At 49.8% G+C, this 139,222-nt stretch overlaps 2 protein-coding genes across 14 annotated transcripts in view; one reads left to right on the forward strand and one right to left on the reverse strand.

Moving 5' to 3' along the window:
• The first annotated feature begins 1,800 nt into the window (after nt 1-1,800).
• LOC143783175 (alanine aminotransferase 2-like) lies at nt 1,801-90,136 on the forward strand. Of its 2 annotated transcripts, XM_077271566.1 has the most exons (13): nt 1,801-1,903; nt 2,727-2,812; nt 5,370-5,500; nt 20,090-20,179; nt 20,544-20,652; nt 20,744-20,877; nt 36,550-36,793; nt 46,655-46,734; nt 67,447-67,583; nt 88,582-88,753; nt 88,974-89,129; nt 89,327-89,439; nt 89,746-90,136. In XM_077271566.1, the coding sequence occupies exons 3-13, from the start codon at nt 5,378-5,380 to the stop codon at nt 89,834-89,836; spliced, it is 1,449 nt and encodes a 482-aa protein (XP_077127681.1). In that variant the 5' UTR covers nt 1,801-1,903; nt 2,727-2,812; nt 5,370-5,377; the 3' UTR covers nt 89,837-90,136. The 2 variants fall into 2 exon arrangements, with proteins under 2 accessions (XP_077127681.1, XP_077127682.1); XM_077271567.1 differs by lacking the exons at nt 1,801-1,903; nt 2,727-2,812; nt 5,370-5,500 and having other exon boundaries at nt 20,101-20,179; nt 20,525-20,652; nt 89,746-90,134.
• Nucleotides 90,137-112,598: 22,462 nt separating this feature from the next.
• Nucleotides 112,599-139,222, reverse strand: part of LOC143783161 (alanine aminotransferase 2) — a 153,063-nt gene continuing 126,439 nt past the window's right edge. For 10 of the 12 annotated variants that reach the window (XM_077271510.1, XM_077271515.1, XM_077271512.1 and 7 more), the window contains 10 exons: nt 117,631-117,720; nt 117,435-117,543; nt 117,121-117,254; nt 115,714-115,957; nt 115,156-115,235; nt 114,902-115,038; nt 114,648-114,822; nt 114,415-114,570; nt 114,088-114,200; nt 112,599-114,009 (listed from right to left, as the gene is read on the reverse strand). In XM_077271510.1, the coding sequence (XP_077127625.1) occupies nt 113,916-114,009; nt 114,088-114,200; nt 114,415-114,570; nt 114,648-114,822; nt 114,902-115,038; nt 115,156-115,235; nt 115,714-115,957; nt 117,121-117,254; nt 117,435-117,543; nt 117,631-117,720 (1,332 nt within the window). In that variant the 3' untranslated portion in view covers nt 112,599-113,915. Of the gene's footprint in view, nt 114,010-114,087; nt 114,201-114,414; nt 114,571-114,647; nt 114,823-114,901; nt 115,039-115,155; nt 115,236-115,713; nt 115,958-117,120; nt 117,255-117,434; nt 117,544-117,630; nt 117,721-121,024; nt 121,114-135,573; nt 135,708-139,222 lie in introns of all 12 variants that reach the window. The other 2 variants (XM_077271519.1, XM_077271518.1) reach the window with 2 other exon arrangements.

Genomic DNA, 139,222 nt, shown 5'->3' on the forward strand with positions numbered 1-139,222 from the left:
TCCCATATGGAAGGGTCTTTACTACTCCCACCACATATTTGATTTCTCCAAACGGGGTGGAAATCATAGTCTCCGCTGTCGGATACTCCCAGAGTTCCCCATGGATACACACCACCCCCACTTTCCATTCATTTAAGTTGTCCCTGGCAACAAGGGACCCATGGACCAGAGTTACTAAGCTCCCCGAGTCCAAGAGAGCGTCCATCTAGTACCCATTGACGAGTACCTAGCACAGTTGAGGTTCAGTACCGGCAGTGCCTGTAGTTGCGGTGCAGACTGGCTGGGCATACAGACACTCGGCGAGTATACCTGCAGTCCATGGGTTCAGCTGTCAGGGGGCAGTTGTCAGCCACATGTCCAGGCCCTTGGCACCGCCAACACTTGATAGCTGCAGCACGAATAGACTTTGGGGCCAATTTAGGGATACTGGGTCTTGGTCCTGATTGGCCCCCATGGAGGGTCATGGACTCCTGGACTCATGGCTCCTGGGCTGGTGGTGCCTGACGTGACAGCCGAAGTGGAGCAGTGTCCCGTATAAAGTCTTGGGTGGTTGTATATTGCTCAATCGGTCTAACCCTCTGGTCCAGAGTGCCTGGGTCCCCTTGCCCCACCCAATGCTGTATGGCTGCTGGCAGGGCCCTCACCAGCCGGTCGACCACCACCCTCTCTACCATCTGGAATGGGGTTAAGGTCTTAGGCTGGAACCAATTTTTTTACCAGCTGCAGCAAGTCATATGTCTGAGCAGGATGAGACTCCGCAAAGAACCACTGGTACATCCACTGAGCCCGCACATATGTTTTAACCCCCAGTTGGGCAAGGATCTCACCTCTCAGCTTCTCATAGTCCAGTGCATCATCCTGACTGAGGTCCACGTTGGCCTTCTGGGCATCTCCCATCAGGATGGGGGCCACCACTTCAGCCCACTGTGACATCGGCAAGCTCTCCCGCTCTGCTATGCACCCGAAGACGGTGAGGAAGGCCTCCATATTGTCCTCAGGACTCCTCTTCCTCAGCTCTGTGCAGACTTTGTACACGGCCTCTGCACAGGTTGGGGTCACTGTTGAGGGTGCACCTCGCATAGCCGCAACCTGCTGCAGGATCAGCTCATTAGCCTTTTGCTGCTGATGATGATACTGCTCCTGCTGCCGTTGCTGCTGCTGTAACTGCAGTTGCCCCTGCTGCCGCCGAAATTGCAACTGCTGCTACTGCTGTTGCTAAGTGAGGACCAGCTGCTTTAAAAGCTCCTCCATCTTGTCGGCAGGCTTGGGCTGCAGTGTCGCAGGCCTAATAACTGACATGCAGCAGGCTTTGGGTATGCCTCAGTTCACACTGCCCGCATTCTGTTTGTATGTAACCCCTTTTCATGTACAGCACCATGGAATCAATGGTGCTATAGAAATAATAATAATTCTCCAACCATATGTAGCGCAATGGGGTTGGTGCAGTGTGACAGACAGGCTGTAATAAGATTATGCTAACGTTCTATGGAGACCGATGACGTGGGTCAGATTGACGACAAACACGGTAGATCACAGTTCAAAAAGAAAAAAAAATATATATATATATCTATATATATATTGTAGGAAGATGAACTTCAGATGACTGCGGCTGTACAGATAAGCAAGCAATAAACAGTCTCAAGAATATGCAGATGTTAGTAGTACAGACCGAGGGTGCGAGCACAAGTCCAGCAATGCAGAATCCAGAGGTCAGAGCCTGGGCCGGCTCCTAGTGGGGGGGCAGACCGTAGCGGAGGTGGGTGCAAGCAGGTGTAGAGTAACAGAGTCTTTCCGGTGGTACGTAAATCCAGAAGCAAGCGGGGTATCCCGAGGAATAGAAGAAACAAGCTGGTTGCAAGTCCTTGAGCTTCGCAGCAAGTGAGGTACAAGATACACAAGCAAGGTATAGTGTGCAGAGTTCTTTTATATATGCAGCAGACAGGAAACAAGATGGCCCCCATGAGGTCAGCCACTCCATTTTGGGTAAGGGCCGAATCCGACAGAACTAAGGGCAAGAACAGACAATTACAGGTACGCAGTCCCAGTCCTTACACAGGCAGTGACCCAGGAAAGTTAAAAAACAAAGTCTCTTTTAATGGTCAGCGTACTCACAAACAGAAAGCAAAATAGTATCCTCCGGATCGCAGCCGGGAAACAAGATAATCCTCAAGCGGGACCAGTTGTCGTGGGCGACTGCACCACCGTGTACGCTGAGGGGTGCCAGGCCTGTTGGATCTGTGTTGCTTCACACAGCTCTGGAGAGCTTTCTGCTCTGTATGCTTGCAAACCAAACTGACCCACCCAACCCCCTGCTGCAGGGTTTTTACAAAGAACTTATGGCCGTCGGCCACATGGAAGACCTGTCTGGGAAGGAAGCAGACTGCCCCACTGCCATCCTGTAGTCCGGTTCAAAAATAAAAGCCCATGGCAGGTTTTCCTAAATCTGCCTTGGACAAATAGCTTGCCCAAAGCCAACACTCACTTTTATTTAGCATTGCAATCACAGCTATGCCTGGGCCTGCAATGCACTGCCGTGGCCTCAATATGCTTGTGTGCTCATCCTGGGGGACACATAGCGACCCTCGTAAATAACACCGGTCACTGCCTCACAGGTGACATCTGAGGTCACATGACAAATACCCTAAAATCTCGTATAGTTTAAGATTGAGCGACCTTTGACCTGTGCAGTTAATAAGTGACCCCTCCCCTGATTACACTATAACCAGATCACGGGGTCCCAGACGTCTCCGGGAAAGATTCCTCCAGGATCTGACAAATCACTTTGCGGCCAGAAGCAGACCCCGAAAGCCAGGTAATGTGGGGGGATGCAGGGGAAAGAAGGGGCAGCAGGCGGGAGGGATGATGAGGTGGTAGATGTATGTGACGTAGGGATGATGAGGTGGTAGATGTATGTGACGTAGGGATGATGGGGGTGGTAGATGTATGTGATGTAGGGATGATGGGGGTGGTAGATGTATGTGACGTGTGTATGATAATATTGGGATATCGGGTGTGTGATAATATTGGGGTGTCTGGTATTTGACAGTATTAGGGCATCAGGTGTGTGATAACATTGGGGTGTCAGATGTGTGATAATATTGGGGCGTCAGGTGTGTGATAACATTGGGGTGTCAGGTGTGTGATAGCATTAGGGTGTCAGGTATGTGATAACATTGGGGTGTTTGGTATGTGTCAGTATTAGGGGGTTGGGTGTGTGATAATATTGGGGTGTCGGGTGTGTGATAACTTTGGGGTGTTTGGTATGTGATAATATTGGGGCGTCAGGTGTGTGATAACATTGGGGTGTAAGGTGTGTGAACATATTGGGGTGTCAGGTGTGTGATAACATTGGGGCATTGGGTGTGTGATAACATTGGGGTGTCAGGTGTGTGATAACCTTGGGGCATTGGATGTGTGATAACATTGGGGCGTTGGGTGTGTGATAACACTGGGGTGTCAGGTGTGTGATAACATTGGGGCGTTGGGTGTGTGATAACATTGGGGCGTTGGGTGTGTGATAACACTGGGGTGTCAGGTGTGTGATAACCTTGGGGCATTGGATGTGTGATAACATTGGGGCGTTGGGTGTGTGATAACATTGGGGTGTCAGGTGTGTGAAAATATTGGGGTGTCAGGTGTGTTATAACATTGGGGCGTTGGGTGTGTGATAACATTGGGGCGTTGGGTGTGTGATAACATTGGGGTGTCAGGTGTGTGATAACATTGGGGCGTTGTCACGAATCACAGGGAGGATACCCTTATCATCCCCACCACTCAAACCAATATGTCATGAACCGGGGTTGTTTGGTTGCCACAATTCTTTCTGAAGGGGATTTATCTATATCCCACTTCCCAGATCCGGTTTGGAGCTTGCAGCTCTCTGGCACCCTCCTTACCGTCAGGTCAGATTAGGTACTGCACATAGGATAATTAGTTTCCAGAAAGGCTGCCTTACTTTGTTTTGGCTAATGGGCACACTGCAGCAAGGGCGATATAACAACTCTCACACAGGCGGGAACGATAATTATCAACACCGTCTGTTGCTACCAGGTTTCCCAAAAGCACAGAACAAATCCGCTGCCACCAGCTCCAATTTCATAATTAATAACGGGTCTGGAGCCAACACCAATTAGTAGCGTAATTCATTTCAGAGGACGTGACAGTACTTTATAGAGCAAGGAGAAACGAAGCTAATAATTTTATCTATTTTACTCCAAAAAGGTAGGCAGTGTTTACTAAAGTATGAAAAGATATTATAAAAGTAGTCAAGTATCGCATGTACAAACAATTACAAATAAAAAGGGATTAAAGTTGAAAATAACACAGTTCTCTCATATAATTTCAGATCATGGCAAACCATGTGGCTGGGGGAGGGGCAAACATCAGAGTGCATGGGAGCAGCTTGCTAAGCTGCTGTTAGCTCTTTTCCTGGGCAAAGACTGACTCATAACTGAGCAGGTTAAGATATGCCCTCTGGTCGTGACATCACTGAGTGGGCGGAGCTATGGAATGCACTCCTACTTTCTCAGAGGGACTCAGAGTTATGGAACATTCATATCGACCGTAGCTCCAGGATGCAACCTCGTATAGCGACAACGGAATTACCATTGACCTTGTTTTGTGACTAGCATTCTATTATGACCAAACATGACCTGGCTATGCACCGCGAGTAAGCAGTAATTAGTTTCTCGGATACCAAGGGTACAGGAAATTGGAAAACGCACTGGGTGATGGCCCGGCCGATGCAGAGGCCAAAAATGTATTTGTCCTGTTTCCAGACCTAAGCTGCGCGATTATATTGATCCAGGGAACTAGTCTGATTGCCGTATGTGGGGTCGGGAAGGAATTTTTTTCCCCATGGTGGAGCTTACTCTTACCACATGGGTTTTTTTTGCCTTCCCCTGGATCAACATGTTAGGGCATGTTAGGTTAGGCTATGGGTTGGACTAGATGGACTTAAAGTCTTCCTTCAACCTTAATAACTATGTTACTATGTTACTATGTTACTATGTTACTATATTCCAGTTTAAGAGAACAAAGGCAAGGCCCATGCGGTTTGAAAGTTTCTGTACCAGTTATAGCTGGTATCAGGCGGGAGGGGGGGATGAGGGGTTTAGAATTACATGCAGGCAAGTGTGAAGGAGAGCTTTCTAGGCAGTGTGAAGAGGGGGTGTCTGTGGGGAAAAACCACAGCTGCTGCGTGTGTCTCACTAGCAGAGAGATGCACCAGCTCAGTGTAGATTCATGACAGGCGTCAGGTGTGTGATAACATTGGGGTGTTTGGTATGTGATAATATTGGGGAGTCAGATGTTTGTGATGCGTGTGGTGTACGAATCTTGTTTCTTTCTCACCATTGTGGATCTTGCAGGACACAACATGATGCCCAAGAAGAAGTTGTTGACTTTGGAGTCAATTAATCAGAGCATTCGAGCTGCAAAGGTCCCGATCCTGGGATCCCTCGCGGTCCGTGCTTCCGAGATCCAGAGGGAAATTGTACAGGTAAAACAAACACATGATTACAATATAAGAAAATATCCCCACCACTCCACAACACAACATACTGGATCTCCTCCACAAAGAAACATACTGGATCTCCTCCACAACACAACATACTGGATCTCCTCCACAACACTACATACTGGATCTCCTCCACAACACAACACAGCATACTGGATCTCCTCCACAACACAACATACTGGATCTCCTCCACAAAACAACATACTGGATCTCCTCCACAATACAACATACTGGATCACCACAATACAACATACTGGATCTCCTCTACAATACAACATGCTAGATCATTTACACAACGCAACATGCTGGATCTCCTCCACAACACAACATACTAGATCATCTACACAACATAACATACTGGATCTCCTCCACAATACAATATACTGGATCACCTCCACAATACAATGTACTGGATCTCCTTTACAACACAACATACCGTCTCAGGAGTATGACATGGTGGCTCTTGGCTCTCAGTAACACCCCATGCAGAGCTCCCATTGAATGCTCCACCATCTGCCCTGTCTCAGGCTGCCTTGTCTCAAGAGTATGACATCGTGGTTCTTGGCTCTCAGTAGCGCTCCATGCAGAGCTCCCATCGGTCGCTCTACAGGCCTCTCTGTCCCAGGAGTTTGACACAACTCTTCGCTCTCAGTAACACTCTATGCAGAGGTCCCATTGGACACTCCACTGGACACCCCATCTCAGGAGTATAACATGGTAACTCTTGGCTCTCAGTAACAGTCCATGCAGTGCTCCTATTGAATGCGCCAATGGATGCCCCATCTCAGGAGTATGGCATGGTAGCTCTTTTCTCTCAGTAACGCTCCTTGCAGAGTTCCCATTGGACGCTCCACCAGCCTCCCCTTCTCAGGAGTATGACATGGTAACTCTTGGCTCTCAGTAACGCTCTATGCAGAGCTCCCATTGGACGCTCCACCGGCCGCCTTGTCTCAGGAGTATGACATGGTGGCTCTTGGTTCAGTAACGCTCCATGCAAAGCTCCCATCTGTCGCTCCACCGCATGCCCCGTCTCAGTAGAATGACATGGTAACTCTTGGCTCTCAGTAACTCCCCATGCAGAGCTCCCATTGAACGCTCCGCCAGCCGCCCCATCTCTGGTGTTTGGCATGGTGGCTCTTGGCTTTTAGTAATGCCCCATGCAGAGGTTCCATTGGACACTCCACTGGCCGCCCCTTCTCAGGAGTATGACATGGTGGCTCTTGGCTCTCAGTAACACTCCATGCAGAGCTCCCATTGGATGCTCCACTAGTCGCCCCGTCTCAGAGGTATGACATGGTAACTCTTGGTTCTCAGTAACGCCCCATGCAGAGCTCCAATTGAATGCTCCACCGGCCGCCATGTCTCAGGTGTTTGGCATGGTATCGCTTGGCTCTTAGTAACGCTCCTTGCAGAGCTCCCATTGGACACTCTACCGGCCGCCTTGTCTCAGGAGTATGATATGGTAGCTCTTGGCTCTCAGTAACGCTCCTTTCAGTGCTCCCATTGGACGCTCCTCCTTCCCCCCTGACTCATGAATATGACATGGTAGCTCTTGGCTCTTAGTAATGCTCCTTGCAGAGCTCCCATTGGAAGCTCCACTGACCCCCCCCCCCCCCCCCCCGTCTCAGAAGTTTGACATGGTGGCTCCTGGCTCTCAGTAACACTCCATGCAGAGTTCCCATTGGACGCTCCACCGGCCGCCCCGTCTCAGGAGTATGACATGGTAGCGCTTGGCTCTCAGGAATGCCCCATGCAGAGTTCCCATTGAACGCTCCACCGGCCGCCCATTCTCAGGAGTATGACATGGTAGCGTTTGGCGCTCCATAATGCCCCATGCAGAGCTCCTATTGAATGCTCCACCGGTCGCCCGTTCTCAGGAGTATGACATGGTAGCGTTTGGCGCTCCATAATGCCCCATGCAGAGCTCCCATTGAATGCTCCACCGGCCGCCCGTTCTCAGGAGTATGATATGGTAGCGTTTGGCGCTCCATAATGCCCCATGCAGAGCTCCTATTGAATGCTCCACCGGTCGCCCGTTCTCAGGAGTATGACATGGTAGCATTTGGCGCTCCATAATGCCCCATGCAGAGCTCCTATTGAATGCTCCACCGGCCGCCCATTCTCAGGAGTATGACATGGTAGAGTTTGGCGCTCCATAATGCCCCATGCAGAGCTCCCATTGAATGCTCCACCGGCCGCCCGTTCTCAGGAGTATGACATGGTAGAGTTTGGCGCTCCATAATGCCCCATGCAGAGCTCCCATTGAATGCTCCACCGGCCGCCCGTTCTCAGGAGTATGACATGGTAGCATTTGGCGCTCCATAATGCCCCATGCAGAGCTCCTATTGAATGCTCCACCGGCCGCCCATTCTCAGGAGTATGACATGGTAGAGTTTGGCGCTCCATAATGCCCCATGCAGAGCTCCTATTGAATGCTCCACCGGCCGCCCGTTCTCAGGAGTATGACATGGTAGCATTTGACGCTCAGTAATCTCCCATATAGAGCTCCCATTGAATGCTCCACCGGCCGCCCTGTCTCTGAAGTATGACATGGTGGCTCTTGGCTCTCAGGCCTTTCTCGGTGCACTCCCCATAACACACAGATTTCTTACATTTCACATGAGATCAGAAAATATTAGACCAAATATAAAACCTTGAAAAATCATAAAATATAGAACTAAGGAAAATCTTAACCTTCAATATAAATTTCATCCTCTTTTAAATGGTATAACCTCCACCACGGGGTTATTCTGTGTCCTCACCGGGGCTTCTGTCTCATGGGTGAAAATATAACAAAATATAGAACTGAGAAAAATAGTAATCTTCGATATAAATAAAATATTAGATCCCCGCATAATAAATGATGCAGGATCTCCCACACCACAAATATGAGATACTAGATCTTCTCTACAAAAAAAGGTACTAGATCTCCTCCATAATTTATAATACTAAATTTCCTCCACGATATAACATACTAGATCTCCTCCCACATAAGCTATTAAATCTCCCTCTTATTATAAGATACCGGATCTCCTCTCCAATATAATATTGTAAATCTCCCCTACAATATGATTTACTGGATCTTAATAAAACATAAGATACTGAATCTCCTGCAACAGAACTGTAACACCCCAGGTTCCTGGTTGCTACAGTGGCATTGCTTTCCTTATGGGGAGAGTGATGTCATGCTTGGAATCGAGGAAGGATCCCTTTTATCAGGTATTCACAAACATGCAACATGTTCTTACTCCAGGCCTGAAGGGGGAGCTCTGTTCCAGCTTGTGGGTGGCTCCCCTATATATATTCTGGCTGGAGGGAAAGTAGACAGTCTGCCAGAGACAGGGACTGAAGTCAGTTAGTCTGTCAGAGGGACAGAAGAGAGAGGAAAGGAGGGGCCCTGCAGCCATGTGAGGTGCTGCAGCTCCTGGAAAGGCGAGAGAGAAAAGGATGGAACAAGCTGTAGAGAGCGTGAAGGAGGAAAAGGAGCAAAGGAGAGTGAGGAGCTGGGGGTTAGCTGCGACTGGGCTACCTCCACGCTGAGAGCAGATACCGGTAGCCCAAAGACCGAGGTTGTGGGGGTAACTCTATGCCTCATGACAAAAACCGCGGGACAGCAGATTGCAAATTACCTGTCCAGCATAAACACCTGAAGACACAGTAACGCATAGAGCCTGGATCATGATAGAGATCCTGTAAAAAGGCTCTAGTTACCTGTCATGCGGGTTAGTGTCCTACCTAAAGAGGGACAGAGAGAACCTTGTGTGAGGCCTAAGGCAGCAAGGGACTACAACACCACAGCGCTAGAAGGAAGGCTTACAACCACACCTGATTAGGGGGATTGAAGAATCGCTTCCAAGCCGACCGGACCATACCAGCACCTGTGATCTGGTACCCTGGACTGTGGCTGCCTGAACTCTACAGTAAAAAGGTAAAGAGACTGCAACTCTGTGTCCTTCGTTTCCTGCTACACCATCTACCATCTGTCCCTACCACATCGAGAGCCCTGGGGACCCAACTTCACATGTGGGAAGCCATACCATCTCAGCTTCAGTACCATTGAGTCGCCCGTCAGGGCAGTGGGGTACTCGGTAGCGGGTCCAGTACTTAAAGGGGAATGTCACAGTGGTGGACCCGGTCCATGGCCCTGGGCGCCCATGTTAAAAGGAATGTCTTTAAAGGGGTTTTGAATAAAGTTTGCGTTCGTAACGCCACCTGTGGTATTCGGTCAGTAGGGACCGAGGCTCCTTAAAGGGGTCCTCTGGGGTGATGTTATGGTAGCTAGGATGGTATAACTTCCCACAGGTGAAGTAGGTCCCCAGGGCTCCCGGTGTATCGATGAGGATGGTGAGTGGTGCAGTAAAGAACTGAGGACACAGGTTTACAGTCTCTTTACCTGGTTTATTGAAGGCTTCAGGCAACTGCAGTCCAGGGCACCAGATCACAGGTACGGGCAGGGTCCGGCCGGCTTGGGAACAAGTTCAGAGTCCCCTTTACCAGGTGAAGATAAAACCTTCCTACCACCGCTTTGGTGTAGTCCCTTGCTGCCTGTGGCTTCTGACAAGATCCTCACAGTACTCTCTGTCCTCCATAAAGGTGGGACACTAACCCGTATGACAGGTGGCTCGAGCTTTTTTACAGAGTCTCTATCACAACCCGGGCTATTTGTGCCACTGTGCCTCCTGGGTGTTGGGGCGGACAGGTTACATGTAGTATAACTGTCCTGCCGGTTGGTTTCTGCTGTGCCTCCTAGAGTCCGACACAACCTTGGTCTTCCGGCTACCGGGAATCTGTGTTCTGCAGGGAGGTAGCCCAGTCACAGCTATCCTCCCCAGTTGTCACTCTCCTGTGCTTCACTCTTCTGCACGCTCTCTACAATCTGTTCTTTCCTTCTGTATTCTCTTTCTCCAGGAGCTGCAGCAACTCTGGCTGCACGGCCCTTTCAGTCCTTCCGACACTCACTGTCTGACTGCACTCTTCTCTGTCCTCCTGACAGACTCCTCTCTCCTCCACTGTCTGCTCCAGCCTACCCACTAACTTCCCCTCCAGCCAGAATATATGTCAAGGGCAGTGCCCCTGAAAACCGGGTTCAGAGCTCCCCCTTCTGGCCTGGAGTGTGAACATGTTGCATGTTTGTGTTTACCTGATAGAAGAGATCTTCCTTGCTTCCAAGCGTGACATCACTCTCCCCGTGAGGAAAGCAATGCCACTGTAACAACCAGGACCCTGGGGTGTTACACCATCACCCCCAGAGGACCCCTTTAAGCAGCGTCGGTCACCCCTGACCGAATACCACAGGTGGCATCACGAACATTTATTATTTCACAAACCCCTTTAAAGACCTTTCCCTTTTACATGGGCGCCCAGGGCCACGGACCGGGTCGCCACCGCCGTGACATATCCCTTTAAGTACCGGACCTGATACCGAGTACCCCATGGCCCTTGCGGGCATTCCAAAACATACGAGATCATCTCTCATAATAAAAGAGACTGGATCTCTCCCTCCTCAAAAAAAAGTAAGATAGTGTAACCCCTCTATACTGCAAGGGGTCCAATTGTTGGATCTCCAACAATATGAGATATCATATTGTTTACAATAGAAGACACTTGATCTCCTTCACAATATAAGATACTGGATCTCCGCTACAATAAACATGCTGAATCTCATCCACCATAAAGATACTAAATAATCTCCACAATATAAGATTCTGGATCACTGCATACAATATAACACAGTGGATCTCCTCCTACAATGTAATCTAAATCTCATCCACAATATAAGATACTGGATCTCCCCTACAATAAAACATGCTGAATCTCATCCAGCATAAAGATACTAAATATCCCCCACAATATAAGATATTGGATCACTTCACACACTATAACGTACTGGATCTCCTCCCACAATGTAATCTAAAAAGAGACTGGATCTCCTACCATAAAGATAATACTGGATCACCTTTCATAATACAGTAATGGATCTCCCCCTCCTCCCTTCTTCACCACCAAAAAACAGATGGAAGATAGTGGACTGCCTTCATTATATAAGTTACTGGATCTCCTTAATACAAGATCATGGATCTCCTTTACAAAATAACATACCAGATCTCCACCAACAATATAAAAAAATGGATCTACTTCATAATGAAAAGTACTTGATCTCCTCAATAATATCACTTATTAGATCACCTCACACAATATAAGATACTGGATTTCCTTCATAATACAATGTACTGCATGCTCTCTACCATATAAGATACTGGATCTCCTCCATCATTGCAAGAGACTGGATTTCTCACCAAAATGCTAGGTAATGGATCTCCTAATGTAAGTTACTGGATCTCCTCAACAATATAAGATAAATCTCCACAAACAATACAAAGGATCAGGAGATATTCATTACATGTGGAGGAATGACGATTCCAGTATCTAAATAGGAAAGTTAGAGCCATCAGACTGTGGAATCCCGACCACAAGAGGCAGTGATGGTCGACCCTATATCAGCATTCATAGGAGGCCTGGAGGCGTCTCACAACACACGGCAGTTTGGGTAATAAATGATCTAACCAGAACTGGTGGAGAAAGGGAGAACTCAATGGACCCCCTTCACTTTTCAGCCCCAGTAACTATGAAATAAAGATACTGGATCTCCACCACAATATGACATAATATAGAAAGGGGGGGAATGTAAAGGGAGGTCGGCTCACCCGACCTGGCAGGACTTGGATCACAATAAGGGATCACCGCACAGAGACGCCCAGGTCAGGGCTGCAACCCAATATACAAAAAGAGAATGAAAAAGTAGATAGCACTTCACATTCATTAGTTCCTTTTAAAAAAAACAAAAGCGTTTTGGCAAAGGTGCCGTGAACAAGGCTTGTGGCCGAAATGTGTTGGTTTTTGAGTTACATGTACTTTGCCGATATCATCTAATTTTATTTAAAAGGATCTAACACATTTCCCAACTGAACATAACATAATGGATCTCTGCACAATATAAGATCCTGGATCACATACCAGAATATTAGACACCGGATCTCTAACATCACTTAACGACACAGGATGAAAGGTTAAAACAAACATAGGCAAAAAAAGGAAGGAGTGAAAGTAACCCAATGGATCCTGTCCTGTTGGATTGATGGCTCCACAACACACCATGGTGAAACAAACAAATAGTAATTGTCATGGAAGAAAATGAAAACCCGTAAGACATGTCCCCCTCACATGGAGCAAATGGAGAATTGGGAAAATGACCTGTAACTGGGGAAGAGCTGACACTTCGACTTCCCTTGAAATAGGACTACACATGGAACATCTGGGATTAATTATAGCATGGGAAAGAGAAGCTAATTAAAACAACCTTTGAGCAGAGATCTCCTTCCGTGGACAGGTGATTAAATCAGGAAGGTGGATGAAAAATGGGGAAAGATTCCGGCACAACCATCCAGGGATAAAATGGATTCTTTATTCAAATGTACTTAAAACATTAAAAGGTGAGGCCTCGTACCTGACGTGTTTCAGGTGTATACGCACCCTTAGTCATAGGCTAAATCAGGATATCTGCTGGGGAAAACAGACGACGCTGAGATCTGTTTACGCAGAATAGGAGAAGTATGATCCAGGAAAGAAAACTGAACAATTGCAGCTAGACAGCCCGTCTTTTCTGTCCAGATAGGAATATTGGAGTTTGATCGATCCAATAATTATGTGAGATATATTTTCAGCGTCGTAGCAAAGTGACGGATGTGGCGCATTCACTCATATCACCTTGGCGTCACTAGAACACCTCTAACTTTATAACGGTCCAATAGATGATGCAAAATACTGCAGGTTTGATCACCATGAATAGGAGAAATCATGATAAAAAATATGACGACATATATCTCCCACCTGTGACCTCTGAGGCAAAGATAGCCTGTAAGTGGGGGATCTCATAGAATTCTAACAGACCTAGCCCATCCCACAACCAGCCCCCACATGAGCTCATCAAGAGCAGGTGAGTGGGTGCATCTTTGAGCTAATAAAAAGCAGAATTTGTGTCTGGGTCATTTTTTCAGTTCTTGGAAGACAGTTTGCTGTTGGTTCTTTCCATTTATTTTCCTCATTGGAGTGCTTTCCTCCCATAATCTCTGAGCCATTCCTGTGACATTAGGTTTAGTAATTTTCTTTTGTTATCCCTTTTTTATGTAATTGTATGTATTGTGTGGCTTGTTCCCATTTTGTATCATCCTTGTATATGTTTATAAACACTGCCTACTTTTCAGATTAAATATATAAAATGTAATATCTCTGGTCATCATGTTCTGTAAACCGCACCCTGAAACCATACACTACCTGTAAACGGTGTACAATCTTCCTGTATTAACAATTGGTGGTGGCAGCAAGTTGTTCCTTTTGTTATTGCAGAGCTGGCAGTGACCGCACAGGGGGTATATACAGTACAGACCATAAGTTTGGACACACCTTCTCATTTAAAGATTTTTCTGTATTTTCATGACTATGAAAATTGTACATTCACACTGAAGGCATCAAAATTATGAATTAACACATGTGGAATTATATGCTTAACAAAAGAGTGTGAAACAACTGAAATTATGTCTTATAGTCTAGGTTCTTCAAAGTAGCCAGCTTTTACTTTGATGACTTCTTTCCCCATGGAGCACCCCATGGGGCCGTGAAGTACTCGTAACCGGGTCCTTCGGTTCACAGGGGGATGTCACGGTGGCTGACCCAGTCCGTGGCCCTGGGACGTCCGTGTAAAAGGGAAAGGTCTTTAAAGGGGAAATGTTCGTGACGCCACCTGTGGTATTCGGTCAGGGTGACCGGCGCTGCTTAGGGGTCCGCTGGGGTGATGTTATGGCAGCTAGATGGTATACCTTCCCACAGATTAAGTATATCCCCAGGGCTTCCCAGTGTGTAGATGGTGAATGGTGAGAGGCGCAGTGAAGAACGAGGACACAAGGTTGCAGTCTCTTTACCTTTACTGAAGGCTTCAGCATCCACAGTCCAGAGCACCGGATCACAGGGCAGGCAGAGTCCGGTCGGTTTGGAGGCAAATCCAGAGTCCCCTTGTCCAGGTAGAAATCAGTAGCCTTCCTCTAGCACTGTGGTGTTGTAGTACGTTACTGCTAAGCTTCTCATAAGGTCCTCACAGATGTTGTAGATGTTATGTCTCTCTCTGTCCCCCAGATGGAGAGGACAAACCCGTATGACCAATGGCTTGAGGCGTTTTACAGGGACTCTATCATGCCCCAGCCTCTAAGTGGTGCCAACTTGCCTCCTTGGTATAGGGCGGGCAGGTAACGTGAAATTAGCTGTCCTGCCGGTCTCTGGAGCAAGGCATAAAGGACTGTTGCTCCCTCGGTGCTCCGGCTACCGGGATTCTGCGCCTCAGAAGGAGGCAGCCTGTGTAGGGCAGATCTCCTCTGATATCCACTCCTTTGCTACGACTTCTTCACCCTCTCTACAATACAGTTCTCCTTCAATGTCTCTTTCTAGAAGCTGCTGCACTCAGGGGAGGCACAGCTCCGTGTCCTTCTGTCTCGGCCTCTGACAGGATCCCACCCCTGTCAGTGACCAACTTAGGCTACGTTCACATTTGCGTTGTGCGCCGCTGCGTCGGCGACGCAACGCACAACGCAAACAAAAACGCAACAAAACGCACGCTAAAACGTTGCGTTTTGCGACGCATGCGTCCTTTTTCGCCGAAAGTTTGACGCAAAAAAAATGCAACTTGTTGCGTTCTCTGCGCCCAACGCTTGCGGCCATGCGTCGCAAAACGCAGCACAACGCACGTCCATGCGCCCCCATGTTAAATATAGGGGCGCATGACGCATGCGGCGAGGCTGCGGCGCCCAACGCTGCGGCGCCGAACGCTAATGTGAACGTAGACTAACTGAGCGAAGCTCAGCCAGCAACTGACTAACTTCCTATCTAGGCAACCAGTTTTACCTAAGTGTGAAGAGTGCCCTAATAAATAGGAGCAGAGCTCCCCCTGGTGGCCTGGAGTGCGAAATGTGTTGCATGTTTGTGATACCTGGATTCAGTTGTCCTTCTTTGCCTCCAAACGTAACATCACTCCCCCTAGAGGAGAATGATATTACTGCAACGACCCGGACACTGGGGCGCTGCACTCACTCTTGGCATTCTCTTGATGAGCTTCAAGAGGTAGTCACCGGGAATGGTCTTCCAACAATCTTGAAGGAGTTCTCAGAGATGCTTAGCACTTGTTGGCCCTTTTGCCTTCACTCTGCGGTCCAGCTCACCCCAAACCATCTCGATTGGGTTCAGGTCTGGTGACTGTGGAGGCCAGGTCATCTGGCGTAGCACCCCATCACTCTCCTTCTTGGTCAAATAGCCCTTACACAGCCTGGAGGTGTGTTTGGGTCATTGTCCTGTTGAAAAACAAATGATTGTCCAACTAAACGCAAACCGGCTGAAATAGCATGCCGCTGCAAGATGCTGTGGTAGCCATGCTGGTTCAGTATGCCTTCAATTTTGAATAAATCCCCAACAGTGTCACCAGCAAAGCACCCCCACACCATCACACTCCTCCTCCATACTTCACGGTGGGAACCAGGCATGTAGAGTCCATCCATTCACCTTTTCTGTGTCACACAAAGACACGGTGGTTGGAACCAAAGATCTCAAATTTGGACTCATCAGACCAAAGCACAGATTTCCACTGGTCTAATGTCCATTCCTTGTGTTCTTTAGCCCAAACAAGTCTCTTCTGCTTGTTGCCTGTCCTTAGCAGTGGTTTCCTAGCATCTATTTTACCATGAAGGCCTGCTGCACAAAGTCTCCTCTTAACAGTTGTTGTAGAGATGTATCTGCTGCTAGAACTCTGTGTGGCATTGACCTGGTCTCTAATCTGAGCTGCTGTTAACCTGCGATTTCTGAGGCTGGTGACTCGGATAAACTTATCCTCAGAAGCAGAGGTGACTCTTGGTCTTCCTATCCTGGGGCGGTCCTCATGTGAGCCAGTTTCTTTGTAGTGCTTGATGGTTTTTGCAACTGCACTTGGGGACACTTTCAAAGTTTCCCAATTTTTCGGACTGACTGACCTTCATTTCTTAAAGTAATGATGGCCACTCGTTTTTCTTACCTTACCTGCTTTTTTCTTGCCATAATACAGATTCTAACAGTCTATTTAGTAGGACTATCAGCTGTGTATCCACCAGACTTCTGCTCAACACAACTGATGGTTCCAACCTCATTTATAAGGCAATAAATCCCACTTATTAAACCTGACAGGGCACACCTGTGAAGTGAAAACCATTCCCGGTGACTACCTCTTGAAGCTCACCAAGAGAATGCCAAGAGTGTGCAAAGCAGTCATCAAAGCAAAAGGTGGCTACTTTGAAGAACCTAGAATATAAGACATATTTTCAGTTGTTTCACACTTTTTTGTTAAGTATATAATTCCACATGTGTTAATTCATAGTTTTGATGCCTTCAGTGTGAATGTACAATTTTCATAGTCATGAAAATACAGAAAAATCTTTAAATGAGAAGGTTTGTCTGTATTGCCAAGTTTTTAACACTAAGGTTTGGATATGGCTTTAAAGAAGGCTACTACTTGCGATATAACGCAATTTTATTTCAAAGTACAAAATTAAAGGAATGGTATGATTGAATAGAATGATCGCATAGACCTTTGTATATTTTAAGATACAAAGTACATATAAGGATTAAATTCATATAATGATTAAGTACATATAAGGATTAAATACATATAATGATTAAGTACATATACTCACATCATCTGTCACCAAGGAGCTTTTAAACATCCGTCTGGAAAATCAGAGAAGCAACACCAAGACAGAGAGCCCCAGGAAAATTCACAACACTGCACGGGCATCCCCAATTATGCAGGTATCACAACACTGTACACGTGTAAGTACAGGTACCCCAGTTTATGCTTCTGTCTTAGTCATGTTTCTCTGGCCTTATATAGTGATTTGCACTATGTTTCATTTGGTTTCACCCTGCCCTTCAAGTGGCCAGCTTTCAAGATAAGATGAGACCAAGATATCAATCATACATCAGACAATGGGCCATAAACCCATAAATACATAAAAGCCCACAAGGGTTAGATAAAACTACCACAGACGGAGGTTAAATAAACCTTAATGTTTTACAATAATAAACAGAAACTTAAAACTGTTTGTGAACTGGAAGGTCTTCAGACAATAAACAGCTCTCAGGATTGTGTCACAATGAGCATTGTCTGTCTGTGAATGTATGACAAGAAATGCTGCTCTGTAATAGTCTGAATGTGTTCTCTATATTTCAAAATGGACTCAAAATAGCCATTTTTATATTCACATTACAGTGTCCAAACTTATGGTCTGCACTGTATATATATTCCATGTGTTGGAATCAGAGGTGTATATACCATATGCTCACTGTGAGCCCCCAATATCCGGCCTAGTAGTGGGAGCAGTCGCGGCCTCGTCCATCTTTCGTCAGTTAGTTGTGTAATTGTCCTGACGATTGAAGGCAGCGGAGTTGTGCTATCTTGATGACAGTGGTGGTTTTTGTGCAGCCCCTCAGCTGTGTATCCTTGACAGTAATAAAATGCTGGACCTGACAGTGGCCCGCACCACTGCTGTCCCGGTTTTCTCCCGGTGCTCCCAGCACGTTTCCTCCTCTGGGATCCATCAGGAGATGCAGCACGGTGTCCTCTCACGTGGAGGCCATCACTCAGCATCCTGCTCTCTTACTACCAAACTCATCAGCTCCGGCTCCAGCATATATCACATCATTGCAAACCGGTGAGTAAACTGTGGACATCACAGTCTCATGTCTTTTCTTCGGACATTTTCCCAACGCATATTTTCCCGTCCACGTGAAACGCTGATCTCCTGTCATATCCGGTTTAGGGGGTGGATGTGCAGTACCTGACCGCGGCCACCATTCTGTAGCTGGAGCTGTGCAGTGCAGCTCCATAACTGAGCAGTTCTGTCTGCCGTCGGCATCAGGAGCAGCTGATCGGCAGGGGCAGCGGGAGCATCTGATTGATGGGGGGCACCGGGAGCAGCTGATCAATGGGGGGCCTCGAGAGTGAGTAGGGCAGGCCATCAATGTAAAAGTCCCAGACAACCCCTTTAAAGGTAAAAAAATCCAGTTTGTTCCCCGTTGTTGGATCGCTTGACCCCAGTTGGCTCCTCGGGTAGTTTGACCACACTATTAGTGCCCATAACCTTCAGAGATGTATCCTTTCCACTATGTCTGGCCAGAAGGGAGCCCCGCGTATGTCCATTGTCCCCCATGCGGTCTCCCGCTGCTTTATACATGGCCCCTCGGTTCGATTGTTTATCTTATTCTCCTTCTTGCTTCCTCATCTTGCTTCCTTCCGCTGTCTCTAACATCATGTCCTCCCTCTATCTGAAACTGAACCTGTCAAAAACTGAACTCCTCGTGTTCTCTCCCTCTACAAACCTACCTTTGCCCGACATTGCCATCTCTGTGTGCGGTTCCACCATTACTCCAAAGCAACATGCCCACTGCCTTGGAGTCATCCTTGATTCCGAGCTTTCATTCACCCCCCACATCCGATCACTGGCTCGCTCTTCTTATCTGCATCTCAAAAACATTTCCAGAATTCGCCCTTTTCTTACTTTCGACTCTGCAAAAACTCTTACTGTCTCACTTATTCATTCTCGTCTGGACTATTGTAACTCTCTACTAATTGGCCTACCTTTTACCAGACTCTCCCTGCTCCAATCTGTCCTGAATGCTGCTGCCAGGATCATATTCCTCGCCAACCGTTACACCGATGCCTCTACCTTGTGCCAGTCATTACACTGGCTACCCATCCAATCCAGAATCCAGTACAAAACTACTACCCTCATCCACAAAGCACTCCATGGCTCAGCACCACCCTACATCTCCTCTCTGGTCTCAGTCTACCAACCTACCCGTGCCCTCCGCTCTGCTAATGACCTCAGGTTAGCATCCTCAATAATCAGAACCTCCCACTCCCGTCTCCAAGACTTTACACGTGCGGCGCCGATTCTCTGGAATGCACTACCTAGGTTAATACAATTAATCCCCAATCCCCACAGTTTTAAGCGTGCACTAAAAACTCATTTGTTCAGATTGGCCTACCGCCTCAACGCATTAACCTAATTATCCCTGTGTGGCCTATTAATAAAAAACAACAACATAATCACGTTCCTCCATCATGTTCTCATACACTTTATGCAGTTAATAGCCTCTGTGTCTGTACTGTTACATACTTAGGCAGTTAACTGGTTCATGCAGCTTTACATGAACACCCGAGCCTTACACTATGGCTGGTCCAAATAACTAAAGCAATTGTTACCATCCACCTCTCGTGTCTCCCCTTTTCCTCATAGATTGTAAGCTTGCGAGCAGCAGGGCCCTCATTCCTCCTGGTATCTGTTTTGAACTGTGATTTCTGTTATGCTGTAATGTCTGTTGTCTGTATAAGTCCCCTCTATAAGTTGTAAAGCGCTGCGGAATATGTTGGCGCTATATAAATAAAATTATTATTATTATTATTATTATTTTGTCTTCTATAACTCCCATCATTCTCTGCTGCAGGGGATCCACAAACCATTCTCCACGGTCACCCCCTGCTTCTTTGGGGACATGCAGATGATGGGGCATAAGCCATGCACCTTCTTCAGGCAGGTGAGTGCGAGTCCAGTGGAGATGGCGTCATCTCTGAGCCCACCTCAGGTGTATGGGCGGAGGATGGGCTGAGGATCAGCAGCACCCAGTACATCAGACCACTGCTGATCAGTGGAGCTGGCTCTGGTTATAAGCTGTCAGTCGTCTGATGTCTCTGACTTTGGGTCTGTTGCTGTACCTGGTTATAGACCTACCCCCGATGGTGCTGATGATGGATCCTACAACCCTACATTGGTTCTATTGTAAGAAGCCCATATGATGTGCAGGAAGACATACACCGGGGCTCTATTCACTGACAACAAGCAGAAATCTTTCATGGTTTATGATCTGCGACTTTATTCCCAGTTTTCGGATGCTCCTCCAGGTGGCCGCATTGTGCACCTACCCAGACCTGCTGGAAAGCGATCACTTCCCAGAAGACACCAAGACCAGAGCCCGGGAAATCCTGAAGAACCTGGATAGTGGATCAGTGGGTGAGTGTGGGAGCAGATCAAAGGGATCGGGGGATCAGGGAGGCCGGAGAATGGGATCCATGAGTCTGACCAGGTCTGGCTGTATCCACAGGCAGCTATAACCCGGGATACATCACTCAGACGCTGCCACACAAGATCGCCAACTTCATGATGAGGAGAGATAATGGTGTCCCCAGCGACCCCCGAAATATCATAGTGTGCTGCGGAGCCTCCGAGGCCATACTGGTGAGTCCACTATAACGGACGGTCCTCCAGCCGACAGCTCATGGGGGCTTCTCCATCAGAAATTTCAAAAGGAAAATCCGAGAATAAAACTTCACATTTCACCTCTCTGCACTGTGGAAAGCGAAATCCAATGGTGTGCTCTAAATTATATGCACCAAATGTCCGACTGGGGGGCTGTATGTGGGGAGACAGGACAAAAGCTTAGAACAAGGATTAATTCTCATCACCACACAACAAAAGGACGGATCCGCCTGTGGCCAAAGAATTCTGTAGCCCCGATCACAGCAACATGGGGCTTCATAACGCCAGACTGGACCTTGTGGGGGCTTTACAACCCCAGGCTGGACCTCGTGGGGGCTTCTCAACTCCAGACTGGACCTCGTGGGGGCTTCACAACCCCAGACTGGACCTCGTGGGGGTTTCACAACCCCAGACTGGACCTTGTGGGGGCTTCACAACCCCAGGCTGGACCTCGTGGGGGCATCACAACCCCAGGCTGGACCTCTTGGGGGCATCACAACCCCAGACTGGACATCATGGGAGCATCACAACCCTTTATTAGACCTCGTTGGGTGTCACAATCCATGACCAGACCTCTTAGGGCATCAGTACCCGGAACCAGGCCTCATGGGATGCCACAACCCCAGACTGGACCTTGTGGGAGCGTCACAACCCTTTACCAGACCTCGTGAAGGCATCACAACCCCTGACCAAACCTTGTGGGTCTCCACCACCTCAGACCAGACCTCATGGTGCATCACCACCTCAGACCAGACCTTATGGGGTGTCACAATCCATGGCCAAACCTTGTGGGTCCCCACCACCTCAGACGAGACCTTGTGGGGTGTCACAATCCCAGTCCAAACCTCGTGGGGGCATCACAACCCTTGACCAGACCTAGTGGGGGCATCAAAACCCCTGACCTGACCTAGTGGGGGCATCATAACCCCTTACCAGACCTCGTGGGGTGCATCACAATCCCTGACCAGACCTCGTGGGGTATCATAACCCCTGACCAGACCTTGTAGGTTATCAGTACCCCAGACTGGACCTCATGGGATGCCACAACCCCTGACCAGACCTTGTAGGGCATCACAACCCCTGACCAGACCTTGTAGGGTGTTGCAACCCCTGCCAGACCTCGTAGGGCATCAGTACCCCGAACCGGACCTCATGAGATGTCACAACCCCTGACCAGACCTTGTGGGGTATCACAACCCCTGACCAGACCTTGCAGGGTCTCACAACCCCTGACCAGACCTCGTAGGGCATCAGTACCCTGGACCGGACCTCATAGGGTGCCACAACCCCTGACCAGACCTTGTGTGGCATCAACCCCTGACGAGACCTCGTGAAGGCATCACAACTCCGGTCGAGACCTCGTGGGGTGTCCAATCCCGTACCAGACCTCATTGGGGCGTCACAACTCCAGACCGCTCATCGTAGGGTGTCACAACCCTTGACCAGACTTGGTGGACCATCAAATGAAATACAAGATGTAACAGCAGAATAGTGACTACACCTCTGGAGGTAACTGGAGGATAAGACATGATGTAACGGCAGAATAGTGACCGCAGCTCTGGAGGTGACTGGAGTATAAGACACGATGTAACAGCAGAATAGTGAGTACAGCTCTGGAGGTGACTGGAGGATAAGACACGATGTAACAACATAATAGTGAGTCCAGCTCTGGAGGTGACTGGAGGATAGGTGCCCACAATCAGTCACACCCTGCTAGGAGCAGCACCTGTCTTGTGAGCTCCAGCACTTCCAGCAGGAGGCCCAGAGTCTGCCTCTCTTCTCCCCAGGGAGAGGCAGGCTTCCTGGGAGGCCGGCATGGCTTCCCAGGCTTCTGTTCCCCGGTCTGTGCCAGCGGGGGACAGAGAGCAGCAGCAGCAACTGGCCCAAGAAGGACTGAGGAGGTCAGGACGGGTGAAGAAAACCTTACCCACCTACTCCAACCCTGAGACAGCTCATCGTCCGCCCAGAGAGGGAGACAGGGGCACCCCAGGCCCCAGGAACGAGAGCCCAGGAACATCCTGGGGGGAGAGGAGCTCCGGCGAGTCCACGAGTACCTTCTCCTCCCGAGTGGTCGCCATGCTACGTGAGTACGAGGACGCCGGCAAAGCACTGACCGGGCTGAAGGAGAAGCTGCGGGAGGCTCGGATCCTGAACACCCAAGCCTCTAACAAGGAGAAACCTGTGACCTCCCAGAGGTTCAGAGCCCTCAGAGATGAGGTGGCCCGGTTAGTGCTCCTCCGGGAGGGGATTGAGAAAAGTGCAGGTCCCTTCCTGGAGAGGTTTAAGAACCAGCGGCGGTTCTCAGAAATGAAGGGGTTAAATACCTCAGGAGAACCGCCAGCCGGCGTCCTAAGCGACGAGGAGGAGGAGGAGGAGGACGCCGATGTGGTTGTGACTTGAGTCCTACAAGCTGGAACCAGTGAGTGAGTCGCAGAGCCGACAACAGGGGAGCGGCCTCCCGGCACGGCAGAGGACTCCGACAGCACAGGCTGGAGTGTCAGCGGAGGAAGAGGAGGAGGGCGGTCTGCTACAGGAGATCCGACAGCTGGAGTCTCCAGTGAACCTGGACCGCTTTTCCTTTGGTGAGGACGAGCCAGTAGAGGAAACCCAGAAGAGGAAGAAGACGACGAAGGAGACCGCACGGGAGGTGGTGAGTTACAAGTATGTACCTATGGCTGATGTTACACCTACCACCTCCTGTGTAAACCCCACCAAACCTAAAGGCACGGGCTCTGCAGTGGGTCCGGGGCATAGGCAAGGTGGGGAGAGGAGGAGGACGTCCGGCGGTGCTGCCGTCTGTGCGGGGAACAGTGCAGGGGGCGAGGCTGTGGAGGTACTCATGGCGCCGGACATAGGGGACCCCGAGGAGTTTCCCTCTCTGCCCTCTGCGGCTAAGCCGGTTATCACCGGGGCTGAGGGGGCGAGGGGGATGTCCACGCCGTTGCGAAAGGGGGACGGTGTGGGCAGACTCCATCCCTGCTCACTACGGCTGAGCCGGCCGACGCCGGGGCTGTGTGGAGCAGGTCCGAGAAACATGGTGCGGCGAAAGGGGGGCGCACTGTTGTGACAGGGGCACAGTGCGCCTCAACAGAGAAGAGGCACGCGGCTGTGACAGGGGAGCAGCGAGTCCAAAATGGAAAAAAAAGCAGGAAAAATCATCTGTGGGGAACACTGGGCGCCCTACAGTGACAGGAGGACAGAGTGCTCCAGCACCCAAACGTGATACCAGGACCCCGAAGTCTGTGGGTGCGGGGCAGGCGGCGCCCCCCAACAAGCAGCGGGCCCTGAATAATAATAAAATACAAACTGCTGCAGTAGGGGGGCAAGGCGCTCCAGAGACACAACAGAGAGCCAGCACCAATCAAGGGAAACCGGGTGTGGTGCTGCACCCCTCCCCCGGTCCAGCAGATGTGAGTGCAGAGAAGCCAGACACAAGTGAGGAAGCAATGGATGTGACTGTGGAAGGTGCAGAGAACACTGGGACAAATGGAGGTGACAATACTGGTAATAAAGTGACGGGAAGTGTTGGCAATGGTAACGGGAATGTTGGGAGTAGTGGTGGAGTGAATGGTGGGAGTAGTGGTGGAGTGAATGATGGGAGTAGTGGTGGAGTGAATGGTGGGAGTAGTGGTGGAGTGAATGATGGGAGTAGTGAAGTTGCAAATGATGGGAGTAGTGGTGGAGTGAATGAGGAGAGCATTACTGGTGTTGCTGGAGGGGAAGCAGGTAGTGGTCCTGCTGCCCCCCCAGCGGTGGCGGGGGCTTCAGCCCCAAGCTATTCAGGAGCTGTCACTGCTGGGGGTAGTGGTGCGCCCTTGTCTGGTGACCCTGAGAATGGTGACTTGCAACAGCGCTTCCTGGACGCCCTGAGGAGAGGGGAGAGTTCTATCAATGTAGAGGGGAGGGAGGTTGATCTGTCTTTCTGGATAGAGAGACACGGTCTTTCCGCCTTCCGAGATAGAGGGGCAGAGAGGAGTAACCGTAGGAGTGTGGCCCGTCTCCAGTGGGTAAGCAAGGATGCCTGTCCTGATCGGTCAAAGGTTGCTGAGCTCCTGCTGGGGATGGGCTTCGTGGCATATGACATCTTCGCCTTGATCCATCCCTATGGGACCTCCTACTTCGATGTCAGCTTCGTGAGACCGGAGGGCCTTGAGCTTTTCTGGTCTCGCCATGAGCTGGCTCGGGGTCGCCCCGAATGGCAGGGTTTCCACACTGTAGCAATATCCCGCCAGAACTCGGTCAGGAAGGTAACCGTTTTGACCAGTAACGAGTCACTTTCCTGTGTCGACATCTCGACATGGGTTGGACGATACGGCGACATCGTCGCTATTCCTGAAAAGACCCTCGACGAGCATGGTATCTGGTCAGGAGCCTGGACCTTCATGGTGAAATTGAAGGTTTCAGGAAACACCGTTACCCATATCCCTTCCTCAAGATTTTTGGGGAGGGACAGGATCTTGATTTTCTACCGGGGACAGCCTAAGGTCTGTCACAGGTGCGGCAGCCCCACACACTTCAGTGCGCAGTGTACCACCCAGAAATGCGCACTGTGTGGGGACCTCGGCCATCTTGCTGCTACCTGTGGCAGGATTAGGTGTAACTTGTGTGGTGACCTCGGTCACCCGTTCAGTCGCTGTCCGCGTTCCTTTGCCAATGCGGTCCTGAAAACGGCGAGTGCGGGACAGGCGAAAGCCGGGACTAATCTCGCCGGTGAAGGGACCAGTAGAGGCAGAGGAGGCAGGGAACTGGTGAGGAGCAGGCTGCCGCCATCCAATATCAGGCGGCAGGAGCAGCGCCATGGGAACAGGGGGCAGGGAGTAATGACCCTAAACTCTGACCCGGGTGCTTCACTTGCAGCTGAGGATCCTAAAGACGGCGAATTGAACGAGGAAGTCAAGAGACTTGAAAGGGAGGAGCAAAAGGACGCCATGTCTGCCCAAGAACCTTCATCCGGTGACAGTCTGGATGAGGGAGAGGGGGAGTGGTCACAGCAAAAGAAAAAGGGTAACAGGAAAACAACTAAGGATAAGAGGGGGTCCGGGCCTCGAGCCTCCTCCTCGGAGTGCGACCCCTCTGACTCCGTAGCCCTGATCCAGGTGCCATTGGAAGGTCCAGCCGCCCCACCCTGTGGTGGATCTCTCTAACCGGTTCCGGGCCCTCCAGGACTCCCCTCCAGAGGGGGGAGATGGGGACCCGGGGCCGGAGGTTGCGGACAACGTTGTTGGGGCTCAGGAGGTCGCTGGGTCTTCTTCTCAGGGGGCAAATACAAAGCCTTCTGGGGGGGGACTAACTCAGGACCACCAGACAAGGGCCAGAGTGTATGTAAGGAGAGAATGGATGAGTGTTTGTCTTAAGCGCACTAAAAACTCATCATTGTCAGAGGAAGAGTGTGAAACTGTTGGGGGTGGGAAAAAAAAGGCTATCTAATTCAATCAATCATGATGGCGGCACCCACCCCGTTGACGCTGGCAACCATTAATGTTGCCAGCATAAAGTCAGATGTGGCAAGGTACACGGCCTTTCATTTTCTCGGCCAACTTGACGCTGACATTTTGTTTTTGCAGGAGACCAGGTTGACCGACCTATCAACCATGCATAAAGCAAGGCGGGAGTGGAGGCACGGGCCCTCCTACTGGTCTCTTGCGGCCGAGCCGTATAGCGGGGTGGCGGTCCTTTTTAAGACCGCAGCGGTTGAATGCAGATGATTGATTGAGTTAGAAATGGGGAGATGCTTGATCCTAGATGTCTCCATTGGGGGACAGGAGCTTCAGCTCATTAACATCTACGGTCCCCAGTCCGAGTGGGACCACAAGTGTCTCTTCATGAAGATCAAACCTTTCTTATTTTCGAGTCGGCAGGTGGTCTTTGGAGGGGATTTCAACAACGTCACGAGACCCTGTGATAGAGGAGGTTCCGGAGACCGGCTGGCTTACGATTGCGTCGCGCTAAATAGGATAGTAAGTGAGGCACGCCTGGTGGATGTCCACATCCGGCACAACACAGGCCACGCGGGGTTCACCTTTTTTAGAGGTAGTCAGTGCAGGTCTAGGTTAGACAGGTTTTATTTGAAGGAGGAGGCCGTCTCCTCTCCGTTGTCGGTTGTGGAGGTGGAATTCTCCGATCACTGTTTGATTATGTTTTCTCTGAGCGTTACAGAGACTCCTCGGATGGGAAGAGGTTATTGGAAGCTGAATTCGTCACTCCTTGAGGAAGAAGCTGTAAGACGGTCCTTTGAGGAATTTCTTCAGAGCCAGGTACCGCTGCTGGGCCTAAGTAACACTAAGTCTGAGTGGTGGGAGATGTTCAAACATCGGGTGGCGAGATTCTTCCGGCAACTCTCGAACCTCAGAAGCCTGAACAGGCATCGCCTGTATCAGAGCCTGAGGAGGAAACTCGAGCATCTAGTCTCGACTGGGGGTAGCCGCAAGGCGATCTCCAGTGTGAAATCCTTGCTAAAGAGGTGTCAGTACGATAGGCCCGCATCTTTGGTTTTTGAGAGGGACTACGGGAAGTACTACTCGCCCGACCTTTACAGAAGCTGCAAGATGTCAGTGAATAGTAAGATAGTGACAGGGCTGATGGACAGTACGGGATCCCTGAGAAGGTCCAGATCAGGGATCTTGGAGGTCGTCAGTTCATACTACTCGCACCTCTTGGCAAGGAAGGAACTGGATCGTAACAGGATGTCGGCTTTCCTGGCTGAAGCTGTTTCTGAGCCAGGGGCTGACCTCTCGCTGGGCGGTTTGGCAGAAGCGATCAAAGAAGAGGAAGTGAGACTGGCGATCGATGGGCTCCGGCCCCAAAAATCGCCAGGTCCGGATGGCTTAACATCCGAGTTGTTTAAGACCTTTAGGGACTCCTTGGTCCCCCTCTTGACTCAGGTGTTTAATGAGTGTCTCTCCTCGGGCACTCTGCCGAGATCATTAAGGAGGTCGGCTTTGATCAATTTGTCAAAGGGTAAGGATCCGTCACGCATTGAGAATTGGCGTCCCATATCACTTCTCAATGTGCACGGGAAGGTTTTGGCTAAGATACTTTTCAACAGGCTGGTGAAGTTTGCACCGTGGCTCCTTTCGGAGGCCCAGCACTGTTGCGTTCCTGGCCGTAGCACTTTCAGTGCTGTTCTGGGTGTCCGAGAGGCCATGGAGCAAGGCAGGGCGGGCCTTTGGAAGGGGTTCTTGCTGACCCTGGATCAGGCAAAAGCCTTTGATCGGGTCGACCACGAGTACCTCTGGTCCACTCTTTTGAGGTATGGTCTGCCTGGAGGGTTTGTGGACTGGCTTAAGACCTTGTACGCAGGGGCTGAGACTTTCCCTCTGGTAAACGGGTGGATTGGACAACCTTTTGGGGTGGGATCTGGTGTCCGCCAGGGCTGCCCTCTTTGCCCTTTGCTTTACGCGTTTGCAATCGATCCCTTCCTCAGAAGGGTTGATTGTGGACCATTGGCGGGGGTGAGGATGGGCGGGTTGGCGCCAGAGGCTATCCTGAGGTTAGTGGCCTACGCGGATGACGTTACCGTCTTTGTCTCTTCGCAAGAGGAGGCGATGGTGGTGATGTCAGAAGTGGAGAGCTACTCGGAGGCATCAGGGTCCAAGGTCAACCAGGACAAGTGTGAGAGTCTCTGGCTGGGAGGCGGGGATCCCACGTTTGATCTTCCGGACACCCTCCCCGAACCCCAAGAACATGCCAAAGTCCTAGGCATCGAATTTGGCCAGGGTGATTACTGTTGTGAAATTGGATTCTGGGCTCCCCCGGTGGCCACTTGTGGAATTTAACTTGTGTGCATCATCCCCTCTGTTCACCTGCTCCTATCAGGATGTGGGAGTCGCTATATAACCTTGCTCCTCTGTCAGTTTCATGCCGGTCAACAATGTAATCAGTAGCCTTTCTGTGCATGTTCCTGCTACTAGACAACTCCCAGCTAAGTTGGACTTTTGTCCTTGTGTGTTTTTGCATTTTGTTCCTGTTCACAGCTGCTGTTTCGTTACTGTGTCTGGAAAGCTCTTGTGAGCGGAAATTGCCACTCTGGTGTTATGAGTTAATGCTAGAGTCTTAAAGTAATTTCTGGATGGTGTTTTGATAGGGTTTTCTGCTGACCATGAAAGTGCCCTTTCTGTCTTCATGCTATCTAGTAAGCGGACCTCGATTTTGCTAAACCTATTTTCATACTACGTTTGTCATTTCATCTAAAATCACCGCCAATATATGTGGGGGCCTCTGTCTGCCTTTTGGGAAAATTTCTCTAGAGGTGAGCCAGGACTGTCTTTTCCTCTGCTAGGATTAGGTAGTTCTCCGGCTGGCGCTGGGCATCTAGGGATAAAAAAACGTAGGCATGCTACCCGGCCACTTCTAGTTGTGCGGCAGGTTTAGTTCATGGTCAGTATAGTTTCCATCTTCCAAGAGCTAGTTCTCATATATGCTGGGCTATGTTCTCTCGCCATTGAGAATCATGACAGTTTGACCGGCCCAAAAAAGGGTTAAATTACTGGCTGAGAAAGGAGAGAAAAAAGAAGTCTGCTACAATTTTTTTTTTTTTTTTTCCCTCTAGTTCTGAGTGTGCTCTTAATTGAATCACTTGCTAGTCTGCCTATACTGCAGCCTTCCTCTCTTCCTCTCCTTCTAATCCTTGAATGGCTCTGTGTTCACCTGTTTCAAATGGATCTTCAGAGTGTAGCTACAGGTTTGAATAATCTCGCCACAAAGGTACAAAATTTGCAAGATTTTGTTGTTCATGCACCTATGTCTGAGCCTAGAATTCCTTTGCCTGAATTCTTCTCGGGGAATAGATCTCACTTTCAAAATTTTAAAAATAATTGCAAATTGTTTTTGTCCCTGAAGTCTCGCTCTGCCGGAGACCCTGCACAGCAGGTCAGGATTGTAATTTCCTTGCTCCGGGGCGACCCTCAAGACTGGGCTTTTGCATTGGCACCAGGGGATCCTGCGTTGCTCAATGTGGATGCGTTTTTTCTGGCCTTGGGGTTGCTTTATGAGGAACCTCATTTAGAGCTTCAGGCGGAAAAGGCCTTGATGTCCTTGTCTCAGGGGCAAGATGAAGCTGAAATATACTGCCAAAAATTCCGCAAATGGTCTGTGCTTACTCAGTGGAATGAGTGCGCCCTGGCGGCGATTTTCAGAGAAGGTCTCTCTGATGCCATTAAGGATGTTATGGTGGGGTTCCCTGTGCCTGCGAGTCTGAATGAGTCCATGACGATGGCTATTCAGATCGATAGGCGTCTGCGGGAGCGCAAACCTGTGCACCATTTGGCGGTGTCTACTGAGAAAACGCCAGAAAATATGCAATGTGATAGAATTCTGTCCAGAAGCGAGCGGCAGAATTTTAGACGAAAGAATGGGTTGTGCTTCTATTGTGGTGATTCAACTCATGTTATATCAGCATGCTTTAAGCGTACTAAGAAGCCTGACAAGTTTGTTTCAATTAGCACTTTACAGTCTAAGTTTATTCTATCTGTGACCCTGATTTGTTCTTTGTCATCTATTACCGCGGACGCCTATGTCGACTCTGGCGCTGCTTTGAGTCTTATGGATTGGTCCTTTGCCAAACGCTGTGGGTATGATTTGGAGCCATTGGAGGCTCCGATACCTCTGAAAGGGATTGACTCCACCCCATTGGCTAGTAATAAACCACAATACTGGACACAAGTGACTATGCGTGTTAATCCGGATCACCAGGAGGTTATTCGCTTTCTGGTGCTGTATAATCTACATGATGTTTTGGTGCTGGGATTGCCATGGCTGCAATCTCATAACCCAGTCCTCGACTGGAGAGCTATGTCTGTGTTAAGCTGGGGATGTAAAGGAACTCATGGGGACGTACCTTTGGTTTCCATTTCATCATCTATTCCCTCTGAGATTCCTGAATTCTTGTCTGACTTTCGTGACGTTTTTGAAGAACCCAAGGTTGGTTCACTACCTCCGCACCGGGAGTGCGATTGTGCCATAGATTTGATTCCGGGTAGTAAATACCCTAAGGGTCGTTTATTTAATCTGTCTGTGCCTGAACACGCTGCTATGCGAGAATATATAAAGGAGTCCTTGGAAAAGGGACATATTCGTCCTTCGTCATCTCCCTTAGGAGCCGGTTTTTTCTTTGTGTCTAAGAAAGACGGCTCTTTGAGGCCGTGTATTGATTATCGACTTTTGAATAAAATCACGGTTAAATATCAATATCCGTTACCACTGCTTACTGATTTGTTTGCTCGTATAAAGGGGGCCAAGTGGTTCTCTAAGATTGATCTCCGTGGGGCGTATAATTTGGTGCGAATCAAGCAGGGGGATGAGTGGAAAACCGCATTTAATACGCCCGAGGGCCATTTTGAGTATTTGGTGATGCCTTTTGGTCTTTCAAATGCCCCTTCAGTCTTCCAGTCCTTTATGCATGACATTTTCCGCGATTATTTGGATAAATTTATGATTGTGTATCTGGATGATATTCTGATTTTTTCGGATGACTGGGACTCTCATGTCCAGCAGGTCAGGAGGGTTTTTCAGGTTTTGCGGTCTAATTCCTTGTGTGTGAAGGGTTCTAAGTGTGTTTTTGGGGTTCAGAAGATTTCCTTCTTGGGATACATTTTTTCCCCCTCTTCCATCGAGATGGATCCTGTCAAGGTTCAGGCTATTGGTGATTGGACGCAACCCTCTTCTCTTAAGAGTCTTCAGAAATTTTTGGGCTTTGCTAACTTTTATCGTCGATTTATTGCTGGTTTTTCTGATGTTGTAAAACCATTGACTGATTTGACTAAGAAGGGTGCTGATGTTGCTGATTGGTCCCCTGATGCTGTGGAGGCCTTTCGGGAGCTCAAGCGCCGCTTTTCTTCCGCCCCAGTGTTGCGTCAGCCTGATGTTGCTCTTCCTTTTCAGGTTGAGGTCGACGCTTCTGAAATCGGAGCTGGGGCGGTGTTGTCGCAGAGAAGTTCCGACTGCTCCGTGATGAGACCTTGTGCTTTTTTTTCCCGTAAATTTTCGCCCGCCGAGCGGAATTATGATATTGGGAATCGGGAGCTTTTGGCCATGAAGTGGGCTTTTGAGGAGTGGCGTCACTGGCTTGAGGGGGCCAGACATCAGGTGGTGGTATTGACTGACCAAAAAAATTTAATTTACCTTGAGTCTGCCAGGCGCCTGAATCCTAGACAAGCGCGCTGGTCGTTGTTTTTCTCTCGGTTTAATTTTGTGGTGTCTTACCTACCGGGTTCTAAGAATGTTAAGGCGGATGCCCTTTCTAGGAGTTTTGAGCCTGACTCCCCTGGTAATTCTGAGCCCACAGGTATCCTTAAAGATGGAGTGATATTGTCTGCCGTTTCTCCAGACCTGCGGCGGGCCTTGCAGGAGTTTCAGGCGGATAGACCTGATCGTTGCCCACCTGGTAGACTGTTTGTTCCTGATGATTGGACCAGTAGAGTCATCTCTGAGGTTCATTCTTCTGCGTTGGCAGGTCATCCTGGAATCTTTGGTACCAGGGATTTGGTGGCAAGGTCCTTCTGGTGGCCTTCCCTGTCACGAGATGTGCGAGGCTTTGTGCAGTCTTGTGACGTTTGTGCTCGGGCCAAGCCTTGTTGTTCTCGGGCTAGTGGATTGTTGTTACCCTTGCCTATCCCGAAGAGGCCTTGGACGCACATCTCGATGGATTTTATTTCGGATCTGCCTGTTTCTCAGAAGATGTCTGTTATCTGGGTGGTGTGTGACCGTTTCTCTAAGATGGTCCATCTGGTTCCCTTGCCTAAGTTGCCTTCTTCTTCCGAGTTGGTTCCTCTGTTTTTTCAAAATGTTGTTCGTTTGCATGGTATTCCGGAGAATATAGTTTCTGACAGAGGGACCCAATTCGTGTCTAGATTTTGGCGGGCATTCTGTGCTAGGATGGGCATAGATTTGTCTTTTTCGTCTGCTTTCCATCCTCAGACTAATGGCCAGACCGAGCGGACTAATCAGACCTTGGAGACATATTTGAGGTGTTTTGTGTCTGCGGATCAGGATGATTGGGTTGCTTTTTTGCCTTTGGCGGAGTTCGCCCTCAATAATCGGGCCAGCTCTGCCACCTTGGTGTCCCCGTTTTTCTGTAATTCGGGGTTTCATCCTCGATTTTCCTCCGGTCAAGTGGAATCTTCGGATTGTCCTGGAGTGGATGCTGTGGTGGAGAGGTTGCATCAGATTTGGGGGCAGGTGGTGGACAATTTGAAGTTGTCCCAGGAGAAGACTCAGCTTTTTGCCAACCGCCGTCGTCGTGTTGGTCCTCGGCTTTGTGTTGGGGACTTGGTGTGGTTGTCTTCTCGTTTTGTCCCTATGAGGGTTTCTTCTCCTAAGTTTAAGCCTCGGTTCATCGGCCCGTACAAGATATTGGAGATTCTTAACCCTGTGTCCTTCCGTTTGGACCTCCCTGCATCCTTTTCGATTCATAATGTTTTTCATCGGTCATTGTTGCGCAGGTATGAGGTACCAGCTGTGCCTTCCGTTGAGCCTCCTGCTCCGGTGTTGGTTGAGGGTGAGTTGGAGTACGTTGTGGAAAAGATCTTGGACTCTCGTGTTTTCAGACGGAAACTCCAGTATCTGGTCAAATGGAAGGGATACGGTCAGGAGGATAATTCTTGGGTCACTGCCTCTGATGTTCATGCCTCCGATCTTGTCCGTGCCTTTCATAGGGCTCATCCTGATCGCCCTGGTGGTTCTGGTGAGGGTTCGGTGCCCCCTCCTTGAGGGGGGGGTACTGTTGTGAAATTGGATTCTGGGCTCCCCCGGTGGCCACTTGTGGAATTTAACTTGTGTGCATCATCCCCTCTGTTCACCTGCTCCTATCAGGATGTGGGAGTCGCTATATAACCTTGCTCCTCTGTCAGTTTCATGCCGGTCAACAATGTAATCAGTAGCCTTTCTGTGCATGTTCCTGCTACTAGACAACTCCCAGCTAAGTTGGACTTTTGTCCTTGTGTGTTTTTGCATTTTGTTCCTGTTCACAGCTGCTGTTTCGTTACTGTGTCTGGAAAGCTCTTGTGAGCGGAAATTGCCACTCTGGTGTTATGAGTTAATGCTAGAGTCTTAAAGTAATTTCTGGATGGTGTTTTGATAGGGTTTTCTGCTGACCATGAAAGTGCCCTTTCTGTCTTCATGCTATCTAGTAAGCGGACCTCGATTTTGCTAAACCTATTTTCATACTACGTTTGTCATTTCATCTAAAATCACCGCCAATATATGTGGGGGCCTCTGTCTGCCTTTTGGGAAAATTTCTCTAGAGGTGAGCCAGGACTGTCTTTTCCTCTGCTAGGATTAGGTAGTTCTCCGGCTGGCGCTGGGCATCTAGGGATAAAAAAACGTAGGCATGCTACCCGGCCACTTCTAGTTGTGCGGCAGGTTTAGTTCATGGTCAGTATAGTTTCCATCTTCCAAGAGCTAGTTCTCATATATGCTGGGCTATGTTCTCTCGCCATTGAGAATCATGACAGATTACCCCACGAAAAACTGGGAAGGCAGAATCAAGGGTGTCGCCCAAAGAGCGGACCAATGGAAGGGTTGGTCTTTGACCCTGAGGGAAAGGGTTGACCTGTGCAAAGCTTTCCTGCTCCCCTTGCTGGTCCACCTGGGCGGCGTCTGTGTCTTGCCGGAGCCTCTCTGGACACGGATCTACAGTCTGTTCTTCCAGATGTTATGGGGTAATAGACTGAACCTAGTCAAACGGGAGGTCACTTATCGCACGAGGAGACTGGGAGGGTTGAATATGGTGAACCCCGTGGTGTTTCTAGTGAACACCTTTTTGAAAGTTAACGTGGCAAACCTCTGGAAGGAGAGGGCTCCTCCGTGGGTATTCTCCTGCAGGGGATGGTTTCAGCCTTTATTCCAGGAATGGGAGACAGGGGGAAGATTGAAGGATCTTCGCACACCGCACGGGCATCTCCCGGCTTATGTTACCCCGGTTCTGAAAATGATGTGCCGGTGGGGTCTGGGAATGTGGGAAGTGAGGTCCCTCCCGAGGAAATTCCTCGACATGCGGGTCTTGCTTTCGCATTTTCAAAGACCACTGGTCCTCAAGGACTGCCCGAGTCGGGATCTAGAGGTTGGGTTGAGTTTGTTAAATTCTAGCAGGATCCCCAAGAAGTATTGGGACTTGACTTGGCGCTGCTTCCAAGGTAAGTTGTATGTGAGGGACAATTTGAAGCACAGGAGCTCCGTGGACAGAAATTGTCCCCGTGAGGATTGCGCTACCATGCTGGAAAGCATGGAGCACTTCCTGCTTCATTGTCCCTTTAATACAGAGGTGTACAACAGGGTGGGCGCTTCCATTGGTTGGCCGCGGCTGGCCACTCTGTCCTATGCCGAGTGGGCCTATGGAGCGTTCAGAGACCTCGGGAGAAGGGACCGAGCCACTTTATTCTTAGTCAGCGCAGTGGTCAGGTACTTCACGTGGAACGCACGTGTTTTAGTTACGACGCAGAGTAAAATCCTCCGTGTAGATGAAGTTTGTAGCAGCATCCTAGGTGCCCTGGTGAAGGTGCGTTCTCTGGAGTGCAAAGGACTGGGTGCCCGGAGGGCGGCCCATCTCTGGAGGGGTTTCTCCTTCGGGGTGCCTTAGTCCGTTAGCGCTCCTATATCCTGGTGGTGGGCTGATGTCTTTACACCCTAGATTTTTGTTTTGTATCTCTGTTCCCTGAATAGAAGGTTTGCAGGCATCGAACTTGAGCCTTGGGTGGTGAGTATGTAGGTTGTGTTCTGTGATGTTGGTTTTTGTATATATTGTATATAGTGTATTGTATATATTGTATATAGTGTGTATAATAGAGGGTCTTAGTTAGGTTGGGTGGGGGGATTGGGGGGTTCAACGGCGGTGATAAGAGACTGATCTGGCCTGGCCCAGGCCCCGCCTGGGGAAAAACTTTGGGGCCTGATCCTAGCTCGGATAATTCCTGAACTTTGTGGCCAGAGCTGGATCAGGGGTGGCGGGATAGTTAGAGTAGGTGTGTATATATATTAAAAAATAAAAAAAATAAAAAAAAAATAAAAAATTTTTGTACACTGTATTGTATTTAGGTTTGTTGTAGGGTGAATGTGGTGGTGTAAGGGGGTGGCTGTAAGGTAAGGCAGTGGGACCAGTAGGGTTTTGTTGTGTTTGCGGTGTTGTATAAAATTTGGTTTAGTATAATGTGTTTATAGTGTATATATTGTATATAATATTGTATATAGGATGGTGTGAATGTAGTTGGGGTTGTATATAGTAGTATGAATGAAGCTGGGCCGGGGGTCTTATATGATTTTATACTATTTATTATGTAACATTTTTACAGGGGTATTCATGTAGTTATGAGTATTTTGTTTGTTGTCTTTTAGCTTTGCTTTATTTTTATTGGCATTTTTGTTTCTCGGTCTTGATTTGTAGGTCATGAACTTTCTCCATTTTGGTTCCATTTCTGGTTTATTCTTTGTGATTTTTGTCGTTTGTTGTCGTCTGATTGGAGCTTTGTTCTTATGTTTTGTTCTGTTGTGTTTTATTTGTAATGTATCTTGGTTATTGTCATGTAAAGGATTTTTATTTTATTTAATAAAAGACCTGGAGGATAAGACATGATGTAACAGCAGAATAGTGAGTGCAGCTCTGGAGGTGGTTGAGAGTGCTTGGAGTGATACTCCCATCAGTTGACGCTCTTTTTTCCGCAGAGTGCCTTGTCCCTGGTGGTGAATAATGAGGCGGTGCTGAGGACGGGGATTCTGCTCCCGGTGCCCTATTACCCGCTTTACATGGACACCATTGCGCTGTCTGGCGCAGTCATGCTTCCATATTCCCTGGATGAGGCGCGTGGCTGGGCCATCAGTGTCAGCTGGATTCGAGAATCTCTCTCTGCAGCCAGAAACCAATGTCTCCCCCGCGTGCTCTGCGTCATCAACCCGGGGAACCCCACAGGTGAGGAACATGGGGCACAGTCACCGGTCCAATAATAAGACAGGGCGTGGTCACCGGTCCTATAATAAGACAGGGCGTGGTCACCGGTCCTATAATAAGACAGGGCGTGGTCACCGGTCCTATAATAAGACAGGGCGTGGTCACCGGTCCTATAATAAGACAGGGCGTGGTCACTGGTCCTATAATAAGACAGGGCGTGGTCACCGGTCCTATAATAAGACAGGGCATGGTCACTGGTCCTATAATAAGACAGGGCGTGGTCATTGGTCCTATAATAAGACAGGGCGTGGTCACCGGTCCTATAATAAGACAGGGCATGGTCACTGGTCCCATGATAAGACAGGGCGTGGTCACCGGTCCTATAATAAGACAGGGCGTGGTCACTGGTCCTATAATAAGACAGGGCGTGGTCATTGGTCCTATAATAAGACAGGGCATGGTCACCGGTCCTATAATAAGACAGGGCGTGGTCACCGGTCCTATAATAAGACAGGGCGTGGTCACCGGTCCTATAATAAGACAGGGCGTGGTCACCGGTCCTATAATAAGACAGGGCATGGTCACTGGTCCTATAATAAGACAGGGCGTGGTCATTGGTCCTATAATAAGACAGGGCGTGGTCACCGGTCCTATAATAAGACAGGGCATGGTCACTGGTCCCATGATAAGACAGGGCGTGGTCACCGGTCCTATAATAAGACAGGGCGTGGTCACTGGTCCTATAATAAGACAGGGCGTGGTCATTGGTCCTATAATAAGACAGGGCGTGGTCACCGGTCCTATAATAAGACAGGGCGTGGTCACCGCTCCTATAATAAGACAGGGCATGGTCACTGGTCCCATGATAAGACAGGGTGTGGTCACTGGTCCTATAATAAGATGGGGCGTGGTCACTGGTCCTATAATAAGACTGGGAGCTGTCACTGGTCCCATAATAAGACAGGGCGTGGTCACCGGTCCTATAATAAGACAGGGCGTGGTCATTGGTCCTATAATAAGACAGGGCGTGGTCACTGGTCCCATGATAAGACAGGGTGTGGTCACCGCTCCTATAATAAGACAGGGCATGGTCACTGGTCCCATGATAAGACAGGGTGTGGTCACTGGTCCTATAATAAGATGGGGCGTGGTCACCGGTCCTATAACAAGACAGTGAGCTGTCACTGGTCCTATAATAAGACAGGGCGTGGTCACCGGTCCTATAATAAGACAGGGCGTGGTCATTGGTCCTATAATAAGACTGGGAGCTGTCACTGGTCCCATAATAAGACAGGGTGTGGTCACCAGTCCTCTAATAAGACAGTGAACTGTCACTGGTCCTATAATAAGACAGGGCGTGGTCACCGGTCCTATAATAAGACAGGGCGTGGTCACCGCTCCTATAATAAGACTGGGAGCTGTCACTGGTCCCTGTTGTGAATTTGGATTCTGGGCTCCCCCGGTGGCCGCTTGTGGAATTGGACTTGTCATCCTCTTTCCTGTTTCACCTGATTCCATCAGTAGTGGGTGTCGCTATTTAAGCTCATTTCTCTGGTGGTTTCTTGCCGGTCAACAATGTTATCTGATGCCTCTCAGTGCTTGTTCCTGCTTCTAGACAACGACTAGATAAGTTGGACTTTTGTCCATGTTTTGTTTTGCCTATTTGTTCCAGTTCACAGCTGAAGTTTTGTTACTGTGTCTGGAAAGCTCTCGTTGATCAGGGATTGCTACTCTGGCGTTATGAGTTAATGCCAGAGTTTAAGGTAATCTCTGGATGGTGTTTTGTTAGTGTTTTTCTGCTGACCATGAAAGTATACTATCTGTCTTCTGCTATCTAGTAAGCGGACCTCAAATTTGCTAAGACTATTTTCCTGCTGCGTTTGTTGTTTCATCTGAACTCACCGTCATTATATGTGGGGGGCTACTGTCTTCTTTGGAATATTTCTCTAGAGGTGAGCCAGGTCTTATATTTCCCTCTGCTAGCTATTTAGGTCTTAGGCCAGAGCTGGGCATCTAGCGATAAATAGGAAATGCTACCTGGCTATTTCTAGTTGCGCGGCAGGCTTAGTTCATGGTCAGTATAGTTCCATCTTCCGAGAGCTTGTCCCTCTATAGGCTTGCTATGATCTCTGCCTGCAGAGATCATGACAGTTTGACCGGCCCCTAAAGTGTTAAAGACCCAGGTTGAGAAAGGAGAGTTATAAGAAGTCTGCTGGAATTTTTTTTTTTTTTTTTTCCTCCAGTCTGCCTTGCTGCAGTCTTTTTTCTCTCTCTCCTCCTAATCTCTGTATGCTCTGTGTGCACCTGACAATAATGGATCTCCAGAGTGTAACTGCGGGTTTGAATAATCTCATCACGAAAGTACAAAATTTACAAGATTTTGTGGTACATGCTCCGGTATCTGAGCCGAGAATTCCTTTGCCGGAGTTCTTCACAGGGAATAGAGCTAGCTTCCAGAATTTCCGAAATAATTGTAAGCTTTATTTGTCCCTGAAGTCTCGTTCAGCTGGAGACCCTGCTCAGCAGGTTAGGATTGTGATTTCCTTGCTCAGGGGGGACCCTCAAGATTGGGCCTTCTCATTGCCAGCAGGGGATCCTGCGTTACGCGATGTGGATGCGTTTTTTCTGGCCTTGGGCTTGCTTTATGAGGAACCTCATTTGGAACTTCAGGCAGAAAAAACTTTGATGGCACTATCTCAGGGGCAAGACGAAGCTGAAGTTTTCTGCCAAAAATTCCGTAAATGGTCTGTGCTTACTCAGTGGAATGAGTGCGCCTTGGCGGCAACTTTCAGAGAAGGTCTCTCTGATGCCGTTAAGGATGTTATGGTGGGGTTCCCTTTGCCTGCAGGTCTGAATGAGTCCATGACAATGGCTATTCAGATTGATAGGCGTCTGCGGGAGCGCAAACCGGTGCACCATCTGGCGGTGTCTATGGAAAAGACGCCAGAAAGTATGCAGTGTGATAGAATTCTGTCCAGGAGCGAGCGACAGAATTTTAGACGGAAGAATGGATTGTGTTTCTATTGTGGGGATTCTACTCATGTTATATCGGCATGCTCTAGGCGTGCAAAGAAGCTTGATAAGTCTGTTTCCATTGGCACCATTCAGTCTAAGTTTATTTTGTCTGTAACCCTGATTTGCTCTTTGTCATCCATTGCCACGGACGCCTATGTTGACTCTGGCGCCGCTCTGAGTCTTATGGATAGGTCCTTTGCCAATCGTTGTGGTTTTGATTTAGAGCCTTTGGAGACTCTTATTCCTCTGAAGGGGATTGACTCCACCCCATTGGCTAATAATAAACCACAATACTGGACACAAGTAACCATGCGTATCAATCCGGATCACCAGGAGATTATTCGTTTCCTGGTGCTGTATAATTTACATGACGATTTGGTACTGGGATTGCCATGGTTGCAGTCTCACAACCCAGTCTTGGACTGGAGAGCAATGTCTGTGTTGAGCTGGGGATGTAAGGGTATTCATGGGGACGTACCTTTGGTTTCTATTTCGTCGTCCATTCCCTCTGAAGTCCCTGAGTTCCTCTCTGATTATCAAGACGTCTTTGACGAACCCAAGCTTGGGTCGTTACCTCCGCACCGTGAGTGCGATTGTGCCATAGATTTGATACCGGGTTGTAAATATCCAAAGGGTCGTTTGTTTAATTTGTCTGTGCCGGAACATGCTGCTATGCGGGAATATATAAAGGAGTCTTTGGAAAAGGGACATATTCGTCCATCTTCTTCTCCCTTGGGAGCTGGGTTTTTCTTTGTCTCAAAAAAAGACGGCTCTTTGAGACCATGTATTGATTATCGGCTTCTGAATAAAATCACGGTTAAATATCAATACCCATTGCCGTTGCTGACTGATTTGTTTGCTCGCATAAAGGGGGCCAAGTGGTTCTCTAAGATTGATCTCCGTGGGGCGTATAATTTGGTGCGGATCAGGCAGGGGGATGAGTGGAAGACCGCATTTAATACGCCCGAGGGCCACTTTGAGTATTTGGTCATGCCTTTTGGTCTTTCTAATGCCCCTTCAGTTTTCCAGTCTTTTATGCATGATATTTTCCGCGATTTTCTGGATAAATTTATGATAATATATCTGGATGATATTCTGATTTTTTCTGATGACTGGGACTCTCATGTCCAGCAGGTCAGGAGAGTTTTTCAGGTTCTGCGGTCTAATTCTTTATGTGTGAAGGGGTCTAAGTGCGTTTTTGGGGTCCAGAAAATTTCCTTTTTGGGGTATATTTTTTCTCCCTCTTCCATTGAGATGGATCCCGTCAAGGTGCAAGCTATTTGTGACTGGACTCAGCCCTCCTCTCTTAAGGGTCTTCAGAGATTTTTGGGCTTTGCCAACTTTTACCGCCGATTTATTGCTGGTTTTTCGGATGTCGTTAAACCACTGACTGATTTGACTAGACAAGGCGCTGATGTTGCTAATTGGTCCCCTCATGCTGTAGAGGCCTTTCAGGAGCTTAAGCGCCGTTTTGCCTCTGCCCCTGTGTTGCGTCAGCCTGATGTGAATCTGCCTTTTCAGGTTGAGGTTGACGCTTCGGAGATCGGAGCTGGGGCAGTGTTGTCGCAGAAAGGTTCCGACTGCTCCGTCATTAGGCCTTGTGCCTTCTTTTCTCGCAAGTTTTCGCCCGCAGAGCGGAATTATGATGTTGGGAATCGGGAGCTTTTGGCCATGAAGTGGGCGTTTGAGGAGTGGCGCCATTGGCTCGAGGGGGCTAGGCATCAGGTGGTGGTATTGACTGACCACAAAAATTTGATTTATCTTGAGACTGCCAGACGCCTGAATCCTAGACAGGCGCGCTGGTCTTTATTTTTTTCTCGCTTTAATTTTGTGGTGTCATACCTACCGGGTTCTAAGAATGTTAAGGCAGATGCCCTTTCTAGGAGTTTTGACCCGGACTCTCCTGGTAATTCGGAACCCACAGGTATCCTTAGGGAGGGAGTAATTTTGTCGGCCGTTTCTCCTGATCTGCGGCGGTCCTTACAAGAGTTTCAGGCGGATAGACCGGATCGTTGTCCGCCTGATAGACTGTTTGTTCCGGATGATTGGACCAGCAGAGTCATCTCTGAGGTACATTCTTCTGCATTGGCAGGTCATCCCGGAATTTTTGGTACCAGGGATTTGGTGGCAAGATCCTTCTGGTGGCCTTCTCTGTCACGAGATGTGCGAGTCTTTGTGCAGTCATGTGACGTTTGTGCTCGGGCCAAGTCTTGTAGTTCTCGGGCTAGCGGACTGCTGTTGCCCTTGCCTATTCCTAAGAGGCCTTGGACACACATCTCGATGGATTTTATTTCAGATCTGCCTGTTTCCCAGAAGATGTCTGTCATCTGGGTGGTCTGTGACCGTTTCTCTAAAATGGTCCATTTGGTTCCTCTGCCCAAGTTGCCTTCTTCTTCTGAGTTGGTTCCTCTGTTTTTTCAGAATGTTGTCCGATTGCACGGTATTCCTGAGAATATTGTTTCTGACAGAGGTACCCAATTTGTGTCTAGATTTTGGCGGGCATTCTGTGCTAGGATGGGCATAGATTTGTCTTTTTCATCTGCTTTTCACCCTCAGACTAATGGCCAGACCGAGCGGACTAATCAGACCCTTGAGACATATCTGAGGTGTTTTGTCTCTGCTGACCAGGATGATTGGGTTGCTTTTTTGCCATTGGCAGAGTTCGCCCTCAATAATCGGGCCAGTTCTTCCACCTTGGTGTCCCCGTTTTTCTGTAATTCGGGGTTTCACCCTCGATTTTCCTCCGGTCAGGTGGAATCCTCGGATTGTCCTGGAGTGGATGCGGTGGTGGAGAGATTGCATCACATCTGGGGGCAGGTTATGGACAATTTGAAGTTGTCCCAGGAGAAGACTCAGCGTTTTGCCAACCGTCATCGTCGTGTTGGTTCTCGGCTTTGTGTTGGAGATTTAGTGTGGTTGTCTTCTCGTTTTGTCCCTATGAGGGTCTCTTCTCCTAAGTTTAAACCTCGGTTCATCGGCCCTTATAGAATATTGGAGATTCTTAATCCTGTTTCTTTCCGTTTGGACCTCCCTGCGTCCTTTTCCATTCATAACGTTTTTCATCGGTCGTTATTGCGCAGGTATGAGGTACCTGTTGTACCTTCAGTTGAGCCTCCTGCTCCGGTGTTGGTTGAGGGTGAGTTGGAGTACGTTGTGGAGAAAATTTTGGACTCTCGTGTTTCCAGACGGAAACTCCAGTATCTGGTCAACTGGAAGGGTTACGGCCAGGAGGATAATTCTTGGGTCAATGCATCTGATGTTCATGCTTCTGATCTTGTTCGTGCCTTCCATAGGGCTCATCCTGGTCGCCCTGGTGGATCTGGTGAGGGTTCGGTGCCCCCTCCTTGAGGGGGGGGTACTGTTGTGAATTTGGATTCTGGGCTCCCCCGGTGGCCGCTTGTGGAATTGGACTTGTCATCCTCTTTCCTGTTTCACCTGATTCCATCAGTAGTGGGTGTCGCTATTTAAGCTCATTTCTCTGGTGGTTTCTTGCCGGTCAACAATGTTATCTGATGCCTCTCAGTGCTTGTTCCTGCTTCTAGACAACTACTAGATAAGTTGGACTTTTGTCCATGTTTTTGTTTTGCCTATTTGTTCCAGTTCACAGCTGAAGTTTTGTTACTGTGTCTGGAAAGCTCTCGTTGATCAGGGATTGCTACTCTGGCGTTATGAGTTAATGCCAGAGTTTAAGGTAATCTCTGGATGGTGTTTTGTTAGTGTTTTTCTGCTGACCATGAAAGTATACTATCTGTCTTCTGCTATCTAGTAAGCGGACCTCAAATTTGCTAAGACTATTTTCCTGCTGCGTTTGTTGTTTCATCTGAACTCACCGTCATTATATGTGGGGGGCTACTGTCTTCTTTGGAATATTTCTCTAGAGGTGAGCCAGGTCTTATATTTCCCTCTGCTAGCTATTTAGGTCTTAGGCCAGAGCTGGGCATCTAGCGATAAATAGGAAATGCTACCTGGCTATTTCTAGTTGCGCAGCAGGCTTAGTTCATGGTCAGTATAGTTCCATCTTCCGAGAGCTTGTCCCTCTATAGGCTTGCTATGATCTCTGCCTGCAGAGATCATGACAGGTCCCATAATAAGACAGGGCGTGGTCACCGGTCCTATAATAAGACTGTGAGCTGTCACTGGTCCTATAATAAGACAGGGCGTGGTCACTGGTATTATTGTAAGACAGAGTGTGGTCACCGGTCCTATAATAAGACTGGGTGCTGTCACTGGTCCTATGATAGGACCAGTGACCATGCTCTGTCTTATTATAGGACCAGTGACAGCACCCTGTCTTATTATAGGGCGCTTATTATAGGACAGGCCCCTGTCACTGTCCTATATAAGACAGGGCGTGGTCACCAGTATCATAATAAGACAGGGCGCTGTCACCGGTTCTATAATAAGACAGGGCACTGTCACTGGTCCTATAATAAGACAGGGCATGGTCACCGGTATTATAATAAGACAGGGTGTTGTCACCTGTCCAATAATAAGACTGAGCACGCTCACCGGTATTATAATAAGATGGAGCGCCGTCACCGGTCCTTTAATAAGATGGGGCACGATGACCGGTCCTATAATAACACGGGTCACAATGACCGGTCCTATAGTAACACAGGGCACAATATCCAGTCCTATAATAACACGGGGCACGAGGACCTGTCCTATAATAATATGGGCACAATGTCCGGTCCTATAAAAACACGGGGCACAATGATTGGTCCTATAATAACACAGGGCACGATGACGGGTCCTATAATAACAAAGGGCGCGATGACCGATCCTATAATAACAAGGGGCACGATGACCGGTCCTATAATTACACGGGACACCATGACCTGTCCTATAATAACACGGGACACCATGATCTGTCCTATAACACGGGGAACAATGAGCAGTCCTATAATAGCACAGAAACAATGAACAGTCCTATAATAACACAGGGCACGATGACAGGTCCAATAATAACTCGGGGCACGATGACCGGTCCTAAAATAACACGGGTCACAATGTCCGGTCCTATAATAATATGGGGCACAAGGACCTGTTCTATAATAACACGAAAACAATGAACAGTGCTATAATAACGCAGGGCAAGATGACCGGTCCTATAATAACACTGGGCACAATGATTTGTCCTATAATAATATAATATAAATATGCCATATTTGGAGTATAGTTCTAGAAGGTTCCATGGCACACACACACACGCTGCAGATTCGACCCCCCTCTCTTTTTTTCCCCACAGCAGCACCAAGCAGCTATGCCTCTCTGCCTGTCAGCATGGTGAAATTCTAAGCCACTCTTTCTCCCTCCCCCCTGCATGCAGCTGTAATGTGAAACCAGTGTGCTGTGAGCAGGCCTACTCAGTCGTCTGCAGAAGGCATATGGTCTGGGGGCATTCCCTTTGTTCTCTTAAGCAGGTATATAATCACGCAGCTTAGGTCTGGAAGCAGGCCAAATACATTTTTGGCCTCTGCATCAGCCAGGCCATCACACAGTGCGCTTTCTAAGCTTAGCGCCTGGCAGAATTTGAGAAACGCATTATTGCTTAACCGGGGCTCATAGCCAAGCCATGTTTAGACTTATATGTAAGCTAATTTTGTGAGAAGTCATATAATACGTTCGTCGTCCTTCTACAAGCTTCTCCCCAAGAGATGAGCAATAGAAGACTTGACATAACTTCCAGAAAGGGGAGGGCATTCCAGGGCACAGCCCCCTCAGTGGGGTCATCAAGCAGAACATATACATTTAGGAGCTGAGTTAAGAGGGGGAGCTTTTCACCCAGGAAGTCAGCTGAGAGAGAGGCTCTGCAAATCTGCCTGATGCATTGGGACATATTCTCCCCTTCCCCCCAGCCGCATGGTCAGCCATGATCTGAAAGGACATAAGTAACTGTAAGTTTATTTTCATCTTTAATCCATTTTATTTTCATAATTGTCTGTACAGACGATACTTGTCTCATCTTATAATATCTTTTATATACTTTTGTACACACTGCCTAGTTTTTGGAGTAAAATATATAAAATTACTAGCTTAGTTTCTCCTTGCTCTATAACATACTTTCACGTCCTCTGAAGTAATTATGCTACTAATTGGGTTGGTTCCTGACCCATTATTAATTAAGAAATAGGAGCTGGTGGCAGCGGAAGTGTCCTGAGCCGTTGGGAAAACTGGCAGCGATGGACGACGTTGATAATTATTGTTCCCGCCTGAGTGGGAGTAGTTATATCGCCCTCGCTGCAGTGTGCCCATTAGCCAGTACATAGCAGGCAGCTTTTCTGGCGACTAATTATCCTAGGTGCAGTACCCTGTCTGACCTGAGGTTAAGGGGGGCGCCAGGGAGCTGCAAGTTCCAAACCAGAACTGGGAAGTGGGCTATAGATATATCCCCTCCAGAAAAGAACCAGGAGCAACTAAACAACCCTGGTTCATGACAACGGGAAACAATGAATAGTCCTATAATAACACGGAAGCAATGAACAGTCCTATAATAAAACAGGGCTCGATGACCAGTCCTATAATAACACGGGCTCATTGTTCGGTCTTATAATAACACTGGACACAATGATTTGTCCTATAATAACACGGGGCATGATGACCGATCCTATAATAACACGGGGCATGATGATCGGTCCTATAATAACTCGGGGCATGATGACTGGTCCTATAATAACACGGGGCACGATGATGGGTCCTATAATAACACAGGGCATGATGACCGATCCTATAATAACACAGGGCACGATGACCGGTCCTATAATAACATGAGCGGCGTTCACAGGTCCTATAACACGGGGGTTACCCTACATCAGACAGCTGCGGTCCGGATCATACGCCACCTCTTATTATCTCTTGTTCCCCCAGGACATGTCCTGACCCTGGAGAACATCTCGGAGCTCATTCACCTGGCGGCCGAGGAGAAGCTGCTGATCTTTGCGGATGAGGTGACCTCAGATTATTGTTATGATAATGTAGCAACTCACTCGGGAAAATGGGTAACAAACTAAAAACTGCAACTGACCTTGCCGGGTCCTGTACAAACTAGAGATCCTGACCCCGCAGTCCCTAGTGGTTCCAGCATGAGCGGAGATAGCCCTACCCACATACTAGACGAAGGCAACTTGAACCTAAGCTGCCTGACAGGCCATCAAGCTTGACATGTTCCTCCTAAAGAACCGGAGGGCAGAGCAGAGTGTGAATTACCTACAGAAGGGAAAGTGTGCTGAAATAGAAAGATCCCAGAGTGAGTAACGCAAACCACGAAATACAAAATAAAGGGTTAAGAATGTACTAAATATATGCTGCCTCCTTCCTAAGTAGAAACAGAAGATAGAAGCAGAGTCAAGAGCATAAACAGCAGAGAGAGAAACCCTAGCTGGTCTTTCACAGACTGACATAAACAGCAATATGTCTGCCATTAAAAGGAGACTATCATCAACAGGAAATACCAGCAGGGGGACAGTATAAAAAGCTGCACCTGAAAGGGCAGAAAAAGGAGCAAATGAAAACACCTGTTACCCTAAAGGACAGAAGCAGGGATAACGGAAACTAAACATGCAGAGGTCCCTGCTTCTGTCCTTTAGGGTAACAGGTGTTTTCATTTGCTCCTTTTTCTGCCCTATCACCTTTCAGTTGTAACTGATGTGGCTCAGCTGACAGAGAAGCCGACAACAAAGGATAGGGTCAGGGGTTCGAACCCAGACACATGACAATTATGTCCTGATCGTCAGCAGGATCTGTGTGCGCTGTGTAAGGCAGTATTGTGTGTGTGCTGTGTATGTCAGTATTGTGTGTGTGCTGTGTATGGCAGTATTATGTGTGTGCTGTGTATGGCAGTATTATGTGTGTGTGTGCTGTGTATGGCAATATTATGTGTGTGCTGTGTATGGTAGTATGTGTGTGTGTGCTGTGTATGGCAGTAGTATGTGTGTGCTGTGTATGGCAGTAGTATGTGTGCTGTGTATGGCAGTAGTGTGTGTGCTGTGTATGGCAATATTATGTGTGCTGTGTATGGCAGTATTATGTGTGTGTGCTGTGTATGGCAGTAGTATGTGTGTGCTGTGTATGGCAGTAGTATGTGTGTGCTGTGTATGGCAGTAGTATGTGTGCAGCGTCGGACTGGAGCACCTTGGGCCCACCAGAGAAAATCATTCTTGGGGCCCAATATGTAGCTTCATAGAAATTGTAAGAGTCATGTCGGTCTGGTAGTCGGGGGCAGGTATATCTCGCCCAGGTATTTGTCCTATGTGAATTAGGCCGCTCAGTATCTTCAGGATACCGAGGGGTTAATAAGTGCAGGAATAAAGGCTGACCAGCTGGAGGTTTCAGGTGTCAGCCTGGGGCACACAGAATGTCTGTCTGTGTGAGACAAACGTGAGTGAGAGCTGTGCTCATGATCTGTGTAATGTTAGCTGGGAGGGAGAAGCCCCCCCAGTTGTTAGATAGGAACGTATTTGTTTAGTTAGCGCCGGACAGGCTAGGATTTATTTTTCTGTTTTGTTTTCTGTATTTGCTTTCACTTTAATAAACCTGACTTGAGGTCAGTCAACTTGGAAACCTGCTGTCGCCTCAGAGTTCAATACACAAACCACGTGACCTTTGACCCCAGCAAAGGCGATCCCGGAGTGTTTTGTCACATTGTGGTGGAGAATTGCGGGCAATGCGTGGCACAGGCGACAGTATGGAAGACGTGGTGAAAGCCCTAGTACAGGCCACTGCGGCACAGCAGGAAGCTAATCGCTTGATGGCCGCACAGCTGAAGGAGTTACTGGACATGACGGCTGCAGACCGCCAGCTTCTCCAACAGGTGGCGCAATGCTTGGTGAGCATGCCTGAGGTTGACCCGGAAGCAGAGTCCAGGAGAATCCATGTGAGTCGGTACTGGCAAAAGCTGACCGCAGAAGATGACGTCGAGGCGTACCTGACAACGTTTGAGCGGACAGCGTTGAGAGAGAAGTGGCCGAAGGAACGATGGGCCGATCTAATTGCTCCGTTTCTCTCCGGTGAGGCCCAAAAAGCTTACCCTGACTTGGACCCGGAAGTCGCTCAGGACTTTGAGAGGCTGAAAACTGAGGTCCTGGCCCGGCTGGGTGTGACGACGGCTGTCCGTGCACAGAGGGTACATCAGTGGACCTATCAGCAAGATAAACCGCCGCGATCGCAGATGTTCGACCTGATCTACTTGATAAAGAAATGGCTGCAACCCGAGGTACTGACAACTCCAGAGATAATCCAGCGGGTCGTTCTGGACAAGTACCTGAGAGTACTACCACCGGCGCTGAGAAAGTGGGTGAGCCAAGGAAATCCCGCGACAGCGGATCAACTGGTGGACTTGGTGGAGCGTTATTCCATGGCGGAAGGACTTCCTGATGATACCGCTACTACCCGAACTGTACCTCCTCCTCGTGGAACCGGTAAGACTGTTCCAGGGACTGTGGGGGAGGAACACGGGACTGCTCGCACCCCAAGATCAAGGGTGTCGGACTCTGGTTTCAATAGGGGGCTTGTTAGGTGTTTCCGTTGCCATGAGAAGGGCCATGTTTCTGCGAACTGTCCTGTTACCACTGAACCCATGCAGTGCGACGTTACGGACTCTAAGAAACGCATGTCTTTGGTTACACGGCTAGTAAGTGTGAATGCGGGCCAAAATGATACAGCGAAACATCTGTGTGAATTGTCTGTAGATGGGGAAAATGTTGTGGCGTTACTAGACTCTGGAAGTGTGGTGACTCTAGTGAAAGCCAGTCTGATAGCACGTCCAACTAGTCCGTCTGACAAGTTTTCTGTAACGTGTGTGCATGGTGACACCTGCTCATATCCTACAGCGGTCATATGTATCTCCACTCCCTATGGATCTGTGCAACACAAAGTGGGACTCGTTCCCGCGTTGTTACATGATATAATCCTGGGCAGGGATTTTCCTCATTTCTGGCAGTTGTGGGAGAATCAGTTGCTCCTTCACGGTAGTTGTGACCGTGAATCTTCTCCCATGCTACCTGGAGGTCCCGAGCTCCTGGAGGAGACCCCACAGGAAGATGCTGCTGGGGAGATTAGTGAATCTAACCTTCAGTACCCCTTCTCAGTTATGGCGGGGGAAACTGAGGAAACTCAGCGAGAGGCGGAGGCAGACAGCCATCCCGCACCCTGCCTACCAGATTTGGGAGTCCAGTTGGATGACTTCCACAGCGAACAAATTAAAGATCCTACCCTGACTCAGGCTAGGAAAAATGTAAAAATGGTAGATAGCGTACCCGTAGAACCTGACACTAGGCTAGCGTACCCGTACATGGTTCTTGAAAATCATTTACTCTACCAGGTAGAAAAAAAAGGGGAAGACACTGTGCAGCAGTTAGTGGTACCCAAACCTTATCGGCGGAAGGTACTGGACCTGGCCCACGGACATATAATGGGGGGACATCTGGGGGTACAAAAAACCACAGAAAGAATATTGCATTGTTTTATGTGGCCTGGAATACACAATGATGTGCGTAACTATTGTGAGTCCTGTCCAGAGTGCCAAATCTCGGCACCTAAACCTCGGTACTGTAGTCCTTTGGTACCCCTCCCTATCATTGGGGTCCCTTTTGAGAGAATTGGGATGGATTTGGTTGGGCCCCTTCCCCGGTCCGCACGTGGGCACCAACATATCCTTGTCATCATGGACTATGCCACTCGCTACCTGGAAGCCATCCCTTTGCGTAACACTGCTACCAAAACGATCGCCAAAGAATTGGTGCAAGTGTTTAGTCGGGTAGGAATTCCAAAACAGATACTCACCGACCAGGGGACTCCCTTTATGTCGAGGGTAATGAAGGAGCTCTGCAGACTCTTACAAATAGATCCCTTCCGTACATCTGTCTATCACCCTCAAACAGATGGGTTGGTTGAGCGGTTCAATAAAACCTTAAAACAGATGCTCCGGAAGGCGATAGACAAAGATGGGAAGAACTGGGATTACTTGTTACCCTATTTGCTGTTTGCCATTAGGGAAGTTCCCCAGTCTTCCACAGGATTCTCGCCTTTCGAGCTATTATTATACGCCCGTCGTCCTCGTGGACTGTTGGACGTCGCAAAAGAAACCTGGGAAGGTCAAGTCACTCCCTTTAAAACGGTGATAGACCATGTAACGCAAATGCAGGACCGTATTGCTGCTGTCATGCCCATTGTTAGGGAACATATGTTACAGGCCCAGGGAGCCCAGAGGCTAAGTTATGATAGAGGCGCCAAGGTCCGTACGTTTGCACCCGGGGATAGGGTGTTGGTCCTAATCCCTACGGTGGATAGTAAATTTCTGGCGAAATGGCAGGGCCCCTTTGAGGTCATGGAACGAGTTGGAGAAGTGAACTATAAAAGTGCACCAGCCTGGTAAGAGAAAACCAGAACAGATTTATCATGTGAATCTGATAAAACCCTGGAAAGACCGCGCTGCCCTAACAGCGGATCTGCCCCGTCCGGTTTGCTCACCTACCGTACCGGAGGTGCAGATTGCCGAGACTCTTTCTGAACGACAAAAATCTGAGGTTAAGCAGTTTTTGTTACAGAACCAACAGTTTTTCTCGGAAAAACCTGGCCAGACTAGGCTAGTGAAGCATGAGATTGTCACAGAGCCCGGTGTCACAGTTCATGTGAAGCCGTACCGGATTCCGGAAGCACGCCGTGAAGCCGTCTCCCGGGAGGTGAAGGCAATGTTGGATTTAGGAGTCATTGAAGAGTCGCACAGCGCCTGGTCCAGTCCAATCGTGTTGATACCTAAGCCGGATGGCTCTATACGGTTTTGCAATGACTTTAGGAAACTGAATGCGGTTTCTAAATTTGATGCCTACCCTATGCCCCAGGTCGATGAGTTGATCGATCGGCTGGGTGAAGCCCGATACATTACGACCCTGGACCTAACAAAGGGGTACTGGCAGATCCCGCTGGCCGAGGCGGCCAGAGAGAAGACGGCATTTGCTACACCGGAAGGGCAGTTCCAGTATGTCTACATGCCGTTTGGACTTCACGGAGCCCCAGCAACGTTCCAGAGATTGATGGATCGAGTCTTGAGGCCCCATAGGCAGTACGCTTCTGCCTACCTAGACGACATCATAATTTACAGCGTGGACTGGGAAGCTCACCTCCGGAAGGTACAGGCGGTGATTGATGACCTGAGAGACGCAGGCTTAACGGCGAATCCCAAGAAATGTCACATCGGCCTTGAAGAAGCCCGATACTTGGGCTACGTGATTGGCAGAGGAGTGGTTAAACCCCAGATCGACAAAATACAGGCAATTCAGGGCTGGCCGCAACCAGTGAACAAGAAACAAGTTCAAGCTTTCCTGGGCATTGCCGGCTATTATCGCCGGTTCATACCCAACTTTGCGGCCATGGCTACCCCCTTGACGGATCTTACCAAAGGGAGGGATTCCGTCATGGTAAAATGGACCTCAGCGGCTGAAGAGGCCTTCCACAGTCTAAAACGGGCTTTGTGCTCTCAGCCCGTACTAGTGACTCCTGATTTCAGCAGCGAGTTTGTGGTGCAAACTGATGCTTCTGATACTGGTATCGGAGCTGTACTTTCCCAGGTAAGGGACGGAGTCGAACACCCGGTCCTCTACCTCAGTCGGAAACTGAATGTACATGAGCAGAGGTATGCCGTGATTGAAAAAGAGTGCCTAGCCATCAAATGGGCTCTCGACTCCCTCAAATATTACCTGGCAGGTAGGAAGTTTAGGCTGGTCACGGACCATGCCCCTCTCAAGTGGATGCATCTCCACAAGGACCGTAATAGTCGGTTAACCCGGTGGTTCCTTGCCCTGCAGGCTTACTCTTTCACGGTGGAGCACCGCCCCGGGGTGCAGATGGGGAACGCTGATGCCCTGTCCTGAGTACACTGTTTCGAGAGTATTCTTGCTCGACCTGAGTGGTCTGAGCAGGGGGGAGGATATGTAAGAGTCATGTCGGTCTGGTAGTCGGGGGCAGGTATATCTCGCCCAGGTATTTGTCCTATGTGAATTAGGCCGCTCAGTATCTTCAGGATACCGAGGGGTTAATAAGTGCAGGAATAAAGGCTGACCAGCTGGAGGTTTCAGGTGTCAGCCTGGGGCACACAGAATGTCTGTCTGTGTGAGACAAACGTGAGTGAGAGCTGTGCTCATGATCTGTGTAATGTTAGCTGGGAGGGAGAAGCCCCCCCAGTTGTTAGATAGGAACGTATTTGTTTAGTTAGCGCCGGACAGGCTAGGATTTATTTTTCTGTTTTGTTTTCTGTATTTGCTTTCACTTTAATAAACCTGACTTGAGGTCAGTCAACTTGGAAACCTGCTGTCGCCTCAGAGTTCAATACACAAACCACGTGACCTTTGACCCCAGCAAAGGCGATCCCGGAGTGTTTTGTCACAAAATAAATACAAGACCACCAATTGGGCAAAAAAACGCCCTAATATCAGGGTATAATATAAGGTAGTACACGTCTTAATTATGTAGAAGGGGTTGGGGTAGCCCCCTCATAGAAAATAAAGTAGCCCCCTCACAGGGTACAATGTATCCCCCTCACAGAATATAATGTAGCCCCCCCCATAGAATATAATGCAACCAGCCTCAGAGTATAATGCAGCCCCTTAGAGTATAGTGCAACCCCCCTCATAAGGTATAATGCAGCCCCTTCATGGAATATAATGTAGCCCCCTCATAGGGTATCACGCTGCCCCCTCTCATAGGGTATCATGCAGATCACCCTCATAGGGCATCATACAGTTCCCCCCCATAGGGCATCATGCAGCTCACTCCCCCCATAGGGCATCATGCAGCTCACCCTCCCCATAGGGTATCAGGCAGCTCACCCTCCCCATAGGGCATCATGCAGCTCACTCCCCCCATAGGGCATCATGCAGCTCACCCTCCCCATAGGGCATCATGCAGCTCACTCCCCCCATAGGGCATCATGCACCTCATTCCCCCCATAGGGTATCATGCAGCTCACTCCCCCCATAGGGCATCATGCAGCTCACTCCCCCCATAGGGTATCATGCAGCTCACTCCCCACATAGGGCATCATGCAGCTCACTCCCCCCATAGGGTATCATGCAGCTCACTCCCCCAATAGGGCATCATGCAGCTCACTCCCCCCATAGGGCATCATGCAGCTCACTCCTTCCATAGGGCATCACGCAGCTCACCCTCCCCATAGGGTATCAGGCAGCTCACCCTCCCCATAGGGCATCATGCAGATCACTCCCCCCATAGGGCATCATGCTGCTCATTCCCCCCATAGGGTATCATGCAGCTCACTCCCCCCATAGGGCATCATGCAGCTCACTCCCCCCATAGGGCATCATGCAGCTCACTCCCCCCATAGGGTATCATGCAGCTCACTCCCCCAATAGGGTATCATGCAGCTCACTCCCCCCCATAGGGTATCATGCAGCTCACTCCCCCCATAGGGTATCGTGCAGCTCACTCCCCCCATAGGGTATCATGCAGCTCATTCCCCCATAGGGTATCATGCAGCTCACTCCCCCATAGGGCATCATGCAGCTCACCCCCCCCCCCTTGCCCCATATGGCATCATGCAGCTCACACCCCCCCTGCCCCATAGGGCATCATGCAGCTCACACACACCCCCCTGCCCCATAGGGCATCATGCAGCTCACACACACACCCTTGCCCCATAGGGCATCATGCATCTCACCCCCCTGCCCCATAGGGCATCATACAGCTCACCCCCCCTGCCCCATAGGGCATCATGCAGCTCATCCCCCCTGCCCCATAGGGCATCATGCAGCTCACCCCCCCTGCCCCATAGGGCATCATACAGCTCACCCCCCTGCCCCATAGGGCATCATGCAGCTCACCCCCCCTGCCCCGTAGGGCATCATGCATCTCACCCCCCCTGCCCCATAGGGCATCATACAGCTCACCCCCCCTGCCCCATAGGGCATCATGCAGCTCATCCTCCCCCTGCCCCGTAGGGCATCATGCAGCTCACCCCCCCTGCCCCATAGAGCATCATACAGCTCACCCCCCCTGCCCCATAGGGCATCATGCAACTCACCCCCCCTGCCCCATAGGGCATCATACAGCTCACCCCCCTGCCCCATAGGGCATCATGCAGCTCACCCCCCCTGCCCCGTAGGGCATCATGCATCTCACCCCCCTGCCCCATAGGGCATCATACAGCTCACCCCCCCCGCCCAATAGGGCATAATGCAGCTCATCCCCCCCTGCCCCGTAGGTCATCATGCAGCTCACCCCCCCTGCCCCATAGGGCATCATACAGCTCACCCCCCCCCGCCCCATAGGGCATCATGCAGCTCATCCCCCCCTGCCCCGTAGGACATCATGCAGCTCACCCCCTGCCCCATAGGGCATCATGCAGCTCACCCCCCTGCCCCATAGGACATCATGCAGCTCACCCCCTGCCCAATAGGACATCATGCAGCTCACCCCCTGCCCCATAGGGCATCATGCAGCTCACCCCCTGCCCCATAGGGCATCATGCAGCTCACCCCCCTGCCCCATAGGGCATCATGCAGCTCACCCCCCCTGCCCCATAGGACATCATGCAGCTCACCCCCTGCCCCATAGGACATCATGCAGCTCACCCCCTGCCCCATAGGGCATCATGCAGCTCATCCCCCCCCTGCCCCGTAGGGCATCATGCAGCTTACCCCCCTGCCCCATAGAGCATCATACAGCTCACCCCCCCTGCCCCATAGGGCATCATGCAACTCACCCCCCCTGCCCCATAGGGCATCATACAGCTCACCCCCCTGCCCCATAGGGCATCATGCAGCTCACCCCCCCTGCCCCATAGGGCATCATGCATCTCACCCCCCTGCCCCATAGGGCATCATACAGCTCACCCCCCCGCCCAATAGGGCATAATGCAGCTCATCCCCCCCTGCCCCGTAGGTCATCATGCAGCTCACCCCCCCTGCCCCATAGGGCATCATACAGCTCACCCCCCCCCCCGCCCCATAGGGCATCATGCAGCTCATCCCCCCCTGCCCCGTAGGACATCATGCAGCTCACCCCCTGCCCCATAGGGCATCATGCAGCTCACCCCCCTGCCCCATAGGACATCATGCAGCTCACCCCCTGCCCAATAGGACATCATGCAGCTCACCCCCTGCCCCATAGGGCATCATGCAGCTCACCCCCTGCCCCATAGGGCATCATGCAGCTCACCCCCCTGCCCCATAGGGCATCATGCAGCTCACCCCCCCTGCCCCATAGGACATCATGCAGCTCACCCCCTGCCCCATAGGACATCATGCAGCTCACCCCCTGCCCCATAGGGCATCATGCAGCTCACCCCCCTGCCCCATAGGACATCATGCAGCTCACCCCCCTGCCCCATAGGACATCATGCAGCTCACCCCCTGCCCCATAGGGCATCATAAAGCTCACCCCCCCTGCCCCATAGGGCATCATGCAGCTCATCCCCCCCTGCCCCGTAGGACATCATGCAGCTCACCCCCTGCCCCATAGGGCATCATGCAGCTCACCCCCCTGCCCCATAGGACATCATGCAGCTCACCCCCTGCCCAATAGGACATCATGCAGCTCACCCCCTGCCCCATAGGGCATCATGCAGCTCACCCCCTGCCCCATAGGGCATCATGCAGCTCACCCCCTGCCCCATAGGGCATCATGCAGCTCACCCCCCTGCCCCATAGGACATCATGCAGCTCACCCCCCTGCCCCATAGGACATCATGCAGCTCACCCCCTGCCCCATAGGACATCATGCAGCTCACCCCCTGCCCCATAGGGCATCATGCAGCTCACCCCCCCTGCCCCATAGGGCATCATGCAGCTCACCCCCCCTGCCCCATAGTGCATCATGCAGCTCACCCCCCTGCCCCATAGGACATCATGCAGCTCACCCCCTGCCCCATAGGACATCATGCAGCTCACCCCCTGCCCCATAGGGCATCATGCAGCTCACCCCCCTGCCCCATAGGGCATCATGCAGCTCATCCCCCCTGCCCCGTAGGGCATCATGCAGCTCATCCCCCCTGCCCCGTAGGGCATCATGCAGCTCACCCCCCCTGCCCCATAGGGCATCATGCAGCTCACCCCCCCTGCCCCATAGGGCATCATGCAGCTCACCCCCCTGCCCCATAGGACATCATGCAGCTCACCCCCTGCCCCATAGGACATCATGCAGCTCACCCCCTGCCCCATAGGGCATCATGCAGCTCACCCCCTGCCCCATACTACCATGACTCAATAATAATAAAAAAAAAAAAAAAGCACAGTACTCACCTCTCCTCCTCGCTCCCACGCTGACTCCTGCAGCGGCTCTACTCCGATGTCAGGAGCTGCGCTGCTGTCGGCCTCACACACAGCAGGTGCGCGATGAAGTGACGTCATCACGCACCTGCTGTGTGTCAGCGGCGAGGGGAATCATGGGAGAGGGAGCGTCATCTTAACAAGCGCTGAGGGGCGGCTTTGGCGCCGGGACCCCTGGCTTATGGCCCCATAGTGGCCGTGTGAGCTGGGGGCCCCTGAGGGAGCAGGAGGGGTCTGCGGGCTCTGATAGCGGGCAGTGTTTAGCCGCAATTTGCAGCAAACGCTGCCCGCTATTATAGTGAAATGAATTCACTCATGGGGACGTGGGGAAGCGTGAATATTCATTTCACTTTAGCAGCGGGGACAGGCTTTGGCTTCCTGTCACCCGCTGCTGCTCCGCTGGTACTGGGGGCCCCATAGCAGCAGCGTGGTGTGTGCCATTAGCGACACCCCACTTGCTGCGGGCCCCTGGAGCAGCGGGGGCCCTAGGCACTGCTGGCACTGTATGCCAGCAGGTGTCAGGGCCTGGGCCCACTGGAGAATCCTCCGGTTCTCCGGTGGGCCAGTCCGACGCTGTATGTGTGTGTGCTGTGCATGGCAGTAGTATGTGTGTGTGCTGTGAAGGCAGTATTATGTGTGTGCTGTGTATGGCAGTATTATGTGTGTGTGCTGTGCATGGCAGTAGTATGTGTGTGTGCTGTGAAGGCAGTATTATGTGTGTGCTGTGTATGGCAGTATTATGTGTGTGTGCTGTGCATGGCAGTAGTATGTGTGTGTGCTGTGAAGGCAGTATTATGTGTGTGCTGTGTATGGCAGTATTATGTGTGTGTGCTGTGCATGGCAGTAGTATGTGTGTGTGCTGTGAAGGCAGTATTATGTGTGTGCTGTGCATGGCAGTATTATGTGTGTGTGCTGTGCATGGCAGTAGTATGTGTGTGTGCTGTGAAGGCAGTATTATGTGTGTGCTGTGTATGGCAGTATTATGTGTGTGTGCTGTGCATGGCAGTAGTATGTGTGTGTGCTGTGAAGGCAGTATTATGTGTGTGCTGTGCATGGCAGTATTATGTGTGTGTGCTGTGCATGGCAGTAGTATGTGTGTGTGCTGTGAAGGCAGTATTATGTGTGTGCTGTGTATGGCAGTATTATGTGTGTGTGCTGTGCATGGCAGTAGTATGTGTGTGTGCTGTGAAGGCAGTATTATGTGTGTGCTGTGCATGGCAGTATTATGTGTGTGTGCTGTGCATGGCAGTAGTATGTGTGTGTGCTGTGAAGGCAGTATTATGTGTGTGCTGTGCATGGCAGTATTATGTGTGTGTGCTGTGCATGGCAGTAGTATGTGTGTGTGCTGTGCATGGCAGTAGTATGTGTGTGTGCTGTGAAGGCAGTATTATGTGTGTGCTGTGTATGGCAGTATTATGTGTGTGTGCTGTGCATGGCAGTAGTATGTGTGTGTGCTGTGAAGGCAGTATTATGTGTGTGCTGTGCATGGCAGTATTATGTGTGTGTGCTGTGCATGGCAGTAGTATGTGTGTGTGCTGTGAAGGCAGTATTATGTGTGTGCTGTGTATGGCAGTATTATGTGTGTGTGCTGTGCATGGCAGTAGTATGTGTGTGTGCTGTGAAGGCAGTATTATGTGTGTGCTGTGCATGGCAGTATTATGTGTGTGTGCTGTGCATGGCAGTAGTATGTGTGTGTGCTGTGCATGGCAGTAGTATGTGTGTGTGCTGTGCATGACAGTAGTATGTGTGTGTGCTGTGCATGGCAGTAGTATGTGTGTGTGCTGTGAAGGCAGTATTATGTGTGTGCTGTGTATGGCAGTATTATGTGTGTGTGCTGTGCATGGCAGTAGTATGTGTGTGTGCTGTGCATGGCAGTATTATGTGTGTGTGCTGTGCATGGCAGTAGTATGTGTGCTGTGAAGGCAGTATTATGTGTGTGCTGTGTATGGCAGTAGTATGTGTGCGCTGTGTATGGCAGTAGTATGTGTGCTGTGTATGGCAGTAGTGTGTGTGCTGTGTATGGCAATATTATGTGTGCTGTGTATGGCAGTATTATGTGTGTGTGCTGTGTATGGCAGTATTATGTGTGTGTGTGCTGTGTATGTCAGTATTATGTGTGTGTGCTGTGTATGGCAGTATTATGTGTGTGTGCTGTGTATGGCAGTATTATGTGTGTGTGCTGTGTATGGCAGTATTATGTGTGTGTGCTGTGTATGGCAGTATTATGTGTGTGTGCTGTGTATGGCAGTATTATGTGTGTGTGCTGTGTATGTCAGTATTATGTGTGTGTGTGCTGTGTATGTCAGTATTATGTGTGTGTGCTGTGTATGGCAGTATTATGTGTGTGTGCTGTGTATGGCAGTATTATGTGTGTGTGTGTGCTGTGTATGTCAGTATTATGTGTGTGTGCTGTGTATGGCAGTATTATGTGTGTGTGCTGTGTATGGCAGTATTATGTGTGTGTGCTGTGTATGTCAGTATTATGTGTGTGTGCTGTGTATGGCAGTATTATGTGTGTGTGCTGTGTATGGCAGTATTATGTGTGTGTGCTGTGTATGTCAGTATTATGTGAGTGTGCTGTGTATGGCAGTATTATGTGTGTGTGCTGTGTATGGCAGTATTATGTGTGTGTGCTGTGTATGGCAGTATTATGTGTGTGTGCTGTGTATGGCAGTATTATGTGTGTGTGCTGTGCATGGCAGTAGTATGTGTGCTGTGAAGGCAGTATTATGTGTGTGCTGTGTATGCCAGTATTATGTGTGTGTGCTGTGTATGTCAGTATTATGTGTGTGTGCTGTGTATGGCAGTATTATGTGTGTGTGCTGTGTATGTCAGTATTATGTGTGTGTGCTGTGTATGGCAGTATTATGTGTGTGTGCTGTGTATGGCAGTATTATGTGTGTGTGCTGTGTATGTGCAGCGCCCCAGAGTCCTGGTCGTTGCAGTACTGGTGCTCCGCCACTATGGGGAGCTATGGTGCGTCCGATGGCACTGAAGGAGTTCATCTGATCAGGTATCACAGACACCAATACATTTCACAGCTGGGCCTCCGGGGGGAGCTAAGGGTGCTATTCATTAGGCCACTCCCCACCATAGTGGGTAAACTGGGGGTCAGGCAGGAAGTTAGATCAGAAAGCTGACTGGGTTGGAACCAGGCAACACCTTGTGGCAGAGGGTGTTGTGGGGGAAGATTCAGTAGGGTCTCTGTCAGGGGTGGGATCCTGACAGAGGCTTGGCAACGAGAACGAACGTAACGGGACCGTGCCTGCTCCGGGTAGCGGCGGTGCCCAAGAAAGGATTAGAAGAGAGATAGATTGTGCTGAGTGAGAAACGGGATCACGCAAAGGAGAAATACCAGTAGGGGTCGTGCTGTAAGACCGAAGCAACATCCTACTGAGGCGCACTACCGGTGGCCGGAACGCCAAGGGAGTAGAATAACATTCAGCTTCAAGCAATACTCCAAACAGCGGCAGGACAGTCAGTCTCAGGCGGGCTGTCTAACTCAAATCACCTATGAAGTCTTGGGGGGCAACTAGTGGAGAGGGGCGACTCTAGGGTCCCGGAAGAACTCCAGGCCTACCCGTCAAACGGGTGCCGTTCCTACCCGAACCTCAGGGAGGGACGGAGGATTAGCAGAACATCATCTAGTCGAGTTGTGAGGGAACTTAAGAAACAGACACAACAGTTGTGGGGTACTTTCCGTAAGCACAGCAGGGAAGGACTACAACACATAGCGCTAAGAAGGAAGGCACAGATTTCCTCCTGTGAAGAGAACTCTGGAAGTGTCATTGGACCGGCCGGACTTGCGCAGCCTGGTGAGCCGTATTCTGGATTGAGGACTCAGAGATCTTCAGTAAAGAGGTAAAGAGACTGCAACCTGGTGTCCTTGTTATTTACCGCGACCTGCACCCCACAACTGCACCGTTACAACACCACTTATTGCACCGGACGTCCCCCACTGACAGACAGGGCCACGGACCGGGTCTAGCCACCGTGACAACCCCAGGACTGAGACCCGTAGGCCCGGTACCGGGTACCCCTCGGCCCTGCGGCGGTGTGGGGGGCGTTCCAACTTGGCGTCACGAACAGGATCTACTTAAGCCTGAAGAATCAGGTCATGTGTGCCTTGGAACTGTGATTTATTGTGCTTTGACTGTGCTTTATTACGAAGACTGTGTTGCGCCATTTACCGCCAAAATCCGCCGCCATTGCAGCGCTGAAGAGAGAAGGGGCGTGAAGTAGGCGTAGACAAGCTGGAGAGCGCGAACAGCGATGGCCGCCCAGTCTAAGTATTTCTGTGTCCTGAGGACGTGCCCGTCAACAGCCGAGGTCCGCCTCCTGATCCTGGTTGGATAGTGGAGACCATGGGGACGGGGCCGCCCACGAAAGAGACCGCGGGAAGAAGACATTGGAGGAAAGGCCAAGATGGCGACACCAGGAGCACCACGCGGGGCTGACCCGGTCCGGCCTGAGGCTGCGCAACCTGACATAGCCCCAGAAACGCCGACGCTGCGGGGTCTGACCCTCACAGGGTCACCGATGGGCCGACCCCCTCTGCCGCTGTCTGAGGAATGTGTGGCTGCAGCCGAGGCCCGACAGCTAGCCCGCAGGCTGGAGGCTGATGCCCGCGTGCTCACTCGGCTGGGCCAGCCTACGGAGATCCGTTTATCCCCAGTGTCCCCTGCTCCCTCCCACCTGGCCGCGGCTGAAGGTACGCTACAGACGGCGGGCCTGAAGATCATGCCGGACGCCGAACATCTACGGCGTCTGATGGCAGCGTGGCGGAGCCGGCCCCAGCCTGCAGAGCAGGTTGATTTAATTAGCACCCCGGAGATCCCGCCATCACACTGGGGTGTAGTGGTGGCCTTTAACCCTCAGTATGGACGCGGGGTTATCCAAGAAATCGGGGAGCCGCTACAGATCCACGTGGATCGGGAGGAGGTGGAGCCCTGCAGCGGAAGATTTCCCCGCGACCTGGAGCCAGGTGATGCGGTGACTTACACCAGATGGAGGAGGGCTGCGGGAGAGTCTGGCTGGATGGCGCGAGGTGTGCAACGATGCATTGCCCTCCAGGCTGCTGCCGGAACACCGGAAGAAGATGATCCCAAGGGGAAAGCAGCAGAGCCCGGCCCCGCGGAATCTCGAGGAGCCCGTCCTCGCCGTGCTCCGGAGGAACGTGTGCACCTACCCGTGAGAAGGGCGTCCCGGCGAGGGATTTTATCACTGCTGGGACCGGAACCGCTTCCTGGCGCACTAGTGCGATCCGTTGGCCTGGTGATGCCAGACCGGAGACCACCACAGTAAGATTCTACTGTACTTTGTTACTTGTAAAATAGTTACTGTTTTATTGCCTTTTATGATTGCTGCTAAAACCCGTTAAGGGTAAACTTTTAAGGGGATCCTTCTATGGACCCGGGATCCCTATTGTTTTTGGTTATTTTTCTATTTTTCTATGTTCTTCAAAAACTGTGAAATCATGAACAGTGCATGATCCGAACTTTTTGTAAATAGTTTGCACCTTATTAAAGGCGCTCCCTACTGGTTTTACTCAAAGACTCTTTGCGAAGATACCGCACTGGAACCTTTGCTGAGTATGGATTGGTAGCTTGGGAAGACACGCTACCTCACAGAGACTTGGTCCCCTCTTAAAGGGGATGTTCATTTATCGCATTTCAATAGTAAAATTGCTTAAGATAAATAGCAATAATGTCAATGAGAGAAAAGTGATGATAATGTTTGTACAAGAGAGTTATATGTGTTTAATTAGTTAAATGTGAAGGAATACTGATGATGTGCTCTGAGAAGTAAAAGGTGAAAGATAGAAGAAGGATGCAGTGGGCCCGTAGGGATAGATGTGGTGTCCAGCATGCAAGAAAGGAAGAAAGATAATGAGAAGGCTTAATGTTCGATAGACAATGTTTTGATAATGCTGATAGATAGTTAGGATAGAAGGTAAACCCTGAGTCCTCATAGGAGTCATGTAGAGATGGCTCAGTGCTCTTAAACTGAAAGTAATGTTATGTTCTATACTGTGTATAGTAGTTGAAAAGGCAGTAGGCCCTGGCTGAACGGGGCGGTCCTGTAACTGAAAGGAGAGGCAGAAGGTCTGGTGCCGATAGGACAGGCGGTCCTGCAGATTTAAAGAAGGAGAATGAAAAAGTTAAATTACCTTATAATGTGATTATGGGAAGGTCTTTAGTGGATTTAGAGTGTGAGTCCTTAAAGGCAATGTTAAATTATTGTTCAACAATTTTTGCACTTAGTAGAATACCCGGTTGGGTAACAGGAGTTATTTATAGCCTGTAATTTATAATGTTAACCATGTTTGTAACGTTCAAGTGTCCTCACCTCCCATAAAGGGAAGCTCTGTTCAGATATGCTTATTGTTATTGCACTCAACAAAATTGTATGTCTTTTTGCTAACTTGTATTGTTGTTTTCTTCCCAGTCCCGGAGTACTGTGTTTAACCAGGGGGGAGTGCAGCGCCCCAGAGTCCTGGTCGTTGCAGTACTGTGGCTCCGCCACTATGGGGAGCTATGGTGCGTCCGATGGCACTGAAGGAGTTCATCTGATCAGGTATCACAGACACCAATACATTTCACAGCTGGGCCTCCAGGGGGAGCTAAGGGTTCTATTCATTAGGCCACTCCCCACCATAGTGGGTAAACTGGGGGTCAGGCAGGAAGTTAGATCAGAAAGCTGACTGGGTTGGAACCAGGCAACACCTTGTGGCAGAGGGTGTTGTAGGGGAAGAGTCAGTAGGGTCTCTGTCAGGGGTGGGATCCTGACAGAGGCTTGGCAACGAGAACGATCGTAACGGGACCGTGCCAGCTCCGGGAAGCGGCGGTGCCCAAGAAAGGATTAGAAGAGAGATAGATTGTGCTGAGTGAGAAACGGGATCACGCAAAGGAGAAATACCAGTAGGAGTCGTGCTGTAAGACCGAAGCAACACCCTACTGAGGCGCAATACCGGTGGCCGGAACGCCGAGGGAGTAGAATAACATTCAGCTTCAAGCAATACTCCAAACAGCGGCAGGACAGTCAGTCTCAGGCGGGCTGTCTAACTCAAATCACCTATGAAGTCTTGGGAGGCAATTGCGGGAGAGGGGCGTCTCTAGGGTCCCGGAAGAACTCCAGGCCTATCCGACAAACGGGTGCCGTTCCTACCCGAACCTCAGGGAGGGACGGAGGATTAGCAGAACATCATCTAGTCGAGTTGTGAGGGAACTTAAGAAACAGACACAACAGTTGTGGGGTACTTTCCGTAAGCACAGCAGGGAAGGACTACAACACATAGCGCTAGGGGGAAGGCACAGATTTCCTCCTGTGAAGAGAACTCTGGAGGTGCCATTGGACCGGCCGGACTTGCGCAGCCTGGTGAGCCGTATTCTGGATTGAGGACTCAGAGATCTTCAGTAAAGAGGTAAAGAGACTGCAACCTGGTGTCCTTGTTATTTACCACGACCTGCACCCCACAACTGCACCGTTACAACACCACTTATTGCACCGGACGTCCCCCACTGACAGACAGGGCCACGGACCGGGTCTAGCCACCGTGACAACCCCAGGACTGAGACCCAGAGGCCCGGCTCCGGGTACCCCTCGGCCCTGCGGCGGAGTGGGGGCGCTCCATATGGCAGTATTATGTGTGTGTGCTGTGTATGTCAGTATTATGTGTGTGTGCTGTGTATGGCAGTATTATGTGTGTGTGCTGTGTATGTCAGTATTATGTGTGTGTGCTGTGTATGGCAGTATTATGTGTGTGTGCTGTGTATGGCAGTATTATGTGTGTGTGCTGTGTATGGCAGTATTATGTGTGTGTGCTGTGTATGGCAGTATTATGTGTGTGTGCTGTGTATGGCAGTATTATGTGTGTGTGCTGTGTATGGCAGTATTATGTGTGTGTGCTGTGTATGGCAGTATTATGTGTGTGTGCTGTGTATGTCAGTATTATGTGTGTGTGCTGTGTATGTCAGTATTATGTGTGTGTGCTGTGTATGGCAGTATTATGTGTGCGTGCTGTGTATGGCAGCATTATGTGTGTGTGCTGTGTATGTCAGTATTATGTGTGTGTGCTGTGCATGGCAGTAGTATGTGTGCTGTGAAGGCAGTATTATGTGTGTGCTGTGTATGCCAGTATTATGTGTGTGTGCTGTGTATGTCAGTATTATGTGTGTGTGCTGTGTATGGCAGTATTATGTGTGTGTGCTGTGTATGTCAGTATTATGTGTGTGTGCTGTGTATGGCAGTATTATGTGTGTGTGCTGTGTATGGCAGTATTATGTGTGTGTGCTGTGTATGGCAGTATTATGTGTGTGTGCTGTGTATGTCAGTATTATGTGTGTGTGCTGTGTATGGCAGTATTATGTGTGTGTGCTGTGTATGGCAGTATTATGTGTGTGTGCTGTGTATGTCAGTATTATGTGTGTGTGCTGTGTATGGCAGTATTATGTGTGTGTGCTGTGTATGGCAGTATTATGTGTGTGTGCTGTGTATGGCAGTATTATGTGTGTGTGCTGTGTATGTCAGTATTATGTGTGTGTGCTGTGTATGTCAGTATTATGTGTGTGTGCTGTGTATGGCAGTATTATGTGTGTGTGCTGTGTATGGCAGTATTATGTGTGTGTGCTGTGTATGTCAGTATTATGTGTGTGTGCTGTGTATGGCAGTATTATGTGTGTGTGCTGTGTATGGCAGTATTATGTGTGTGTGCTGTGTATGGCAGTATTATGTGTGTGTGCTGTGTATGGCAGTATTATGTGTGTGTGCTGTGTATGGCAGTATTATGTGTGTGTGCTGTGTATGGCAGTATTATGTGTGTGTGCTGTGTATGGCAGTATTATGTGTGTGTGCTGTGTATGGCAGTATTATGTGTGTGTGCTGTGTATGGCAGTATTATGTGTGTGTGCTGTGCATGGCAGTAGTATGTGTGCTGTGAAGGCAGTATTATGTGTGTGCTGTGTATGGCAGTATTATGTGTGTGTGCTGTGTATGTCAGTATTATGTGTGTGTGCTGTGTATGGCAGTATTATGTGTGTGTGCTGTGTATGTCAGTATTATGTGTGTGTGCTGTGTATGGCAGTATTATGTGTGTGTGCTGTGTATGTCAGTATTATGTGTGTGTGCTGTGTATGGCAGTATTATGTGTGTGTGCTGTGTATGGCAGTATTATGTGTGTGTGCTGTGTATGTCAGTATTATGTGTGTGTGCGGTGTATGGCAGTATTATGTGTGTGTGCTGTGTATGGCAGCATTATGTGTGTGCTGTGTATGGCATTATGTGTGTGTTGTGTATGGCAGTAGTATGTGTGTGTGCTGTGTATGGCAGTATGTGTGTTTGTGCTGTGTATGTCAGTATTATGTGTGTGCTGTGTATGGCATTATGTGTGTGTTGTGTATGGCAGTAGTATGTGTGTGTGTTGTGTATGGCAGTAGTATGTGTGTGTGCTGTGTATGGCAGTATGTGTGTGTGTGCTGTGTATGTCAGTATTATGTGTGTGTGCTGTGTATGGCAGTATTATGTGTGTGTGCTGTGTATGTCAGTATTATGTGTGTGTGCTGTGTATGGCAGTATTATGTGTGTGTGCTGTGTATGGCAGTATTATGTGTGTGTGCTGTGTATGTCAGTATTATGTGTGTTTGCGGTGTATGGCAGTATTATGTGTGTGTGCTGTGTATGGCAGCATTATGTGTGTGCTGTGTATGGCATTATGTGTGTGTTGTGTATGGCAGTAGTATGTGTGTGTGCTGTGTATGGCAGTATGTGTGTTTGTGCTGTGTATGTCAGTATTATGTGTGTGCTGTGTATGGCATTATGTGTGTGTTGTGTATGGCAGTAGTATGTGTGTGTGCTGTGTATGGCAGTAGTATGTGTGTGTGCTGTGTATGGCAGTATGTGTGTGTGTGCTGTGTATGTCAGTATTATGTGTGTGCTGTGTATGGCAGCATTATGTGTGTGCTGTGTATGGCATTATGTGTGTGTTGTGTATGGCAGTAGTATGTGTGTGTGCTGTGTATGGCAGTAGTATGTGTGTGTGCTGTGTATGGCAGTATGTGTGTGTGCTGTGTATGGCAGTAGTATATGTGTGTGCTGTGTATGGCAGTAATGCGTGTGCTGTGTATGTCAGCATTATGTGTGTGTGTGCTGTGTATGGCAGTATTATGTGTATGGCAGTATTATGTGTGTCTGCTGTGTATAGCAGTATTATATGTATGTGCTGTATATGGCAGTATTATTTGTGTGTGCTGTGTATGGCAGTATTATGTGTCCGCTCTCTGGCAGTACTATCTTTCCATTTTATGGCGGTATTATGTTTTGCCATGCTCTCTGGGTCAGGACGTGTTTTTCCTTTACCTTTGCTCATTCTTCTCCTCTCCTCCTCAGGTTTATCAGGATAACGTCTTCGGCCCAGGGGCGACTTTCCATTCTTTTAAGAAAGTTCTGTACGAAATGGGACGACAATACTCAGAACGGGTGCAACTAATATCAGTCAACTCCATCTCCAAGGGAATCAGCGGAGAGTGAGAAGGAATAATATCTAGTGTGGATATGAAAAGTCTTCACGCCCGGGGTAAAATGCCAGGTTCTTGTCATGTAAATATTTCTACCCAGAAGAGTCGGCTCATGACTTCTCCCCCCTTATGTCGCCCATAATCTGTACAAATCCAGTGAGGAACAAACTGAAATCATTCTGCGGGGAAAATAAAAATAACTGCAATAATGTGGTTGTATAAGTGTGCATGCCCTCCTATAATCGGGGCTTGGGATGTGCTCAGCAGCAGCCGAACACAATCTGTATACAGGAGATGTCCCCGCAATCTGTGGTGACCTGAAGAGGACGCTGTACACAGGAGATGTCCCCGCAATCTGTGGTGACCTGAAGAGGGCGCTGTACACAGGAGATGTCCCCGCAATCTGTGGTGACCTGAAGAGGACGCTGTACACAGGAGATGTCCCCACAATCTGTGGTGACCTGAAGAGGGCGCTGTACACAGGAGATGTCCCCGCAATCTGTGGTGACCTGAAGAGGGCGCTGCACACAGGAGATGTCCCCGCAATCTGTGGTGACCTGAAGAGGGCCCTGTACACAGGAGATGTCCCCGCAATCTGTGGTGACCTGAAGAGGACGCTGTACACAGGAGATGCCCCCGCAATCTGTGGTGACCTGAAGAGGGCGCCGTACACAGGAGATGCCCCCGCAATCTGTGGTGACCTGAAGAGGGCCCTGTACACAGGAGATGTCCCCGCAATCTGTGGTGACCTGAAGAGGGCCCTGTACACAGGAGATGCCCCGCAATCTGTGGTGACCTGAAGAGGACGCTGTACACAGGAGATGTCCCCGCAATCTGTGGTGACCTGAAGAGGGCGCTGTACACAGGAGATGTCCCCGCAATCTGTGGTGACCTGAAGAGGGCCCTGTACACAGGAGATGTCCCCGCAATCTGTGGTGACCTGAAGAGGACGCTGTACACAGGAGATGTCCCCACAATCTGTGGTGACCTGAAGAGGACGCTGTACACAGGAGATGTCCCCGCAATCTGCGGTGACCTGAAGAGGGCGCTGTACACAGGAGATGTCCCGCAATCTGTGGTGACCTGAAGAGGACGCTGTACACAGGAGATGTCCCCGCAATCTGTGGTGACCTGAAGAGGACGCTGTACACAGGAGATGCCCCCGCAATCTGTGGTGACCTGAAGAGGGCGCTGTACACAGGAGATGCCCCGCAATCTGTGGTGACCTGAAGAGGGCGCTGTACACAGGAGATGTCCCCACAATCTGTGGTGACCTGAAGAGGGCGCTGTACACAGGAGATGTCCCGCAATCTGTGGTGACCTGAAGAGGGCGCTGTACACAGGAGATGTCCCCGCAATCTGTGGTGACCTGAAGAGGGCGCTGTACACAGGAGATGTCCCGCAATCTGTGGTGACCTGAAGAGGGCGCTGTACACAGGAGATGCCCCGCAATCTGTGGTGACCTGAAGAGGACGCTGTACACAGGAGATGTCCCCGCAATCTGCGGTGACCTGAAGAGGGCGCTGTACACAGGAGATGTCCCCACAATCTGTGGTGACCTGAAGAGGGCGCTGTACACAGGAGATGTCCCGCAATCTGTGGTGACCTGAAGAGGGCGCTGTACACAGGAGATGCCCCGCAATCTGTGGTGACCTGAAGAGGACGCTGTACACAGGAGATGTCCCCGCAATCTGCGGTGACCTGAAGAGGGCGCTGTACACAGGAGATGTCCCCACAATCTGTGGTGACCTGAAGAGGGCGCTGTACACAGGAGATGTCCCCGCAATCTGTGGTGACCTGAAGAGGGCGCTGTACACAGGAGATGTCCCCGCAATCTGTGGTGACCTGAAGAGGGCGCTGTACACAGGAGATGTCCCCGCAATCTGTGGTGACCTGAAGAGGACGCTGTACACAGGAGATGTCCCCGCAATCTGTGGTGACCTGAAGAGAGCACTGTACACAGGAGATGCCCCCACAATCTGTGGTGACCTGAAGAGGGCGCTGTACACAGGAGATGTCCCCGCAATCTGTGGTGACCTGAAGAGGGCGCTGTACACAGGAGATGTCCCGCAATCTGTGGTGACCTGAAGAGGGCGCTGTACACAGGAGATGCCCCGCAATCTGTGGTGACCTGAAGAGGACGCTGTACACAGGAGATGTCCCCACAATCTGTGGTGACCTGAAGAGGGCGCTGTACACAGGAGATGTCCCCGCAATCTGTGGTGACCTGAAGAGGACGCTGTACACAGGAGATGTCCCCGCAATCTGTGGTGACCTGAAGAGAGCACTGTACACAGGAGATGCCCCCACAATCTGTGGTGACCTGAAGAGGGCGCTATACACAGGAGATGTCCCCGCAATCTGTGGTGATCTGAAGAGGGCGCTGTACACAGGAGATGTCCCCGCAATCTGTGGTGATCTGAAGAGGGCACTGTACACAGGAGATGTCCCGCAATCTGTGGTGACCTGAAGAGGGGGCTGTACACAGGAGATGCCCCGCAATCTGTGGTGACCTGAAGAGGACGCTGTACACAGAAGATGTCCCCGCAATCTGCGGTGACCTGAAGAGGACGCTGTACACAGGAGATGTCCCCGCAATCTGTGGTGACCTGAAGAGGACGCTGTACACAGGAGATGTCCCCGCAATCTGCGGTGACCTGAAGAGGACGCTGTACACAGGAGATGTCCCACAATCTGTGGTGACCTGAAGAGGGCGCTGTACACAGGAGATGTCCCCGCAATCTGTGGTGACCTGAAGAGGACGCTGTACACAGGAGATGCCCCCACAATCTGTGGTGACCTGAAGAGGGCGCTGTACACAGGAGATGTCCCCGCAATCTGTGGTGACCTGAAGAGGGCGCTGTACACAGGAGATGTCCCCGCAATCTGTGGTGACCTGAAGAGGGCGCTGTACACAGGAGATGCCCCCGCAATCTGTGGTGACCTGGAGAGGGCGCTGTACACAGGAGATGTCCCCGCAATCTGTGGTGACCTGAAGAGGGCGCTGTACATAGGAGATGTCCCCACAATCTGTGGTGACCTGAAGAGGACGCTGTACACAAGAGATGCCCCCACAATCTGTGGTGACCTGAAGAGGGCGCTGTACACAGGAGATGCCCCCGCAATCTGTGGTGACCTGAAGAGGACGCTGTACACAGGAGATGCCCCCACAATCTGTGGTGACCTGAAGAGGGCGCTGTACACAGGAGATGCCCCGCAATCTGTGGTGACCTGAAGAGGGCGCTGTACACAGGAGATGTCCCCGCAATCTGCGGTGACCTGAAGAGGACGCTGTACACAGGAGATGTCCCCGCAATCTGTGGTGACCTGAAGAGGGCGCCGTACACAGGAGATGTCCCCGCAATCTGTGGTGACCTGAAGAGGACGCTGTACACAGGAGATGTCCCCGCAATCTGTGGTGACCTGAAGAGGACGCTGTACACAGGAGATGTCCCCGCAATCTGTGGTGACCTGAAGAGGGCGCTGTACATAGGAGATGTCCCCACAATCTGTGGTGACCTGAAGAGAGCACTGTACACAGGAGATGCCCCCACAATCTGTGGTGACCTGAAGAGGGCGCTGTACACAGGAGATGTCCCCGCAATCTGTGGTGATCTGAAGAGGGCGCTGTACACAGGAGATGTCCCCGCAATCTGTGGTGATCTGAAGAGGGCACTGTACACAGGAGATGTCCCGCAATCTGTGGTGACCTGAAGAGGGGGCTGTACACAGGAGATGTCCCCGCAATCTGTGGTGACCTGAAGAGGGCGCTGTACACAGGAGATGTCCCCGCAATCTGCGGTGACCTGAAGAGGACGCTGTACACAGGAGATGTCCCCGCAATCTGTGGTGACCTGAAGAGGACGCTGTACACAGGAGATGTCCCCGCAATCTGCGGTGACCTGAAGAGGACGCTGTACACAGGAGATGTCCCACAATCTGTGGTGACCTGAAGAGGGCGCTGTACACAGGAGATGTCCCCGCAATCTGTGGTGACCTGAAGAGGACGCTGTGCACAGGAGATGCCCCCACAATCTGTGGTGACCTGAAGAGAGCGCTGTACACAGGAGATGCCCCCACAATCTGTGGTGACCTGAAGAGGGCGCTGTACACAGGAGATGTCCCCGCAATCTGTGGTGACCTGAAGAGGGCGCTGTACACAGGAGATGCCCCCGCAATCTGTGGTGACCTGGAGAGGGCGCTGTACACAGGAGATGTCCCCTGCAATCTGTGGTGACCTGAAGAGGGCGCTGTACACAGGAGATGTCCCCGCAATCTGTGGTGACCTGAAGAGGGCGCTGTACACAGGAGATGTCCCCGCAATCTGTGGTGACCTGAAGAGGGCGCTGTACACAGGAGATGTCCCCGCAATCTGTGGTGACCTGAAGAGGACGCTGTACACAGGAGATGTCCCCGCAATCTGTGGTGACCTGAAGAGGGCGCTGTACACAGGAGATGTCCCCGCAATCTGTGGTGACCTGAAGAGGGCGCTGTACACAGGAGATGTCCCCGCAATCTGTGGTGACCTGAAGAGGACGCTGTACACAGGAGATGTCCCCGCAATCTGTGGTGGCCTGAAGAGGGCGCTGTACACAGGAGATGTCCCCGCAATCTGTGGTGACCTGAAGAGGGCGCTGTACACAGGAGATGTCCCCGCAATCTGTGGTGACCTGAAGAGGGCGCTGTACACAGGAGATGTCCCCGCAATCTGTGGTGGCCTGAAGAGGGCGCTGTACACAGGAGATGCCTTGGCAATCTGTGGTGACCTGAAGAGGGCGCTGTACACAGGAGATGCCTCAGCAATCTGTGGTGACCTGAAGAGGGCGCTGTACACAGGAGATGCCCCCGCAATCTGTGGTGACCTGAAGAAGGCGCTGTACACAGGAGATGCCCCCACAACCTGTGGTGACCTGAAGAGGAGGCTGTACACAGGAGATGCCCCCGCAATCTGATGACCTGAAGAGGGGGCTGTACACAGGAGAGACCCCCGCAGTCTGTGGTGACCTGAAGAGGGCGCTGTACACAGGAGATGCCCCGCAATCTGTAATGACCTGAAGAGGACGCTGTACACAGGAGACGCCCCCGCAATCTGTGGTGACCTGAAGAGGACGCTGTACACAGGAGAGACCCCCGCAATCTGTGGTGACTTGAAGAGGGCGCTGTACACAGGAGATGCCCCGCAATCTGTAATGACCTGAAGAGGACGCTGTACACAGGAGATGTCCCCGCAATCTGTGGTGACCTGAGGAGAGCGCTGTACACAGGAGATGTCCCCGCAATCTGTGGTGACCTGAAGAGGACGCTGTACACAGGAGATGCCCCCGCAATCTGTGGTGACCTGAAGAGGACGCTGTACACAGGAGAGACCCCCGCAATCTGTGGTGACTTGAAGAGGGCGCTGTACACAGGAGATGCCCCGCAATCTGTAATGACCTGAAGAGGACGCTGTACACAGGAGATGTCCCCGCAATCTGTGGTGACCTGAGGAGAGCGCTGTACACAGGAGATGTCCCCGCAATCTGTGGTGACCTGAAGAGGACGCTGTACACAGGAGAGACCCCCGCAATCTGTGGTGACTTGAAGAGGGCGCTGTACACAGGAGATGCCCCGCAATCTGTAATGACCTGAAGAGGACACTGTACACAGGAGATGCCCCGCAATCTGTAAAGACCTGAAGAGGACGCTGTACACAGTAGATGCCCCGCAATCTGTAATGACCTGAAGAGGGCACTGTACACAGGAGATGTCCACGCAATCTGTAATGACCTGAAGAGGGCGCTGGACACAGGAGACGCCCCCGCAATCTGTGGTGACCTGAAGAGGGCGCTGTACACAGGGGATGCCCCCACAATCTGTGGTGACCTGAAGAGGACGCTGTACACAGGAGATGTCCCCGCAATCTGTGGTGACCTGAAGAGGACGCTGTACACAGGAGATGCCCCCGCAATCTGTGGTGACCTGAAGAGGGCGCTGTACACAGGAGATGTCCCCGCAATCTGTGGTGACCTGAAGAGGGCGCTGTACACAGCAGATGTCCCCGCAATCTGTGGTGACCTGAAGAGGACGCTGTACACAGGAGATGCCCCCACAATCTGTGGTGACCTGAAGAGGACGCTGTACACAGGAGATGTCCCCGCAATCTGTGGTGACCTGAAGAGGACGCTATACACAGGAGAGACCCCCGCAATCTGTGGTGACCTGAAGAGGACGCTGTACACAGGAGAGACCCCCGCAATCTGTGGTGACCTGATGAGGACGCTGAACACAGGAGAGACTCCTGAAATCTGTGGTGACCTGAAGAGGGTGCTATACACAGGAGAGGCCCCGCAATCTGTGATGACCTGAAGAGGACGCTGTACACAGGAGATGTCCCGCAATCTGTGGTGACCTGAAGAGGACGCTGTACACAGGAGATGTCCTCGCAATCTGTGGTGACCTGAAGAGGGCGCTGTACATAGGAGATGCCCCTGCAATCTGTGGTGACCTGAAGAGGACGCTGTACACAGGAGATGCCCCTGCAATCTGTGGTGACCTGAAGAGGGCGCTGTACACAGGAGATGTCCCCGCAATCTGTGGTGACCTGTAGAGGACGCTGTACACAGGAGATGCTCCTGCAATCTGTGGTGACCTGAAGAGGGCGCTGTACACAGGAGATTCCCCCGCAATCTGTGGTGACCTGAAGAGGACGCTGTACACAGGAGATGTCCCCGCAATCTGTGGTGACCTGAAGAGGACGCTGTACACAGGAGATGTCCCCGCAATCTGTGGTGACCTGAAGAGGGCGCTGTACACAGGAGATGCCCCCACAATCTGTGGTGACCTGAAGAGGGCGCTGTACACAGGAGATGCCCCCACAATCTGTGGTGACCTGAAGAGGACGCTGTACACAGGAGATGCCCCCACAATCTGTGGTGACCTGATGAGGGCGCTGTACACTGGAGATGCCCCCGCAATCTGTGGTGACCTGAAGAGGACGCTGTACACAGGAGATGTCCCCGCAATCTGTGGTGACCTGAAGAGGGCGCTGTACACAGGAGATGCCCCCGCAATCTGTGGTGACCTGAAGAGGACGCTGTACACAGGAGATGCCCCGCAATCTGTAATGACCTGAAGAGGACGCTGTACACAGGAGATGTCCCCGCAATCTGTGGTGACCTGAGGAGAGCGCTGTACACAGGAGATGTCCCCGCAATCTGTGGTGACCTGAAGAGGACGCTGTACACAGGAGATGCCCTCGCAATCTGTGGTGACCTGAAGAGGACGCTGTACACAGGAGAGACCCCCGCAATCTGTGGTGACTTGAAGAGGGCGCTGTACACAGGAGATGTCCCCGCAATCTGTGGTGACCTGAAGAGGGCGCTGTACACAGGAGATGCCCCCGCAATCTGTGGTGACCTGAAGAGGGCGCTGTACATAGGAGCTGTCCCCGCTATCTGTGGTGACCTGAAGAGGACGCTGTACACAGGAGATGCCCCCACAATCTGTGGTGACCTGAAGAGGGCACTGTACACAGGAGATGTCCCCGCAATCTGTGGTGACCTGAAGAGGATGCTATACACAGATGTCCCCGCAATCTGTGGTGACCTGAAGAGGATGCCGTACACAGGAGACGCCCCCGCTATCTGTGGTGACCTGAAGAGGACGCTGTACACAGGAGAGGCCCTGCAATCTGTGGTGACCTGAAGAGGCCGCTGTAAACAGGAGATGCCCTGCAATCTGTGGTGACCTGAAGAGGACGCTGTACACAGGAGATGCCCCCGCTATCTGTGGTGACCTGAAGAGGCCGCCGTACACAGGAGATGCCCCCACAATCTGTGGTGACCTGAGGAGAGCGCTGTACACAGGAGATGTCCCCGCAATCTGTGGTGACCTGAAGAGGGCGCTGTACACAGGAGATGCCCCCGCAATCTGTGGTGACCTGAAGAGGGCGCTGTACATAGGAGCTGTCCCCGCTATCTGTGGTGACCTGAAGAGGACGCTGTACACAGGAGATGTCCCCGCAATCTGTGGTGACCTGAAGAGGATGCTATACACAGATGTCCCCGCAATCTGTGGTGACCTGAAGAGGATGCCGTACACAGGAGACGCCCCCGCTATCTGTGGTGACCTGAAGAGGACGCTGTACACAAGAGAGGCCCTGCAATCTGTGGTGACCTGAAGAGGCCGCTGTAAACAGGAGATGCCCTGCAATCTGTGGTGACCTGAAGAGGACGCTGTACACAGGAGATGCCCCCGCTATCTGTGGTGACCTGAAGAGGCCGCCGTACACAGGAGATGCCCCCACAATCTGTGGTGACCTGAAGAGGGCGCTGTACACAGGAGATGTCCCCGCAATCTGTGGTGACCTGAAGAGGACGCTGTACACAGGAGATGCCCCCGCAATCTGTGGTGACCTGAACAGGACGCTGTACACAGGAGATGCCCCCGCAATCTGTGGTGACCTGAAGGGGACGCTGTACACAGGAGATGTCCCCGCTATCTGTAGTGATCTGAAGAGGCCGCCGTACACAGATGTCCCCGCAATCTGTGGTGACCTGAAGAGGACGCTGTACACAGATGTCCCCGCAATCTGTGGTGACCTGAAGAGGGCGCTGTACACAGGAGATGCCCCCGCAATCTGTGGTGACCTGAAGAGGGCGCTGTACACAGGAGATGTCCCCGCAATCTGTGGTGACCTGAAGGGGGCGCTGTACACAGGAGATGTCCCAGCTATCTGTAGTGATCTGAAGAGGCCGCCGTACACAGATGTCCCCGCAATCTGTGGTGACCTGAAGAGGGCGCTGTACACAGGAGATGTCCCCGCAATCTGTGGTGACCTGAAGAGGGCGCTGTACACAGGAGATGTCCCCGCAATCTGTGGTGACCTGAAGAGGGTGCTGTACACAGGAAATGCCCCCGCTATCTGTGGTGACCTGAAGAGGACGCTGTACACAGGAGATGCCCCGAAATCTGTGGTGACCTGAAGAGGGCGCTGTACACAGGAAATGCCCCCGCTATCTGTGGTGACCTGAAGAGGGCGCTGTACACAGGAGATGCCTTCGCAATCTGTGGTGACCTGAAGAGGGCGCTGTACACAGATGTCCCCGCAATCTGTGGTGACCTGAAGAGGGCGCTGTACACAGGAGATGTCCCCGCAATCTGTGGTGACCTGAAGAGGGCGCTGTACACAGGAGATGTCCCCGCAATCTGTGGTGACCTGAAGAGGGCGCTGTACACAGGAAATGCCCCCGCTATCTGTGGTGACCTGAAGAGGACGCTGTACACAGGAGATGCCCCGAAATCTGTGGTGACCTGAAGAGGGCGCTGTACACAGGAAATGCCCCCGCTATCTGTGGTGACCTGAAGAGGACGCTGTACACAGGAGATGCCCCGAAATCTGACAGATGTGGAGCTGCTGCCAGGAGGAGGAGCTGGCGAAGGTCATCAATCCCAGATATGCCGAGTGATTAACACCGACCCAAAAACACTGAGCGCTGCCATAATGTCACAGGGGCCTGCAACAAAGGATTAGTGTACAGGTGTGCAGACCACATTATTTCACTGGTTTTTTTTCCTACTCAAGAGATTTCACTTTGTTTCTTACTGGAGTTGCACAGAATATGGGCGGAGACTTTGGGAGATCTATGCCCCGCCCTTAGTCCTGAACAGCTAATTTACATATTATAGTAGCTGGGATTTTTCTGGAATAAGATATCGGATCGCAGATATGAAGGTAAAAAGGGGAAAAATTTCTGAAATGTTTCTTGTACAGTACATGACAAAAACCTGATATTTTGCCAGGAGCGTGAAGACTTTTATATGCACTGTATCTATCAATCTATTCACCCTACATGCAGTAAAGTATGTGTCCCCCATATCCACCTCCAGGGGCTTCTATGTCCTCATCTACATTATTATTATTATTATTCATTATTATATCGCCATTTATTCCATGCGCTTTACATGTGAGGAGGGTTATACATAATAAAAACAAGTACAGTAATCTTACACACAATACTGGTACAGGAGGAGAGAAGACCCTGCCCGCAAGGGCTCACAATCTACAAGAGATGGGTGAGGATACAGTCGGAGAGGGTAGCTCTGGTCGTGCAGCGGTTTGATGGATCGGTGGTTACTGCAGGTTGTAGGCTTGTCGAAAGAGGTAGGTCTTCAGGTTCTTTTTGAAGGTTTCGATGGTAGGTGAGAGTCTGATATGTTGTGGTAGAGAGTTCCAGAGTAGGGGGGATGCGTGGGAGAAATCTTGCATGCGATTGTGGGAAGAGGCGATAAGAGGGGAGTAGAGAAGGAGATCTTGTGAGGATCGGAGGTCGCATGCAGGAAAGTACCGGGATATAAGGTCACAGATGTATGGAGGAGACAGGTTGCGGGTGGCTTTGTTTGTCATGGTTAGGGTTTTGAAATGGAATCTCTGGGTAATTGGAAGCCAGTGGAGGGATTGACATAGTGGGGGGGGACAGGTGGACTAGTCGAGCAGCAGAGTTTAGAATAGATTGGAGGGGTGCGAGAGTGTTAGAGGGGAGGCCACAGAGCAGGAGGTTGCAGTTGTCAAGGCGGGAGTTGATGAGGCATGGACTAGGGGTTTTGCAGATTCTTGGTTGAGGAATGTATGGATCTGGGAATTATTTTTGAGTTGAAGTCAGTAAGAAGTGGAGAGGGTTTGGATATGTGGTTTGAAGGAGAGATCAGAGTAAAGGATTACCCCGAGACAGCGAGCTTGTGGGCCTGGGAGAGTGAGCAGCCATTTACTTTAATGAATAGGTCTGTTGGGGGAGTCGAGTGAGATGGGGGAAAGATGATGAATTCTACTTTGTCCATGTTAAGTTTTAGAAATCTAGCGGAGAAGGATGAAATAGCGGACAGACATTGTGGGATTCTGGTTAGTAGGGAGGTGATATCTGGTCCACAGATGTAGATCTGTGTCATCAGCATAGAGGTGATACTGAAAGCCGGAGGACTCTATAAGCTGTCCCAGTCTGAAGGTGTAAATGGAGAAGAGCAGGTGCCTTAGGAATGAACCTTGCAGGACTCCGACAGATAGGGGGCATGGTGAGGAGGTGGTGTGTGAGTGGGAGATGCTGAATGTCCAGTCCTTTAGGTATGATGCGATCCAAGATAGGGCCAAGTTTGTGATGCCAAGAGATGAAAAGGTCTGTAATGTTAGAGAATGGTCCACTGTGTCAAAGGCAGAGGACAGGTCCAAGAGGAGAGGACAGAGTAGTGTAGAAGGCAGAGGATAGGTCCAGAGGAGGACAGAGTGGTGTAGGAGGCAGAGGACAGGTCCAGGAAGAGGAGAACAGAGTACTGTACAAGGCAGAGGACAGGTCCAAGAGGAGGAGGACAGAGTAGTGTTGCTTGGCTTTGGCAGTTAGTAGATCATTGGTGACTTTATTCAGGGCAGTTTCATTGGAGTGATGCGGTCAGAAGCCAGATTGAAAGCAGTCGAAGAGGTAGCGGGAGGAATGATGGGAGGACAGTTCAAGATGGACGTGTTGTTCCAGTAGTTTTGAGAAGATAAGTGGTATGGGGCGATAACTAGATACAGAGGATGGATCAAAAGAGGTCTTTTTTAGGATGAGTGTGATTGAGGCATGAAAGGAAAACACCAGTTGTTAGTGATAGGTTGAAGAGATGGGTTAGGTTTGGGATGAAGACTGTGGTGAGGTTTGGGATGAAGTGGGATGGGATTGGGTCAAGTGCACAGGTGATGAGATGTGATCTTGAGAGTAAGGCGGAAAGTTGATCTTCTGTGATGGTGGAGAAGTTGGTTTTGGAGGAGGAGGGCTGAGTAGTTAGGAAGAGGGTTGTAGGCCAAAGCTTTCTCTGATGTTATCAATCTACTGCTTGAAGAATGAGGCAAAGTCTTCAGCTGAGATGATTGGAGAGTGAGGAGGTACTAGGGACAGAGGAGAGAATTGAAAGTGTTGAATAGCTGTTTAGGATTGTGAGACAGGGATATAAGAGATGAGAAGTAGGTTTGTTTTGCTGTGGTGAGTGTGATCTTGAAAGGGACTGTTTGAATGTGGTGAAGTGCTCGTTGTAGTGGGATCTTTTGCATCTCCACTCAGCAACCCTGGAAGCCCACCTCAGTTCTTTGGTCAGGCTGGTGTGCCAGGGTTGTCTGTTGATTTTGCGAGTTTTTGTATGTGTGAGAGGTGCGACTGATTCAAGAGCTGCAGCTGTTGTGGTGTTATATTAGGCGGTATCCGCATTGTGTAGAGAATTTATGTCTGTAAGATGTAGAAGGAATTGAGAGAGGGAGTGTGAATTGAGGTGTTTGAGATTTCTGCGAGGGTATGCAAGTTCGTGAGTAGGGATTGTGGATGAGGAGTGGGAAGAGAATGTAAGCAGGTTGTGGTCAGAAAGAGGGAGAGGTGAGTTGGAGAGGATAGATAGGGAGCAGAGGTGAGTGAAGATGAGGTACAGTATGTGGCCATCTTTGTGAGTGACTGCGGAGGACCATTGAGTGAGGCCAAAGGAGGAAGTGAGAGATAGACACTTAGAGACAGCTGAGAGAGAAGTGTCAATGGGAATGTTGAAGTCACCCATGATGATAGTAAGGATGTCAGCGGAGAGGAAATGAAGAAGCCAGGTGGTGAACTGGTCAAAGAAGGCGGTAGCTGGCCCTGGGGGGTGGTAAATGACAGCCGGTTGGAGGTTAGTGGGAGAGTAGATGCATACAGAGTGCACCTCAAAGGAAGGAAGAGTAACAGAGGGTGCCAGTGGGACTGGGGTGAAGGAGCAGTTATCTGACAGGAGAAAACCCAACTCCTCCGCCATGCTTGCTGCTGGGGCGGGGAGTGTGGGAAAGGTGGAATCCACCATAAGAAAGTGCAGCAGGAGAGGCTGTGTCAGAGGGGGTGAGCCAGGTTTTGGTGATAGCAAGGAAGGAAAGTTTGTTAGTAATGAAAAGATCATGGATGTTGGAAAGTTTGTTGCAGACGGAGCGAGCGCTCCATAGAGCTCCATCTACATCCATAGACATTAATATAGAGAAAAGTATGTGCCCCCACATCCTCCTCCGGGAGGCTTCTCTGTCCTGATCTACATCCATAGACATTAATATGGAGACAAGTATGTGCCCCCCACATCCATCCCTGAGGATTTGTGTGGAGTCGCTCCTCTACAGATATAACGTCTCCACTCTTCTGTAATTTGTACAAGATTTTGGAGGAGTCTGTGGGGATTTTTATCCCTTCATCCAGAAGATCATTTGTGAGGTCAGACCCTGATCATGGGGGTCCGGTCTCACAATCTCTGTGGTGTTTGGGTTCCGAGCTCTGTGCGGCTGCTCATGTCTCCCTCCATGTCTTTATAGACTTTCCGCACTGGGCACAGTCATGGGGGACAGATAAGGCTCTTCCCCCCAACTGTTCCCACAAAGTTGAAGCTACAATTGTCCACAATGTCTTGTGCTGAAGAATATTATTAGTATTTATAGAGCACCATTGATTTCATGGTGCTGTTCATGAGAAGGTTACAGAGGACTTGGCCCCCGCGGGCTCACATTACCAGGATGGTGGGGAGGGAGACAGTAAGTCGGGGCAGCAGCAGTAGCTCGATGGTGGTGAGGAGGCTGCATGGTCATTACAGGTTGTAAGCTTTTTTGAAGACATGGGTTTTCACGTTCCGTCTGAAGGATCTGAATGTGGTGGATAACCGGACGTGTTGGGGCACAGAATTCCAGAGGAAGGGGGATATTTGGGAGAAGTCTTGGAGGCGATTGGGTGAGGGACAAATAAGAGTGGAAGAGAGACGGAGGTCTTGGGAGGACCGGAGATTATGTGAGGGAAGATATCGGGAGATTAGTTTGGAGATATATGAGGAGAAAGGGTATTTATGGCTTTGTACAGTAGGTCAGTGTTTTTAGTGTGAACTGGATACGCTGGGAAATTGGGAGCCAGGGAACAGATTTGCAGAGAGGAGGAGCAGGGAGGAGAGAGACTAATTAGTCAGGCACAGACTGGAGAGGTGCAAGAGTGTTAGCGGGAGGCAACAGAGGAGGATGTTGTAGTAGTCGAGGTGGGAGATGATGAGGGCATGCAGTATTATTTTAGTAGTGAAGGTTGAGGAAAGCACGGATTCTGGAAATATTTTTGAGCTGGAGGCGACGGGGTGGAAAACGCTTGGATGTACGGTTTGAAGGACAGTGCAGAGTTAAGGGTTTGCAGCGCCCCCACTGCCGCAGGGCCGAGGGGTACCCGGTACCGGGCCTCTGAGTCTCTGCTCTGGGATTGTCACGGTGGCTAGACCCGGTCCGTGACCCTGCTGAGGGGCGCCCAAATAATAGGGTGCGGGATGGTGGTGATGTTGTAGTGGTGCGGTGCAGGTTGCAGTAAATAACGAGGACACCCGGTTGCAGTCTCTTTACCTCTTTACTGAAGGCTTCAGGATCCTCAATCCGGAATACGGTTAACCGGGCTGCGCAAGCCTGGCCGGTCCGATGGCACATCCAGAGCTCCCTTTGCAGGTGGAAATCTGTGCCTACCTTCTAGCGCTTGTGTGTTGTAGTCCTTCCCTGCTAAGCACCACGGGATAGTCCTCACAACTGTTGTGTCTGTTTCTCGTGTTCCCTCACAACTCGATTCTGATGTTCTTCCACGTCCCCCCAGATCCCATGGCTAGGACGCACCCGTATGACGGGGAGGCTCGGAGCTCTTCCGGGACTCTAGCGTCGCCCCACTCCTGTTGTTACCCCCCTGTGTCTTCCTAGGTCAATTGGGTGAGACAGCCCACCTATAACTGACTGTCCTGCCGTAGGTTTGAAGTTTGGCTTGGAGCTCTATACTTCCTCGGCGTTCCAGCCACCGGTTATGCGCCTCAATAGGATGTTGCCTCGTCTTACATCACGACTCCTACTGGTGTTCTCCTTGTTGCGTTGATCTCGTTTCTCACTCAGCACAATATACCTCGCTTCTTGTCCTTTCTTGGGGTACCGCCGCTATAACGTGCAGGCGCGGTCCCGTAACATTCTCTCTCGTTGCTAGGCCTCTGTCAGGATCCCACCCCTGACAGGGACCCCTCCGAATCTTCCTTTACAACACCCTCTGCCACAAGGTGTTGCCTGGTTCCAACCCAGTCAGCTTTCTCATCTAACTTCCTTCCTAACCCCCAGTTTTACCAGATTGTGAGGAGTGGCCTAATAAATAGAACGCTTAGCTCCCCCTGGAGGCCAGACTGTGAAGTGTATTGGTGACTGTGATACCTGGTCAGGTGAACTCCTTCAGTGCCATCAGACGTACCATAGCCCCCCTTAGCGGCGGAGCAACAGTACTGCAACGACCAGGACTCTGGGGCGCTGCACTCCCCCTGGACTGGGAAGAAAACAACAATACATGTCAGCAAAAAGACATACAATTTTGAAAATGCAAGTACAAGTAAACCCTTTTTTTTTTCCCCTTTATGGGAGGTGAGGACACTTGAACGTTACAAACATGGTTAAATACTTTAAATAACATACTATAAATACTTTTCTTACCCAATCGGGTATTCTACTAAGTGCAAAATCTTTGAACAATAATTTAACTTTGCCTTTAAGGACGTACTCGCTGAATCCACTAAAGACCTTCTTATAACACATTATAAGGCTAAACAACTTTTATGCATTCTCCTTCTTTACATCTGCAGGACCGCCTGTCCTAACTGCTCCAGACCTACTGCCTCTCCTTTCTGTTACAGGACCGCCCCTTTCTGCCCGGGCCTACTGTCTTTCTACTACTATACACAGTATAGAACATATCATCCATCTTTCAGTTCGGATTACTGAGCCATCTCTGTATGGCTCCTAAGAGGACTCACCACTAACCCCTACGGGTTCACTTCCTGTCCTCATTTTCTAGCACATTATTAAACATTTTCTATTAAATACAACATTAAACTTCCTTTATTACTTTCTTACTGACTTGTATGCAGGACGCTATGTCTACCCCTACGGGTCTGCTGCATCTTTCTTCCATCTTTCACCTTTACAGGACTTTATTTCAGAGCACATTACCAACATTTCTTACAATCAACTAGTTAGTTACATTTAACTTCTTCTTTCAAGACATTATTGCCATTTAACCATCTTAAGGCAACACTGTTCATAAGTGCAATATGTGAACATTCCCTTTAAGAGGGAACCAAGTCTCTCTGAGGTAGTGCAACTTCTCAAGCTGCAAGTCTGTTAGCAGTAAGGACTCCGATGCTGGTTCCTAGACCAGTGTCTTCGCAAAGAGTCCTTTCCTTGTGTAAAACCAGTAGAGAGCACCTTTAAGAAGGTGCAAACTATGTGCAAAAAGTTTGTAATCATGCATTGTTCATGATCCAGCAGTTATTTTCCAAATAGGGGGTTAAAAGGAGCAGGAAAGGAAAACAAAAATAAAAGCAATAGGGATCCCGGGTAAACAAAGGGATCCCTTTAAGAATAACCCTAGTCGGGTTTAAAGCAGCAAAGAGCAGGGAAACAAACAGTTAACTATTTACATATCCATGGCATCGAGGTTTACTCTCGCTCTGGCGGCCGTAGCTCCGCATAGACCTCGCTCGGCAAGGTGATCGGCGAGATCGGGGCCTTTAAGAAGTGCTCCATACCCGTGGCCCAATCCCAGGGTGTAAAGCGCTGGAGTCTATAGGTCCCAGGGAGAGGGGGTGCCGTGACGGGGCCTATCAGCAGGTCCTCTACTGGTGAGGCAGGGTCGTTCTTCATACCTGCTTCAGATGCGGTCCCTCCGGTGCCGATCTGCTCCATCTCCGCTGGGATCTGGAACGCTGGTTGCAGGGCCTTGCGCTGCGGCGTTGTCATCTCCGTTTGCAGCATTTCTCTTTCCGGCAGAGCCTTGCTTTCTGGCTTCGGAGCGCTGGAAATTCTTTCTTGCTCCGGACCAGACGAGGCTGTCGACAGACGTCTGGTGAGGCTCCCGATGAAGGTCTTCTTCCACCCGGCCTCAGTGCTCAGCTGCGTCCGCAGGAGTTGGTCGCTGAGCTCATCCACTCCGGCCGGCAGGAAGTCAGTATCAGCGGTGGAGGCCTGGTTACGGTGTCCCTCCAGGTAGCTGGGGGAGTCCTCTGCTCCGACCCCACGCTCCTGTTCCGGGCAGCTCGCCATGGCGTCCTCCACATGATTCGCTTCTTCTTCCTCATCCTTTTCCCGCTCTGTCCTCTGTGGGCGGTTTCGCTTTCTTTGCCTCCGCCCTCCATTAAGGATTAGGAGGCGGATCTCGGCTGCTGACGGACACGTCCTCAAGGGACAGAAATACTTAGACTGGGCGGCCATTGTCTTTCGCGCTCTTCAGCTTGTTTACGCCCACTTCACGCCCCTCTTCTCCTGCGCTCTCCTTAGCGCTGTAATGGCGGCGGTTTTGGCAGGAACTTTTGGCGGCAAGTGGCAGTCCACAGTCTTTGCAATAAGTCACAGTCCAAGCACAATAAATCACAGTCCCAAGGCACACATGACCTGATTCTTCAGGCTTAAGTAGATCCTGTTCGTGACGCCAAGTTTGCAGCGCCCCCACTGCCGCAGGGCCGAGGGGTACCCGGTACCGGGCCTCTGAGTCTCTGCTCTGGGATTGTCACGGTGGCTAGACCCGGTCCGTGACCCTGCTGAGGGGCGCCCAAATAATAGGGTGCGGGATGGTGGTGATGTTGTAGTGGTGCGGTGCAGGTTGCAGTAAATAACGAGGACACCCGGTTGCAGTCTCTTTACCTCTTTACTGAAGGCTTCAGGATCCTCAATCCGGAATACGGTTAACCGGGCTGCACAAGCCTGGCCGGTCCGATGGCACATCCAGAGCTCCCTTTGCAGGTGGAAATCTGTGCCTACCTTCTAGCGCTTGTGTGTTGTAGTCCTTCCCTGTTAAGCACCACGGGATAGTCCTCACAACTGTTGTGTCTGTTTCTCGTGTTCCCTCACAACTCGATTCTGATGTTCTTCCACGTCCCCCCAAATCCCATGGCTAGGACGCACCCGTATGACGGGGAGGCTCGGAGCTCTTCCGGGACTCTAGCGTCGCCCCACTCCTGTTGTTACCCCCCCTGTGTCTTCCTATGTCAATTGGGTGAGACAGCCCGCCTATAACTGACTGTCCTGCCGTAGGTTTGAAGTTTGGCCTGGAGCTCTATACTTCCTCGGCGTTCCGGCCACCGGTTATGCGCCTCAATAGGATGTTGCCTCGTCTTACAGCACGACTCCTACTGGTGTTCTCCTTGTTGCGTTGATCTCGTTTCTCACTCAGCACAATATACCTCGCTTCTTGTCCTTTCTTGGGGTACCGCCGCTATAACGTGCAGGCGCGGTCCCGTAACGTTCTCTCTCGTTGCTAGGCCTCTGTCAGGATCCCACCCCTGACAGGGACCCCTCCGAATCTTCCCCTACAACACCCTCTGCCACAAGGTGTTGCCTGGTTCCAACCCAGTCAGCTTTCTCATCTAACTTCCTGCCTAACCCCCAGTTTTACCAGTATGTGAGGAGTGGCCTAATAAATAGAACCCTTAGCTCCCCCTGGAGGCCAGACTGTGAAATGTATTGGTGTCTGTGATACCTGGTCAGATGAACTCCTTCAGTGCCATCAGACGTACCATAGCCCCCCTTAGCGGCGGAGCAACAGTACTGCAACGACCAGGACTCTGGGGCGCTGCAGGTTACTCCGAGGCAGCGGATTTCTGGGACAGGGGAAGTGTGATGTCATTTATTGCGATAAATAGATTTGGTAGGGAAGATACACGAGATGGAGGAAAGATAATGAGCTCAGATTTGTCCACATTGTGCTTGAGGAGCCGAGAGGAGAAGGAGGATATGGCTGATAGACACTGTGATTCTGGACAGCAGAGGTGACGTCTGGGCCAGAGAGGTAGATCTGAGTGTCATCAGCATATAGGTGGTACTGAAAGCCATGGGACTTTATGAATTGTACCAAGCCAAGGGTATAGATGGAGAAGAGAAGGATTCTAGGACAGAGCCTTGAGAGACCCCAATAGAGAGGGGGCGGGATGAGAAGGTAGTTTGCGAGTGGGAGACACTAAATGTGGGTTTGGGAGCAGCGATATGGGGCGATAGCTGGCCATAGCTGTTGGGTTGCGGGATGGCTTTTTGAGGATAGGCGTGATTATGGCATGCTTGAAAGCAGAAGGGAACATACCAAAAGTTAGTGATAGGTTGAAGAGATGGGTCAGGGATCGGATGAGTGTTGTGGTGAGGGTGGGGAGGAGGTGGGATGGGGTCAAGTGCAGAAGTGGTGAGGTGTGATTTGGAGAGGAGATGAGTAAGATCTCCCTCAGTGATGTTGGAGAAGGAGGTTATGGGGTTAGGGCATTGGTCTGGATTACAAAGGGGTTGTGGTCAAACAATAAAGTGTTGCCTTGTTTGGTCGATCTTATTTTTGAAGTTTGTGCCAAAGTCCTCGGCAGAGATGAGGCTGGTTGGAGGGGGCAGTGGTGGGCTGAGGAGGGAGATAATAGTGTTGAATAACTGTTTGGGGTTGTAGGATAAGAAAGATATGAGGGTTGTGAAGTAGGCCTGATTATCAGAGGTGAGGGATGATTTCAGTGTTTGCTTGTTTGAGTAAATCATCTTGCGAATGTGTTTTCTTCCAACGCTGCTCCGCATCCTTGGACACTTGCCGAAACTTTTTAGCAAGGTTATTGTACCAGGGTTATCTATTGATTCATATGCCATGAACGAGAGAAGTGACCGTGTCAATAACTGATGTGAGAGTGGCATTCTAGAAAGCAATTGCAATGTCTGTGTCTGTGGAGTAAGGATATGGAAGACAGCGGTAGAGTCAGACAGTGTGTGTGTCTAGTTATACGAGGTTTCTGCTGGACATAGGGGGCAGATGAAGAGGATGAGAATGTGAATAGATGGTGGTCAGAGAGTGTGTGAGTGTCTAGATGTGTGACGTTTCTGTGGAAGGGCGCTAGCTGCTGGACATGGGGGGCAGATGAGGAGGACGGGGATGAGAACATGAGTAGAGATGGTGGTCAGACTGTGTGAGTGTCTAGATGTGTGAGGTTTCTGGAGGAGTGAGCTAGCTGCTGGACATGGGAGACAGGTGAGGAGGACAGTGATGCCAATGTGAGTACATGGTGGTCAGAGAGTGTATGTGTCTGGATGTTTGAGGTTTCTGCGGGGGTGCCTAGCTGCTGGACATGGGTGACAGATGAGGAGGACAGGGATGAGAACATGAGTAGATGGTGGTCAGAGAGTGTATAAGTGTCTAGATGTGTAAGGTTTCTGCGAGGGTGTTCTAGCTGCTGGACATGGAGGACAGGTGAGGAGGACAGTGATGCCAATGTGAGTACATGGTGGTCAGAGAGTGTATGTGTCTGGATGTTTGAGGTTTCTGCGGGGGTGCCTAGCTGCTGGACATGGGAGGCAGATGAGGAGGACAGTGATGAGAACGTGAGTACATGGTGGTCAGAGAGTGTATGTGTCTGGATGTTTGAGGTTTCTGCAGGGGTGCGTAGCTGCTGGACATGGGTGACAGGTGAGGTGGACAGGGATGAGAATGTGAGTAGATGGTGGTCAAATAGGGGGAGAGGGGTGGTCGTGAGTCTAGATAGGGAGCAGAATCGAGTGAAGATAAGGTCTAATGTATGTCTGTCTGTGTGGGTGGCTGAGGAGGACCACTAAGTCCAAAAGATGCTGCAAAAGAAGTAAGCGACAGAAGTTTGGGGCTGCTGATTGGCAGGTGTCAGTGAGGAAGATTAAGGTTTCCCATAACTGGAGTGAAGGGACCGAGACCACCCATTGATAAAAACCTGTAGCACTCTCCCCCTCAACCATCTGTACAGGGGGCACAATGCAGTCAGGGGTTAATGTCCTCCTGGAGTCACCAAACCCAGACTCCTCCATCAGAAGCAGATAAAGAAGTGTGATCCGTCACTGCTCAGAACAAATCTCCAGAGTCCGGTGGTGGCGGCTTTACACCACTCCATCCACACCACTTACATCACTCGGCATTGTGCTTGGTGATGTACAGCTGGTGTGGAACAATCCTGATTACGTCACTTTCTTCTTGTTTCTTTCTATAAGGTGCGGGCTCCGGGCTGGATACATTGAGTTTGTGAATATTGATCCTGCTGTTTTTGAGGTGCTGTACATCCTGAAGTCGTTCAATATACCCCCAGTTACTGGGGCGCTGATGCTGGAGCTAGTTCTGGACCCTCCTCAATGCGGAGACCCTTCTTATGAGACCTTTATGAAGGTGAGAATAGTAGCCAACTCCCAGGATAGGATGATCCCAGAAGAGGCTGAGGCTAGCAGCATCCTCTTATCACACTTCAGCTCTCTTCCAGATCCCGATAATACATGGGGACCCCTCTTTCATGTGTTGAATGCAGCAATAACTTTTGTTCAAAACCCCCATAGAAAACAGTTACCCCTTTCCTCAGAACACATTGACTCCTCTCCTCCATCTTTTTCAGGAGAAGGAGACACTGCTCCGTAATCTGGCAGAGAAGGCCAAGATCACAGAAAAGATTCTCAACCAGACCCCCGGAATGTACTGTAATCCTATCCAAGGGGCCCTGTACGCCTTCCCCAGGATTCAGATCCCAGACAGGGCAATCCAACTGGCACAGGTACCACCGAGGTCACACAGGGCAAATACTGATAGTGTGGATGACAACAAGATACCCACCACAGGAGCCCACCATCCCAGGACACCTTACAAATCTGCAGACACGCTGTCCCCGCGATACTGCACAAGATGGCAGACGCTCTGTCCCTGCAATCCTGCACACTATGACAGCTTCTCTTTCTTGCACCATTTTTATAGGACCGTGGCCAGGAACCTGATGACTTCTTCTGCCATCTTCTCCTGGAGGACACGGGAATCGTGTTGTGCTCTGGTAACAGCTTTGGTCAGATAGCGGGGACTTACCACATCAGGTGCGCCATCATCTCCCTCTGAGAATGCATCTAATACCCAAGACCACAAACTAGAATTCTCCTCTCACTCTCATCCTTGAGGGCAGCTCCTTTCTGTCTCACCTTAAAGGATCACTCTCTTCCACCTTGTTCTGTAGGATCGTTCCACTCCATCGCGACTTTTAGGATCGCTCCATTGTGTCGTCCTGTGGGATGGTTCCCCCCTGTCTAATCTTTTATTTTAGTTGTTCTCCTCATTCTCGTCATCTAGAGTCACTCTATTCCATCTCGTCTTTTAAGATTATTCTCTTCCGTCTTGTCTTTTAGGATCACTCTTCTCCATACAATCAATGAATTGAGATCTATTCTTCAGAAGATCACACAATTCCACATGAGATTTCTGGCAGAATATGCCTGACGATCTGGGAATCGTTCATTAAACTGGAATTCACTCCTCTCAAACATTGACCCTGCCCCCATTCTCAGGAAACACTGACCCTACAAGTATCCATATGTGAAGCCTTCATGAATTTCCCGTAATGAAACCCAGGAACGGTCGGCTCCGTAATAAACAGATTGTGTCATTTATATGTATTGTTGCTCATATTCAATGTAAAGAACGTCACAAAAATAAAACATACAGTCCCATCTGCTTCTGTCATTCTGGCTCCAGATCCACGGGTCTCACAAACAACTTCAGACTCTATGTCCATTCTTAACAGTTCAACTTTGCGTACACAGTGACATTCCTGGGGCTTTCCCTGGGGCAATCTCTGCTTTTCCTGGCAATCTCTTCCTAGCTGGACAATCCCTGTCCCGTCCTGGCAATCTCTGCTTTTCCTGGCAATCTCTACCTAGCTGGACAATCCCTGTCCTGTCCTGGCAATCTCTGCCTGGTTCTGGCAGTCCCTGCCTCGCTGGACAATCCCTGGCAATCTCTGCCTGGTTCTGGCAGTCCCTGCCTCGCTGGACAATCCCTGGCAATCTCTGCCTGGTCCTGGCAGTCCCTGCCTCGCTGGACAATCCCGGTCCCGTCCTGGCAATCTCTGCCTGGTCCTGGCAGTCCCTGCCTCGCTGGACAATCCCGGTCCCGTCCTGGCAATCTCTGCCTGGTTCTGGCAGTCCCTGCCTCGCTGGACAATCCCTGGCAATCTCTGCCTGGTCCTGGCAGTCCCTGCCTCGCTGGACAATCCCGGTCCGTCCTGGCAATCTCTGCCTGGTTCTGGCAGTCCCTGCCTCGCTGGACAATCCCTGGCAATCTCTGCCTGGTCCTGGCAGTCCCTGCCTCGCTGGACAATCCCGGTCCCGTCCTGGCAATCTCTGCCTGGTCCTGGCAGTCCCTGCCTCGCTGGACAATCCCTGGCAATCTCTGCCTGGTCCTGGCAGTCCCTGCCTCGCTGGACAATCCCGGTCCCGTCCTGGCAATCTCTGCCTGGTTCTGGCAGTCCCTGCCTCGCTGGACAATCCCTGGCAATCTCTGCCTGGTCCTGGCAGTCCCTGCCTCGCTGGACAATCCCGGTCCCGTCCTGGCAATCTCTGCCTGGTCCTGGCAGTCCCTGCCTCGCTGGACAATCCCTGGCAATCTCTGCCTGGTCCTGGCAGTCCCTGCCTCGCTGGACAATCCCGGTCCCGTCCTGGCAATCTCTCCTTGTCCTGGCAATCTCTGCCTCGCTCATTGCTGCTTTACTTCACCTTGCCCTGGGCATGGCCGCTGCCCGCTGGAGCTCTGCTCTAGTGATGTGTCGCTCGCGAACGAGCCGACACAAAGAGCCGGCTCCCGGCTGTGAACGATGGGAGCCGGCACACCAGTGAGAGCCACTAAAATTCCTGAATGGCTCTCACTGGGCGTAAAATCTCGGACTTCGGGAGGCGTAACTCCGCCCACCTGAGCAAAATCCCGCCCACTCTTCAATTTAATTGGCTCTAAGAAGTGGGCGGAGTTTCTGCGGTAGGTGGGCGGAGTTTCGGACGCCTGAACAGGTACTCAATAGGCATCTAATACGATCCAAAAAGAGCCGTTTTGTGAGCCGAAAGAGCCAGCTCTTTTTGGTGAGCGGAGCCATGAGAGCCGGATCACCAAACAGAGCCGGACTGCCCATCACTACTCTGCTCACAAAACAGGACGTCTCCCCACTATATCCCACTGCTCTGCACTATGCCCATCTGTAACTCCTCCCAGCCTGGAAAAAACCCTTATGCTAACTATACTTATCCTAACACTCATTCCCTATCTCTATGGTGCCCCACTATTCTATGCCACTGCTACCTTCTATCCTATTCTATCCCTGATCCTATACACAACACATGTCAAGCACATACACATTACAGTAACAGTAAATTAATATATTAACAGTCATAAACACTATGGAACTGCACATAGTTAATGTGAATACTGTTCAAAGAGGGGGAGGCACATGACGGACTCTGTCACCCCCTTACAGGGCCACGAACACTAAGTGAAATGGCCCCGCACTCCGTAGTCAGTTCTGTGAGGGGCTCACAGTAAGGGTGAAGGATGTGCAGCGCCCCAGAGTCCTGGTCGTTGCAGTACTGTGGCTCCGCCACTATGGGGAGCTATGGTACGTCTGATGGCACTGAAGGAGTTCATCTGACCAGGTATCACAGACACCAATACATTTCACAGTCGGGCCTCCGGGGGGAGCTAAGGGTTCTATTCACTAGGCCACTCCCCACCATAGTGGGTAAACTGGGGGTCAGGCAGGAAGTTAGATCAGAAGCTGACTGGGTTGGAACCAGGCAACACCTTGTGGCAGAGGGTGTTGTAGGGGAAGATGCAGTAGGGTCTCTGTCAGGGGTGGGATCCTGACAGAGGCTTGGCAACGAGAACGAACGTAACGGGACCGTGCCTGCTCAGGATAGCGGCGGTGCCCAAGAAAGGATCAGAAGCGAGATAGATTGTGCTGAGTGAGAAACGAGATTATAGCAATAGGAGAATACCAGTAGGAGTCGTGCTGTAAGACCGAAGCAACATCCTACTGAGGCGCACTACCGGTGGCCGGAACGCCGAGGGAGTATCATAATATCCAGCTTCAAGCAATACTCTAAACAGCGGCAGGACAGTCAGTCTCAGGCAGGCTGTCTAACACATATCACCTATGAAGTCTTGGGGGGCAACTTGTAGAGAGGGGCGACTCTAGGGTCCCGGAAGAGCTCCGAGCCTACCCGTCAAACAGGTGCCGTCCCAACCAGAACATCAGGGAGGGACGGAGGATTAGCAGAACATCATCTAATCGAGTTGTGAGGGAACTTAAGAAACAGACACAACAGTTGTGGGGACTTTCCGTAAGCACAGCAGGGAAGGACCACAACACATAGCGCTAGTAGGAAGGCACAGATTTCCACCTGTTAAGAGAACTCTGGAGGTGCCATTGGACCGGCCGGACTTGCGCAGCCTGGTGAGCCGTATTCTGGACTGAGGACCCAGAGATCTTCAGTAAAGAGGTAAAGAGACTGCAACCTGGTGTCCTCGTTATTTACCGCGACCTGCACCCCACAACTGCACCGCTACACCACCACTTATTGCACCGGACGTCCCCCACTGACAGACAGGGCCACGGACCGGGTCTAGCCACCGTGACAACCCCAGGACTGAGACCCAGAGGCCCGGCTCCGGGTACCCCTCGGCCCTGCGGCGGTGTGGGGGCGCTCCAGATGCCTTAGCCCTGTATGAGACTCCAGTCTCCCTTGAGGCAGCCATGTCTATGGCGATCCGGGTTGATCGCCGTCTTTGCCAGAAACATAGGGAGACACCCCTGTATGAGGGAGGTCTGGGCCAAGGAAGATTGGGACTGAGTCATCTGAGGAACCCATGCAGGTGGATGCGGCAACTCACTATGGAAAACTGTTGTTCGGCACAAAGGGGGAGCGTGTTTTCACTGTGGTAAAAAGGGCCATTTTGTGGGCACGTGTCCTTCCTTCCCCACCTCACAGTAAAACAGGCGCCTGAAAGCTAAGAGGCCCGGGTTGCGGGGAGGTTAGCAATCCGGGTGTCCTCATCACCTCCATGGGCAGGACACAATTTGTCCTACCAGCCATAATCCACATGGATGGGATTAAGTTGTACGTGTCTGCATTTCTGGACAGTGGGACGGGATTTAATTTGATTGACACTAGGTTCGTCCAGGTCTGTGGCCTCAATCCATATACTCTGTCCAGACCCATAATCGCCATTGATTCCACCCCCTTGAGACAGGGGCACTTTACTCAAGTTGTCCGAGACTTACAGCTTCAGGTGGGGGCTATGTACACTGAGGTGCTGGACTGTTATGTGCTAGAGGGTCTGCCTTCACCGGTGGTACTGGGACTTCCTTGGCTCACTCTGCACAATCCTGTGATAGATTGGCAGACTCGGAAAGTGGTAAAGTGGAGTGAGTATTGTCAAGGACACTGCTTAGGTACCCAGCTTGCTAGTGCCAAAATACCTGTATGATTTTGGGGACGTGTTCTCAGAACAGGGATGCCAAGAACTCCCTCCTCATTGTTCTTATGACTGTGCCGTTAATCTCATCCCTGGTGCCAAGCTGCCCAAGAGCAGACTGTATAATATCTCTGGACCAGAAAGACAGGCCATGAAGGACTATATTACAGAAAGTGTGGCTGAGGGTCATATCAGACCATGCTCATCCCCCATTGCTGCGGGATTCTTTTTGTAAACAAAAAAATGGGGTTTTACGCCCTTACCTGGATTTCCGTGAACTCAATGCGATCACTGTCCGTGATCCATATCCGCTCCCCCTCATCCCTGACCTCTTTAAACAGATGGTATGAGCAAAATGGATTTCAATACTGGATCTCAGGGGGGTGTATAATCTCATCCGCATTAAATAAGGGGATGAATGGAAAACAGCTTTCAATACGCCTGAAGGACACTGTGAGAACCTGGTGATGCCTTTTATCGTTGAGGTCGATGCGTCTGAGGTGGGAGTGGGGGCTGTATTGTTACAGGGTGCGTCTCCTGGTAAATGGCGACCATGTACTTATTTTTTGAAAGAACTGTCTCCTGCTGAGAAAAATTATGACATCGGTAACAGGTAACTTGGCAATCGAATGGGCCTTTGAAGAGTGGCGTCATTTTTGGGAGGGAGTGGTTCACCCAGTTATGGTAATCACAGATCATAAGAATCTGGTATATATGGAATTGTTGAAACGTCTTACACCTCGACAGGAAAGATGGGCATTGTTCTTTACCAGGTTTAAGTTTTTTGTCACATATAGGCCGGGGAACAAAAAAATTAAGGCATATGCCTTATCCCTTTGTTTTCCTGGGGGTGGAGATAATTGTGAACCAGTACCTATTCTTCAAAAAGGGGTGGTTATGGTGTCTATATGCTCCGATCTGGAAAGAGAGGTTGTTGGCGCTCAGGGGGACGCACCTGCTACCTGTCCACTTGATAAACGTCCTATTAATCTTTGTCTTAGAGTCCTTAGTGAACATCACGTTTCAGCGTTGGCCGGAGATCGTGGTAATAAAGCCACCGCTGATCTGCTTACTCCGCGTTTTTGGTGGCCAGGTGCTCATCAGGATGTTCGGAAGTATGTAGCTGCCTGCAGTGTCTGTGCACATTCTAAGACTTCTCATACTTGTCCGTCGGGGACCTCCAACCATTGGAGATTCCCAGTAGACATTGGACTCACTTGTCCGTCGATTTTATCTTGGATTTACTCATGTCGGCGGGGAATATGGTTATTTTGGTGGTCATGAACAGATTCAGTAAGATGTCTCATTTTATTGCATTACCAGCTTTACCAAATTAACCGATATTGTTTCTGACCGGGGGGTGCAGTTTGTTTCCAAGTTTTGCAGGGCATTTTGCACCCGTCTGGGAACCCATCTGTCATTATCTTCTGCATTTCATCCATAGTATAATGGGCATACTCAGCAGGTTAACCAGAATCTGGAGACATATCTTAGGTGTTGTGTGTCTGAGAATCAGGAGGATTAGGTTACCTATTTACCGTTAGTCGAACTTGCGGTAAATAATTGTTGTCATTAATCTACTGGTAAGTCCCTGTTTTTCTGGGTGTACGGGTTTCATTCTCAGTTCAGGTCATTCTTCTGGATTACCGGAGGAGGAACGTTTTTCATCTTCCATTTCTTGCATATGGCAGGGGGTTACTAATAATTTGAGGAAGATGGGGTCCAAATATAAGAGTGTGACTGATCGGAGATGCTCGGTTGGTTCAGACCTGTGACTTGGTGTGGTAGTCCTCTGGGAAAATTAGGTTGAAAGTTCCATCTTGGAAATTGGGTCCCAAGTTTATCGGTCCTTATTAGAACGTAGCCAACGTCAATCGCGAAGCATTCTGCCTTGCTTTACCGCCTTGGGTTACCACAACAGAGAGAAGCAGAAGACCACAGAGTCTGATTGCTTCTCCTCCTGCGCTGAGAAGCACTTCTTTTTAAGCCCTTAATGACCGCCAATACATCTTTTTACTGACCTGAGATATAAGAGACTAGCCTCCCCATACAGGTGACAATCCAGAAGCTGTCAGCTGTTCTCTATAGCTGACAACTTGCTGCATCAGCCACGATCAGTGTTGGCACCGTCCAAATCTGTTTAATCCCTTAGATGCTGCTGTCAATAGTGACTACATCATATAAATGGTTAGCAGAGTGTAGGGGATCCCTCTTTAAACCCATTGGCACTCTGTGATCATGATTGTGTGGTCCTGATGTTTGCCATGGCAATTCATGGCCAAATAGCGGCCTTAGAGTCTGGCGGTTGGTTAGGTGGTAAAATATACTTTTTCATTTCTGAAAAACACCCAAAGGGTTAATAAACTACCTGACAGCAGTTTGCAATATGTCAAGGGGTACTGTTTTAAAAATGGTATCACTTTTGGAGGTTTTCCAATATATAGGACCCTCAAAGTCACTTGAAACCTGAATAGGTCCTTCAAAAATATAAATTTTGGAAATTTCCTTGAAAAATTTTTTAAACCTCCTAAAAGGCTAACAAAATTAAATAACATTTTACAAATGGTGTTGATGTAAAGCCGACATGAGGGAAATGTTATTTATTAATGTTTTTGCGTGATACGACTATGTGGATTAAAGGGATAATCATTCAAATTTTGAAAACTGCTAATTTCTTAACATTTTTCTCAAATTTCTGATATTTATTATAAATAAGCAGAAAACATATTGACCTAAATTTACCATTATTCTACTGTAAATGATAATGTGCCACGAAAAAACAGTTTCAAAATCACTGGGATTTGTTGAAGCATTCCAGAGATATTACCGCATAAAGGGACACTGGTCAGATTGCAAAAGTGTGGCCCTGTCACTAAGGGGTTAAAAGGTGTTTATTTATTTTGGCAGAACAGAGGTTAATCATCCATGTTGGGAGCTCTGGGACTCTGAGCTGTTAGCCACTTCTATCCCTTTTTTAATCTGGGTGCTGATTGAAACACATGTCAGAGCTAGCTTATGCTGCATGGCTTGGAGGAGAGGTGTTTATATAAGAAGAAGTTTGGAGGAGTTATCTATGACTGTTGCATCGGTTTGTAAGTGTGATAATTCCCTTCCCTCCTCTTACTTTGTTTGTTTCCCCGTTCTCTCCTCCCCATGCATTCCTCTGTTATATGCGAGTGAATATTTTTATGCCTGGTATTTTCAGTTACCTTTGTTTGTGTTGCCTTGTTCATGGGGTTGGTGTACTGCAGCTCCCTTCTTCCATGGGTGGGGAAAGGGAACAGATGGAGCGCTGATTCAGGAGATAAGGCAAATTTGGTGGCCACAGCATCTTCACCTTTAGCAGTATCCCGAGAGTGCGTGAGCTAGGGCACTCCCTAATGTTAGGGACAGAGAAGGAGCCCCTGGTCCCGGGTCACCCGACAGCTGGGTTGTGACACATATATATTAATATGGAGAAAAGTATGTGCCCCCCACATTCACTTCCAGGGGATTCTCTGTCCTCCATATACATCCATAGACATTAATATAGAGGAAAGTACAGTACAGACCATACGTTTGGACACAACTTCTCATTTAAAGATTTTTCTGTATTTTCATGACTATGAAAATTGTACATTCACACTGAAGGCATCAAAACTATGAATTATCACATGTGGAATTATATACTTAACAAAAAAGTGTGAAGGCCTGTGGAGGCCAGGTCATCTGGCGTAGCACCCCATCACTCTCCTTCTTGGTCAAATAGCCCTTACACAGCCTGGAGGTGTGTTTGGGGTCATTGTCCTGTTGAAAAATAAACGATGGTCCAACTAAACGCAAACTGGATGGAATAGCATGCCGCTGCAAGATGCTGTGGTAGCCATGCTGGTTCAGTATGCTCAGTATGTATGTTCAGTATATCCGTTCACCTTTTCTGCATCGCACAAAGACACGGTGGTTGGAACCAAAGATTTCAAATTTGGACTTATCAGACCAAAGCACAGATTTCCACTGGTCTAATGTCCATTCCTTGTGTTCTTTAGCCCAAACAAGTCTCTTCTTGTAAGCATTGTAAGAAACTCATTGATGGTTACCGGAAGCGGTTGGTCGCAGTTATTTTGGCTAAAGGTTGTGCAACCAAGTATTAGACTGCGGGTGCCAATACTTTTGTCTGGCCCATTTTTGGAGTTTTGTGTGAAAAGATCAATGTTTTGCTTTTTGCTTCTTTCTGTTTTGTGTTTTTTTATTTAAGACAAATTAAATGAAGATAATAATACCAAAGAATTTGTGTTTGCAATCATTTTCAGGAAGAAACTGAGTATTATCTGACAGAATTGCAGGGGTGTCAATACTTTTGGCCATGACTGTATGCTGACGTCTTTGACAAGAAGGAGGCTGAGACCTTGCCACCTCATAGGTCGTATGACAGCTTGATTGACCTCCTGCAGGGTACCTCACCTTCATGTGGCCAAATCTACCCACTGTTTGCATTATGTCCGAGTATATAGAAGAGAACCTCTTTAGGTGATTTGTCTGAAAATCCTCATCTCCGGCCGTAGCTGGGTTTTTCTTCATGAAGGACGGCTTTCTGCGACCCTGCATCGACTACAGGGGCCTTAACCAAATCTTGGTTTAATAATAAGTAACCCCTAACCCTGATCTCCGAGCTGTTTGATTCCCTGAAGGGTTCCAGAATCTTCACAAAGCTTGACCTACGAGGGGCATACAACCTGGTTCAAATTCGCAAGGGAGACGAGTGGAAGACAGCCTTCAACACCCGTGATGGTCCTTCCGAGTATCTTGTTATGCCGTTGGACTCTGTAATGCTCCAGCCATCTTCCGGGACCTGCTCTATACGTGTGTGATAGTATACATGGATGACATCTTGGTATTCTCTCCTGATCTGTCAACACACGAGGGATGTTTGCCAGGTTCTACTAAGATTAAAAACTAACCGTTTCTATGCCAAATATGAAAAGGGCATCTTCTAACAGTCCTCCTAACCATTTATGGGGTACATAATTTCTGAGACCGGTCTGAAGATGGATCCCGAGAAGGTATCCACTGTCATAAAGTGGCCCCGTCCAGACGGTCTTAAGGCTATCCAGAGGTTTCTCGGGTTTGCGAATTATTATCACCAATTTATTTCGCATTTTTCTTCCCTGACTGCTCCTATTTCTGCCCTGACCCGCAAATGAGCCAATCCTAAGGAATGGGCTCCTGAAGCAGAAGAATCCTTTGTATCCCTCAAGAAGGCATTCTTCTCGGCTCGCCCAAACCATAACAAACAGTTCTTCCTGGAGGTGGATGCATCTTCCACAGGGGCAGGAGCCGTCCTCACTCAGAAGTCTTCATCCAGTCGCAAGGTATCCTGTGGCTTTTTCGCTAAACTCTTCTCAACACCAGAATATAATTACTGTATTGGCCATAGAAAGTTGCTTCCAATCAGTCTGGCTCTGGAGAAGTGGTAGTACTTGCTGGAAGGAGCATTGCATCCTGTGGTAATTTCCACTGTCCACAATAAATTGACTTTTCTGCAGTCTGCTCAGCGGCTTAACCCCCGTCAAGTCAAATGGTCTTTGTTCTTCGCTGACTTCAACTTCACTCTCCACTTTTGTCTGGCTGATAAAAAAGTTAAGGCGTATGTGCTTTCCAGGTCCTTCCAGGCCTCAGACCAGGATGAGGAGTTTAAACATATCATCGAGCTCTCCAAAATAATCACAGTCGCTCCGCTAGACTTATCTCATCTACCCTCTGGTAAGACTTATGTGGCTGCACCTGACAGGAAGCGGGTTCTTCTCTGGGGACATTCTTCTAAGATGGCGGGCCATGCCGGACAGAAGAAAACTACTCTACTTATCGCTCGACACTATTGGTGGCTGACACTGCGCAAAGATGTTGTGATTTTCATCTGCTTGTCCATTGTGTGCCCAAAATAAGACTCCCAGCTTCCGACCAGTCGATTGCTTCCCTTGCCTGTGCCATCTGCTCCCTGGCAGCATATCTTCATGGATTTCATCACAGATCTGCCAGTGTTGGCTGGATGTACCATCATCTGGGTGGTGGTGGATCGTTTTTCCAAGATGGCTCATTTCATCCTGCTATCCAGTCTTCTATCTGCGCCAGTACTGGCAAAAGAATTCATTCTTCAGATTTTTCGTCTCCATGGTCTACCGCTTCACATAGTCTCCGATAGGTGTCCAGTTTACCTCTCGTTTCTGGAGGGCCACCTGTAAGCTACTGGATGTTACTTTGGATTTCTCATCTTCTTACCATCCCCAGTCCAATGGCCAAGTGAAATGAGTCAATCAGATCCTGACTAATTTTCGCCGGCATTTTGTTAATGCTCATCACAGTGACTAGGCTGAGCTCCTGACTTGGGCCGAATTCTCTTACAATAACCACGTGAGCGAGTCTTCAACCAAATCTCCATTTTTTTGTGATCTATGGTCAACACCCCAAAGTGCCATTCCCTATGGCTGTCATCTCTGATATTCCAGCTGCCGATTCCCTCGTCAGGAACTTTTCTAAGATCTGGGAGGACACCAAAGCATCTTCGGTAAAATCCTCCGAACCGATGAAAAGACACGCGGATAAGAGACGTCTGGATTCATCCTGGAGATAAGGTCTGGCTATCACCTGAGTATATCCGCCTCAAGATACCATCCTATAAATTGGGTCCTCGCTTCATTGGTCCCTTCAAGGTGTTGAAACAGATTAATCCAGTAGCCTACTAACTCAAACTCCTGGACTCCTTCTGAATCTTCCATTCCTTCCATGTGTCTATTCTCAAACCCCGTAGTCCTCAGTTCTTTCTTCAAGGTTCCTGGTGCCACTTCGACTCATGTCAACGCTGAGGACATTTTCGAGGTAGAGAACATTTTGGCCACCAAGAAGGTAAGAGGAAAGACCTTCTTTCTTGTGGATTGGAAGGTGTTTTGTCCTGAGGAGAGGTCCTGGGAGCCCAGGAAGAATATCTATGCCCCTCTCCTCCTGGAGAAATTTCTGACAGGCTTGAAAAAGAGGGAGCATAAGGGGGTACTGTAGCACCCGCATCTCTACCTGTAGTTTCTCTCTCCCTGCAGAGACATTAGTGTACTCACCATCAAGGCTCTCATCCTGCTCATTCTGGGTCTGCTGCTGCCCGGTGTGCACAAACTCCTAGCAGGTCTCCAGGCACTGTGCTTAGCATGCGTGCGCACACTTCCTCTTTCTTAATGGGACCGCGCGCGTTCCTCTAAAGCATCCCCAGCCAATAGCTGGAGGTCTCTTACTATTTAAACCGCCTCCTCCAACATGGAGGTGCCTATGCAATGTCGTAAGTTTGTTCCCAACATGCTTGACAGTTCTCAGGTCCCTGTACTAGCATCTCAGTCTGCTGCTCAGTCTCAGTCTGGATGATTGACGGTGGGGTGCAGGAAATAATTGAGGGACACAGGGATAGCAGTTTCCTTTACCTTTTACTGATGAAATGCAGGTACAGTTCAGGCTACATGTAGCAGGTGGTGATGGGATCCGGGCAGCCAGGAAACAGCTTGGGATCCATCTAACCAGGTGGGTTCGGAGGCCTTCCTTCTGCGCTTTGTACTCTGACCCTCTCTGCTTGAAGCTCTGCACAAGTCCTCTCAGTGTCTGTACTCTCAACCCATATGGCTGACAGCCTGAGCCTGTCTTGGACACTGCCTTCTCCCTGTCAGCCCCAGGCTCCTGACCTGCTGTGTTGCCTCCGAATGTCAGTTGGGGGCAGGAGACTTGGAATCTCCTGCCCTCCAGATTCGGTGGCTGAGTATGCAATCTTCTCACCACCACGGACTCCGGTGTACGGTCTCTTTCTGCTTTATCTTGGGGTGAGCCCAATTGCAGCTCTGGACTCGAGGCTCCTCTCTTGCTTCCGCTCTTGCTTTGGGGGTGATGTCATGCCTGGATGCAAGGAAGGATTCCCTAATCAGGTAATGCAAACATACAACACCTTCCTAACTCCAGCCCAGAAGGGGGAGCTCTAAACCCGGTTTCAGGCTAGCTTCCCTATAAGTTCTGGTCTGGAGGCGGGGTTAGTGAGTTTAGTATGAGACACTGAAGGGAAACTTCAGTGTCTCATACTAAACTCACTAACCCCGCCTCCAGACCAGAACTTATAGGGAAGCTAGCCTGAAACCGGGTTTAGAGCTCCCCCTTCTGGGCTGGAGTTAGGAAGGTGTTGTATGTTTGCATTACCTGATTAGGGAATCCTTCCTTGCATCCAGGCATGACATCACCCCCCTCCCCATAAGGAAGGCAGTGCCTTTGTGGCAACCGGACTCCTGGGGTGCCACATCTGCACCTGCTGTTCCTGTCATCTTCTCTACCTGCCTGCATCTGTTGGACATTCCCCTGGGCCATTCCAGCTCTCCGCTCCTAGGGGTCAGCCACCATCTACCCAAGGTCAGTCCTGGAGTAGCACCAGGATCACCTCCCTTGTCTCGCCACAAACTGCGGTGTCATTAGCTGCTGCGTGTCCATGGTCGGATTGGGCGAGTCACGCCCCTCCAGTTCTTCCTTGGGCTTTGGCACAGTGGTTCCACCACCTAGCTTGTTACAAGTATGTGCCCCCCACATCCACCTCCGAGGGGCTTCTCTGTCCTCATCTACATCCTGTAGTATGGCGGGTGGCCATGTAGTTAATGGGCGGTATGTATCACAGAGGTGGGTGGCCCTGTCATGGAAGCCTGGGCTTGTTTTTCTCAGCAGATCTACTGCTGAGTGTTACTATATATTGGGAAGGCTTCCAGGTGACTTGGAGAGATGGGTGGGTCCAGTCACCTACATACCCCACCAAAGGGGGTGTGTGTCTGAACACCCAAGATGGAGTCTGTGTGTTTATGCACGGGCAGTGCTGGCTAGGCTGAGCCAGAGAGAGGTCTGTGGTATACCTCCAGAGAGGACACCTCTGAGGATGAGGTATCCAGGAACCTGTGCGGATGTCATGGACAGTTAATGGACACTAATCCGTGAAGCCAAAAGACCCTTAAGAAATAGGAAAATAAAGAGAGGGGAACAAACGCCGTGCACAATCGAAGTGCAGTAGGAACTATTTGTAAATAGCACGCTCTAATAGTTAGGGTATGTGCACACGTTGCGGATTTCTTGCAGAAATTTCCTGAAGAAAACCGGAAATTTTCTGCAAGAAATCCGCATTTTTTTTTTGCGTTTTTTTTTCCGTTTTTTTCGCGTTTTTTAGCATTCTGCAAGCGTAATTAGCTTGCAGAATGCTAAAGTTTTCCAAGCGATCTGTAGCATCGCTTGGAAAACTGACTGACAAGTTGGTCACACTTGTCAAACATACTGTTTGACAAGTGTGACCAACTTTTTACTATAGATGCAGCTTATGCAGCATCTACAGGTCCTTCTCAAAAAATTAGCATATAGTGTTAAATTTCATTATTTACCATAATGTAATGATTACAATTAAACTTTCATATATTATAGATTCATTATCCACCAACTGAAATTTGTCAGGTCTTTTATTGTTTTAATACTGATGATTTTGGCATACAACTCCTGATAACCCAAAAAACCTGTCTCAATAAATTAGCATATTTCAACCGGCCAATCAAATAAAAGTGTTTTTTAATAACAAACAAAAAAACCATCAAATAATAATGTTCAGTTATGCACTCAATACTTGGTCGGGAATCCTTTGGCAGAAATGACTGCTTCAATGCGGCGTGGCATGGAGGCAATCAGCCTGTGACACTGCTGAGATGTTATGGAGGCCCAGGATGCTTCAATAGCGGCCTTAAGCTCATCCAGAGTGTTGGGTCTTGCGTCTCTCAACTTTCTCTTCACAATATCCCACAGATTCTCTATGGGGTTCAGGTCAGGAGAGTTGGCAGGCCAATTGAGCACAGTAATACCATGGTCAGTAAACCATTTACCAGTGGTTTTGGCACTGTGAGCAGGTGCCAGGTCGTGCTGAAAAATGAAATCTTCATCTCCATAAAGCATTTCAGCCGATGGAAGCATGAAGTGCTCCAAAATCTCCTGATAGCTAGCTGCATTGACCCTGCCCTTGATGAAACACAGTGGACCAACACCAGCAGCTGACATGGCACCCCACACCATCACTGACTGTGGGTACTTGACACTGGACTTCAGGCATTTTGGCATTTCCTTCTCCCCAGTCTTCCTCCAGACTCTGGCACCTTGATTTCCGAATGACATGCAAAATTTGCTTTCATCAGAAAAAAGTACTTGGGACCACTTAGCAACAGTCCAGTGCTGCTTCTCTGTAGCCCAGGTCAGGCGCTTCTGCCGCTGTTTATGGTTCAAAAGTGGCTTTACCTGGGGAATGCGGCACCTGTAGCCCATTTCCTGCACACGCCTGTGCACGGTGGCTCTGGATGTTTCCACACCAGACTCAGTCCACTGCTTCCTCAGGTTCCCCAAGGTCTGGAATCGGTCCTTCTCCACAATCTTCCTCAGGGTCCGGTCACCTCTTCTCGTTGTACAGCGTTTTCTGCCACATTGTTTCCTTCCAACAGACTTACCATTGAGGTGCCTTGATACAGCACTCTGGGAACAGCCTATTTGTTGAGAAATTTCTTTCTGGGTCTTACCCTCTTGCTTGAGGGTGTCAATGATGGCCTTCTTGACATCTGTCAGGTCGCTAGTCTTACCCATGATGGGGGTTTTGAGTAATGAACCAGGCAGGGAGTTTTTAAAAGCCTCAGGTATCTTTTGCATGTGTTTAGAGTTAATTAGTTGATTCAGAAGATTAGGGTAATAGGTCGTTTAGAGAACCTTTTCTTGATATGCTAATTTATTGAGACAGGTTTTTTGGGTTATCAGGAGTTGTATGCCAAAATCATCAGTATAAAAACAATAAAAGACCTGACAAACTTCAGTTGGTGGATAATGAATCTATAATATATGAAAGTTTAATTGTAATCATTACATTATGGTAAATAATGAAATTTAACACTATATGCTAATTTTTTGAGAAGGACCTGTATAGTAAAAGATAGAATGTTTAAAAATAATAAAAAAAATAAAAAAATGCTTATACTCACCCAGACATCTCATCAGCGGCGTCCGTTCGTCTTCCTATAGCTGGTGTGTGTGCGCAGGACCTTCCGTGACGTCACGGTCACGTGAGCGGTCACATGACCGCTCACGACCAATCACAGGACAGTGACGTCATCGGCAAGGTCCTTCGCCGCACATCAGCTACAGGAACCGAAGCGGCAGCATGCAGTGGAGGCGGGAAGACATCGAGGGTGAGTATATCGCTATTTTTTATTTTAATTCTTATTTTTTGACCACTTATATGGTGCCCAGTGCGTGGAGGAGAGTCTCCTCTCCTCCACCCTGGGTACCAACCGCACATAATCTGCTTACTTCCCGCATGGTGTGCACAGCCCCGTGCGGGAAGTAAGCAGATCAATGGACCCCTAGGTGTGCGGAATCCCCTGCAATTCCGCATTTTAATGAACATGTTGCTTTTTTTTCCGCGATGCGATTTTTTCGCGGAAAAAAAGGCTACATTTGCACAAAAAATGCGGAATACACTTAAAATAATGGGAGGCATATGTAAGCGTTTTTTTCGCGTTTTTATCACGTTTTTATAGCGAAAAAACGCGAAAAAAACGCGAAAAATACTTAACGTGTGCACATGGCCTTACACTCACCAAAAAAAAGTGAAATGTAGCATAAACAGGATCCCGCAGGGGTCCAAGAGAGGTGGACTGCAGCTCGACCAGCTGGGCTCACTGAGGGTTTCAAGCATCCATGGTAGATGCAATTAGAATCTGAAAGAACACCCAGTAAGTTGTTGGCGCTTCCATATCAGGATTCGATCAATTAGCTATTCCAGAACCATAAAGATCCTTCCTCGTGCTCATAAAATTCCTGTAGGGCTGCTCTCCCTTCTGCGATGAGATCTCCCCATGCAATGGTGCCACTACCCCTATGCGCGTTTCAGCGGTGTGCCTTCGTCAGGTACACGGGGTGCTGCATGTTACCAAGTACCTGAGATTCGGTTTATGCGGTGTATTAATAAACTGAATGGACTTTTGTTTTAACCCCGAGTGGCCAAGCATATGCCTTAACGCCAAGTGAGTACTCCCTGTCCACAGATAGTAGAGAAATACCACAGTTGGTGTTAGACTGTGAGCATCGGTCCAGGAGGTACGTGGGAGGACTACAGCAGGTGTTTGCTGTGGATCAGCGGGTCCACGAACTCCGGGGAGCTTGCTGTGGATCGGCGGGTCCACTAAATCTGCAGAGCGGAGCCTTGCAGAGTGGTACGGAGCCGTGCAGAGCAATGCAGAGCAGTGTGAAGCCTCACTGTGCAGAGCATTGCGGAGCCGGACAGAGCCTTGCAGAGCGGAGCGGAGTCTCCCTGTGAGGAACTGTTAGGGGTGAATAGATTGCCGTGCACAGGCAGTGAGAGGCCTGAGAGGGCATGGGGTGTCCACAGCGTGCAACCCAAGAAGGGATGGTTGCCCGAAAGGGGGTGGAGTCCCAAAAGGGGCAGTGACCCAAACAGGGATGGTTTCCCAAAAAGGGGTGGAGTCCCAAAAGGGGCGGTAACCAAAACAGGGATAATTGCCCAGAAAGGGGTAGAGTCCCAAAAGGGAGCAGGGACCCAAGAGGGGGTGGAGTCCCAAAAGGAGGCGGTGACCCAAATAGGGGTGGTGGCCAAAAAAAGGGCGGCAGATTGCCCACCCACACTCTGCCGAGAAATTGTCAACAGAGAGACACTGAAGGTGGCCTGATGGAAGAGGACAAGGAAGAGTTAGAAGTAGTGACTCTTCTGTGAGCTCAGTGCTGAGTGACCTAGGTGGGAGACCCCATAGCGGACGGGGTGAAAAGGGTCAGACCAGATAGAAGGTATGGGTGCCAGGGAATCACCACACCGTACTGACCGCTGTGATGGGGGTGGTCCAACAAAGGGGCAACTCTATCAGAGGAGGTGACGGAGTCGGGTGGTTTCAAAAGGGTCCAGTGACAGGACCTGATTGTGACAGACAGAGGTGACCGAGAAGGGTCTCTGGTCAGTTAATAGAAGGTGCCAAGCCCGTGGCTTTAGGCAGAGGGGGAAGGTATGTGGTATGGTGGTGGCCATGTGGTTAATGGGCTGTATCACAGAGGGGGGTGGCCCTGTGATGGAAGCCTGGGCTTATTTTGTTCAGCAGATCTACTGCTGAGTGTTACTATACATTGGGAAGGCTTCCTGATGACTTGGAGAGATAGGTGGGTCCAGTCACCTACATACAACAATCAAGGGGGTGTGTCTGAACAAGATGGAGTATGTTTGTGCACGGGCAGTGCTGGCTAAGCTGAGCCAGAGAGAGGAGGCCTGTGGTATACCTCCGGAGAGGACACCTGAGGATAAGAGGTATCCAGGAACATGTGCGGGTCGTCACGGATAGGTAACGGACACTAATCCGTGTTAGGCACACCAAGACTCAGTGAGGACTGTGGGTACTGTAAAGCCGAACAGGGGCCAGACGGTACACGGGGTGCTGCATGTTACCAATCCATAGAGATGTCCGTCCAGCTTCTGTTTGAAGACTTCCATTGAAGAACTCACCACCTCTCATGGCAGCCTGTTCCACTCATTGATCTCCCTCACTGTCAAAGTTTTTTTCTCGTGTTTCCATATGCAAATGAGAATGATGATCCCTCTACACTGTGACAGCCCTTCAGATATTTGTAGACAGTTATTAAAACCAGTCTTAGCCTTCTTCCTTACAAGCTAAACATTCCCAGGTCCTTTAACCGTTCCTCGTACAACATACTTTGCAGTCCGCTCACTATCCTAGTCGCTCTTGTCTGAACTTGCTCATTTTTCACTGTCTTTTTTAAAAGGTAGAACATATGCAGATGAAGCAACACTGGATGCGAAGCTGATAAATAAATTAAACTATTATTTTCCTTGAAAACTTTATTTTAGCAGGTATACAGAGTCAACGTGTTTTGAGGTCAACACAGGACCTCTTCATCAGGACAAATACCTAGAGGACCGTTGTGAAAGATGATCTTAAGATAACCCGGTGTAACAGGCCAGATTAACCCCCCCCCCGCCCAGTATATACCCGGGGTTAAAGTGGCCTAGGCCAGATTATACCCCGGGAGTACAAATTGGACTAGTCCAGATTATACCCCAGGAAGAGCACAGGGGCCCCAGGCAGCGCACAGGGCCCCAGGCAGCACACAGGGGCCCCAGGCAGCGCACGGGGCCCCAGGCAGCCCACAGGGCCCCAGGCAGCCCACAGGGCTCCAGGCAGCACACAGGGGCCTCAGGCAGCACACGGGGCCCCTGGCAGAACACAGGGCCCCAGGCAGTGCACAGGGGCCCAAGGCAGCATACAGGGCCCCAGGCAGCACAGAGGGGCCCCAGGAGGAGCACAGGCTCCCCAGGCAGTGCACAGGGCAACAGGCAGCACAGAGGGGCCCCAGGCAGCACAGAGGGGCCCCAGGAAGAGCACAAGAGCCCCAGGCAGCACACGGAGCCCCAAACAGCGCACGGTGTCCCAGGCAGGGCACAGGACCCCAGGCAGCCCACAGGGGCCCCAGGCAGCCCACAGGGCTCCAGGCAGCACACGGGGCCCCTGGCAGAACACAGCCCCAGGCAGTGCACAGGGCCCCAGGCAGCGCACAGGGGCCCAAGGCAGCACACAGGGCCCCAGGCAGCACAGAGGGGCCCAAGGCAGCGCACAGGGCAACAGGCAGCACAGAGGGGCCCCAGGCAGCAAAGAGGGGCCCCAGGAAGAGCACAGGGGCCACAGGAAGTGCACGGGGCCCCAAACAGCGTACGGGGCCCCAGGCAGCCCACAGGGGGTCCCAGATAGCGCACAGGGGGGCAGAGACAGTGAGCAAGGGGGTAAGAGATAGGATAGGATTTTCTTGCGTTCACCGAATCGTCAAAACAACGCATGCTGACGCAAACATCCGCAGGGCCTGCGTACCCAATGATAAAGGTAGGGTACGCAGGCCCCATGCGTACCTGGGCGGAGCTTATCTGGTGGGTGCGGCAGTGGGCGGGGCTTCACTAAGAACGTACACAGCCGTGCGCAAATGTGAATCTAGCCTAAGATGTCTAGGGCCCCTGTGCGATGTCTAGGGCCCCTGTGCGATGTCTGGGGCCCTGCTCTTGAGTACATCACTCAATGGTTCTCATAAGCGTGAAAAATCTGATCATTAATATGCTTTAATCTTTAATATACTCAAGAACAGGGCCACAGACATCACACAGGGGGTCTCAAACAGCGCACATGGGATCCCAGACAGGGCACAGGGGCCCTGCGCGCTGTCTCTTCCCCCCTTGCGCACTGTCACTTCCCCCTCCCTTGTGCAGTCTCTGCCCCCGTGTGCTGCCTGGGACCCCATTCACTCTCTTCTCCCTTGCACGCTGTCTCTTCCCCCTCCCTTGTGCACTGTCTCTGCCACTCCGTGTGCTGCCTGGGGCCCCTGTGCACTGTCTGGGAGCCCGTGCTCTGCCTGGGGCCCCTGTGTGCTGCCTGCGGCCCCGTGCGCTTCCTGGGGCCCCTGTGTGCTGCCTGGGACCTCGTGTGCTGCATGGGTCCCTGTGCACTGCCTGGGGCCCCTGTGTGCTGCCTGGGGCCCTGTGCACTGCCTGGGGCCCTGTACGTTGCCTGGGGCCCTTGTGCGCTGTCTTGGGCCCCTTTGCACTGAATGGAGCCCTGTGCGCTGCCTGGGGCCCGTTTGCTGACTGGGGCCCCGTGCGCTGCCTGGGGCCAATGTGTGCTGCATGGGTCCTTGTGTGCTGCCTTGGGCCCCTTTGCACTGCCTGGAGCCCTGTGCGCTGCCAGGGGCCCGTTTGCTGCCTGGGGCCCCGTGTGCTGCCTGGAGCCCTGTGCACTGCCTGGGGCCCTGTACGTTGCCTGGGGCCCTTGTGCGCTGTCTTGGGCCCCTTTGCACTGCCTGGAGCCCTGTGCGTTGCCTGGGGCCCGTTTGCTGCCTGGGGCCCTGTGCTGTCTGGGGCCCTTGTGCGCTGTCTTGGGCCCCTTTGCACTGCCTGGAGCCCTGTGCGCTGCCTGGGGCGCCTGTTTGCTGCCTGGCGCCCTGTGCGCTGCCTGGAGCCCGGTGGGCTGCATGGGGCCCTTTGGGCTGCCTGAGGCCCCTGTGGGCTGCCTGGGGTCCTGTTATTAAGAATGTCACTCAATGGTTCTCAAAAGCCTGAAAAATCTGATCTACAGTAGCTGGTGTATATTCTGACCTGAAGGGGTATAATCTGGACTAGTCCAATTTGTACCCCGGGGTATAGTTTGGCCTAGGCCACTTTAACCCCGGGTATATTCCGGGCGGGCGGTTAATCTGGCCTGTTACACCGGGTTTTTTCTAAAGAAATACTGCATATAGATAAGATCATCTTTCACAAGGGTCCACTAGGTTTTTGTCCTGATGAAGAGATCCTGTGTTGACTCTATAAACCTGCTAAAATAGTTTTCAAGGAAAATATTCATTTAATATATTTATCAGTAGCGCATCAAGTGACGCTTCACGGGATATGTTCTCTCTCTAAAGTCCTTCGGACTCGTGTCCTGCAGCAGAGGATACATGCGATTGTTACATGTTGCAACAAAAACAGGTGAGCAGATCCACGTTGGTTTCTGTGCTTGTTTTACAGTTAAAACGATATTTTACGCTTTCTTATGTCCCAGTTTTTCAATGTCTTTTTAATAATGTGGTGTCCAGAACTGAACCCTGTATCCAGATGAGGCCTGACCGAGGAGGAGTAGAGGGAGATAATTACTTAACGTGATCTAGACTCTATGCTTCTCTTATACAGTGGGGCAAAAAAGTATTTAGTCATTCAGCAATAGTGCAAGTTCCACCACTTAAAAAGATGAGAGGCGTCTGTAATTTACATCATAGGTAGACCTCAACTATGGGAGACAAACTGAGAAATAAAAATCCAGAAAATCACATTGTCTGTTTTTTTATCATTTTATTTGCATATTCTGGTGGAAAATAAGTATTTGGTCAGAAACAAACAATGAAGATTTCTGGCTCTCACAGACCTGTAACTTCTTCTTTAAGAGTCTCCTCTTTCCTCCACTCATTACCTGTAGTAATGGCACCTGTTTAAACTTGTTATCAGTATAAAAAGACACCTGTGCACACCCTCAAACAGTCTGACTCCAAACTCCACTATGGTGAAGACCAAAGAGCTGTCAAAGGACACCAGAAACAAAATTGTAGCCCTGCACCAGGCTGGGAAGACTGAATCTGCAATAGCCAACCAGCTTGGAGTGAAGAAATCAACAGTGGGAGCAATAATTAGAAAATGGAAGACATACAAGACCACTGATAATCTCCCTCAATCTGGGGCTCCACGCAAAATCCCACCCCGTGGGGTCAGAATGATCACAAGAACGGTGAGCAAAAATCCCAGAACCACGCGGGGGGACCTAGTGAATGAACTGCAGAGAGCTGGGACCAATGTAACAAGGCCTACCATAAGTAACACACTACGCCACCATGGACTCAGATCCTGCAGTGCCAGACGTGTCCCACTGCTTAAGCCAGTACATGTCCGGGCCCGTCTGAAGTTTGCTAGAGAGCATTTGGATGATCCAGAGGAGTTTTGGGAGAATGTCCTATGGTCTGATGAAACCAAACTGGAACTGTTTGGTAGAAACACAACTTGTCGTGTTTGGAGGAAAAAGAATACTGAGTTGCATCCATCAAACACCATACCTACTGTAAAGCATGGTGGTGGAAACATCATGCTTTGGGGCTGTTTCTCTGCAAAGGGGCCAGGACGACTGATCCGGGTACATGAAAGAATGAATGAGGCCATGTATCGTGAGATTTTGAGTGCAAACCTCCTTCCATCAGCAAGGGCATTGAAGATGAAACGTGGCTGGGTCTTTCAACATGACAATGATCCAAAGCACACCGCCAGGGCAACGAAGGAGTGGCTTCGTAAGAAGCATTTCAAGGTCCTGGAGTGGCCTAGCCAGTCTCCAGATCTCAACCCTATAGAAAACCTTTGGAGGGAGTTGAAAGTCCGTGTTGCCAAGCGAAAAGCCAAAAACATCACTGCTCTAGAGGAGATCTGCATGGAGGAATGGGCCAACATACCAACAACAGTGTGTGGCAACCTTGTGAAGACTTACAGAAAACGTTTGACCTCTGTCATTGCCAACAAAGGATATATTACAAAGTATTGAGATGAAATTTTGTTTCTGACCAAATACTTATTTTCCACCATAATATGCAAATAAAATGATAAAAAAACAGACAATGTGATTTTCTGGATTTTTTTTTCTCAGTTTGTCTCCCATAGTTGAGGTCTACCTATGATGTAAATTACAGACGCCTCTCATCTTTTTAAGTGGTGGAACTTGCACTATTGCTGAATGACTAAATACTTTTTTGCCCCACTGTACATCCCAGAACTGTGTTTGCCTTTTTTGCTGCTGCATCACACTGTTGACTCATGTGCAGTCTGTGATCTGTTAGTATACCCAAGTCTTTTCAAACGTGCTGTTGCTTAGTTCTATTCCTCCCATTCTATAGATGTAATTTTAATTTTTCTTGCCCAGATGTAGAATCTTGCATTTCTCCCCTGTAAATACCATTCTATTAGTCGCTGCCTATTGTTTAAGCTTATCTAGATCCTTCTGAATCCTTTCTCTGCCGTCTCTAGTGTTAGCTATCCCTCCTAGCTTTGAATCATCTGCAAATGTGATTAGCTTACATTCAATTCCCTTATCTAGATCATTTATAAAAATGTTGAACAATATGTTTTCCTATCTTTATTGGTTTCAGCATTCACACATATTTAGCCCTTGTCCCATGAGCAGCAAATTATTATTAGGTCATCGTCGGATTCGATCATTGTATGAAATGTCGGGAGGCCACAGCAGGGGGCGACACAAAGCACCGGAGCTCATACTGTGAGCCCCCACCTCAGAATAAAGGCCCTGCCACCTCACACCACCCAGAGGAGGAGGATGATTAGTTTTGTACATTTTGCATAGCAGCGTCATCCAGCGATTTCTATATAAAGACCAAGGCAAGGGGGTCTTCAAGCAGATAGCGAAGGGGCCCCTCGCCTAGAGAGCGCCCAGGTCATTATCTCTCCACATGAAGCATTTTATAAGCAGATTTAACATGTGATTCAAGGTGAATAGCAGGATGTCAGAGCGGTTCTTGGAGGTCTGGACATTACACTAGGGGAGGGTACACCAGCGGGAGGCAACAGCTCGGACCACCACATGCTCAAAAATGACTTTACAAATTGAAAAATTAAAAAAAACTCTGAAAATGGGAATTTCTCAATATCCAAACAGAAGCAGCAATCAGAATCAGCAGAAGGTGGTCAGGAGGTCTCATCAGTCAGAAGACCACTGGTATGGACAGGTGTAATTATGAAGTGGCTGGGAGGTCTCGTCAGCCAGAGAACCACCAGGACAGGATGGGCAGGTGTAACTTATAAGGTGGTCAGGAGGGCTCATCAGAAGTAAGACCACCAAGCTGGACAGGTGTAATTATAAGGTGGTCAGGAGGTCTTTTTAGCCGGCAGACCATGTGTAACTGTAAGCTAGTTAGGTCTTGTCAACTGGAAGACCACCAGAATGGGATGGGCAGGTGTAACTATAAGAGGGTGAGGAGGTCTCGTCAGCCAGAGGACCACCAGGACAGGGTGGGTACATGTCATTATAAGGCAGTCGGGAGGTCTCATCAGCTGGAAGACCATGTGTAACAATAAGCTGGTTGGAAGGTATTGTCAACCGGAAGACCACCAGAATGGTAGTAAACTATAAGGCGGTTGGGAGGTCTAGTCAGCCAGACGACCAACAGGACAGGATGGGCACATGTAACTACAAGGCAGGCGGGAGGTCTCGTCAGCCAGAGGACCACCAGGACAGGATGGGTACATGTAATTACAAGGGAGTCGGGAGGTCTCATCAGCCAGAGGACCAACAGGATAGGATGTACACATGTCCTTATAAGGCGGTTGGGAGGTCTTGTCAGCCAGAGGACCACCAGGACAAGATTGGCACTCATAATTATAAGGTGCAAGAACTGCCACGGGTCTCCTGTATCACAGTCCTGTCCATCATGGAGAATATTCCTGCATGAATTTCTGGTGGAAATCCTTCAGCCGCTCCAGAAGACTCCTCAGCTTCTCGGTTGGTGGGAGAATAGTCATCCTGCAGAAATACAGACAAGCATAAACCACAAAGTGAGAATGCACAAGCTGCAGCTTGGTGTCCGGAAACTGCACGTACCTAAAGTGGTGGGTTCCATCTCGCTGGCCAAAGCCGCTCCCCGGTACAACACAAATGCCCGTCTCTTCCAGTAACTTCATACAGAAGAACATGTCTGGGGCCTGACCTTCAGACTGGGGAGGAAGAGGAGGGAAGTGGTGAGGGCGATGTAGGTGCGGCTTGTCAGAAGGTGACACATCCGCCATCTGGATCCAACCATCGAAATGGAAGGAAGACAATGAAACCATTTTGGGGAGTCTGGCCCCTATCACATTCACTCTCCAGCGTCTGATGGAACAGACCGTGGGAATGGTAACAGGGACCGTGTGGCTGCCATCGGGGCATTACCTGGGCCAGTCTGACTGCTCGCTCTGGAATCTGGATCCTTGGGAAAGAGTACATGGCTCCCTGGACTGGATTACACTGGATCCCGGGGGCTCCATTTAGGATTTGCTCGGTGAGACGCGCCTTCTCCGCCAGGTTACCCAGCACAGCTTGCTTCTCCTGGGAATGAAAGGCAAACAGTAAGAGTCGCCATAGTCCTGCCCCGCCACATCTTATGCCGCTCTCTATGGTCTTACCACCATGAACTGCTTATAGGACGGTTCTCCCGGTTGAGGGGGGTTTACGATCATGTCCAGAAGCGCTTGCCCGGGCACAGGGGGGCACAGACGCACAGACACCAGCTTAGTGAGCTCCTGTTTCACAGCGCAGTCCATATTGACCACCTCCATGTACCCGCCCCGGAAACCGCACCTGAGGGAGGGAATAACATCATGGATGAGGACTACCACCTCCAGGACCACCAGAGGAGATGCAGCACATCAGCACTCACTCGCCCATGAAGCCCTTGGATGTGGAGTGAAATGATGCCAGCTCCACCACATCCGAGTACTTGGGACCCAACTCAAACAGAACCTTCTTAAAGGAGTGGAAGGCGCAGCCCTCGGCGTAAATGTTGTCCTGATAAACCTGCGGGGAAAGGAGCAGCAATGGGACCCCGATAAGAGGCATCCGAGGGAGGAAAGAAGAGAACGAGAAGGTGGAGGGGCAGCAAAGAATGGGGCGAAGAGCAACTGGACTGCTCACCTCATCGGCCATCACAAACAGGTTCTCTTCAGCCGCAAAGCGAATCACATCCTCGATGCATTTCCTGCTCTGCACCTGACCTGAGGGGAAACACTGCAGATCACTGGGAGACCCAGAGCGGAGACCCCCAGCCGCCCCAATCACTGGAAGACCCAGAGCGGAGACCCCCAACCGCCATCACCTGGAGACCCAGAGCGGAGACCCCCAGCCACCCCCATCACTGGAAAACCCAGATTGGAGACCCCGAGCCGCCGTCACCGGGAGACCCAGAGCGGAGACCCCCATCACTGGGAAACCCAGAGCGGACACACCCAGCAGCCCCCCATCACTGGAAGACCTAGAGCGGAGACCCCCCCACCATCACACCCAGATCACAGAGACCCACCGCCAACCTCGATCACGTGACACACGGAGCAGAGACCCCCATTCGACCCCTCCGCCATCACCATAATGCCCGGAGCAGAGACCTCCATTCGACCCTCCTCCACTCCCTCCCATCCCTGCGAGACCCAGAGAAGAGACGACCCCCGGGCCACCCCACATCACTGTGGAAGGTACCTGTGGGGTTTCCTGGGTTAATGATGCACAGGACCTTGGGGTCGCAGTGTTTCCGGGCCTCGTGCAGCGCCCTCTGCAGCTCGGTGACATTCAGCGCCCAGCAGTTCTCTTCATCCAGGTAGTAGTTCACCTGCACAGCCCCCAGCTCCGCCAGCGCAGCCGAGTACAGGGGGTACTGGGGGATGGGGATGAGGACGCCGGTCCGAGAGCGGCCCTGACCTGACACCAGCAGCTTCAGCATGGTCTGAAGGAAGAGTCCCCGGTGAGACAGCAGCACTGCTGGGGTTAATTGAGAGGGGAGAGGAAGAGGAGAAGAGAGGAACAGAAGAGGAGAGAGAGGACAGAGGGGAACAGAAGAGGAGAGAGGAGGGGGGGAAAGGAGGGGAACAAAAGAAGGGACAGAGGAGGGCGACAGAGGAGGAGAAAGGAGGAGGGGGACCGAAGTGGGGAGAGGAGGAGGGGACTGAGGAGGAGAAACTAGCAGCGGGGACAGAGGAGGGAGGGGAGCCTTGACCTAATAACAGCAGAAAGGTCTCCAGGAATCTGAAGCAAAAGGAGGTGATGACGGCAGCATGGACAAAGACACTGATGACAGAGGAAGGAGAGCACTGGGCAGGAGGGGACGTGATGCCAAGACAGCCCTAAAAACATGACACAGTGCCCGCCTGTGCCAGGGCCATCACATCCTGAGGCAACAACCCCGAGGAGAAGTATTATCCTCCACTGTACACGGGTCAATGTCTAGGGTCACACGGTGCAGATGGTAACAGAGCCCCTACCGGTCATGACCATCTCTGCCGGCCGTCAGTGACTAGAAAGGAGGACACTGTGAATGTGATGCATAATGCTGTGGTCTGTGGTACTGGAGAACTCGGCCGAGTCACGCTGCGGGGTTATGTCGCTGAGGACCCCCTAAAAGGAGCCGATGTGAATGCTTCAAGGGGGGGTATGGATGTAACTTATATGCTGATAAATGATTATGTATGATCGGTGTACGCTCCATCCACAGTTCCAATCGGATTGCTTCCCTCCGCTAGCTGAGCCATCTCTGATCACTGTATTAGGTTTCTCTATTAATTCACTTTATTTAATGTAACTGTATATGCCGTATTGTTTTGTCCCCGTTGTAAAATCTTTAAAAAGGTTTTATTTATATTTTTAGTATATTTTTTTGCAAACACTGGCTATTGTTCTGGATTAAATATAAAATGTAATAATTCTGTTCCTTTTGATCTGTAAGCCGCACTCCAAAGCCATATGCTGCCTGTCAGGCATTCAATCGGCCTGTAGAAATGGCCAGGGGTGGCAGCACGTAGTTCTTGTGGTGCTGTCCAGGCTTGAGGATGTGTGTGCGTGCGGCAGTGCTGTCCAGGCTCAGGGGTCTGGCATCGAGGGGCGACCACTTACCACGATGGAGTCACTGGCACCGGTGGAAAGGTAAATGTTGTCGGGGTTGGAAGGGATGCCGCCATCTCTCCGCTCAATGTACCTGGACACATCCTGCCGGACCACCTCTATTCCTTGGCTGGCGCTGTAGGACCCTGCGATATAGCACAGTAAGAAGTTGTGAAGACCCCAGCACCACATCTACCACCAACCCACACTCGGGGGGCTCATATGTGACAACTACAGCTCTGACCATGGATGGCACAGGCACACAGACCTCTGACAACACTTCCTGCCCCATCAGCCCTCCCAGGAGTAGTCAGCACGTTACCCACCGAGGCTGTTGCCCCCACAAGCCTGCAGAATCCGCAGCGCCTTCTGCTTCACATCATCTGGGAACTTATTGTCGTTCAGGAGCTCTGGGTACAAACAGATGGCACTGACCTGAGGGAGGAAACACCCCGGGGTCACAGGGTGACAGAGGAACACCCGACAGCCCCGCAATGGAGGACTCCGGTACTGCATCCTCACCTGCCGCAGGAAAGTGATCGGCTTCTGACCCATCGCATGAGCGTCCCCAATGTTCGCTTTAATAACTTCTGAAAACGGTTTCTTCACCCCCTGTAATAAAACATAAAGAGTCATAATGTATATAGATATATACACAGCCCCTCAGCCCAGGTGGGAGACCCCAGAGAAAGTGGTGGAGAATGAAAGGGCTGAAATTCTGAGGGACTTCAAGATCCAGGCGGATAAGCAGGTGTTGGCTAATCAACCAGACAAGGACCAGAAGACAGCAATGATAATACAACCCCTGGCAAAAATTATGGAATCACCGGCCTTGGAGGATGTTCATTCAGTTGTTTAATTTTGTAGAAAAAAAAGCAGATGGCACAAAACTAAAGTCATTTCAAATGGCAACTTTCTGGCTTTAAAGAAACACTAAAAGAAATCAAAAACAAAAAATGTGGCAGTCAGTAATGGTTACTTTTTTAACCAAGCATAGGGGAAAAATTATGGAATCACCCTGTAAATTTTCATACCCCCCCAAAAAAACACCTGCATCAAATTAGATCTGCTCGTTAGTCTGCATCTAAAAAGGAGTGATCACACCTTGGAGAGCTGTTGCACCAAGTGGACTGACATGAATCATGGCTCCAACACGAGAGACGTCAATTGAAACAAAGGAGAGGATTATCAAACTCTTAAAAGAGGGTAAATCATCGTGCAATGTTGCAAAAGATGTTGGTTGTTCACAGCTGTGTCTAAAATCTGGACCAAATACAAACAACATGGGAAGGTTGTTAAAGGCAAACATACTGGTAGACCAAGGAAGACATCAAAGTGTCAAGACCGGAAACTTAAAGGGAACCTGTCACCCCCCCCCCCCCCCAGGCATTTTTAACTAAAAGAGCCACCTTGTGCAGCAGTAATGCTGCATTCTGACAAGGTGGCTCTTTTACTTCTGATTATTTCAGCAGTTACAGCACCCAGTTTTGTAATTTGTCCTAAATACCTTTCTTCAGTCCTGTGCGGCCGCCCTGCCTGTGAATCCCAGCCCTGCAGTGTCTTCTGATTTATTCTCACTGCGGGGCTGGGATTCACAGGCAAGGCGGCTGCACAGGCGCAGTCAACTAGACTGCATATGAGCACAGAGGACGGGCAGCGCTCACTGCGCCTGCCCAAGGTATGAGAAAAGAGCGCAGGCGCCGGCTCGTTTCAAAACAGCGGTGAGGAGGCGGCGCCTGGCGCCAAGAAGACTTGAGTGACGGCTGTGTGGCGTCTGCTGCAGGGGGGAAAGGCCTGCCTCCAGGACTGAAGAAAGGGATTTAGGACAAATTACAAAACGGATTATTTCTGCAGTTACAGCACCCAGAACTAAAAGAGCCACCTTGTCAGAATGCAGCATTACTGCTGCACAAGGTGGCTCTTTTAGTTAAAAATGCCTGGGGGGGGGGGGTGACAGGTTCCCTTTAAGGCAATATGTCTCCAAAACAGGAAATACACAACAAAACAAATGAGGAACGAATGGGTGGAAACTGGAGTCTGTGACCGAACTGTAAGAAACCGCCTAAAGGAAATGGGATTTACATACAGAAAAGCTAAACGAAAGCCATCATTAACACCTAAACAGGAAAAAACAAGGTTACAATGGGCTAAGGAAAAGCAATCGTGGACTGTGAATGCCTGGATGAAAGTCATATTCAGTGATGAATCGCGGATCTGCATTGGGCAAGGTGATGATGCTGGAACTTCTGTTTGGTGCCGTTCCAATGAGATTTATAAAGATGACTGCCTGAAGAGAACATGCAAATTTCCCCAGTCACTGATGATATGGGGCTGCATGTCAGGTAAAGGCACTGGGGAGATGGCTGTCATTACATCTTCAATAAATGCACATGTTTATGTTGATATTTTGGACACTTTTCTTATCCTATCAATTGAAAGGATGTTTGGGGATGATGAAATCATTTTTCAAGATGATAATGCATCCTGCCATAGAGCAAAAACTGTGCAAACATTCCTTGAAAAAAGACACATAAGGTCAATGTCATGACCTGCAAATAGTCCGGAGCTCAATCCAATTGAGAATCTTTGGTGGAAGTTGAAGAAAATGGTCCATGACAAGGCTCCAACCTGCAAAGCTGATCTGGCAACAGCAATCAGAGAAAGATGGAGCCAGACTGATGAAGAGTCCTGTGTGACCCTCATTAAGTCCAGGCCCCAGAGACTGCAAGCTGTTAGAAAAGCCAGAGGTGATGCAACAAAATACTAGGGATGTGTTGGAGGGATTGTTTGTTTGTTTTTCAGGATTCCATAAAGTTTTCTTCAGAATTGAGTGACTCCATAATTTTTTCCCCTATGCTTGGTTAAAAAAGTAACCATACTGACTACCACATTTTTTGTTCTTGATTTCTTTTAGCGTTTCTTAAAGCCAGAAAGTTGTCATTTGAAATTACTTTAATTTTGTAGAAAAAAAAGCAGATCATAGACATGGCACAAAACAACTGAATGAACATCCTCCAAGGCCGGTGATTCCATAATTTTTGCCAGGGGCTGTAGATGTGGCAGTGCCAAGTGACGGCAACATCAGAAAGAAGGAATATGAGAAGCTGGAGAAACACCAGGACCTCAAAGGAGAACTGGAGAAGATGTGGACGGTGAAGGCAATAGTGATTCCAATGGTGATAGGAGCACTCGGAGCAGTGACCCCTGAGTGGGAACAATGGCTACAACAGATCCCAGGAGCAACATCTGAGCTGTGTCCAGAAAAGATCCTGCGCAGAGCCCTCAAACTCCCAGTACTGGTAGAGGACCCGAGAATGAGAAAGGACAACAAAGACCACTCCCATTGGGGGTGAGAAGGAACAATTACATTACATTAATATATATTTATTTCTAAACACTCTTTCTTCCTTTGTATCTCCGCTCATACTGATACACCATTTGAATGGTAAACTTGCCCCCTTCAGCAAGAAAATAGCCAAACAAACCACACATCCCCACGATGTGATCACAAAATACAGTTTAAAGGGAATCTGTCACCTAATTTTGGGCCCATAAGCTGTGGCCACCGGCATCAGGGGCTTATCTACAGGATTCTGGGGTGACAGATCCCCTTTAAACATTAATTTTCATAAACCTGCAGTAAGGAAAAATGACCTGCAGGTGGCACCACACTACCTCAAAGCTGCTTACAGACATCACAAACAAATCCTAACATTTGCCTTGGGGGCTTTCCAGCTTGCTGAACTCCTTGCCCAGCTGATTTCAGGCACATTGGAGGATTGCACGCTTCACTGCAGGCGAGTCACATATGCAAACACATTTGTAAACATGCACTGCCTATTCAATTGCACACTTGCTCCGTTTATACTCCACGGACACACACAAATGATACACCATTTCAAAAAGGTCAAATTACCTGCAGGTGGCATTTGCCTTGGGGTCTTTCCAGCTTGCCAAAGTGCTTGCCCAGCCTATTTCAGGCAAATTCGAGGATTGCACACTTCACTGCAGGTGAATCACATACACAAACACATTTGTAAACATGCACTGCTTTTTCGGCGATTACTTCGCCCAACACACACAAATAATACACCATTTGAAAGGTAAACTTGCCCCCTTCAGCAAGAAAAGACACAAACAAACCACACGTTCACGATTTGATCAATAAATACAGTTTAAACATTCATTTTCAGAAACCTGCAGAAAAACAACAATAACCTGCAGGTGGCACCACAACCTCAAGACATTTTTTTAGCCTCTACTTATCAAACTAATTAGATTACCAATCTACATATATAATTATATCTCTCTGTATTCATCATTAGTGATGAGTGAGTGTACTTGTTGCTCAGGTGTCCTCTGAGTATTTATGACTGCTCGGAGATTTAGTTTTCATCACGGCAGCTGAATGATTTACAGCTACTAGCCAGCTTGATTACATGTGGGGATTCCCTAGCAACCAGGCAACCCCCACATGTGCTCAGCCTGGCTAGTAGCTGTAAATTATTCAGCTGAGGTGAAGAAAACTAAATCTCCGAACACTAACAAATACTCGGAGGTCACCCGAGTGTGCTGGGGAAAACCCGAGTAACGAGTACACTCGCTCATCACTATCCATAATCTCATTAAATACATTAACATTTGACCAGCTTGATTTGCGTAGAGCAGTGGGCTTCATACACTCTGATCAGAATCTTAGAGTAGAGCAGAGCCTGGGACGGAAAAGTGCTTGGACAGGAGACTACCAACGGAGTACTGCTCAGACGCCGTTGTCCCCGCTGCCTTCACTGAGACCGCTGCCACAGCCGCCCCAGTGACAGCACTGACCGTGAGAGACAAGGTCTGTGAACGGGACTTAGGAACGCAACGACACGACATAGCGAACCGGGCTGCCCATTGTAAACTGTGTTTGGGCAGTGCTGCAGGTCTCAGTAGTGTTGGGACACTACCCGCAGAGGATAAGGACTAGTGATGAGCGGGTGATCTTCGAGTATTTGACTGCTCGGAGATTTAGTTTTCATCGCCTCACCTGCATGATTTACTGCTGCTAGCCAGCCTGAGTACATGTGGGGGTTGCCTGGTTGCTAGGGAATCCCCACATGCAATCAAGCAGTCTAGTAGCTGTAAATTATCTAGCTGCGGCAACGAAAACAAAATCTCCGAGCAGTTACAAATACTTGGAGGAGAACACCCGAGCGTGCTCGGAAAAACCTGAGCAACGAGTACACTACTGGACCCAAGACCCACGTCAGGATCCCGAGAAATCGACGCCATCATCAGGACCACGAGGGGACATCACCAATGGCAGGAGATATTACCCCATCTTCCTCAGGGCTGTGACAAACTCCCACTGCGACACATTCTAAGCGGCCCCAGTCACAGACTGGAGTTCGACCGTGACTGGCGTCTGAGCGATAAGTTATTATTAATTGAATTGTCTGTTTTATTTGTCCTTGTTTCTTTAATCTAACCCCATTAGCCATTTACTATAATAGGGAATATTGTCCCTCCGTTTTCTCCCTGCATTGAGTTTGTTGTTTAATAAATCCCTATCATCCTTGGTCTGTGTACAGTCCGTTACTGCATCCTCCGTTCCAGACGTCTCACACTTGGCGTAGTCGGCAAGATGCAGTCTACACGTATAGACATGGCAGACCAAGCGCCTGGGGAGGGCCCTAGGTTCAGTATCCCTCAGGGGCAATGTTAACCTTCCCAAGTTTAATGGGAATATGTTGTGAATTTACCTTTTTGGCTCCCTCTAGTGGTTACTAGTGATTTGACTCTGGGAATGTCTGCCATCCCTTGTATGCTCACCTGGGCCGTTAGTTCAGGGGTGTTGCTATATTAGCTCCCTGGACCTTCAGTTCAATGCCTGGCAACGTTGTAATCAGAGCTAATCTGTTGTGCTCTTGTCTACTGATCCTTGTTCCTGCTAGATTAAGCTAAGTCTGCTTTCTTGCTTTTTGCTATTTGTTTGCATTTTTGTCCAGCTTGTACATAATCTGTATCCTAACCTTGCTGGAAGCTCTAGGGAGGCTGGAGTTCTCCCCCCGGGCCGTTAGACGGTTCGGGGGTTCTTGAATTTCCAGTGTGGATTTTTGATAGGGTTTTTGTTGACCATATAAGTTATCTTACTACATTCTGCTATTAGTAAGTGGGCCTCTCTTTGCTAAACCTAGTTCATCTCTGTGTTTGTCATTTCCTCTTACCTCACCGTTATTATTTGTGGGGGGCTTGTATCCAACTTTTGGGGTCTATTCTCTGGAGGCAAGAGAGGTCTTTGTTTTCCTCTTCTAGGGGTAGTTAGTCCTCCGGCTGGCGCGAGACATCTAGCGACCAACGTAGGCATGTTCCCCGGCTACTTCTAGTGTTGGCGATAGGAGTAGATATATGGTCAACCCAGTTACCACTGCCCTATGAGCTGGATTTTTGTACTTCGCAGACTTACTTGTTCCTCTGAGACCCTCGCCATTGGGGTCATAACAGAATAACACCATGTTATGGAGCTGGACTGAGCGTATAAAGGGAATCATGAGAATGCACCCTATGTTACCTGCCTTGCAGGCAGAGGTAGCCGTGATGGCTTTAGACAGGGAGGCGAGAGAGTCAGTTATGTTGCGACCCTCCCGAGAACCAGATACCCTTGACAAAGTATTACAAATACTGGAGGAGACTTACGGGGACCCCATGGACGTAGGGGAGTAACGCATGCGGCTATTTTGTCGGGGTCAAAGAGAGGGGGGAGATGATGTCTCAGTATGAACGCGCTGCAAGAAATTCACACTGCCATAGTCAGAAAAGACGGCTTGGGAGTAGGGCCGACTGATATGCTGGTACGAGACCAATTAGTGACCGGGATGAGAGATGCGTTGCTTAAGCAGGCCCTGTGAGAACACTTGCACGTGAACCCACACATGACCTTTGCAGAGGTGGGAAGAGACGTGCGTGAACAGCAGCAGTGGGCGACAGCCCCGGCGGTGATGGTCCGGAGCAGGGAGGCGGCCGTGAATGCAGCCGCTGAACCAGAATGGGTGAAAGATTTACGGAAAGAAATCTAATCCATGAGGGAAGAACTGACAAACTAAAAAGGAAGGTGACCTCGTTACACCCCCCCGGAAGCAGAACCCTCTCAGAACCACGACGGGGTGGAAGAGGATCTCGTCGAGAAGAGCCCCCAATGTGTTACCTCTGGAGAATTAGGACATGTGGTCCGGGCCTGCTTGAAACGTGGGCGACCACTACAGCGTCGCCCGTTAAAACAAGGGGCTCCGAGGCTGGGGGACGCCGTCCGGAGCCAGAACAACCCGAAAGGAGCACCAATAGTCCCACCAATTTAGTGTCAGTGAGTCCATTAGTATGGGCCGAAATAGATGGACAGGCCGAACAATGCTTGGTAGGTTACCACGATGCCTGAGACATACTTTAAATGATACTTCCCAGAGGCCAGAGTGGGAGCCAGTGATCAAGTTGACGGACACCAATCAACTGCCTATCCCGGTCGCAGGGGTGGCCTGGATGCAGATTAAGGTCTGCGGCAAAGAGCTGGGCCGCAAGGGAGCGGTGTTAACTGAGGGCGACCCCGTGCAAGAACATACTGTCACACTAGAAATGAATGTACTCAGAGTTTGGAAATCTTCTTATTAACGAGTCTCGGAATGCGTTCCTGAAACAGAGCCCCCATACGCCACAAAGGACGGCCCAGGCACAAGAGGTTTCCTGTGAAGGAAAGGTGTTGGGAAAAGAGATCATTCCGGCTACAACCAACCTAGACCTACCTCCGGGTCAAAGTGTGCTGTTATTACATTTCCGAGCTTGCACCCTGCTGTTGGGGGTCGAAGTACAGCTAGATCCGGCTACGGTGGAAAATCTACCATCAGGGCTCTTAGTTGCCAGGACATTCACTACCGTGCATGATGGAATGGTAACCGTGCGGTGTGTGAACTTAAGGAAAGACACTGACGCTTACCACCAGAAGAGAAATCGGACAAATTGTAGGCATGCCAGAGGAGTTGATACCCTCACAGGCCGTCCAATTAAAGGCAAAAAGGAAGTGTTCACTCAGTACGAGGATGATTTCGGTTGTACGACTGCCACACGAGATTCCAACGGGTAATGCTGTGAGCGAGCGTTATCGACAGGTTCCTTCACAAATGCACCAAGAAGTAAAATGAATGCTCACACAAATGAAACAGAACAGTGTCATTTGGGAGAGCCAAAGCCTGTGGGCTGCACCCATTGTCCTGGTGCGGAAAAAAGATGGTACCCTGCGGTTCTGTGTGGACTATCGCAAATTAAATGCCTGTACGGTGCGAGACTCCTATCCACTGCCCGGTAGTGAAGAATCTTTGTACGCTCTGGGTAACACAAGATACTTCTCCACGCTAGACCTGGCTAGTGGATGCTGGCAAGTGCCGATATCAGAACACAACCGAGCTAAGATGGCCTTTATACTACCTATGGGCTTGTACGAGTTCAACAGAATGCAGTTCGGATTTGCTAATGTTCCCGGTACTTTTCAGCGACTCATGGAAAGATGTTTGGGAGATCTAAACTTTGAAGCCACTCATCTACCTGGATGATATAATGGCGTTTGCCCCCACATTCGAAGAGCATTTACAGCGTCTTGAGCAAGTATTCAGCAGACTCCAGAAGCATGGGCTGCGAGTGAAACCATCCAAGTGTCACCTGTTCTGCACTCAGATTGAGCTGTAAGGGGCGCAATAAGGGACAAAAATAAAGCATTTAGAGAATTAAAGGAAGTAGGTAGTGAGGAGGCACTAAATAAATACAGAAAATTACATCAATTCTGTAAAAAGCAAATCAAGGCAGCAAAGATTGAGACAGAGAGACTCATTGCTAGAGAGAGCAAAAATAACCCCAAAATATTCTTTAACTATATAAATAGTAAGAAACTAAAAAATGACAGTGTTGGCCCCCTTAAAAATAGTCTGGGTGAAATGGTGGATGAGGATGAGGAAAAAGCCAATCTGCTAAATGACTTTTTTTCATCAGTATTTACAAAAGAAAATCCCATGGCGACAATATGACTAGTGATAAAAATTCCCCATTAAGTGTCACCTGCTTAACCCAGCAGGAAGTACAGCGGCGTCTAAAAATCACAAAAATTGACAAATCTCCGGGCCCGGATGGGATCCACCCCCGAGTACTGCAGGAACTAAGTACAGTCATTGATAGACCATTATTATTAATCTTTAAAGAGTCCATAATAACAGGGTCTGTACCACAGGACTGGCGTATAGCAAATGTGGTGCCAATATTCAAAAAAGGGGCAAAAACTGAACTCGGTAATTATAGGCCAGTAAGCTTAACCTCTACTGTGGGTAAAATCCTGGAGGGCATTCTAAGGGATACTATACTGGAGTATCTGAAGAGGAATAACCTCATGACCCAGTATCAGCACGGGTTTACTAGGGACCGTTCATGTCAGACTAATCTGATCAGCTTCTATGAAGAGGTAAGTTCCGGACTGGACCAAGGGAGCCCAGTGGATATAGTGTATATGGACTTTTCCAAAGCTTTTGATACGGTGCCACACAAAAGGTTGTTACATAAAATGAGAATAATGGGGATAGGGGAAAATATGTGTAAGTGGGTTGAGAGCTGGCTCAGGGATAGGAAACAAAGGGTGGTTATTAATGGAGCACACTCGGACTGGGTCGCGGTTAGCAGTGGGGTACCACAGGGGTCAGTATTGGGCCCTCTTCTTTTTAACATTTATTAATGACCTTGTAGTGGGCATACAGAGCACAATTTCAATATTTGCAGATGACACTAAACTCTGCAGGGTAATCAATACAGGGGAGGACAATTTTATATTACAGGATGATTTATGTAAACTAGAAGCTTGGGCTGATAAATGGCAAATGAGCTTTAATGGGGATAAATGTAAGGTCATGCACTTGGGTAGAAGTAATAAGATGTATAACTATGTGCTTAATTCTAAAACTCTGGGCAAAACCGTCAATGAAAAAGACCTGGGTGTATGGGTGGATGACAAACTCACATTTAGTGGCCAGTGTCAGGCAGCTGCTACAAAGGCAAATAAAATAATGGGATGCATTAAAAGAGGCATAGATGCTCATGAGGAGAACATAATTTTACCTCTATACAAGTCACTAGTTCGACCACACTTAGAATACTGTGCACAGTTCTGGTCTCCGGTGTATAAGAAAGACATAGCTGAACTGGAGCGGGTGCAGAGAAGAGCGACCAAGGTTATTAGAGGACTGGGGGGTCTGCAATACCAAGATAGGTTATTACACTTGGGGCTATTTAGTTTGGAAAAACGAAGACTAAGGGGTGATCTTATGTTAATGTATAAATATATGAGGGGACAGTACAAAGACCTTTCTGATGATCTTTTTAATCATAGACCTGAGACAGGGACAAGGGGGCATCCTCTACGTCTGGAGGAAAGAAGGTTTAAGCATAATAACAGACGCGGATTCTTTACTGTAAGAGCAGTGAGACTATGGAACTCTCTGCCGTATGATGTTGTAATGAGGGATTCATTAATTAAATTTAAGAGGGGCCTGGATACCTTTCTGGAAAAGTATAATGTTACAGGGTATATATATTAGATTCCTTGATAAGGCGTTGATCCAGGGAACTAGTCTGATTGCCGTATGTGGGGTCGGGATGGAATTTTTTTCCCCTTGGTGGAGCTTAAAGGTACCTTCACATTAAGCGACGCTGCAGCGATAGCGACAACAATGCCGATCGCTGCAGCGTCGCTGTTTGATCGCTGGAGAGCTGTCACACAGACCGCTCTCCAGCGACCAACGATGCCGAGGTCCCCGGGTAACCAGGGTAAACATCGGGTTGCTAAGCGCAGGGCCGCGCTTAGTAACCCGATGTTTACCCTGGTTACCAGCGTAAAATGGAAAAAAAAAAAAACAGTACATACTTACATTCGCGTCCCCCGGCGTCCGCTTCCTGCACTGTGTGAGCACCGGCCCTAACAGCAGAGCGGTGAGGTCACCGCTGTGCTGTACTTTCACTTTACGGCGCTCAGTCAGTGTGGGAAGCGGACGCCAGGGGATGCGAAGGTGAGTATGTAGTGTTTGTTTTTTTTACATTTTACACTGGTAACCAGGGTAAACATCGGGTTACTAAGCGCGGCCCTGCACTTGGTAACCCGATGTTTACCCTGGTTACCAGTGTAAAACATCGCTGGCATCATTGCTTTTGGTGTCAAACACGACGATACACGGCGATCTGACGACCAAATAAAGTTCTGAACTTTGTTCAACGACCAGCGATATCACAGCAGGATCCTGATCGCTGCTGCGTGTCAAACTAAACGATATCGCTAGCCAGGACGCTGCAACGTCACGGATCGCTAGCGATATCGTTTAGTGTGAAGGTACCTTTACTCTTACCACATGGGTTTTTTTTGCCTTCCCCTGGATCAACATGTTAGGTTAGGCTATGGGTTGAACTAGATGGACTTTAAAGTCTTCCTTCAACCTTAATAACTATGAATACCTGGGGCATGTGGTCTCCACAGAAGGCGTACGACTGTCCCCTGAGAAGATTGCGGCAGTGCATGACTGGCCTACCCCGGAGAACCGTAAATAATGTTCGAGCCTTCTTAGGGCTGTCTGGGTATCATCGACGGTTCGTAAAAAACTTCACCCACATTGTGAATCTGATACTAGAACTGTTGAAAAGAGTACCAGCAGGAGAAAAAAAAAATCAATTGGAAAATTCAGTGGGGAGAGCATCAGGAAAAACCATTCCAAGCCTTGAAAATGGTTCTGACAGAAGCCCCAGTTCTGGCTTACGCTGATTTTTCTCAACCTTTCATTCTCCATACAGATGGGAGCTTACATGGACTCGGAGCCCGGCCATAACTGAGATGAAGAGCTGGAGGCTGACGAAGTGCCAGAGTTCTGAGGAACTGCCAGGACTTTGGCAGCTACGGGGCAATAAGAGCAGGCAGAAAGTCAGGAAGGTGTGCTGGGACAGCCCCGTGATGAGTGGGTACGGATTCAGCAGGAGGATGGAGAGCTCACTTGACTTAGGCAGTGGGTGGCTCTCAAGCAACTGCCTAGCAGGGAGGAGAGAAAACCTGTCTCCAGGTACGAAACAAATCCTACAGCAATGGGAGAGGCTCCACCTAAGAAAAAAATTGCTGTATAGAACAGTCCAGCTCCAGCGGTCCCTAACTGACACTTGGCAAGTAGTGATTCCTGAGAAGCTGTTACATCAAGTAGCCAAAGAGGCACACGAAAAAGGAGCTCACTTTGGACAAGAAAAAACCTTTCAGTGGTTGCAGAGACTAGTGTACCATTCATTGCTAAAATTGGTGGTGGAAGAAGTATGTCCACTCTAGAAACTGAGTAGTCGAAACCTCCAGAACAGAGAGCTCCCACACAAACTATCGAAACCTCTGGCCCATTAGAAGTGTTGTTGATTGACTATCTGACAATAGGTCCAGCCCATCAAGGGTATGAACAATGTTTAGTCATGGTGGACCACTTCACCAAGTTCGCTGTCGTGACCCTTACTCGTTATCAAACTGCCGAATCCACAGCTTATGCCATGTGCAAATATTTCATTCGAGTACATGACTGTCCGAAAAGAATTCACTCAGACCATGGTGCCTGCTTCTTAGGGCGAGCTATGGAGGAGCTACACCATTTTGAGAAATCTCGAACGACACCTTACCACCCTCAGGGCAATGGAGCATGTGAACGGTTCAATCAAACCCTTATCCAAATGTTGAGAACCTTAGAAGAAGATCGGAATTTGTAGCAGAACTAGTGTGGGTGTACAACAATCTGGTACATCGCACCACAGGATGTACGCCCTATACTCTTTTTGGCACGCCAGGAAAAGAGATCACCGTATTGGAGCTGGACCCAGAGGAGGACTACCCACGGACTGGGGGGGTAGGTGTCCACCTGGGTCCGAAAACAGTCATCGATTGCAGACGCTACATCGCATGGTGCAGACCCGGTTTCAAGAGTTGGACCACCCAGAGACAGCTCCTCTACAGGGGACAGCTCTACAGGCTGTAGACCAGGTACTAGTTAGAAAAAAAACGTCCTTGAGACAAGTTAGATGATCGATGGGAGAAAACACCATATCGTGTATGGAGGCGAGTCAGAAGAGCCTGAAAACGAAATTCAGCCCGAAGGGGCAGACGATGCTCCTACTTATGTTGTGCACCGAAACATGTTACACCCCTGCGTGTCTAGAGACCCTAAGCGAATAGAGAGAGAAGAGCACGATGCTCCTGAGAATTTTCTAAAATTCACTAGTGAAGAAGATGAAAAATGCCCTGAATAACCACGAGCAGAAGCAGAAGAAAAACCGAAACCTGAGACCCCTAGAACGCCAGAAATCACTACAAGGGTTGTTCCTCCAGGGCCGAGTGCGCCTCCACCTTTGTCCATTCAGCCTGATTCCACTACTCGTGTAGAACCAATCAGTATTCCCAGTTTACAATGTTAAGAAGATTCGACAGCAGGAAAACCCTATAACCGTTTTGATCAGGATTGTTTTGTTTGGCAACAAGCTGTTCGAAATATAGAAGAATGTCAACGCATACTACAAGAACTCGCCCGTGGAATGGCAAGCACAAAGAGAGGGGGAATGTAAGGGGAAGAAACCAACTAGGCATGTGTCCTCAGTAACGGGTCCAGAACCGTTGGGGCCGTCATCTAAATTACAGGGTGGAAAGCTTAAAGTGCGGGACCGCTCCCTGTACTCGAGAAAAGGGGGCGTGATCAAGCTGAGAGAAAGTTCGCAAGCAAGGATTCTAACAGTTTGGGCAGGAACGTCAAGCGTGCGAGTACCGCTCCCTCTATATATACACTGCACAGAACCCCTCCTCCTGTATATATACACTGCACAGTACCACTCCTCCTGTATATATACACTGCACAGTACCACTCCTCCTGTATATATACACTGCACAGTACCACTTCCCCGTCCTGTATATATACACTGGACAGTACCCCTCCTCCTGTATATATACACTGCACAGTACCACTTCCCCGTCCTGTATATGTACACTGCACAGTACCACTCCTCCTGTCCTGTATATATACATGGCACAGTACCATTCCTCCTGTCCTGTATATATACAATGCACAGTACCACTTCCCCATCCTGTATATGTACACTGCACAGTACCACTCCTCCTGTCCTGTATATATACACTGCACAGTACCACTCCTCCTGTATATATACACTGCACAGTACCACTCCTCCTGTATATATACACTGCACAGTACCACTCAACCTGTCCTGTACATACACACTGCACAGTACCACTCCTCCTGTCCTGTATATATACACTGCACAGTACCACTCCTCCTGTCCTGTATATATACATTGCACAGTACCGCTCCTCCTGTATATACACACTGACGGTTCAAGGAGAGAAAAACAGAAAGTGGACCCTCTAGACCGCGACAACGAACCCCCCACGGACGAGCTGACCAGATAGACCGCCCCCTATACAGGGAGAGTTAGGGGCAGGCCCGTGAGGGACTATCGCCACGGAAGCTGGAGGACCGGGACGGGAGAAGACCTGGGAGTTGTGGAGAGGGTAGGAACAAAGGACAAGCGAGTATCGCAGAGACACAGAGCCGATGGACACGACAGGGCCGATGGACACGACAGGGACAGAAAGGATGGCGGGAACACTGCTGCAACACAGACACTGCCGAAGCACTGCAGAGGCATGGGAGCTGACGGAGATATTGCAGCGGTACGGAGAATGACAGGGAGACAGAGACAAGGTAGAAGAGATGCTACAGAGGCACAGGTCCTGGTGAGGCGTAGGCGAAAACACAAACTGGCAGGGTTCTGGAAAGACAAGATAAACTCAAGGTCAGAGAGTAATGAACACACAGAGACCAAGAGCGGCCGGAAGCACTTGAAAGTACAAATGATCATCAGGCACAGAGGGGCGGACAGAAGCCGTTTACATACCAGAGCAGCACAGCACTTCCGGGTGAAGGTCCTCCAGGACGATAGAGAGGATGGGAAGAAGTGCCGGCAAGAAAGGTTAGAAGTGCGCACGCGCAGTGCTGAACCTGGCGTGCGCGTGTGCCCGACGACCAGCAGAGGGCGGAAGCGTGCGCTGAGAAGAAGACGCTGCAGGAGAGGAGACGCGCCAGGACGCAGAGGACAGGTATGACAGGGCGGGAGAGGCGGCAGCAGCGGTATAATAGTACCCCCGTCTTTACATCCCTCCCTCCTCTTTAGGCTAGAAAGAAACTTAGCTAAAATTCGAGGAGCCTGAATATTCTCCCGAGGCTCCCAGGATCTCTCCTCAGGACCGAAACCCTTCCAGTCGACCAAAAACAAAGTTCTACCTCTAATCTTTTTCATAGCCAAAATATCCTTAACCTCAAAAACATTGTCTGTGGAAACAGGCGAGGGTGAAGAGAGAGTCGAGGAACGAAATAGATTAAAAACCACAGGCTTTAGGAGAGATACATGAAAGGAATTAGGGATACGAAGAGAGGCAGGTAAATTACGTTTGCAAGAAACGTTGTTAATACGTGCCAAAACCTCAAAAGGACCAATGAAAAGGGGACCCAGATTATGATAAGGAATTTAAGGCGAATAAATCTAGAAGAAAGCCAGACCCTGTCCCCAGGATGGAATACAGGAGAATCGAGACGCCTTTTATCTGCATGCCTCTTCATCCTATGCTGAGCTAGTTCGAGAGCAGACTTGGTCTCCTGCCAGACCCTGGAGAATTCTCTAGACAGAAGATCTGCCGCTGGCACAGAAGAGACAGGAGGAACCGGTAGAGGAAGACCAGGATATTGCCCATAGATGACAATAAATGGAGATTTGGTAGAAGCTTCGCTGGTGTGATTATTATAAGAAAACTCGGCCCATGGTAGTATGTCAGACCAGTCATTCTGATGAGCGTTGGAGAAATGTCAGAGATAAGTAACCAGGATCTGATTGGTACGCTCCACCTGGCCGTTGGACTGTGGATGATAGACCGAAGAGAAATCAAGTGAGATGTTCAATGACTTACAGAGAGATCTCCAGAATCGAGCGGTGAACTGAACTCCACGGTCAGAAACAATATGCTGTGGAAGACCATGAATGCGGAAAATATGTTGAACAAAAATCTTCGCTAACACAGGAGCCGAAGACAGACCAGGGCAGGGAGAGCAATGAAATGTGCCATTTTAGAAAAACGGTCCACAACCACGAGGATGACGGTACAACCACAGGAACGAGGCAGATCAGTCAAGAAATCCATTGCAATATGTTGCCACGGAGCAGTAGGCACCGGAAGAGGAAGAAGAAGCCCAGAAGGTAGCCGCCTGGGTACTTTCTTCTTAGCACAGGATGGGCAGGAGACAACAAAATCTCGGACATCCTTCAAAAGAGTCGGCCACCAGTAGTAGCGAGATATTAGATCAAGGGTTTTCTTGAAACCGACATGGCCCGCTAGCTTGGAGGCATGTCCCCAGAGTAACACACATCTCCTGTTCCTCTCAGAAACGAAAGTCTTACCCGGAGGTAAAGAGGTCATAGAGACCGGAGCAAGTGTGATGACTCTAGCGGGGTCAATGATGTGCGTGGATTCCTCCTCGGCATCCACCGACAAGAAGGACCTGGATAGAGCGTCGGCTTTGAAGTTCTTCTCTCCAGGCAGAAAGCGTAGTTCAAAGTCAAATCGGGCAAAGAACAAGGCCCACCTGGCCTGACGTGGATTCAGTCGGTGCGCAGAATGGATGAATGCCAAATTCTTGTGATCCGTAAAAGATGACAAAGGGATGTAAGGCTCCTTCCAACAGATACCTCCACTCCTCCAATGCCAATTTGATGGCCAAAAGTTCTCTGTCACCGATGGAATAGTTTCTTTCCGAAGATGAGAAACTCTTGGAGAAGAAACCACAAGGCACAAGACGACCAGTAAAGGTTTTCTGAGAAAGCACAGCTCCGGCTCCGATAGCAGAGGCGTCAACCTCTAAGAAGAAAGGTTTATTAGCTTCAGGGCGATGGAGTAAAGGAGCGGAGGCGAATGCTTCTTTGAGACTGGAAAGCCTTTTCAGCCTCTGCTGGCCAAAGATGAGAATTGGCGCCCTTCTTCATCAAGGAGGAGATGGAAGCTGACAAGGAGGAGAAGTGAGGAATAAACTGCCGATAGTAATTTGCGAATCCTAGAAAATGCTGAATCGCCTTAACTCCAAGAGGGCGTGGCCAGTTGAGTACGGCAGAAACTTTATCCAGATCCATACACAGACCAGAATCAGAAATGACGAAACCCAAGAACGACAGGGACGACTGTTCGAAGGCACACTTCTTTTAAGTTTTGCATACAGACGATTCTCCCTTAGTCGAAGAAGAACTTGCCGCACATGTCTCCTATGGGAAAGCAGATCTGGAGAAAACACAAGGATGTCGTCCAAATACACCACAACACAGGTGTAAAGTAGGTCTCGAAAAACATAATTCACCAACTCTTGAAAAACTGCTGGAGCATTGCATAAGCCGAAGGGCATCACCAAATATTCATAATGACCGTCTCTGGTGTTAAACGCAGTTTTCCATTCGTCTCCCGAACAAATTCAGATCAAGTTATAAGCTCCTCTAAGATCTAGTTTAGTGAAGATTCGTGCTCCACGCAGACGGTCAAAGAGTTCTGGGATGAGAGGAAGTGGATATTTGTTTTTAATGGTGATGTTATTGAGGCCACGGTAATCAATGCAGGGAAGAAGAGAACCGTCCTTCTTCTTGACGAAGAAAAAAACCAGCTCCTGCAGGAGAGGAGGACTTTCGAATAAAGCCTCTGGCCAGATTCTCTTGAACGTATTCGGACATAGCTTGAGTCTCGGAGGGTGACAGAGGATAAATACGACCTCTAGGAGGAGTAGACCCGGAAACAAGATCAATCGGACAGTCATATGGGCGATGCGGAGGTAAGACCTCAGCCTCCTTTTTGTTGAAAACGTCTGAAAAAGAATGATAAGCAGCGGGTAGATTCACTAGTTCAGGAGACGAGGGAGAGAAAGTAGCAGGCTTGACGGAGCGCAGGCATCTGTTTTGACAACACTGTCCCCAGGATAGGACGTCTCCAGTACGCCAGTTCAGAATAGGTTCATGATTTCTTAGCCAGGGGAGTCCTAAAAGAAACGCACGGGATAAAGCCGGTAAAACATAGAACGCCAACTTTTCTCGATGTAGAGCTCCAATCTGAATCTCAATCTCCTCGGTGACGGAAGTAACGGCCTCCCGCTAAGGCTGACCATCAACAGAAGCTATTTGCCTAGGAACCTCCAAGGATCTGACAGGAATCCCAAGCCTCTCGACCAACTCAAGTTTAACAAAATTCCCAGCCGCACCTGAATCTACATAAGCCTTAAGAGAAAAGCGACTGGAACCCATGTGTAAAATAACTGACAAAATCAAAGGTGGAGAGGAATCATGACTACCTAGGGAGACCTCTCTTACCTGACCTAGGCGGAGGCGTTTCCCGGCTTCTGGTGACAGGAACGCAGAAGATGAGAAGCGTTGCCACAATAAAAGCATAAGCCCTGTGCGAGTCTCTCCTTCCAGCGTTGTTCAGCAGTCTTGAGGCGATCAACCTGCATAGGCTCAGGGGAAGAAGAGGAAGAGGCTGAAGTGGTTTGAGAGAAGGAAGTACTTTGTGTAACAGAGGATAAACGAGAAGGTCTCCTCTCTATGACAACCTCACGAGAACACTCCTGGAAGCGCAAGTCAATGCATGTCGCCAAAGAAATTAGGTCATCCAAAGCAGAAGGAGTATCCCGCCCTGCCAGCTCATCCTTAATACAAGAAGACAGACCTCGCCAAAATGCTCCAACCAAAGCCTCATTATTCCAACCCAAATCAGAGGACAGCGTCCGGAAACGGATGGCATATTGGGCTACAGAAAGGGTACCCTGATTAAGGTTGAAAAGGGACTCAGTAGTCGACACCAAACGACCAGGTTCATCAAACACCTTGCGAAAAGTGTCAAAAAAGGGAGCAAGTTGAGCAACCACGGGATCATTTTGCTCCCAGAGAGGGTTCACCCAAGCCCAAGGCCTCACCCTCCAAATGGGAAACCACAAAAGCTACCTTTGCTCGGTCGGTAGGGTACAGTAGCGGGGATAATTCAAAGTGTAGTTGACACTGATTGAGAAACCAGCGACATAATTTAGGATCCCCACCATACCGGGGTGGCCTGGCTAGATGGGACAAGGGCTGCGGAGCGGATGCCTGAACAGGAGCAAAAAACGGCAGTCTAAAGGGAGAGAAGCCGATTATCGACAGAGGCCATAAAATTCAAAATATGGGACTGAGTGTCCCGTTGTTGACTTAACTCTTGCTGAAGAGCCGCCAACTGAGAGGCGTTATCAGGGTCGGTAGACTAACGCCGCAAGACGAGACTCCATGTTCTTAAGAAAGGACATGATTCTAGTCTGGTTCTCCAGCAAAAAAAAGTAATTCCTTTTGAGTGGCAGAGACACCAGCGGGGTCCATGGCCTGATGATACTGTGACGGTTCAAGGAGTGAAAAACAGAAAGTGGACCCTCTAGACCGCGACGACGAACCCCCCACGGACGAGCTGACCAGATAGACCGCCCCCTATACAGGGAGAGTTAGGGGCAGGCCCCTGAGGGACTATCGCCACGGAAGCTGGAGGACCGGGACGGGAGAGGACCTGGGAGTTGTGGAGAGGGTAGGAACAAAGGACAGGCGAGTACCGCAGAGACACAGAGCCGATGGACACGACAGGGACAGAAAGGATGGCGGGAACACTGCTGCAACACAGACACTGCCGAAGCACTGCAGAGGCACGGGAGCTGACGGAGATATTGCAGCGGTACGGAGAATGACAGGGAGACTGAGAGACAAGGTAGAAGAGATGCTACAGAGGCACAGGTCCTGGTGAGGCGTAGGCGAAAACACAAACTGGCAGGGTTCTGGAAAGACAAGATAAACTCAAGGTCAGAGAGTAATGAACACACAGAGACCGAGAGCGGCCGGAAGCACTTGAAAGTACAAATGATCATCAGGCACAGAGGGGCAGACAGAAGCAGTTTACATACCAGAGCGGCGCAGCACTCACGGGTGAAGGTCCTCCAGGACGATAGAGAGGATATGAAGAAGTGCCGGCAAGAAAGGTTAGAAGTGCGCACGCGCAGTGCTGAACCTGGCGTGCGCCCGATGACCAGCAGAGGGCGGAAGCGTGCGCTGAGAAAAAGAGGCTGCAGGAGAGGAGACGCGCCGGCACGCCGAGGACAGGCAAGTATGACAGGGCGGGAGAGGCGGCAGCAGCGGTATAATACACACTGCCCAGTACCACTCCTCCTGTCCTTTATATATACGCTGCACAGTACCACGCAACCTGTCCTGTATATATACACTGCACAGTACCACTCCTCCTGTCCTGTATATATACACTGCACAGTACCACTCCTCCTGTCCTGTATATATATACTGCACAGTACCACTCCTCCTGTATATATATACACTGCACAGTACCACGCAACCTGTCCTGTATATATACACTGCACAGTACCACTCCTCCTGTATATATACACTGCACAGTACCACTCCTCCTGTATATATACACTGCACAGTACCACTCCTCCTGTATATATACACTGCACAGTACCACTCCTCCTGTATATATACACTGCACAGTACCACTCGTCCTGTATATATACACTGCACAGCACCACTCCTCCTGTCCTGTATATATACACTGCACAGTACCACTCCTCCTGTCCTGTATATATACACTGCACAGTACCACTCCTCCTGTCCTGTATACATACACTACACAGTACCGCTCCTCCTGTCCTGTATACATACACTACACAGTACCGCTCCTCCTGTCCTGTATACATACACTACACAGTACCGCTCCTCCTGTCCTGTATATATACACTGCACAGCACCACTCCTCCTGTCCTGTATATATACACTGCACAGTACCACTCCTCCTGTCCTGTATATATACACTGCACAGTACCACTCCTCCTGTCCTGTATATATACACTGCACAGTACCACTCCTCCTGTATATATACACTGCACAGTACCACTCCTCCTGTATATATACACTGCACAGTACCCCTCCTCCTGTATATATACACTGCACAGTACCACTCCTCCTGTCCTGTATATATACACTGCACAGTACCACTCCTCCTGTATATATACACTGCACAGTACCACTCCTCCTGTATATATATACACTGCACAGTACCACTGCTCCTGTATATATACACTGCACAGTACCGCTCCTCCTGTATATATACACTGCACAGTACCACTCCTCCTGTCCTGTATATATACACTGCACAGTACCGCTCCTCCTGTCCTGTATATATACACTGCACAGTACCGCTCCTCCTGTCCTGTATATATACACTGCACAGTACCGCTCCTCCTGTATATATACACTGCACAGTACCACTCCTCCTGTCCTGTATATATACACTGCACAGTACCACTCCTCCTGTCCTGTATATATACACCGCACTGTACCACTCCTCCTGTATATGTACACTGCACAGTACCACTCCTCCTGTATATATACACTGCACAGTATCACTCCTCCTGTATATATACACTGCACAGTACCGCTCCTCCTGTATATATACACTGCACAGTACCGCTCCTCCTGTCCTGTATATATACACAGCACAGCACCGCTCCTCCTGTCCTGTATATATACACTGCACAGTACCACTCCTCCTGTATATATACACTGCACAGTACCACTCCTCCTGTATATATACACTGCACAGTACCACTCCTCCTGCATATATACACTGCACAGTACCACTCCTCCTGTCCTGTATATATACACTGCACAGTACCGCTCCTCCTGTCCTGTATATATACACTGCACAGTACCACTCCTCCTGTCCTGTATATATACACTGCACAGTACCACTCCTCCTGTATATATACACTGCACAGTACCACTCCTCCTGTCCTGTATATATACACTGCACAGTACCACTCCTCCTGTCCTGTGTATATACACTGCACAGTACCACTCGTCCTGTCCTGTATATATACACTGCACAGTACTGCTCCTCCTGTATATATACACTGCACAGTACCACTCCTCCTGTCCT

Source organism: Ranitomeya variabilis, chromosome 6, assembly GCF_051348905.1.
Source record: "Ranitomeya variabilis isolate aRanVar5 chromosome 6, aRanVar5.hap1, whole genome shotgun sequence".
Lineage (NCBI taxonomy): Eukaryota > Metazoa > Chordata > Amphibia > Anura > Dendrobatidae > Ranitomeya > Ranitomeya variabilis.

What these genes read in the sequence shown, in the direction of transcription:
- LOC143783175 (XM_077271566.1), top strand. Translation starts at nt 5,378, where the DNA reads ATGATGCCCAAGAAGAAGTTGTTGACTTTGGAGTCAATTAATCAGAGC. An exon ending in CAACCCGGGGAACCCCACAG is followed by an intron (nt 36,794 to 46,654) that starts GTGAGGAACATG and finishes TTGTTCCCCCAG; the next exon opens with GACATGTCCTGACCCTGGAG. An exon ending in GGGCAATCCAACTGGCACAG is followed by an intron (nt 89,130 to 89,326) that starts GTACCACCGAGG and finishes CCATTTTTATAG; the next exon opens with GACCGTGGCCAGGAACCTGA.